The 141,354-nt window shown below is 42.7% G+C and overlaps 12 protein-coding genes, 1 non-coding gene and 2 pseudogenes across 22 annotated transcripts in view; 11 read left to right on the top strand and 4 right to left on the bottom strand.

Moving 5' to 3' along the window:
* LOC124006711 overlaps positions 1–2,386 on the top strand; it is a 9,647-nt pseudogene extending 7,261 nt beyond the window's left edge.
* A 5,691-nt stretch (positions 2,387–8,077) lies between these two features.
* Positions 8,078–20,229, top strand: LOC124006725 (ribosomal protein S6 kinase alpha-3-like). The gene is made up of 22 exons (XM_046316844.1): positions 8,078–8,412; positions 9,607–9,651; positions 10,523–10,639; positions 12,370–12,451; positions 12,628–12,708; positions 12,831–12,910; positions 13,670–13,776; positions 14,012–14,049; positions 14,262–14,404; positions 14,546–14,616; positions 14,732–14,820; positions 15,010–15,074; positions 15,212–15,314; positions 15,990–16,114; positions 16,221–16,346; positions 16,450–16,539; positions 16,840–16,998; positions 18,041–18,202; positions 18,373–18,449; positions 18,578–18,695; positions 18,861–19,001; positions 19,122–20,229. Exons 1-22 carry the CDS (start codon positions 8,347–8,349, stop codon positions 19,242–19,244), a joined length of 2,208 nt encoding a protein of 735 aa, XP_046172800.1. The 5' UTR covers positions 8,078–8,346; the 3' UTR covers positions 19,245–20,229.
* Positions 20,230–20,618: 389 nt separating this feature from the next.
* LOC124006734 (eukaryotic translation initiation factor 1A, X-chromosomal-like) lies at positions 20,619–26,668 on the top strand. The gene is made up of 7 exons (XM_046316855.1): positions 20,619–21,005; positions 21,549–21,632; positions 25,257–25,360; positions 25,644–25,694; positions 25,807–25,888; positions 26,082–26,173; positions 26,365–26,668. Exons 1-7 carry the CDS (start codon positions 20,990–20,992, stop codon positions 26,368–26,370), a joined length of 435 nt encoding a protein of 144 aa, XP_046172811.1. The 5' UTR covers positions 20,619–20,989; the 3' UTR covers positions 26,371–26,668.
* A 2,666-nt stretch (positions 26,669–29,334) lies between these two features.
* Positions 29,335–55,854, top strand: LOC124006743 (MAP7 domain-containing protein 2-like). 6 transcript variants are annotated; one of them, XM_046316868.1, is made up of 19 exons: positions 29,335–29,818; positions 33,894–33,995; positions 34,649–34,759; positions 36,173–36,250; positions 36,483–36,646; positions 38,417–38,516; positions 39,329–39,409; positions 47,027–47,152; positions 48,228–48,349; positions 48,476–48,591; positions 48,676–49,112; positions 49,228–49,378; positions 49,510–49,669; positions 49,813–49,917; positions 50,026–50,085; positions 50,425–50,467; positions 51,030–51,582; positions 52,748–53,000; positions 54,442–55,854. In XM_046316868.1, exons 1-19 carry the CDS (start codon positions 29,773–29,775, stop codon positions 54,484–54,486), a joined length of 2,853 nt encoding a protein of 950 aa, XP_046172824.1. In that variant the 5' UTR covers positions 29,335–29,772; the 3' UTR covers positions 54,487–55,854. The 6 variants fall into 6 exon arrangements, with proteins under 6 accessions (XP_046172824.1, XP_046172833.1, XP_046172838.1 ...); XM_046316877.1 differs by having other exon boundaries at positions 50,428–50,467; XM_046316882.1 differs by having other exon boundaries at positions 34,649–34,750.
* Positions 55,855–60,500: 4,646 nt separating this feature from the next.
* Positions 60,501–69,056, top strand: LOC124006773 (serine/arginine repetitive matrix protein 1-like). Its single transcript, XM_046316920.1, has 10 exons — positions 60,501–60,568; positions 60,748–60,824; positions 61,813–61,874; positions 63,699–64,391; positions 64,620–65,231; positions 67,247–67,377; positions 67,531–67,636; positions 67,880–67,946; positions 68,172–68,273; positions 68,469–69,056. Exons 3-10 carry the CDS (start codon positions 61,825–61,827, stop codon positions 68,604–68,606), a joined length of 1,899 nt encoding a protein of 632 aa, XP_046172876.1. The 5' UTR covers positions 60,501–60,568; positions 60,748–60,824; positions 61,813–61,824; the 3' UTR covers positions 68,607–69,056.
* A 317-nt stretch (positions 69,057–69,373) lies between these two features.
* Positions 69,374–73,474, top strand: si:dkey-71d15.2 (SH3 domain-containing kinase-binding protein 1). Of its 2 annotated transcripts, none has more exons than XM_046316966.1 (7): positions 69,374–70,629; positions 71,005–71,118; positions 71,329–71,429; positions 71,789–71,932; positions 72,063–72,328; positions 72,423–72,486; positions 73,134–73,474. In XM_046316966.1, the coding sequence occupies exons 2-7, from the start codon at positions 71,088–71,090 to the stop codon at positions 73,170–73,172; spliced, it is 645 nt and encodes a 214-aa protein (XP_046172922.1). In that variant the 5' UTR covers positions 69,374–70,629; positions 71,005–71,087; the 3' UTR covers positions 73,173–73,474. The 2 variants fall into 2 exon arrangements, with proteins under 2 accessions (XP_046172922.1, XP_046172914.1); XM_046316958.1 differs by having other exon boundaries at positions 71,102–71,118.
* On the bottom strand, positions 73,432–87,125 carry lipia (lipase, member Ia). 3 transcript variants are annotated; one of them, XM_046316932.1, is made up of 11 exons: positions 87,017–87,125; positions 79,435–79,498; positions 78,783–79,153; positions 78,548–78,656; positions 78,334–78,435; positions 78,135–78,224; positions 77,788–77,955; positions 77,468–77,557; positions 77,147–77,255; positions 76,876–77,049; positions 73,432–73,907 (listed from the first exon to the last, which is right to left on the bottom strand). In XM_046316932.1, exons 2-11 carry the CDS (start codon positions 79,487–79,489, stop codon positions 73,823–73,825), a joined length of 1,353 nt encoding a protein of 450 aa, XP_046172888.1. In that variant the 5' UTR covers positions 79,490–79,498; positions 87,017–87,125; the 3' UTR covers positions 73,432–73,822. The 3 variants fall into 3 exon arrangements, with proteins under 3 accessions (XP_046172888.1, XP_046172904.1, XP_046172896.1); XM_046316948.1 differs by having other exon boundaries at positions 87,025–87,095; XM_046316940.1 differs by lacking the exon at positions 87,017–87,125 and adding an exon at positions 80,140–80,206.
* Positions 87,126–87,585: 460 nt separating this feature from the next.
* On the top strand, positions 87,586–89,907 carry rbm11 (RNA binding motif protein 11). The gene is made up of 5 exons (XM_046295997.1): positions 87,586–87,790; positions 88,409–88,571; positions 88,818–88,896; positions 88,997–89,093; positions 89,246–89,907. Exons 1-5 carry the CDS (start codon positions 87,698–87,700, stop codon positions 89,666–89,668), a joined length of 855 nt encoding a protein of 284 aa, XP_046151953.1. The 5' UTR covers positions 87,586–87,697; the 3' UTR covers positions 89,669–89,907.
* A 1,845-nt stretch (positions 89,908–91,752) lies between these two features.
* Positions 91,753–105,644, top strand: tmprss15 (transmembrane serine protease 15). Of its 2 annotated transcripts, none has more exons than XM_046316979.1 (25): positions 91,753–92,133; positions 92,346–92,485; positions 92,579–92,646; positions 92,764–92,900; positions 95,195–95,278; positions 95,404–95,523; positions 95,858–95,966; positions 98,947–99,056; positions 99,165–99,302; positions 99,595–99,744; positions 99,862–99,970; positions 100,074–100,242; positions 100,354–100,495; positions 100,721–100,810; positions 100,892–101,017; positions 101,153–101,296; positions 101,432–101,542; positions 101,661–101,793; positions 102,029–102,124; positions 102,400–102,449; positions 102,582–102,822; positions 103,084–103,265; positions 103,593–103,688; positions 104,648–104,787; positions 105,060–105,644. In XM_046316979.1, the coding sequence occupies exons 1-25, from the start codon at positions 92,013–92,015 to the stop codon at positions 105,219–105,221; spliced, it is 3,168 nt and encodes a 1,055-aa protein (XP_046172935.1). In that variant the 5' UTR covers positions 91,753–92,012; the 3' UTR covers positions 105,222–105,644. The 2 variants fall into 2 exon arrangements, with proteins under 2 accessions (XP_046172935.1, XP_046172945.1); XM_046316989.1 differs by having other exon boundaries at positions 91,754–92,133; positions 99,865–99,970.
* Positions 105,645–106,390: 746 nt separating this feature from the next.
* Positions 106,391–113,941, top strand: LOC124006820. The gene is made up of 6 exons (XM_046317000.1): positions 106,391–106,779; positions 106,942–107,063; positions 109,274–109,430; positions 109,568–109,859; positions 110,398–110,488; positions 111,321–113,941. Exons 1-6 carry the CDS (start codon positions 106,661–106,663, stop codon positions 113,819–113,821), a joined length of 3,282 nt encoding a protein of 1,093 aa, XP_046172956.1. The 5' UTR covers positions 106,391–106,660; the 3' UTR covers positions 113,822–113,941.
* A 2,192-nt stretch (positions 113,942–116,133) lies between these two features.
* poglut3 (protein O-glucosyltransferase 3) lies at positions 116,134–118,886 on the top strand. The gene is given in 12 exon segments (XM_046291051.1): positions 116,134–116,203; positions 117,189–117,337; positions 117,340–117,389; positions 117,427–117,463; positions 117,586–117,646; positions 117,649–117,748; positions 117,750–117,990; positions 118,130–118,284; positions 118,286–118,319; positions 118,476–118,500; positions 118,503–118,579; positions 118,743–118,886. Coding segments are annotated over 12 exon segments (1,143 nt in total).
* A 463-nt stretch (positions 118,887–119,349) lies between these two features.
* Positions 119,350–119,421, bottom strand: trnac-gca. Its single transcript has one exon. It is a non-coding gene; the product is annotated as a tRNA-Cys (tRNA).
* A 6,636-nt stretch (positions 119,422–126,057) lies between these two features.
* On the bottom strand, positions 126,058–129,311 carry LOC123993644 (coiled-coil domain-containing protein 82-like). The gene is made up of 7 exons (XM_046296009.1): positions 128,505–129,311; positions 128,121–128,328; positions 127,933–128,025; positions 127,712–127,836; positions 127,356–127,526; positions 126,927–127,115; positions 126,058–126,738 (listed from the first exon to the last, which is right to left on the bottom strand). Exons 1-7 carry the CDS (start codon positions 129,027–129,029, stop codon positions 126,673–126,675), a joined length of 1,377 nt encoding a protein of 458 aa, XP_046151965.1. The 5' UTR covers positions 129,030–129,311; the 3' UTR covers positions 126,058–126,672.
* A 1,996-nt stretch (positions 129,312–131,307) lies between these two features.
* On the bottom strand, positions 131,308–132,767 carry LOC123990503 (annotated as a pseudogene).
* A 6,506-nt stretch (positions 132,768–139,273) lies between these two features.
* The window catches only part of LOC123993653 (aristaless-related homeobox protein-like), a 4,549-nt gene continuing 2,468 nt past the window's right edge, over positions 139,274–141,354 (top strand). Inside the window, exons 1-2 of the mRNA XM_046296018.1 lie at positions 139,274–139,578; positions 139,883–140,420. Coding sequence (XP_046151974.1) covers positions 139,392–139,578; positions 139,883–140,420 — 725 coding nt within the window. The 5' untranslated portion in view covers positions 139,274–139,391. The remainder of the gene's footprint in view (positions 139,579–139,882; positions 140,421–141,354) is intronic.

The following is a 141,354-nucleotide window of genomic DNA, read 5'->3' on the forward strand; positions in this document are numbered from 1 at the left end:
CATGTCTTATGTGTGTTCATATGATGCCGGAGTGACTCAACAAAATCAATTGGGGGCCCCCTGGGGATCAAGCCCACTGGCCACGTAATCTGGCTATGATAAGATTTAGATAAGTTAGACTGACCAGCTATCTAGCAAACATGGGCAAGTATTTGATCATCTGGACATTTGAGTGTCTGGCATAGTATGTTTTTTTAATTGAACCTTTATGTAACCAGGTAGGCCAGTTGAGAACAAGTTCTAAATTACAATGGCGACCTGGCCAAGAAAACAAATCAATGTGACAAAAACAAGTTACACACAAACATAGTCAAAAACACAATATAAAAATCTGTATACGGTGTGTGCAACTGTATTAAGATTAGGGAGGTAAAGCAAATAGGCCATAGTGGCGAAATAATTACAATTTAGCAATTAAACACTAGAGAGATGTGCAGAAGATGAATGTGCAAGTAGATACTGGGGTGCTAAGGAGCTAAATAAATAAATAACATGGGATGAGGTAGTTGGGTGGACTGTTTACAGATGGGCTGTGTACAGGTGCAATGATCGGTAAGCTGCTCTGACAGCTGATGCTTAAAGTTGGTGAGGGAGATGAGGCTCAGTGATTTCAGTGATATGTTACTGTGAGGGAGGTAGAACTGGGAGGTTACATATAGAGCCGCAGCCATGGCCTTTTTTAGGAACATGGCCGCAAAAAATGCTTTTTATGTGCACGTCATCACACACAGCCTTTTCTTCACAACAAATCAGTTTGATGGAAACACCTCGTGGGAAAATGTGCATATCGATTAAGCCATATATATATATATATATATATATCTCTCTCTGCATTATCTTAGCTGCCATAGTGACACTGCATACCCCTACCCCGCTCTTTCCTCAGCTACCGCACACGTGAGGAGATCCAGGAGGTCCGTAGTAAGAGCGACCCCATCTCCATGCTGAAGGACCGTATGCTCAGCAACAACATGGCCAGCATAGAGGAGCTCAAGGTGATTCTCAAATATTCACTGATCTACTAGCCATTCGATTCAGATCTTTGACTAAGTTTGAAAAATGCCTGATTGGAACGCATTGTAAATAGTTACAGCTGATAGAAGCATATCTTGGATGTAATGACCAAACTTCACTTGTCCCGTATGTGTGCAGGAGATTGATATTGCGGTGAGGAAGGAGATTGAAGATGCTGCACAGTTTGCCACCACAGACCCCGAGCCCCCCTCTGGATGACCTGTGTAGCCACATCTTCGCCAATGATCAGCCCTTTGAAGTGCGTGGCGCCACCCCATGGACCAAGCTGACGTCGACCAGCTAAAGGCTCTTGTGCCCACCAGCTAAAGGCTCTTGTGCCCCCCCCCCCCCCCTGTCTCCTATGCCCTTCCCCTATGCTCCATCAATGCACTTATCTTTTCACACATCACATTCCTCATCTCAGCCAATGGCCCTCATGGACTCTAATCTTCTTTGCCTACCCCCTCCCACCACCACACACACATCCTCATCCCGTGCCAAGAACAACTTATGCCACCCATTTATTTTCCATTGACCCTCTGCCAGAGCCCTAATCCAAACACCACACCCAAAAAGAGTGCCTGACTGGTGTCATACCTCATTGACTAACTCTGAGTCATTGCTACTTGCAGTGCTCATGCCACACGATTGGCTCTTGTCTTTTCTGTTGAAAGGCCACTTCAAACACAGCAGAGAAGTAAGAAGAGCCTTTCATTATCCTACTCCAAATGTTGTTCTGAGACTGGTCACATGGACCAATTGTCCTTAACATTACTGGCATAAGTATTAACTATCCAAATATATAAGATTAAATAAAGAGCTTTATGTTGGGATGTTAACTTTTTAAAAATTTATCTTGCCAAATCAAACCTGTGCCTGTGGGATCTTGTTTGGAAGATGTCTCTAGGCTGTGTCACACTCGTAGCCGAGCACAAACACCGCAGATCCACATGAACAGAGGCTGAGTCTGTATATTGTGCTGTGATGCTTCAGAGAGAGGATTTAATACTGCTGACTTCATGCCTACCCTGTGTCAGTCATACACCATTTTTGTAGACACTCTCCTTCTAAATCATAATGCTCTCTAGTTCCCTAAAATATTTGCTTTCTTCTAATCAGCCTCATATTTATTGCCGACTGTGTTTTGTACCTAATGTACCAGGACTCAAACTACAACTGCTTCAAGCAAGAATAGGAAATGCCTCTTTTGGGAGACTTGGTGGTCAACTGTTACAGTGAATAATGGTCAGACTACAAAACAGTGGGGCACTACACATGGATCTGTCCTGGTCCCCCCCCCAGGATGTGTATGTGCGCGATCATTGTCTTTGTATAGTCTATCAACACAAATAAACTTAAACTAATTTACTTGTTTTGGGCTTTGTCTGAATATGTGGTCCCCTGGCTGTTGGTAGAGCACAGCGCTTAAAATGGCGTGATTGTTGGTTTGATTTCCGCTGGGACCACCCATACAAAAATGCATGCATACATGTTGCTTTTGATAAGTCTGCTAAATGGCATATGCATTTTTTCTTTAAGAGCAAGGGATACATTCTGTATGTGTGTGTGTGTATAGTTAAATTTAATAAGTGTGTGTGTATATATATTAGTACCAGTCAAAAGTTGACACCTACCTATACAAGGGTTTCTATTTTTTTTTTATTGCATTGTGGAATAATAGTGACGACGTCAACTGAAATAACACGCATGGAATCATGTACTAATCAAAAAAAAGTGTTAAATCCTAAATATATTTGAGATTTCTCAGCCACCCTTTGCCTTGACAGCATTATACACTCTTGGTATTCTCTCCATTTTTATTTTTTACCTTTATTTAACTAAAGTCAAGTAGTTAAGAACAAATTCTTATTTTCAATGATGGCCTCGGAACAGTGGGTTAACTGCCTTGTTCAGGGGCAGAACGACAGCTCGGCGATTCGATCTTGCAACATTTTGGTTACTAGTCCAACGCTCTAACCACTAGACTACCTGCTGCCCCAGTCAGCTTCACGAGGTAGTCAACTGGAATTAACAGGTGTGCCTTTAAAAAAACTTTGTGGAATATCTTTCCTTAATGGGTTTGATAAGGTAGGGGTGGTATACAAAAGAGCCCTATTTGGTAAAATACCAAGTACATCTTTTATTTCCTTTCACCTTGATTTAACCAGGTAGGCCAGATGAAAACAAGTTCTCATTTTCAACTTCAACCTGAACAATATAAAGCGAAGCACTGTGACAAAAACATTTACACACAAATGTACAGTCAATAACACAATAGAAATATCTATGTACAGTGTGTACACATGTAGAAGAGTAGGGAGGTGAGCAATAAATAGGCCATAGAGGTGAAATAATTACAATTTAGCATTAACACTGGAGTGATAGATGTGCAAGTAGAGATACTGGGGTGCAAGAGGGTAAGTAATAATATGGGGATGAGGTAGTTTGGTGTGCTATTTACAGATTGGCTGTGTACAGTGTTCGGTAAGCTGCTCTGACAGCTGATGCTTAAAGTTAGGAAGAAATAAGACTCCAGCTTCAGTTATTTTGGCAATCCGTTCCAGTCATTGGCAGCAGAGAACTGGAAGGGAAGGCAGAAGTTGGCTTTGGGGATGACCAGTGAAATATACCTGCTGAAGCATGCTATGGATGGGTGTTGCTATGGGGACCAGTGAGCTGAGATAAGGCGGGTCTTTACCTAGAAAAGACTTCTAGATGACCCGGAGCCAATGAGTTTGGTGACAAATATGTAGTGAGGGCCAGCCAACGAGCGCATAGAGGTCGCAGTGGTGGGTAGAATATGGGGCTTTGGTGACAAAACGGATGGCACTGTGATACACTACATCCAGTTTGCTGAGTAGAGTGTTGGAGTCTATTTTGTAAATGACATCGCCAAAGTCAAGGATCGATAGGATAGTCAGTTTTACGAGGGTATGTTCGCCAGCATGAGTGAAAGAGGCTTTGCTGCGAAATAGGAAGCTGATTCTAGATTTAATTTTGGATTGGAGATGCTTAATGTGAGTCTGGAAGGAGAGTTTACAGTCTAACCAGACACCTAGGTATTTGTAGTTGTCCACATATTCTAGGTCAGAACCGTCCAGAGTAGTGATGCTAGTCGGGCGGGAGAGTGCGGGTAGCAATCGGTTGAAGAGCATGCACTTAGTTTTACTAGCATTTAAAAGCAGTTGGAGGCCACGGAAGGAGTGTTGTATGGCGTTGAAGCTCATTTGGAGGTTTGTTAGCACAGTGTCCAAAGTGGGGCCAGATGTATACAGAATGGTGCCATCTGCGTAGAGGTGGATCAGACAATCACCAGCAGCAAGAGCGACATCATTGATATATACAGCGAAAAAAGTCGGCCCAAAAATTGAACCCTGTGGCACCCCCATAGAGACTGCCAGAGGTCCAGACAACAGGCCCTAAGATTTGACACACTGAACTCGATCTGAGAAGTAGTTGGTGAACCAGGCGAGGCAGTCATTAGAGACGCCAAGGCTATTGAATCTGCCGATAAGAATGTCGTACATACCTACACGTACGCTACGGTCACAAGACGCAGGCCTCCTAATTGTCCCTAGAATTTCTAAGCAGCTGGAGGCAGGGCATTCTCCTATAGAGCTCCAATTTTATGGAATGGTCTGCCTACCCATGTGAGAGACGCAAACTCGGTCTCAACCTTTAAGTCTTTACTGAAGACTCATCTCTTCAGTGGGTCATATGATTGAGTGTAGTCTGGCCCAGGAGTGTGAAGGTGAACGGAAAGGCTCTGGAGCAACGAACCGCCCTTGCTGTCTGCCTGGCCGGTTCCCCTCTTTCCACTGGGATTCTATGCCTCTAACCCTGTTGCAGGGGCTGAGACACTGGCTTACTGGTGCTCTTCCATGCCGTTCCTAGGAGGGGTGCATCACTTGAGTGGGTTGAGTCACTGATGTGATCTTCCTGTCTGGGTTGGCGCCCCTCCTTGGGTTGTGCCGTGGCAGGGATCTTTGTGGGCTATACTCGGCCTTGTCTCAGGATGGTAAGTTGGTGGTTGAAGATATCCCTCTAGTGGTGTGGGGGCTGTGCTTTGGCAAAGTGGGTGGGGTTATATCCTTCCTGTTTGGCCCTGTCCGGGGGTATCATCGGATGGGGCCACAGTGTCTCCTGACCCCTCCTGTCTCAGCCTCCAGTATTTATGCTGCAGTAGTTTGTCGGGGGGCTAGGGTCAGTTTGTTATATCTGGAGTACTTCTCCTGTCTTATCCGGTGTCCTGTGTGAATTTAAGTATGCTCTCTCTAATTCTCTCTCTCTCTCTCTCTCTCAGAGGACCTGAGCCCTAGGACCATGCCTCAGGACTACCTGGCATGATGACTCCTTGCTGTCCCCAGTCCACCTGGCCGTGCTGCTGCTCCAGTTTCAACTGTCCTGACAGCGGTTATGTAATCCTGACCTGTTTGCCGGACGTGCTACCTGTCCCAGACCTATTATTTGACCATGCTGGTCATTTATGAACATTTGAACATCTTGGCCATGTTCTGTTATAATCTCCACCCGGCACAGCCAGAAGAGGACTGGCCACCCCTCATAGCCTGGTTCCTCTCTAGGTTTCGGCCTTTCTAGGGAGTTTTTCAAGCCAACGTGCTTCAACACCTGCATTGCTTGCTGTTTGGGGTTTTAGGCTGGGTTTCTGTACAGCACTTTGAGATATCAGCTGATGTACGAAGGGCTATATAAATACATTTGATTTGATTTGAATGTGGTGATTGACAGAGTCGAAAGCCTTGGCCAGGTCGATGAATACAGCTGCACAGTACTATCTTTTATTGATGGCAGTTATGATATCGTTTAGGACCTTAAGCGTGGCTGAGGTGCACCCATGACCAGCTCGGAAACCGGATTGCATAGCGGAAAAAGTACGGTGGGATTCGAAATGGTCGGTGATCTGTTAACTTTGCTTTCGAAGATTTTAGAAAGGCAGTGCAGGATGGATATAGGTCTATAACAGTTTGGGTCTAGAGTGTCTCCCCCATTGAAGAAGGGGATGACCGCGGCAGCTTTACAATCTTTGGGGATCTCAGATGACACGAAAGAGAGGTTGAATAAGCTAGTAATAGGGGTTGCAACAATGGCAGCGGATAATTTTAGAAAGAGAGGGTCCAGATTGTCTAGCCCAGCTGATTTGTAGGGACCCAGATTTTGCAGCTCTTTCAAAACATCAGCTGTCTGGATTTGGGTGACGGAGAAGCGGGCTTGGGTAAGTTGCTGCAGGGGGTGCTGAGATGTTGGCCGGGGTATCCAGGTGGAAAGCATGGCCAGCCGTAGAAAAATGCTTATTGAAATGATCGATTATCGTAGATTTATTGGTGGTGACAGTGTTTCCTATCCACTGTGCAGTGGGCAGCTGGGAGGAGGTGCTCTTATTCTCCATCACTTTACAGTGTCCCGAAACCTTTTGGAATTAGTGCTACAGGAAGAAATTATTTTGGCAAGAACAGCTAAAATAAGCAAAGAGAAATGACAGTCCAGCAATACTTTAAGGCATGAAGGTCAGTCAATTGGGAAAATTAAGAACTTTGAAAGTTTCTTCAAGCGCAGTCGCAAAAACCATCAAGCACTATGACGAAACTGGCTCTCATGAGGACCGCCACAGCAAAGGAAGATCCAGAGTTACCTCTGCTGCAGAGGATAAGTTCATTAGAGTGCCTCAGAAATTGCAGCCCAAATGAATGCTTCACGGAGTTCAAGTAACAGACACATCTCAACATCAACTGTTCAGGGGAGACTGTGTGAGTCAGGCCTTTATGGTCAAATTGTTGCAAAGGAACCACTACTAAAGGACACCAAGAAGAAGAAAATACTTTCTTAGGCCAAGAAACACGAGCAATGGACATTAGACCGGTGGCAATCTGTCCTTTGGTCTGATTAGTCCAACTGCCTTGTCCTTGTGAGACGCAGAGTAGGTGAACGGATGATCTCCGCATGTGTGGTTTCCACCGTGAAGCATGGAGGAGGAGGTGTGATGGTGTGGGGTGGATTTGCTGGTGAGACTGTCAGTGATTTATTTAGAATTCAAGGCACACTTAACCAGCATGACTACCACAGCATTCTGCAGCTATACGCCATCCCATCTGGTTTGCGCTTAGTGGGACTATCATTTGTTTTTCAACAGGACAATGACCCAACCCACCTCCAGGCTGTGTAAGGGCTATTTGACCCAGAAGGAGAGTGATGGAGTGCTACATCAGATGACCTGGCCTCCACAATCACCTGACCTCAACCCAATTGAGATGGTTTGGTATGAGTTGGACCGCAGAGTGAAGGAAAAGCAGCCAACAAGTGCTCAGCATATGTGGGAACTCCTGCAAGACTGTTGGAAAAGCATTCCAGGTGAAGCTGGTTGAGAGAATGCCAAGAGTGTGCAAAGTTATCATCAAGGCAATGGGTGGCTACTTTGAATAATCTAAAATATAATTAGTTTTTGTTTAACACTTTTTTGGTTACTACATGATTCCATATGTGTTATTTCATAGTTTTGATGTCTTCACTACTATTCTACAGAAAAGAGAAAAACCCTTGAATGAGTGAATAGGTGTGTCCAAACTATATGTATATATATATATATATATATATATATATATACAGCATGGATGGGAGGCTCAATGTTGCCCAATAATGTCTGTACACTGTTTTGTGCTGCTGCCATGTTGTGTTGCTACCATGCTATGTTGTTGTCTTAGGTCTCTCTTTATGTAATGTTATCTCTTGTCGTGATGTGTGTTTTGTCCTGTATTTTTAATCCCAGTCCCCTTCCCTACAGGAGGCCTTTTGGTAGGCCATCATAGTAAATATGAATTTGTTCTTAGCTGACTTTCCTAGTCAAATAAAAATAAATGTTACACAATGACATGGCTATTTGACTAATAGGACCCCACTGTAATATAAGTCCTAGGTGACATTTGCCACCTCAAGGCATGTTTGATACATTTTAGTTTATTGCTTATCATTACCTGTCTTGAGGACGGTATCCTGTTCCTGCCAACCAATGGCATAAGGGTGACGCATTCCTCAGCCTGTTCTGACAGACAGGTACACCCAGCCACGGCGCCATATTGAGAACGGAAGTGAGAGATTTTGTTGTGGAAAAAAGTGTAGGCTATGTAGTTTCAAGAAAACATTAGGAGTAGTGATAAAAGTAGTGTATACTTACAGTCGCGTTTACATTGAAACCCTCTTACGATTTTGTTTTTCTCGTTGAACAGAGACCCCCCCCCCCACCTCAAGAAATATTTGTATTTATCTCAACCCTTGAAAGCTTCAAGTCACTGGAAGCTCGCGACTGAACTCTTGTCGAAGATGCCCTTGGCACAGTTTGGAGCAGACCCTTGGCAGAAAATGGCATTGGGCAATTCTGAAACAGAGGTAAATAGGCATGGAAATGAATGACCTATGGCCACCGTAGCTGTCATTTTGTCGTCAATGATTGCCGCGGTCTCTTGTGAGTTGACGTCCTCCCTAGAGTTTGTGGGACAGCAACCTCGTTTTGGTTTCGCACAAACGGATTTTAAAACTTAAACGATTAACAAAAGGACAGCATTGTGATCTTAAGTTATCTCATTTTCTCAAGTGCAGGTTGCTACATTGTAACAACAGACATTTGTGGCCGGAAGGAAGCTGTGGTAGGGTTAAACTTAACGCAATATACACTTGAGTGCACAAAACATTAGGAACACCTGCTCTTTCTATGAGATTGACAAGGTGAATGCTACGACCCCTTATTGATGTCACTGATGTTAAGTCGACTTCAACCAGTGTAGGTGAACGGGAGGCGACGGGTTAAATAAGGAGTTTTTAAGCCTTGAGACAATTGATACATGAATTGTGTATGTGTGCCACTCAGAGGGCGAATGCAAGACAAAATATTTAAGTGCCTTTGAATGGGGTTCTGGTAGTAGATGCCAGGCACACCGGTTTGAGTGTGTCAAGAACTGCAATGCTGCTGGGTTTTTCAAGCTCAACAGTTTCCCTTGTCTATCAAGAATGGTCCACCACCTAAAGGACATCCAGCTAAACTTGACACAACTGTGGGAAGCATTGGAGTCAACATGGGCCAGCATCCCTGTGGACCGCTTTCGACACCATGTGGTCCATGCCCGATGAATTGAGGCTGTTCTGAGGGGAAAGGGGGTGCAGCGCAATCAGGAAGGTGTTCTTGTTCCTAGTGTTTTGTTTCACCCAGCTACTCACTCACTAGCTGCTGGTCTGGCTGACCTTTGGGTAATTCACTCACTACAGGGAACATGCAATGTTAATTGGACAAGTTCTAATGTGTGAACTAGGCTTATTAATAAATAGTTGTATTTATATATGTTTTATAATCAACGGAACAATTGGCCCTGAAGCATATTTAGACAGTGTCAAAAAATACCGCAATTGTGAGTTTTTTATTTTATTTTTATTATTAACAATAATAAATCAATACGAAGGTAGATGGGGGACACAAGTACACATAAATAGTATAGAAATGACAGTAGGGCTAGGGGTGTGGCTAAGGGGTACAATTATACAAGGACCTTAAGGGATAGAGAGAGATGATATGTTTTATGTGTTGTACAGGTCATGGATGACTCCATGGGGGATGATGATGATACTGCATGCAGTGTAAGTTAAAATAATATAAATATAATCTCAACTTCTGTCTTCTCCCTGACTGTCTAATTTCCACAGTTGGTGTGTTTATGTTGTGTTTTCTTCTTCTCTCTTACTCACTTGCTCAAACACCTACATTCAGGCACTCCACAATAATGCTGAGTACTATGTATTAAAGTGGCGTAGTGGTGGGGTCGTCTGAGTAAAAGGAGAAGAAAATGGTTAGCGAAGATGAGGGGGTAAAGAAAGAGCCTGAGAGTGACTGTGAAAGAGAGAGGGAGCATACTGTGTCTTTAGTCATCCTCCTCCACACCACCTCTGATGCAATGGGAGGGGGTGTTGGTGGCATGGCAACCAGTTGCAAGCTGTCAGTCCTGGCTGATCCGAGTGCAGCGCAGTCTCCCCCACCGCAGCCTGTCGGCAACACTGACACAGGGAGAGGGGCTCTACTGGCCCAGCACCGGCATGGGGGATTTGGCCTCTGCTTGGGCAGAACACGGGCCAAAGAAGGACTTCACTGTAAGCTGGTGTGCTGTACGTGGGTCTGGTTTGGTGTTGTGTTTTGGTGGGAAAGCATGGGAGTTTATTTCTCCATCCTCTCACAGTAGGACTCTCTGCTTTAGTGCAGAGAAAAGGCGCTAAGTATGCAGTCTCTTTATTAGTGTGGTTTTAAATCAAAAGGTTGTGAATATATTTGATTTGATTCATTCTATTGCTTTGTATATTTGCTTATTATTTGCATGTCTCTTGTGTTTGTTTTTGTACTCACATCTGCTTTTGTTTATAGAATTGCTGTGTATTGTTGTCTTTTTCTATACTGCTGTGCTGTGTATTTGGGTCGTGCCTGGCTTTGGTTTGACTGTGTCTCTCTTTTCTTTCACAGGATGAGGGCTTTGTGAATGAGATCAGTATCACAAACCATGTTAAAGAGGGTTCTGAAAAGGCTGATCCGCGGCAGTTTGAGCTGCGCAAGGTCCTGGGACAGGGATCCTTTGGGAAGGTAAATTATTGTGTGAGGTTGACATTTGTAGACCTGGTTGTAATGTTTATTTTTCTTAATGATAATATTATTCATATACAGTTGAAGTCGGAGGTTTACATACACTTACTTAGGTTGGAATCATTAACTTGTTTTTCAACCACTCCACATTAACAAACTATAGTTTGGTCAGTTGGTTAAGACATCTACTTTGTGCATGACACAAGTCATTTTTCCAACAATTGTTTACAGATAATTTCAATTATAATTCACTGTATCACAATTCCAGTGGGTCAGAGGTTTACATAAACTAAGTTGACTGTGCCTTTAAACAGCTTGGAAAATTCCAGAAAATGATGTCATGGCTTTAGAAGCTTCTGATAGGCTAATTGATCATTTGAGTCAAATGGAGGTGTGCCTGTGGATGTATTGCAAGGCCTACCTTCAAACTCGGTGCCTCGTTGTGACATCATGGGAAAATAAAAATCAGCCAAGACCTCAAAACTCCTGAAGGTACCACGTTCATCTGTACAAACAATAGTACGCAACAATAAACACCATGGGACCACGTAGCCGTCATACCGCTCAGGAAGGAGATGCGTTCTGTTTCCTAGAGACGAACGTACTTTGGTGCGAAAAGTGCAAATCAATCCCAGATCAACAGCAAAGGACCTTGTGAAGATGCTGGAGGAAACGGGTACAAAAGTATCTATATCCACAGTAAAACGAGTCCTATATCTAGATAACCTGAAAGGCCACTCAGCAAGGAAGAAGCCACTGCTCCAAACCGGCATAAAAAAAGCCAGACTACGGTTTGTAACTGCACATGAGGACAAAGGTCATACTTTTTGGAGAAATATCCTCTGGTCTGATAAAACAAAAATGGAGCTGTTTGGCCACATTGATCATTGTTATGTTTGGAGGAAAAAGGGGAGGCTTGCAAGCCGACGAACACCATCCCAACCGTGAAGTACAGGGGAGCAGCATCATGTTGTGGGGGTGCTTTGCTGCAGGAGGGACTGGTGCATTTCACAAAATAGATGGCATCATGAGGTAGGGAAATTATGTGGATATATTGAAGCAACATCTCAAGACATCAGTCCGGAAGTTGAAGCTTGGTCGCAAATGGGTCTTCCAAATGGACAATGACCCCAAGCATACTTCCAAAATTGTGTCAAAATGGCTTAAGGACAACAAAGTCAAGGTATTGGAGTGTCCATCACAAAGTAGTGACCTCAATCCTATAGAACATTTGTGGACAGAACTGAAAAAGCGTGTGCGAGCCAGGAGGCCTACAAACCTAAGTTACACCAGCTCTGTCAGGAGGAATGTGCCAAAATTCACACAACTTATTGTGGGAAGCTTGTGGAAGGCTACCCGAAACGCTTGACCCAAGTTCAACAATTTAAAGGCAATACTGCCAAATACTAATTGAGTATGTAAACTTCTGACCCACTGGGAATGTGATGAAAGAAATAAAAGCTGAAATAAATCATTCTCTATCATTCTTACATTTCACATTCTTAAAATAAAGTGGTGATCCTAACTGACCTATGACAGGGACTTTTTTACTAGGATTAAATGTCAGGAATTGTGAAAGGTGTATGTAAACTTCTGACTTCAACAGTATGAATTATGGTTGGAAGTATGATCATATCTCTAAACATTTGTGTAAATGAGACTGACAAATTGATGGAAGATGTTGTGATTAACAACTAAACTGATTTGTGTCTCTGTCTATTGATGTTCAGGTGTTCCTTGTGAAGAAAATAACAGGGCCTGATGCTGGACAGCTCTATGCTATGAAGGTGCTGAAAAAGGCCACATTGAAAGGTACACTAGTGCACAGATTCCTTTTTTTGTGAATTTGTTTATATTGAATATAGAGAACTACTTTACAACTACAGTGTCTATCTTTTTGGGTTTAGAACTACTTTACAACTATCAATCTTTCTTGTTGAATTCTATATAGCCGGATTTCACTTATTATTCTTATCACGTATAACCAGTGCGAGATAGGGTCCGGACTAAGATGGAGCGAGATATTTTGGTGGAGGTGAACCATCCTTTTATCGTCCGATTACATTACGGTGAGTTATCAGACATCTCACTGACCTGCCATATATATATTTTTTAACGTCTGATGTAAAGAGAGATTATCAAAACTTACAGATGTGTTTTGAGTTGAACATGTACCCATGATTCTTCACAGCATTCCAGACAGAAGGGAAGCTGTACCTGATTCTGGACTTCCTCAGGGGTGGAGATTTATTCACACGGCTGTCCAAAGAGGTAAACCAAATTCTAATCCTGAGGGGGGGTTTTCTAGGATTTATAATTGTTTAACACTAAACACAAATATAAACGCAACATGTAAAGTGTTGGTCCTATGTTTCATGAGCTGAAATATAAGACCCCAGATGATGTTCATAAGCACAAATGGCTTATTTATCCCAAGAAATGTCACAAAACACAATGCCAGAGATGTCTCAAGTTTTGAGGGAGCGTGCAACTGGCATGCCGACTGCAGGAATGTCCACCAGAGCTGTTGCCAGAGAATTTAATGTTAATTTCTCTACCATAAGCCGCCTCCAACATCATTTTAGAGAATTTGGCAGTACGTCCAACCGGCCTCACAACCGCAGACCACGTGTAACCATGCCAACCCAGGACCTCCACATCCGGCTTCTGCACCTGCTGGATGTTTGAGGGGGGGGGTGCTGAGGAGTATTTCTGTCTGTAATAAGGCCCTTTTGTGGTAAAAATCTCATTCTGATTGAGTGGGCCTGGCTCCCCAGAGAGTGGGCCTATGCCCTCCAGGACCCACTCATGACTGTGCCCTTGCTCAGTCATGTGAAATTCATAGATTAAGGCCTAATGAATTTATTGAAATTGCCTGATTTTCTTATATGAACTGTAGCTCAGTAAAATCTTTTAAATGGTTATTTTTGTTCAGTATATTTAGAAAAAGGACACATTTTGAATAATTTCTGTGTATTTTGTGTATCAGTAGGTACGTTATTTTAAATCGGCCTGTCTCCATACTCCCAGGTGATGTTCACAGAGGAGGATGTGAAGTTCTACCTGGCAGAGCTGGCTCTGGCACTGGACCATCTGCATGGCCTGGGAATCATCTACAGAGACCTTAAACCTGAGAAGTACCTATCACACTAATGCTATAAACATTACTTATGCACAATGGGTACTTGTTTCTCTTCCAATCAGCAACCTGGAAAATACGTGTGTATTATTCATATTTAAGCCAAACGTTATTTTGAGTCAAATCAATTTGGAGCATAGAAGGGACAATGTTATATACTGTCTATTTACTGTGTGAGTTTCTGCTGGTGGATGTTGTTTTCCTCTCTGACTGAGATCACTCTGTCCTTTCAGCATCTTGTTAGATGAGCAAGGACATATCAAACTCACTGGTGAGTAATGCTCTGCTTCTATTAAATATTCATGCTTCATATTCACACTTAGCCTGACTCATTCACCAAGCACAATAGGAAAGCACTGCTAGTCATATTAATACCTTTGCATGTCATTTTAGGAGCCCTCAGATTGCCTATGTACAGTTTTCTGCTTGATTATGAATAGAATTTAAGCACAGGCTCATTTTGCTGCCCTTTGTTTGTTCCAGACTTCGGCCTGAGTAAAGAGTCCATTGATCATGAAAACAAGGCCTACTCTTTCTGCGGAACAGTGGAGTACATGGCACCAGAGGTTGTGAACCGCCGAGGACACGCCCTTAGCGCCGACTGGTGGTCCTACGGCGTGCTCATGGTGAATGCTTGTTGCTCTTTGACCTTTTATTACTCTGGGATGTGTTCAAATATCTGACTGGTATCAAGTGTGCCTTCATATCTGCCTGTATGGGCCAATGTGTCCAATGGCTGACAGGACCACTGTTTTTGTCTTCCCCAGTTTGAGATGTTGACGGGAACACTGCCTTTCCAAGGGAAGGATCGGAAGGAAACCATGACCATGATACTGAAGTGCGTCCTCCCTCAACATCTCCCATTCTCTCGTACCAGTTTTACCAGGCTGTTAAAATTGTTAGCCATAATTTGTTCTTCATCTACCATAGTACTTTTTTTGTTTGCACTGCAGGGCCAAGCTGGGAATGCCACAGTCCTTGAGTCAAGAGGCCCAGTCTCTCCTACGTAACCTGTTCAAACGCAACCCAGGCAACAGACTGGGTAATCAATCTCATCACTAAAATTGTATTTTCTGCTGTGTCTTGTAACTAATGGGTGGCTCAAATAAAACACACTCAAACGAAAAAACGCTAGTCCGACTTTACTGAAACATCACCGAATGTTTGAACAACTGCAATCCTATTACCCCAGCTGTCCTGATGTGATGTGTATGTTTTTTGTTGTTCACAGGTGCTGGTCCAGACGGAGTGGAAGAGATCAAGAGACATTTCTTCTTTTCCACTATTGACTGGAATGTAAGTTTTTGGCTATTCAGATGTGTACCATCTGCCTACTACGCTGTCCTTATGTATTATACATGTATTTTTGTGTTTTTAACATGCATGTTTAGGTTTATTACATTTAGCATCCCTTTTTCTTGGTATACCTGTAGAAATTATTCAGGAGAGAAATCCATCCCCCCTTTAAACCTGTGAGTGGCAGACCTGATGACACGGTCTACTTTGACTCTGAATTCACTGCAAAAACTCCACGAGGTAAATAAAAGGTTCTTGTTTGGCGCTTTTACAATACACAGTTTCATAATCTGAACAGTATTATTGGCGGCAGGTAGCCTAGCGGTTAGCATGTTGGGCCAGTAACCGAAAGGATGCTAGTTTGAATCCCAGAGCCGACAAGATGAAAAATCTGTCTGTGCCCATTGCTCACAGAGTTGCCGTTGATGGTGGCTGACCCGGCCTGTGACCCCACTCTCCCAGGAATTGGGATATGCAAAAAACTCATTTCCAATTCACACGTGAAATAGGACAAATAAAAGTGTAAGAACCATTTTGATGTGTGTTGTGGCTGTTTGGTCTTCTCACCACTAGAGAGCAGTCTCACTTGGGTTATGGGTCAGGTGGTGGGTCAGGCGTATAGGGTCACAGGCAAACAGATAGTAGGGCTGCATGGGTGAATTGGGAGATTCACATGGTTTTTACCGCTAGTCAACCCGGATTACTCGACCACAAACCATCGGCATCAAGTTTAATCTGTCATCATGTTATTTTATGAATTAAATGGGAACATCGCCCAACGGTATATCACTCTTGCATCAAGTGGCGAATTGGAACTTAACAATAGCCAGAAGAATAAATACCCACTATCATTATAATTATTAATTGTGTCAATGAAAAGTAGCGAGTGGATTGACGTGAGGATTGTCCCTACAGACTCTCCTGGCTGTCCCCCGAGTGCCAACGCCCACCAGCTTTTCAGAGGCTTCAGCTTCGTGGCCATCTCGAAGGAGGAGAGTCAACCACCACAGACCACCAGCATGAACATGACCTCAATACAGGTACCAACACATACACATACATTATGGGGTATGATCTGCTGTTATTATATGGTTGTGTGTGAAAATAACAGAACTGGTCTCTGTATCTGAATCTTTGTCTTTTCAGCAACTCCACAGAAACGCAGCACCGTTCAGTGATGTATACGATGTGAAGGAGGACATCGGCGTGGGCTCTTACTCAATATGCAAACGCTGCGTTCAGAAGAGCAACAGTATGGAGTATGCTGTAAAGGTGAGTTGTAACACTGTCCTTAAACACTGTCAGTTTCTCTTTCTGGGGCTGCCCATGTTTAGAATGGTATGATTAACGGTCATTACTGATGTTATTATCTTAGATCATCAGTAAGGCCAAGAGGGACCCCACAGAAGAGGTGGAGATTATTCTGCGTTACGGACAGCACCCCAACATCATCACTCTCAAAGATGTGAGTCATTACATCCGCAGTATGCTCATGAAGCAAGCGACACTGTTTTGCTTTTGAGCCACAGTTGAAAGTGACAGCAAGATGGTGCTATTATTCTAGATTCACGTGTTTTGTAGTTTCATTGTTTGGCTAGTATGTCTATGTTCTGAGTGAGTTATGGGCTTTCTCTGACTAATTACGCCACCTGTCTCTGTTTTTTTGTGTTTTTTTGTGATTGAGCTGAATACTCTTCTAACGACTCATGTTATTTGTGAGTATATCTCTAGGTAACAGTGTGAGGTTGTGCTCTGTTAACTGTAGGTGTATGACGATGGGTGCTCCGTGTACCTGGTGACAGAGCTGATGAAAGGAGGGGAGCTGCTGGATAAGATCCTCCGACAGAAGTTCTTCTCTGAGAGGGAGGCCAGTGCTGTTCTCCACACCATCACCAAAACTGTGGAGTACCTGCATGTACAGGGGGTAAGCAATCACCATCACTATGATACATTACACTAATATACTATGCCTTCCATGTATGTATTATATTGTTTTTACCCAGAGCACTTCGGTACTTTCAAAGCAACATATGCACCTTTTCCTGTATGTGACGATCCACTTATGATCTTAAAGACATGATTTTAAAGACATACCTTATATCAATAACGCTTTATGGGTTTATAAGAATCCACATATATTTATTGAATTGAATGTGTTTACCTATGTCCTTCGGTGCGGCCGACCGTTCGCCTGTAACGAGAGAAATGCATCTTAGAATTTACACCGACAGTCATTTTGGTTATGGGCGTGCCAACCATTTGTTTGTAGTGCTGGGCATGCTTTTTCTGAGCTAAATGAACATTCGAGGGCACATGCTATGGTAATGTAATGGCTAGATTGAAGGTAAAGAATTGTTTGCAAAAAGTACCTGTTTTTCTCGTCGTTGAAGAGTTCTGTTCAGAGAATTAATGGGAAATGGGGGCGTGTTTGAGCGCATGGTTATTTAGGGTACGAGTAATGTGGTAGTAGCTTATTCCGGGGGACGTACATGTATATATCCCAGGTTATTGACGATTAAAGAATGCTAGCACCTTTATTGAGATGTGTGCTGGTATAGGTACATATATTTAGCTGAACATTTCTGTATGGTATATCATGTGCTTTGAATGTTAATTGACCAGATATAGTATGTGTAAGGGTTTCCATTGGTATTGCTATAAGAAGCCTGTCCTCATTGAGGGACAGGACAGGGAACAGTTTGGCATGCTGCTTGTTTTTGTTTGAGGAGCTCTATTTGATCCAGTTTATTATTTTTCTAAATACTTTACATTTTGCTGGCTATTATTATCTTCACTTGCAAGTAAAAAGCCTCACTCTGGGCAAGAAAAATCCATTCATTTCATCGCTATTAAAATCCTACCGCATGGTCAACCTCACACTATATAAGAAATATGAGTTGGCCATCTATGAAATTTTACTCACTGACTTAGGATGTCACTGATGAAATATATGTCCCTCTGTTCAGGTTGTCCACAGAGACCTGAAGCCCAGTAACATCCTGTATGTGGATGAGTCTGGAAACCCAGAGTCCATCCGGATCTGTGATTTTGGCTTCGCCAAACAGCTGAGAGCTGAAAACGGGCTCCTGATGACTCCGTGTTACACGGCCAACTTTGTCGCCCCTGAGGTGTCTCTTCTACATGTTTATGTGACTAGTACCTGCATCCTCAGCTAATGTTTGTCTGCTGTATAACTAGTCTGTGTTTTCAATTTTCAATATGTTTGTCTAGTATGTGACACAATGTTCTTTGCTTTCTGTATTCTAATGCAGTGTGCAATACTTAATGTTGTTGTTAGGTGCTGAAGAAACAGGGCTATGATGCAGCGTGTGATATCTGGAGTCTGGGAGTACTGCTCTACACAATGCTTACTGGGTATGTGTGCTCTATCAACTGTAATGCAGGCAATAGTCAATGATGTGCAATACAATTTAAGAGGACCAATTAAGTACTTTCATATGTTAGAGGTCCTTTTGAAGTATGTGTTTTTCTTGATGTTTCAGGTTCACTCCTTTTGCCAATGGACCAGAAGATACTCCTGAAGAGGTCTTAGCGCGGATTGGCAGTGGAAAGTTCTCTCTGACAGGCGGCTACTGGAACTCTGTCTCAGCAGAGGCCAAGGTATGTCTGGAACATCGGTTGGACGACTGAAACTGCATTCCATAGTATCCAATTACTCTATGATAATAGTTTCCAAAGTAAATACTTTGTTCCTAGCACAATGCACTTGATGTTGTAGTAATGGCAGTTAATGCACAAACTGAACTTTGGAATTGCTTTCTTTAGGACCTAGTGTCAAAGATGCTGCATGTGGACCCCCACCAGAGGCTAACTGCTTCTCAGGTGCTGCGACACTCCTGGATAGTACACAAGGACCGGTTGCCCAAGTACCAGCTCAATAGACATGATACCCCTCATTTGGTCAAGGTAACAATAAAACTTTATTCAATGCACTATAGTCTCTCTTCTCTGCCACTCTGGAAGAAAGTCTCTGCTGGGTATTGATACATTTAAGACTCCAAGACTTTTCTCTTTTTCCTACTACAGGGTGCGATGGCAGCCACTTACTCTGCTCTGAACATGCATGTTCCCCCTGTGCTGGACCCTGTAGGACACTCCTCATTAGCTCAACGAAGAGGAGTGAAGAAGTTGACTTCCACAGCCCTGTGAATCCATCTGCCAGTACTATCAATCTCACCTGTTTAATGCTACTGCACCAGTACATTTGTGAGTTTTGACTCCAGCTGTGTTAGAAGAACAGTGTGTAAGACCAAAAAGGAACTTGACAATGTATTTGCGTGTACAATCATCACTGCCCACAGATCAAGAGTTACAAGACTGTATATATTATTTTATGAAAATTAGATATATTTACCAGAAAAAAATAGAATTAACTGTACGGATTCCTATAGGTCTGTTTAAACAGAGATTGAGTTAAGCACTGTGGGATGAAGGGGTTTAGAGAGGATTACAAGGATGTTTCCTCCAATTGCATGGAGCACAAGATGCCCCCCCCCCCCCCCCCCCCACTACCTATGCACTTGTGTAAATCTGAGAAGATACGATAGGTACTCAATATGGGCTATTGCTTATACCCATCTATTGGGCAAACTCCTCAATTCTACAACAATCAGTTTACCAAGACCCTTTCAAACCTGGGGGGGAGAAAATGTGCTCACCTCTGCTGCTGCACTTTCTCTCAGACCTTTGTGTTGGGGCAGGGGTCAAAAGTTTTTTTTGCTTTACTCAGTCTTTACATTTTTTTTGTCCTTCTCATGATTTATAAAGGGAAACACGTGAACAAGGGATATACTTATAGCAATTAGGATTACTTTTACAGTCTAATTTTAAGAGCCTATTAAGAATGTAATTTTGTATGTGGATGAATGAAACATTTTCTACTTGGTGTGCATGATTGAGGCCACAGGACAGCTTTGTTTTAAAGGAAAGGGCTTTCCAAGAAGCTGCTGTGAAATGTAACATGCTAGATGGAGGTAAGAATAGACACTGTATTTCGCCTCTGCTTTGGCATCTGTCTATCCATGTTTAACAGATGAAAAAAACATTCTCAGGTGTAGTCCAGGCAAGTGTCTGCAGCTTATTTTGTAACTTTATTTTTTTTCAAATTATCACGAATAAATAAATATACAATCAACTGTATCAGTATTTTATTATTTCCTCCACTGAAAGCCACAATGTAGGAGACCAGAACCACTTTTTAGAAAAGAATGCTGCCTCACGCAAGGGCAGTATAGTATGGTGTCACAAGAGGAAGAGGTTTCGCAAGAAAAAAGTATATCTGGCTAAACTTAGTTAAGGAGATGGGAAACTCGATTCGATTCGATTGGATTGGTATTAACGCCCAGTGTGTAGTTTGCTCATACGTCGTCAATAGGACGACCAATGCATTCTGGGCTATAGGGAGAGATCTCTTTCAAGGAGAGAATGAGAGTCAATTGGGCGCTAGCTCCAAAAAAACATTAGCATGGATTTCGTGGAAAAAAAGTACCAACATTAAATATTTTACAGAGCTAGCTAACTTGTTTTCTGTCATATCATATAGATTTGGAATCGTGACATTACGTACTTTCGAGGAAAAAAGGCAGATTTCTTGATTTAACCTAATTTTTAGAAGGGATTAAGTGAGGATGACTTTAGCAACCTCGTGACGTCGCAGTACAACGTGAACGCGATTGGTCGACAGTCTGCTGGTTGGGGCGTTATACGGTCCTCTATTCATTGATCAAGGAGATTCACATCTCCTTTCTCTAATATCTCTGGTTTAGCTAGCTAACTTTGTAAAGAGTGTGTGACATCGTCAACGATTGGTTTCCATTCAATTTGAATAAAACTAGCTAGTTAATTTGTTACGGAAAAAACAGGACTCGTTTAAAGAAGTCTGTTCGTTTGGGAATATGCCGAAGAATAAAGGTACGCATCAAATATGTTGTCTTTGGTTGTTATTCCATTTCAGGGGGAGTTTATGCTAGCTAGCTAGCTCGCTTCCCGGCCCATGCTTAGCAACGTAACCGGAGGAAGGTACGGTATGGCATTGAACAAGTATTGAAAGCGTGGAAACGTTAACCTTAGTTACAACCAACCTCGTTGTTTATTTAAACGTAATTAGACTATTAAAATAAGGAATTCAAATGGCGATTATCCAGCTAAGTGAACTGCCTTGCTTGCTTTTGTCACATTCTGTTGCGCCGCAGAATGACTACCATCAACTAGTGGTAGGCCAACAATATCCCTGCCCAGCGGTTTCCATCATCTTGAGCCTCTGCCTTAATCGCGGTCACATTTAGTTAACTACCACATGTAAAATGGGTTAGTTAAAATCTTTGCAGCTAGATAACAGGCATGTGGTTGGTTTATTTATCTGTGTTTATTTGTCTTATGATGCCAATGAAAGGTGGAATTGGAATTACTGTTACCGGTGCCACATGTTTACAATCTACCATCTTCTCATTACAGGTAAGGGAGGAAAGAATCGGCGACGTGGTAAGAACGAGAATGAATCAGAAAAGAGAGAGCTGGTATTTAAAGAGGATGGCCAAGGTGAGTGCATGGACCCCCTTCAACCTTATTTAACCTGTACATTTTTAGCAAGCAGGTTTTGACATTGCTGTCAATCTGGCCTGCTCCGTGAGGGGGGGCAAAGGGGGCTTAACCCACTCAATTGAAACGTGTGCCCCCCCCCCAATTTTAGTTTTATGTCCCTATATAAAAAATACCAAAGTTAAAATGAGTGAATGACAGGTTGTCACGAAATCTGTATCAGCACCATGGACAGAAAAAAAAAGTGGGGGGAAATGCTGCTCATCTGTGGTAGGCCATGTGAATAAAAAGATACGCCTCCACCTGTAATATTTTAATTAATAAGGACAGGGTCAAGTTTACAGTTAAAGCTGCTTCCCTCAACTCTGCCCCACCAATACAGAGTTAGCTCTAACTAGCTAATCTGCCACTGCCACGATGGATATCAGAAATGAAACCACTAAGGTCGTTGTCAAGCCAGGCAGAAATTATGCTGCCAAACTCGCACTAGTTTACTCCCCTCCACAAAAAAAAAAAACGTTAAACTTTTTTAATATGCCAGGTAGGCTACACTGGTTGTAAAGTGAATTACTGTGCATACTTTTATGAATTTAGCCATAAATATAGCAGCGCAAAAGCTGGGATCCTCTTTTAAATGGTGGCCTGTCAGATCTCATAAACATTGATGAAAGTTACAAGTGTTAAACATACAATTAAAGAAACTTCTCCTTAATGCAACCTCTGTGTCAGATTTCAAAAAAAGTTTTACGGTAAAAGCACACGATGCAATTATGTTAGGTCAGTGCCTAGCCACAGAAAACCATACAGCCATTTTCCAACCAAGAAGAGGTGTCACAAATAGCGTTACAAATATTCACTTACCTTTGATGATCTACATCGGAATGCACTCCCAGGAATCCCAGTTCCACAAATGTTTGTTTTGTTCGATAAAGTCCATAATTTATGTCCAAATACCTCCTTTTTGTTCGCGTTTAGTCCAGTAATCCAAATGCACAATGCGCGGGCACTAAGTCCAGACGAAAAGTCAGTTCCATTAACGTTAGTAGGAACATGTCAAATGATGTATAGAATCAATCTTTAGGATGGCTTTTATCATAAATCTTCAATAATATTCCAACCAGACAATTCCTTTGTCTCTAGAAATTAAAGGGAATGGAGCTCGCGGCCATGCGCGAGACTTAGCTAATGGCTTTCAGCCAGGCCCCTGATTCAAACAGCTCTTATTTGCTCCCCCTTAGCGTAGCCTAGTGGTTTGAGCGTTGGACTAGTAACCGGAAGGTTGCGAGTTCAAACCCCCGAGCTGACAAGGTACAAATCTGTCGTTTTGCCCCTGAACAGGCAGTTAACCCACTGTTCCCAGGCCGTCATTGAAAATAAGAATATGTTCTTAACTGACTTGCCTGGTTAAATAAAGGTAAAATAAAAAAATTTAAAAAAGCCTGGGAGGATATTGACCTCATCCCGTCAGAGGATGCCAGGCTACCCCTACCCCGGCCTACGGGGCGGCATGGTAGCCTAGTGGTTAGAGCATTGGACTAGTAACCGAAAGGTTGCAAGTTCAAATCCCTGAGCTGACAAGGTACAAAACCTGTCGTTCTGCCCTTGAACAGGCACTGTTCCTAGGCCGTCATTGAAAATAAGAATTTGTTCTTAAGTGACTTGCCTAGTAAAATAAAGGTTTAAAAAAAACATCTCAGCGCCCCCCCCCCCCCCCCCCCCTCCTGCTTCTCCTTCACCCAAATCCAGACAGCTGATGTCCTGCAGAATCTGGATCCCTATAAATCAGCTGAGCTAGACAATCTGGACCCTCTCTTCCTAAAATTATCTGCCGCCATTGTCGCAACTCCTATTACTTGTCTGTTCAACCTCTTTTGTATCGTCTGAGATTCCTAAAGATTGGAAAGCAGCTGTGGTCATTCTCCTCTTCAATGGGGGACACTCTAACCCAAACTGTTACAGACCTATATCCATCCTGCCCTGCCTTTTCTAAAGTCTTCGAAAGCCAAGTGAACAAACAGATCAAACGACCATCTCGAATCCCACCGTACCTTCTCCGCTATGCAATCCGGTTTCCGAGATGGTCACGGGTGCACCTCAGCCATGCTCAAAGTCCTAAACGATATCATAACCACCATTGATTTTTTTTAAACAGTACTGTGTAGCTGTCTTCATTGATCTGGCCAAGGCTTTCGACTCTGTCAATCACCGTATTCTTAACGGCAGGCTCAACAGCCTTGGTTTCTGTAATGACTGCCTCGCCTGGTTCACCAACAACTTCTCAGACAGAGTTCAGTGTGTCAAATCGGAGGGCCTGTTGTCCGGACCTCTGGCAGTCTCTATGGGGGTGCCACAGGGTTCAATTCTCGGGCCGACTCTTCTCTGTATATATCAATGATGTCGCTCTTGCTGCGGGTGATACTTTGATCCATTTCTACGCAGACACCATTCTGTATACATCTGCCCCTTCTGTGTTAACAAACCTTCAAACAAGTTTCAATGCTATACAACACTCCTTCCGTGGACTCCGTGGCCTGCTCTTAAATGCTAGTAATACTAAATGCATGCTCTTCAACTAATAGGTGCCCGCACCCGCCCGCCTAGCATCACTACTCTGGATGGTTCTGACTTAGAATATGTGGACAACTATAAATACCTAGATGTCTGGCTAGACTGTGAACTATCTTTCCAGACTCATTAAAGATCTCCATTCCAAAATTAAAGCGACCTGTCTGCTCTCTTTGGCTGGTCCTTGCTACATATTCGCCGCCAAACCCACTGACTCCAGGTCATCTAGAAGTCTTTGCTCGGTAAAGCTCTGCCTTATCTCATATCACTGGTCACCATAGCAACACCCACCCGTAGCCCGTGCTCCAGCAGATATATTTCACTGGTCATCCCCAAAGCCAACACCTCCTTTGGCCACCTTTCCTTCCAGTTCTCTGCTGACAATGACTGGAACGAATTGCAAAAATCACTGAAGCTGGAGACTTATATCTCCAACAAGCATCGGCTGTCCGAGCAGCTTAACGATCGCTGCAGCTGTACACAGCCCATCTGTAAATAGCCCATCCAACCTACTACCTACCTCATCCCCATATTTGTTTTTCTGCTCTTTTGCACACCAGTATTTCTACTTGCACAACCTCATCTGCACATCTATCACTCCAGTGTTAATTGATACATTTTAATTACTTCACCACTATGGCCTATTTATTGCATTACCTCTTTACTTAATTTGCACACACTGTATACAGATGTTCTATTATTGACTGTGTTTGTTTATCCCATGTGTAACTCTGTTGTTTTTATCGCACTGCTTTACTTTATCTTGGCCAGGTCGCAGTTGTAAATGAGAACTTGTTCTCAACTGGCCTACCTAGTTTAATAAGGTGAAATAAATCAAGGCTACTAATGACCATCAGTGGCATCAGAGTGCAGTTTTGGAGAAGCCTAGTTACCGTGACTCAACGGTCATGTGGAATTTGACTTCGGTCATGACTGGTGACTGCCGGTGTGTACTGTAACCAGGGAGTAGGGCGGTTAACAGTTCAGCTTTTACATTTGAGCCACCTCGTGACCCCCTCTATGAATTGACTAACTGGCTGAACTTCTGTTCTAATCTAGAATATGCACAGGTGATTAAGATGTTGGGTAATGGACGACTGGAAGCTATGTGTTTTGATGGAGTCAAGCGACTATGCCACATCCGAGGAAAGCTACGTAAAAAGGTAATGGTGTACACAGTAGCCTATATAGTAGTGCCATTAGTCACAATATCCACCACGTGTTTTGGCAAATAGCTGTAGACTGAAGCTAATTGAGATCTTACGTGTACTGTATAAATGCAATCCAAGGCCATTATCCTTTACATTCCATTTCCACAATGCTTTGGGTTTGACATGAGGGTTGACAGACTCTTCTACCTGATTAGTTTGGCTCTATGCTGGAAATATTACAGTTTCCATACTCCAAGCTGTCCTTGCTGACATCTTGTTCTTCGCTCCTGCGTAGGTTTGGATCAATACTTCAGACATCATCCTTGTGGGACTTCGAGATTACCAGGTAATATTAATAAAAAAATGTGCAGTGTATTTTTTTATGATAATACAACCCAAGGCACTAGGAGGCCCAAAGAGAATATGTCCTAATGGTTACATTACATTCTTGCCTGAAGGACCAAAAAGCCGATGTTATCCTGAAGTACAATGCAGACGAGGCCAGGAGTTTGAAGGCCTATGGGGAGCTTCCTGAACATGGTAAGTATCTTGGGCCACTAAAAAAGAGAGGGAATCAGGGAGGTTAATAGCATCTAACCTAAGACTAAAATGAAATAAAGCCAGGAATGGAGATTTGTCTTGCTTCCAATTATAGGCACATGTTCACTCTTTAATTATTTTTATTTTTTAAGTAGGCTAGTTTATTAATTGTGACTATCTTCTAACACCCTAGCTAAAATCAATGAGACTGACACATTTGGACCTGGTGACGATGAGGATATTCAGTTTGATGACATTGGAGATGACGACGAGGACATTGATGATGTAAGTAGAGGATTCCTCTTGCTAGTTACAAGGGAAGCCATCCATATGTAATAATTTGTGTGATGCAGTTAATCAACTGAAATCATATACATTTGAGTGAAATGCTTTTTGCTCTGTCCATTTTGCTTGAATTCTTTGTCTGCTTTTGGGTCAGGTAACTTGGTAACATATGTCTCTCCCCTTCCACTCAGATCTGAATCAGAACTATTGTGTGCCAAGTCGTTTATGCAGAGGAAAGTGGACAGTTCTATACTGGCAGAGGCAGTGCAACCTTGCCAACAACTCCCTGCTTCCTCAAGTCAGTTGAGGCAGCTCATTTCCTTTCTCCCGAGACTGCTTTAAGCCTGGAATCTGTCACTGAGAACATCAGCACACCTACTTTAGTTCACACACTTCATATTTTTGTTAGTTGTAATGTATTTTTATTCCATCATGTGGAATATACCCTCAAACTACAGAACAACAGAGTTTACAATAAAAACTTGAATCATTTTATGTTTGGTCTGGACATTTGTCAAAAACAAAGGATCTCTCCCCCTTTTTTAATTTTATTTTTACCAATGTTTGTTTTCTTGATTTTGATTGTCAATAAAATAAGTATCTTATTTGTGATAATTTCTATATGATTTTTTTTTCAATCAAAGAACATTGGGTCTGGCAACAGAAGTCTCTCACTTTGTAAAAATGGTGAAAGCAGGTGTAACTCATGTTCCTGACATGTTGGTAAACCTTTTAAGCCTAGTCAGGATTTGCGCAGCGCTGGAGAAATATTGGGCTGCTTTGACATTTCAGCTGACAGTGCAGGCAACTGCCAGATCTACAAAGAACCTTGCATCATAAATAACTACATGATTATTTGTGGATCAGTCAATTTACCCATGATACGTTACGATTTAGATCCTGTTGAACACTGCCATTCTCTAAGCTTAAGTTTTTTTTGCGGAAGCCCGGAACTTGGCTGGCTTTGCTATGAAGTCCGACTGACAGTAGGTAAGCCTACCTACCATAAAGCGACCTCCGCAGAATACCCAGTGTCGCTTGGATGCTGTCACCACGTTATCCACGCTTACATTTCATTTCTGGGCAGAGAGGTTGAAAGGCGCAGCGCGTCTATTCTTCCCTTCTTGTTGAGTCTTAATTGTGTTAAGGATTGGACCCTTTTTTTCAATATTAGCCTAAAATGACATACTCAAATCTAACTGCCTGTAGCTCAGGACCTGAAGCAAGGATATGAATATTCTTGATACAATTTGAAAGGAAACACTTTGTAAATTTGAAATTAATGTAGGAGAATATAACGCATTAGATCTGGTAAAAGTACAAATACAAAAACTTTTTCCCCCATCTTTGAAATGCAAGAGAAAGCTATGTGTATTATTCCAGGTTAGGTGCGATTTAGATTTTGGCCGCTAGATGGCAGCAGGGTATGTGCAAAGTTTTAGACTGATCCATTGCGTTTCTGTTCAAAATGTATCTAGTCTGCCCAGATGTACCTAATTGATTTTTTTATTTTACCTTTAACTAGGCAAGTCAGTTAAGAACAAATTCTTATTTTCAATGACGACCTAGGAACAGTGGGTTAACTGCCTTGTTCAGGAGCAGAACGACAGATTTTTTTTACCTTGTCAGCTCGGGGATTGGAACTTGCAACCTTTCGGTTACTAGTCCAACGCTCTAACCACTAGGTTACCTGCCACCCAATTGATACATTTAAGTTCATAACTGCACTCCTAACAATAGCATGGTATTATTTCACTGTAATAGCTACTGTAAATTGGACAGTGCAGTTAGATTGTCCCAATGGAACACACTATGGTACACGTCGATCCAGAGCATACCAAATATGCTCAACGGGTGACATGTCTGGTGAGCATGCAGGCCATGGAAAAACTGGGACATTTTCAGCTTTCAGGAATTGTGTACAGATCCTTGCAACACTGGGCCTTGGATTATCATGCTGAAACATGTGATGGTGGTGGATAAATGGCACAACAATGGGCTTCAGGTCTCGTCATGGTATCTCTGCATTCAAATTGCCATAGATAAAATGCAATAGTGTTCGTTGTCCGAAACTTATGCCTGCCCATACCATAACCCCACCGCTACCATGGGGCACTCTTCACAACGTTGACATCAGCAAACTGCTCACCCACATATGTACTTGCCATGCATGTACATGGTCTGCGGTTGTGAGGCCTGTTGGGACGTACTGCCAAATTCTCTAAAACAACGTTGGCGGCAGCTTATGGTAGAGAAGTTAACATTCAATTCTCTGGCAACAGCTCTTGTGGACATTCCTGCAGTCAGCTTGCCAACTGTACGCTCCCTCAAAACTTGAGACATCTGTGGCATTGTGTTGTGTGACAACTGCACATTTTAGAGTGGCCTTTTATTATCCCCAGCACAAGGTGCACCTGTAGTATGATCATTACGTTTAATCAGTTTCTTGATATGTCACACCTGTCAGGTGGATGGGTTATCTTGGCAAAGGAGAAATGTTCATTAACAGGGTTGTAAACAAATTTGCACACAACATTCTAGAGAAATAAGCTTTTTGTGCATATGGAACATTTCTGGGATATTTTATTTCAGCTCATGAAACATGGGACCAACACTTGACATGTTTATTTTTGTTCAATATAGTAATTTAATGGCAACGTTTAAAGCTATTGAACGCAATTCAATACTTCGTTTTGACTTCATGCATTTAATTAGGCTACAGTTGGTTCTTCCATCAATGATGCAGTTTTCGGTTTGGCTATTTGTGTCAAGTGGATGTGGCAGTTGTAGCTTGTATGGCGCCCTGCCCCAACTCCCCCAGCGCCCGCAAGATGCTGCCCATGTCGCTCGTACCTAAATCCGCTACTGATTTGTATTAGTCTATAAATAAATATCTTTGCCAAAATTCGTCATCTCTCCCATGTCTTATTCGACTAGTATTTTTGAAAGTGTAAGGATAATAATTCAGCCATAGTTGTTCTGAAATGTTTATTGCTTGCCAACATTTTATTCCCTCTGTTTAATATAACACACATACATTCTTTATTCATTTCGATTGCCTATCCTGACGAAGTTTGTTCTATAGAAAGTACTTGAATCTGGTGTTTGCTACAAAATTAAGGAAATTAGAAGGGAGGGGGGTTCTGGCAGGGAAGAGATTTTCGGCACATCGGCGGGCGAAGCGCTGTCGAATATTCATAATTTCCATCCAGTACGCCCTGATCTGGAGCGCATCATTTTCTCTCCGTCTGCTAACAGTTAACCAAGGATACCAGCTACGATCACACGTTACCTTCAAAATAGCTAAATTAATAGTAGCCTATGGTCTCATTCAGTAACCGCATTCATCCGAATACCCTCCTGCTCCCCTGACCGCCTGTGCACCGTTAGCATTCCGGCCGAGCATACATATTGATTGCTGAGGCAGTGGGAAACGGATAGGCCTACATCTCCTGATATAGTAGCCTATGTTCTCCTCCTGCGCCTGAAGGTAGAAGCTGGCGATGCTGTTTCCCTAGACTTGATTTGGAGCCTTTCGCTGCGGGGTGTTTACGACATTTCATACATACGTTTGGTGGCATCCGCCGGTGACTACGAAGATGGCGGAGACGGCAGTCAATGCAGCATCCAGTGGTGCCTTGACAGGTAAACTGGGTAAAAGACGAACGGTCTATTGTTAACCATATCCAATGTTTCTCTTCATATTTTTTTTTTGCTATGACATTTCTGTTACCTCAAATTGTGCATTTCACTTCATCCTCTAGCATAGGCTATAATCAAGCCTAGCAGAGGCCATTTGTATTGTTTGCTTTTATGGCCAGCTGTCTAAATAAAAGCTGAATAGCCTAGTTGTTAAATCATCAAGATGCAGAAGGACAACACGCACCTTTTTAATTGACAAATTGATTGGCTCTGTCACAGGCTACATTACGCGTATTTATATGTTTTGATCTATTTTTAACCCGCATAACCTAGATGTCGGTGTCCAAGGATGTTTTTCTGTCGCTGGTACCAAAGTTATTATAGTAAACTAAAATGGAAACGAAAACGAAAACCAATCATGAAAAAACTGAAATAAAATACTTAATAAACCCGTTTGAAAAATCTTTAACTCCAAAACTAAAATTAAAACCATAATGAAAATGTTTTTATTTAATTTTTTAATTTTTATCTTATTTGGGGGATGGGGGGGTTAAAGCTACTGAATCTGGTGGGTAAAATGCGGCCAGGAGATGGCGATGTTTTCAAACAGATCTGGCTTGTGCGTCACTATCACTAAACTGTAACAACTGTCATTCATATTGTAATTTGGAGTATTATCAACAGTAAAATACTGTGAGAAGTTTTATCGCAGCATACTGTAAATTATGGTACATTTTGGGAAGTAATGGTGAACGGGGAAGTAATTGCTGTATTTTGAATGGTACCGTTATTCTATCACACAGAATACAGTAGAATACCTGATTCTTGAAGTGACCGAAAACCTTAAACTTTTTAAACCATACCAATTTAACTGGTATGTGGTAGGGCGGGCGCACAATTGGCCCAGCGTCATTGGGGCTTGGCCGGAGTAGGCTGTTATTGTAAGTAAGAATTTGTTCTTACCTGACTTGCCTAGTTAAATGAAGATAAAATAAAGTGGTGCCCCATTATTTTGCCCTTCCGGTGCTGCCCGTTTGGAAGCCTTTGTTAAGACCTCTGGAAGTGTATGTGATATAAAACACAATATTCATTGATAGTCTGTAACATGTAAACACATTACCTATAGTAGCCAACCTGCTTGCACCAATCCCATGTCATTGCAGTAATATACTGTGAAATACAAATCCCATCTCCCCTCAATTAATTGTATTCATCCATTCGTTTATGCATTCATTACGATTACAGTAAAAACATTTTTGTTTACAGTAAATCGTCTAGGTAAATCGTTTAGTAGTACATGTAAGTAGAATCTTATTTGATTTGATTCTTCTTACATGTACTATTAACGTTAAAAAGCAGTAGATCGATGTTAACATGGGTGAGAGAGTTTCCACCCTAATTTTTGGGCATCAGTCTCGACGCTATTCCCTTTAAATCCAAGTCACATTGAGATGTACTTTATCACTTAAACCTGACCTATGACCTGACCCATCACCTTATTAATCGCTTAACTATTTTATTTATTTATTTTACCTTTATTTAACCAGGCAAGTCAGTTAAGAACACATTCTTATTTTCAATGACGGCCTGGGAACAGTGGGTTAACTGCCTGTTCAGGGGCAGAACGACAGATTTGTACCTTGTCAGCTCGGGGGTGTGAAATCGCAACCTTTCGGTTACTAGTCCAACGCTCTAACCACTAGGCTACGCTGCCGCCCCCCACTATTACTGCTACACAGTTGCAAGAAGTGACATCCCCCAAAAAATAAAACTATGTTTAAAATAAAATAGCAAATCAGGTCTGAAACTAAACTGATTTTAAAATTAAAATAAATAAAAAAACGAATAGAAATAAGAACACAACTGTAATAAACTTGGTTGGTACCAATGTGAGCAAAAAAGTGTGATTTGTACTCAAAAAGCCCAGAATGTAGCCTTGAATTTAGGGATGATCAAAAGCATATAGCTGCATCTGGGTTTTGAGGCCTTATTGTTATGGAGTGGACACATATTTAAAGAGGGGCATTAAACATGGATTCTCACCAGCACACAACGTCACAGGCCTTTCATCAATGGTTAAAGACATGTGACAGGTGTTAGTAGCCTACCTGTAAGGCCGGTCCTGGCCGTATAAGTCTATAGCCTACTCTAAAAACAGGATATGGAGAGTCCCAATCAAAAGTGCTTTTTAATAAATAGGCTTACTCTGGGTCTGGGAAAGAACCCCTCACTTCCTAGGTTAGTACCTAGTTTCCTCGTACAACCCAGTGTTGTGATTTGATGGGTCGCTCCTTGACTGGGAGCTGTATTAGATTTTGGTGAGTGATGCAGAAGTAACAGGGCCAGATTATGGCTGCTGTGTTTAATCTAGTCCAGAATAAATCAATGGCCTGGCTGCCATCTATCCTAGACTTACAGTGGGGCAAAAAAGTATTTAGTCAGCCACCAATTGTGCAAGTTCTCCCACTTAAAAAGATGACATAGGCCTGTACTTTTCATCATAGGTACACTTCAACTATGACAGACAAAATGAGAGAAAAAAAATCCAGAAAATCACATTGTAGGATTTTAAAATTAATTAATTTGCATATTATGGTGGAAAAATAGTATTTGGTCACCTACAAACAAGCAAGATTTCTGGCTCTCACAGACCTGTAACTTCTTCTTTAAGAGGCTCCTCTGTCCTCCACTTGTTACCTGTATTAATGGAACCTGTTTGAACTTGTTATCAGTATAAAAGACACCTGTCCACAACCTCAAACAGTCACACTCCAAACTCCACTATGGCCAAGACCAAAGAGCTGTCAAAGGACACCAGAAACAAAATTGTAGACCTGCACCAGGCTGGGAAGACTGAATCTGCAATAGGTAAGCAGCTTGGTTTGAAGAAATCAACTGTGGGAGCAATTATTAGGAAATGGAAGACATACAAGACCACTGATAATCTCCCTCCAATCTGGGGCTCCACGCAAGATCTCACCCCGTGGGGTCAAAAGGATCACAAGAACGGTGAGCAAAAATCCCAGAACCACGCGGGGGGACCTAGTGAATGACCTGCAGAGAGCTGGGACCAAAGTAACAAAGCCTACCATCAGTAACACACTACGCCGCCAGGGACTGAAATCCTGCAGTGCCAGACGTGTTCCCCTGCTTAAGCCAGTACATGTCCAGGCCCGTTTGAAGTTTGATAAAGAGCATTCGGATGATCCTGAAGAAGATTGGGAGAATGTCATATCGTCAGATGAAACCAAAATATATATTTTTGGTAAAAACTCATCGTGTTTGGAGGATAAAGAATGCTGAGTTGCATCCAAAGAACACCATACCTACTGTGAAGCATGGGGGTGGAAACATCATGCTTTGGGGCTGTTTTTCTGCAAAGGGACCAGGACGACTGGATCCGTGTAAAGGAAAGAATGAATGGGGCCGTGTATCGTGAGATTTTGAGTGAAAACCTCCTTCCATCAGCAAGGGCATTGAATATTAAACGTGGCTGGGTCTTTCAGCATGACAATGATCCCAAACACACCGCCCGGGCAACGAAGGAGTTGCTTCGTAAGAAGCATTTCAAAGTCCTGGAGTGGTCTAGCCAGTCTCCAGATCTAAACCCCATAGAAAATCTTTGGAGCGAGTTGAAAGTCCGTGTTGCCCAGCAACAGCCCCACAACATCACTGCTCTAGAGGAGATCTGCTTGGAGGAATGGGCCAAAATACCAGCAACAGTGTGTGAAAACCTTGTGAAGACTTACAGAAAACGTTTGACCTCTGTCATTGCCAACAAATGGTATATAACAAAGTATTGAGAAACTTTTGTTATTGACCAAATACTTATTTTCCACCATAATTTGCAAATAAATTCATAAAAAATGCTACAATGTGATTTTCTGGATTTTTTTCTAATTTTGTCTGTCATTGTTGAAGTGTACGATGATATAATGAAAATTACAGGCCTCTCTCATATTTTTAAGTGGGAGAACTTGCACAATTGGTGGCTGACTAAATACTTTTTTGCCCCACTGTATTTACCTGTCTTCTATTTTTTTCTTCTTCATGTGTTTGCCTCTTTCTCCCGCCAAAGGATTGACTCAACCATCAGTTGCAGAGAAGAGATCCCAAAGCAACGGCCATGGCTCCCCAGCCCGTGTGGCACTCTATCCAGGGAGCCTAGCTGCGAAACACAGTAAGATGCCGATGGCTCACCCACACTCTTAACATTTTAAAATGATTTTCTTTGGCGCTTATCTGAATTGGAAAGGTACTTCACAGAATGACTTTCCATAATTACAACAATCACAATTTACCATGGCAGAATTGGGTAGATTTGAATTCTTTGGTACTTGCGTGTCAAAGGGAGTCATTGTTGAGTCATTTTAAAATTTTAAGGATTACTATAAGACACTTTTTTTTCCAAGAAGATGTTTTTCAAGATTCCTACAGTGACCACAATAAAAGCACAATTAGATGTTTATAATATGAACTGGCCTAAAATCATATTTTAGAGTGCAATTTCTGGCAAAGGCAAGATCCTTTTGCTTTAGTAATTATCATACAACTGATTAACAACTGATTACATTTTAAATAGTTTTTTTGCTGGGACACCTTAAAACATAGCACATACACAGTCCATCCCTGGATTGCTTGGAAATCCAACCTTTTACGTTATCTACTGCCCTGGCTGCAATCGTTTTACCCTCAGAACTTTACTCTCACTGAACAAAGAGCATGGCACTGTCTCCCTCTGCAGTCTCAAAGTAGTACTGCAGTTCAGTGCTATGTACAGCACTGCCTTCCTCTGCTGATAAAATGTGGGGACTGTTGTCTCCCCTATATCAGATGAGGTGCTGAGCCCACCCTCGGTCACAGAGAAGAGGCCCCAGCTCAATGGGCTCCCCTCCACTTTACTTCTGCCAGGCAACAACACTAACAATCATGCAGGTAAACAGTGTAAGTCCCACCCCCACTGTGGTTGTTAGCTCCCCTGCACCCCTCTCCCTCACTTGGTCCTCTCTATAAACATATCTCCCCTTCTCTGGGCCCTGGGCTCACTGGGTCCTGGGCTCTCTATAAACACATCTCTCCCTCACTGGATCCTCTCTATAAACACATCTCTCCCTCACTGGGTCTTCTCTATAAACACATCTCTCCCTCACTGGATCCTCTCTATAAACACATCTCTCCCTCACTGGATCCTCTCTATAAACACATCTCTCCCTCACTGGATCCTCTCTATAAACACATCTCTCCCTCACTGGGTCTTCTCTATAAACACATCTCTCCCTCACTGGATCCTCTCTATAAACACATCTCTCCCTCACTGGGTCTTCTCTCTACACACATCTCTCCCTCACTGGATCCTCTCTATAAACACATCTCTCCCTCACTGGGTCTTCTCTATACACACATCTCTCCCTCACTGGGTCCTCTCTATAAACACATCTCTCCCTCACTGGATCCTCTCTATAAACACATCTCTCCCTCACTGGGTCTTCTCTATAAACACATCTCTCCCTCACTGGGTCCTCTCTATACACACATCTCTCCCTCACTGGGTCCTCTCTATACACACATCTCTCCCTCACTGGGTCTTCTCTATACACACATCTCTCCCTCACTGGGTCTTCTCTATACACACATCTCTCCCTCACTGGGTCTTCTCTATACACACACATCTCTCCCTCACTGGGTCTTCTCTATAAAGACATCTCTCACTCACTGGGTCTTCTCTATACACACATCTCTCCCTCACTGGGTCTTCTCTATACACACATCTCTCCCTCACTGGGTCTTCTCTATACACACATCTCTCACTCACTGGGTCTTCTCTATACACACATCTCTCACTCACTGGGTCTTCTCTATAATCATATCTCTCCCTCACTGGGTCCTTTCTATACACACATCTCTCCCTCACTGGGTCTTCTCTATACACACATCTCTCCCTCACTGGGTCTTCTCTATAAAGACATCTCTCCCTCACTGGGTTCTCTCTATAAACACATCTATCCCTCACTGGGTCCTCTCTATAAACACATCTCTCCCTCGCTGGTTCCTCTCTATAAACACATCTCTCCCTCGCTGGTTCCTCTCTATAAACACATCTCTCCCTCGCTGGTTCCTCTCTATAAACACATCTCTCCCTCGCTGGTTCCTCTCTATAAACACATCTCTCCCTCGCTGGTTCCTCTCTATAAACACATCTCTCCCTCGCTGGGTCCTCTCTATAAACACATCTCTCCCTCGCTGGTTCCTCTCTATAAACACATCTCTCCCTCACTATCTCTTTGGAATGTCTCTCTGCTCTGTTTCTGTCTAGCTTGTCTGTTTCTGTGTGTTGATCTTTATATCCCATTCTCTCAGACGTGGAAGGGTATCTGAGGACAGATGACCGGATGCGTTTAGCCAAAGAGAGACGTGAGGAGAGAGATAAAGGTCTAGGTAAGTGATGTTCCTGACATTTTCTTTCAAGTATTGAGACTGATGAAAATAACTTCTTATTGAAACCAGTATTTGTATTGTAGCAGGTTAGCAAAAATGCTCCAATTTTGCCCGATAGAACCGGCAGCCAGTAAATGTGCAGTTTAAGGAAGCAAAGCTCTGGAATTGTTGTGGGTTGTTATAATGGTGCTTTAGAGGGTCGTGATCTGAATGTGTTGGTTGGTGTTTCCAGCTGTGCGAGAGCAGGCAATCAGGGAAAAAGAGCGGCGGGCTCAGCTGCAGTATGAGCGTACGGTGGAGGAACGCTGGAGGAAGCTGGAGGAGCAGAGACAGAGAGAGGAGGTCCGCAGAGCTGCTGTGGAGGAAAAGAGGAGGCAGAGGCTGGAGGAGGAGAAGGTCAGACTCATCTCATCACTTAGCCACTACATTAGGGATCATCAACTAGAGTCAGACGCGGAACAATTTTTTTCTATATATATATATTTATTATTATTATATTTTTTCCCTCTATAAAATCGGGGTGCCAAATAAGATCACCTGTGGGCCAAATTCGGCCCGCGGGCCGCCAGTTGGGGAACCCTGCACTACATCTATATTCAGATTCCTTCGTCTCCAGTGCATGATGTAATCACCCTCTGTCCTCACACTCAGACAGCTTTTTCACCTCCAGTTCAGTTTCAGTAAAAACGTTTGTATGTTTATTGTACCGTTTGGATGTACTGTTTTTGATTGTATGTGTGGGCAAGTACAGCAACAGCCTATTCTAAAAGATATGCAGGGACATATGCTCTTTAATTTACTAAAATCCCGTGGTTCATTAATTACACTATGCTCTGTACTTAACGTTGTCTCCCAATCAGATATTAGATAGGATTTGCAACCCCACCCTCCCCTTCTAGATTAGTCCTTCCCACCCTGCACACCATTCAACACTGGCTTCTGGGAATGCTGGTGTTGGTCTATATGTAAATCTTAGGAACCTCATCAGACTCTTTAATGAATATCTATGTCATTCCATTTGCTTAATCGGATCCTAATCCTGTTTTGTCATTGCCCTCATTTCCTCGATGGGTCCCAAGCTATCTGCTGAGCACAAAGTTATCCACAGATATGTCTTTTGAAACCATGTCACACACTGCCACTTTCTAAGGCCATTTATTGTTAGGATTTGTAGCCTACATTGATCTCACCGTTTAACCTTTCAAGAAAGACTTCATTTGGTCTAATAAGGTTACGTGAAATAACTTGATTTATCATTTTTGTCTGCTCTCGTAAGTGTATATTCACGATGAGGATTTTTGTGACATGTTTTGGATGACACAGCATTTCCCTTGGCCATCCATTTCACACAGATTGATTATCTATGCGTGTTCCCATTAAATGGATTATATCCTCTAGGTGATGTCATTTTAGACCAATAGAAATTCCGGAGGAGCCTAGGGGTGTGGCTAATGTCATATTTTCTTTTCTGTGGTACTCATTTAAGATTTATTTGTTAAAACTTTTTCACCCGTGCTTGGTCATTCTGTATAATAATAATATAATAATAATAATATTATAATCATTTTGTCATTGTGCTGGCTCCATCTGTGTGTAGTTCCATTTGCCGATACATGTCCACATCTTTTATGTGTTTCGATAGGAAGAAATAAAAAGGAAGAGCAGGGATATAGATAGGAGGAAAAGATGGAGCACATTTAAATGGAGAGATGTTGGCAATGGTTGATCACCCACCAGATGGCTTTGTCTCCTGCTCTGTTGGGCTGTGTACCATGGCAAAACTGTGGGTGGGGAAGGGTTAACTAGCTTGGAAGGAAGATATTTTACTCGGGGAAATCTGAGTAGAACAGGCATCCAGAAAAATAAAGGGTGGGGGGGAGGGTATCAGATAAAGGAAAGGGGAGCTATTCTCCAACCTGTCAATACTGTTGCTGCTGCGAAACTGAATGTGTCAGAGTGTCTCTTTGTGTCTGCTTGGGTGTATGATCGGAGGGGTGGAGTCCCAAGCAGCTGTGGTCTGTATCTGCCTGCTCTGTTAAGACTGTACCGTGCTGTGTCAGAGGAGAGGTTGTGGTTATGGAGCGACTAGCCTGGTCCTTGTGTGGCCAGGGGAGCAGCTCAGTGACAGAGTCCCTTGTCTTCCCGGTCCTGGAACGGCACAACCAGGAGCGGCTGGAGGCTCTGATGAAACGCTCCCTGGAACGCAGCCTGCAGCTGGAGCAGAGGCCCAAACGCTGGACATGGGGCGGACCTGGAGGAGCACTGGGTGAGTCCACAACGGGGAGCTGGAGATGAGGGTGCAATGAGATGTGAATGATGAAGCTGTGACTGGAAGGGGGAATGGTGCGAGGCATGGAGGGAGGGAGGGACTTTTGGAAGGGACAGCCATGCATGTTCTCGGCTAATTCAATTTGCCATGTCCCTTCTGGCTTCTAAAGTGATAGGATACACATTTGGTGTTGCTCTCTGTCAGATACAAATCACACAAGTAGTCCATCAGATATACTAACACATGATAGGTATTTTGGGGCGAAGCTGCTGCTAGCTGATGGCTCCTCTGCCCTTCGAATCGAGACTCAAGGTCAGGCAGTGATGTCTCTGTGTCAGCCTGTCCCAGACATGTCGTAAACCATGGAAATAGTCGTCAGTCCAGTCAACCCCGAGGGGAGCAAAACAGACAGTTTTAAAATGGACAACATACTGGTTACTGCTTCAGGGCATTATTGATGGCTTCTATCCTGGGGCACTCCTCAGGGTTGTTGCATTTTCAGGATTATAATGGAGGACTGAGATACAAAAACATGTTCAAAACCTAGAACGCTGATTTTATGTGTGATTTGGATTGGGTCATAGAGGGATATATGGAGGACAAAGGTGTGTATGTGAGAGAGAGCCTTTCTCCCTGGCCTGCTCATTGCCTCCAGCCTTGCTGCATGGGTTTACCTCCCCAGACAGTTGTCTACAGGAGCGCCCTGCTGGGTGCAGAGGTGTATCAGGGGGTCATCAGGTAAAGACACAAGTGGCTGCTCTGATCATAACGCTATGCTCTCTCTGCTCTGCTCCGCCTGCTGCCTATAGGTGACTGTGAGAATGCCCCTCTCCTTGCCTCCACCTTTCCCCATGAACTCGCCGCCCCCCTTCCTGCTGCCAGCGAATCCGGTAATGTTATGAACCCCTCCCGTTCGGTCCACCAATCCCCTGCCCCCTCCTTCTCTCCACCCCACAATGACCACTGCTCTCATGGCAGTTTGGCTTGAGGGGAAATGTCATGCCAACTCAAAGATTTTATGTATATTTCCCAGAATGCATGTGCAACAACTGAATCAGAAAGCATGAGGATATGTGTGAAAAGTCAATGTGTACCTTGTACAAGTACTATTGTACAAAGTGCACATTGACATTGTGTAATTGCTGCTTTTTATACATTTCTGACGTGTGTGCGTATGCTCAGCTTGGGTATCTTGATGTCTTAGTTGTATTTTGGTACTTCCAAGTCGATCCCGGGTCGAAAAAGAGCAAGCATTGGGATGAAAATAGAGGTGTAGGGTTTTGGGATTCAGAGCGAAGAAGATATCCATTAGGAAATGACAGGCACTAGGGAATTTACGGTACACAAAGAGTCAAGGAACAGGGGACATGTACACCACTTCACTTCCTCCTTTTCATTGTTTGAAACCTCCTCTCCCTCCTTGTTGAAGGTATATGTCACTCAGTCAAAACACTCTGGTTGAGGTTGGACATTCTCAGTGCTTTTATGCATCTTACCAATCTCTATCTCACCCATACAAATACTTAGTGTTATTTTTTTGTTTCAGAGAGCCCATCCCATGCCCATGAGTGAAAACAACCCAATAATAATGAAGTGATGAGCAGTATTTGCATTCAACATGCACAGGAACAGGTAGCCCTCCAATTTGATAAAGTACTACTACTCCTCCTCGTTAGTATCACCCCTAGTACTACTACTACTCGTTACTATCACCACTAGTAATACTACTACTCCTTGTAGTATCAGCACTAGTACTATTACTACTCCTCATAGTATCACCACTAGTACTACTACTACTACTCCTCGTAGTATAACCACAAATACTACTGCTACTACTACTCCTCGTAGTATCACCACTAGTACTACTACTCCTCGTTAGTATCACCCCTAGTACTACTACTACTCGTTAGTATCACCACTAGTACTACTACTACTACTCGTTAGTGTCACCACTAGTACTCCTCCTCATAGTATTACCACTAGTACTACTACTCCTCGTTAGTATCACCACTAGTACTACTACTACTCCTCTGTAGTATCACCACTAGTACTACTACTACTCTTTGTTAGTATCACCACTAGTTCTACTGCTACTACTACTCTGTAGTATCACCACTAATACTACTACTCCTCTGAAGTATCACCACTAGTACTACTACTACTACTACTACTACTACTACTACTCCGCTGTAGTATCACCACTAGTACTACTACTACTCCCCGTTAGCATCACCACTAGTACTACTACTCCTCTGTAGTATCACCACGAGTACTACTACAACTACTCCTTGTTAGTATCACCACTAGTACTACTACTACTCCTCCCCGTTAGTATCACCACTAGTACTACTACTCCTCCTTGTTAGTATCACCACTAGAACTACTACTACTACTACTCCTCACTAGTATCACCACTAGTACTACTACTCCTCGTTAGTAACACCACTAGTACTACTACTCCTCCCCGTTAGTATCACCACTAATAATACTACTACTCCTCCCCATTAGTATCACCACTAGTACTACTACTACTCCTCCCCATTAGTATCACCACTAGTACTACTACTACTCCTCCCCATTAGTATCACCACTACTACTACTACTGCTCCTCCTTGTTAGTATCACCACTAGTACTACTACTACTACTCCCCGTTAGTATCACCAGTAGTACTACTACTACTCCTCCTTGTTAGTATCACCACTAGTACTACTACTACTACTACTCCTCGCTAGTATCACGACTAGTACTACTACTCCTCGTTAGTATCACCACTAGTACTACTACTACTACTCCTTGTTAGTATCACCACTAGTACTACTACTACTACTCCTCCTCATAGTATTACCACTAGTACTACTACTACTACTCCTCGTTAGTATCACCACTAGTACTACTACTACTCCTTGTTAGTATCACCACTAGTTCTACTGCTACTACTACTCTGTAGTATCACCACTAATACTACTACTCCTCTGTAGTATCACCACTAGTACTACTACTACTCCCCGTTAGCATCACCCCTAGTACTACTACTCCTCTGTAGTATCACCACTAGTACTACTACAACTACTCCTCGTTAGTATCACCACTAGTACTACTACTACTCCTCCCCGTTAGTATCACCACTAGTACTACTACTCCTCCTTGTTAGTATCACCAAGAGTACTACTACTACTACTACTCCTCGCTAGTATCACCACTAGTACTACTACTCCTCGTTAGTAACACCACTAGTACTACTACTCCTCCCCGTTAGTATCACCACTAGTACTACTACTGCTACTCCCCATTAGTATCACCACTAGTACTACTCCTACTACTACTCCTCCTTGTTAGTATCACCACTGGTACTACTACTTCTCCCCGTTAGTATCACCACTAGTACTACTACTACTACTACTACTACTACTCCTTGTTTGTAACACCACTAGTACTACTACTACTCCTCCTTGTTAGTATCACCACTAGTACTACTACTCCTCCCCATTAGTATCACTACTAGTACTACTACACCTTCCCGTTAGTATCACCACTAGTACTACTACTACTCCTCCCCATTAGTATCACTACTAGTACTACTACTACTACTACTCCTCCCCGTTAGTATCACCACTAGTACTACTACTACTACTACTACTACTACTACTACTCCTCGCTAGTATCACGACTAGTACTACGACTCCTCGTTAGTAACACCACTAGTACTACTACTCCTCCCCATTAGTATCACTACTAGTACTACTACTACTCCTCCCCATTAGTATCACCACTAGTACTACTACTACTCCTCCTCTGTAGTATCACCATTAGTACTACTACTACTCCTTCTTAGTATCACCACTAGTTCTACTGCTAGTACTACTCTGTAGTATCACCACTAATACTACTACTCCTCTGTAGTATCACCACTAGTACTACTACTACTACTACTACGACTACTCCTTGTTAGTATCACCACTATTACTACCACTCCTCCTCATAGTATTACCACTAGTACTACTACTACTACTACTCCTCATTAGTATCACCACTAGTACTACTACTACTCCTCTGTAGTATCACCACTAGTACTACTACTACTCCTTGTTAGTATCACCACTAGTTCTACTGCTACTACTACTCTGTAGTATCACCACTAATACTACTACTCCTCTGTAGTATCACCACTAGTACTACTACTACTACTACTACTCCGCTGTAGTATAACCACTAGTACTACTACTACTACTCCTCGTTAGTATCACCACTAGTACTACTACTCCTCCTTGTTAGTATCACCACTAGTACTACTACTACTACTACTCCTCGCTAGTATCAACACTAGTACTACTACTCCTCGTTAGTAACACCACTAGTACTACTACTACTACTACTCCTCCCCGTTAGTATCACCACTAGTACTACTACTACTACTCCCAATTAGTATCACCACTAGTACTCCTCCTACTCATCCCCGTTAGTATCACCAGTAGTACTACTTCTACACCTTCCCATTAGTATCACCACTAGTACTACTACTACTCCTCCCCATTAGTATCACCACTAGTAGTACTACTACTACTACTACTCCTCCTTGTTAGTATCACCACTGGTACTACTTCTCCTCCCCGTTAGTATCACCACTAGTACTACTACTACTACTACTCCTACTACTACTCCTCGCTAGTATCACGACTAGTACTACTACTCCTCGTTAGTAACACCACTAGTACTACTACTACTCCTCCTTGTTAGTATCACCACTAGTACTACTACTCTTCCCCGTTAGTATCACCACTAGTACTACTACTACTACTCTTCCCCATTAGTATCACCACTAGTACTACTACTCCTTGTTAGTATCAGCACTAGTACTACTACTCCTCTGTAGTATCACCCCTAGTACAACTACTACTACTCCTCCTTTATATTACCACTAGTACTACTACTACTCCTCCCCGTTAGTATCATCACTAGTAATACTCCTCCTCCTCATTAGTATCACCACTAGTACTACTACTACTACTCTTCCCCATTAGTATCACCAGTAGTACTACTTCTACACCTTCCCATTAGTATCACCACTAGTACTACTACTACTCCTCCCCATTAGTATCACCACTAGTACTACTACTACTCCTCCCCATTAGTATCACCACTAGTAGTACTACTACTACTACTACTCCTCCTTGTTAGTATCACCACTGGTACTACTTCTCCTCCCCGTTAGTATCACCACTAGTACTACTACTACTACTACTACTACGACTACTCCTTGTTAGTATCACCACTATTACTACTACTCCTCCCCATTAGTATCACCACTAGTACTACTACTACTCCTCCCCATTAGTATCACCACTAGTACTACTACTACTACTACTCCTCGTTAGTATCACCACTAGTACTACTACTACTCCTCTGTAGTATCACCACTAGTACTACTACTACTCCTTGTTAGTATCACCACTAGTTCTACTGCTACTACTACTCTGTAGTATCACCACTAATACTACTACTCCTCTGTAGTATCACCACTAGTACTACTACTACTACTACTACTACTACTCCGCTGTAGTATAACCACTAGTACTACTACTACTACTCCTCGTTAGTATCACCACTAGTACTACTACTCCTCCTTGTTAGTATAACCACTAGTACTACTACTACTACTCCTCGCTAGTATCACCACTAGTACTACTACTCCTCCTTGTTAGTATCACCACTAGTACTACTACTACTACTCCTCCCCGTTAGTATCACCACTAGTACTACTACTACTACTCCCAATTAGTATCACCACTAGTACTCCTCCTACTCATCCCCGTTAGTATCACCAGTAGTACTACTTCTACACCTTCCCATTAGTATCACCACTAGTACTACTACTACTCCTCCCCATTAGTATCACCACTAGTAGTACTACTACTACTACTACTCCTCCTTGTTAGTATCACCACTGGTACTACTTCTCCTCCCCGTTAGTATCACCACTAGTACTACTACTACTACTACTACTACTACTACTCCTCGCTAGTATCACGACTAGTACTACTACTCCTCGTTAGTAACACCACTAGTACTACTACTACTACTACTACTACTACTCCTTGTTTGTAACACCACTAGTACTACTACTACTCCTCCTTGTTAGTATCACCACTAGTACTACTACTCCTCCCCATTAGTATCACTACTAGTACTACTACACCTTCCCGTTAGTATCACCACTAGTACTACTACTACTCCTCCCCATTAGTATCACCACTAGTACTACTACTACTACTACTCCTCCCCGTTAGTATCACCACTAGTACTACTACTACTACTACTACTACTACTACTCCTCGCTAGTATCACGACTAGTACTACGACTCCTCGTTAGTAACACCACTAGTACTACTACTCCTCCCCATTAGTATCACTACTAGTACTACTACTACTCCTCCCCATTAGTATCACCACTAGTACTACTACTACTCCTCCTCTGTAGTATCACCATTAGTACTACTACTACTCCTTCTTAGTATCACCACTAGTTCTACTGCTAGTACTACTCTGTAGTATCACCACTAATACTACTACTCCTCTGTAGTATCACCACTAGTACTACTACTACTACTACTACTACTACGACTACTCCTTGTTAGTATCACCACTATTACTACCACTCCTCCTCATAGTATTACCACTAGTACTACTACTACTACTACTCCTCGTTAGTATCACCACTAGTACTACTACTACTCCTCTGTAGTATCACCACTAGTACTACTACTACTCCTTGTTAGTATCACCACTAGTTCTACTGCTACTACTACTCTGTAGTATCACCACTAATACTACTACTCCTCTGTAGTATCACCACTAGTACTACTACTACTACTACTACTACTACTACTCCGCTGTAGTATAACCACTAGTACTACTACTACTACCTCGTTAGTATCACCACTAGTACTACTACTCCTCCTTGTTAGTATCACCACTAGTACTACTACTACTACTACTCCTCGCTAGTATCTACTCTTCCCCGTTAGTATCACCACTAGTACTACTACTACTACTCTTCCCCATTAGTATCACCACTAGTACTACTACTCCTTGTTAGTATCAGCACTAGTACTACTACTCCTCTGTAGTATCACCCCTAGTACAACTACTACTACTCCTCCTTTATATTACCACTAGTACTACTACTACTCCTCCCCGTTAGTATCATCACTAGTAATACTCCTCCTCCTCATTAGTATCACCACTAGTACTACTACTACTACTCCTCGCTGGTATCACCACTAGTACTACTACTCCTCGCTAGTATCACCACTTGTACTACTACTCCTCGTTAGTAACACCACTTGTACTACTACTCCTCGTTAGTAACAACACTAGTACTACTACTACTTGTTAGTATCACCACTAGTACTACTACTACTCCTCGTTAGTATCACTAGTATTACTACTACTCCTCGTTAGTATCACCACTAGTACTACTACTACTCCTCGTTAGTCTCACCACTAGTACTACTACTACTCCTACTCGTTAGTATCACCACTAGTACTACTACTACTCCTACTCGTTAGTATCACCACTAGTACTACTACTACTCCTACTCGCTAGTATCACCACTAGTACTACTACTACTCCTCCCCATTGGTATCACCACTAGTACTACTACTAGTCCTCCTTGTTTGTATCACTACTAGTACTACTACTACTACTCCCCATTAGTATTACCACTAGTACTACTCCCCATTAGTATCACCACTAGTGCTACTACTACTCCTTCCCATTAGTATCACCACTAGTACTACTACTACTACTCCTCCCCATTAGTATCACCACTAGTACTACTACTACTACTACCCCCCCTCGTTAGTATCACCACTAGTACTACTACTACTACTACTCCCCGTTAGTATCACCAGTAGTACTACTACTACTACTCCTCGGTAGTATCACCACTAGTACTACTACTACTCCTCGGTAGTATCACCACTAGTACTACTACTACTACTACCCCCCCTCATTAGTATCACCACTAGTACTACTACTACTACTCCCCGTTAGTATCACCACTAGTACTACTACTCCTCCTCGTTAGTATCACCACTAGTACTACTACTACTACTCCTCGGTAGTATCACCACTAGTACTACTACTACTCCTCGGTAGTATCACCACTAGTACTACTACTCCTCGTTGTATCACCACTAGTACTACTACTACTACCCTGTACACTACGACTTCTGCATCTGCTATTCACCACCACCACTGCTAATAGCTATCATTGTCAGTGTCAAAATATTTTTTGAGGCAGACCCACCCTACATCCTTTCCATTCTCCGGTTGTACTCACTCGTCTTGAACTAGTATTCTTAGCCCGCTCCTCCTCCCCGTGTGATTCTTGCACCTTCATTTATCTGTCTCATGTCCCTCATGGTCATTCGTTGTTTTGTTTTGTCGTCCTCATCTCCGTCCCCTCTTCCCAACACCTCCATTGACCCCTGACCCCTCCATCAGCCCAGCGCTGTCACCTGAACTCTGTGGAGAACCTGATGGTCCACCGCCTCCTTACCCACACTCACTCCTCTATGGCCAGGTGCCACAGTGCAGCAGACCTCCATCTGCCCTGCCACCGATGCACAGGTAACACCTAGAGAATACATCTGGACTGACTATTTTTTTTGCACATTGGCAGTAAATATTTCCAGACAGGTAATAGCCCCTAGAAACTTCTATCATTGGTGATGCAGAGAGTAGGGAATGCATGGCTGCGTTTGTAGTTCTGCAGATAGACACTTGTCTATCCACTTTATGTCAAGGTCTGGCTTTTGTGAACATGTGTCTGAGGGTGTAGATATGCGTGTTTCCTGGCGGGACTGCTGTCTATAATGTTTTGGCGTGCCAAGGAGAAGAAATGCCTACATGCTAAGATACTTGCAAAAGTGTTGCTTAGTTGGGCATGCCTTATATGTAGTGGTAAAACAAAAATAGGCGGATAAACACAGATTGCCGTCCGCAAGAAGTAAAGTAACTCTCCCTATACTTTCAATCCCTTTTTCCGGTGGGTAAATACCTGAGTAAAATAAAAAAGGTAAAGCAACAACGTTTACGTGCGAGTACCCGCTACTACACCTCTGATAATATGGCAGAGGAAATGTTGCGTCAGCATAAACGTTTTGGGCATCAACAGTGTGTGGATGTTATTTTTTTTTTTTTTTTTCTACATGCAATTTTATTTACTATTTGTGATTTTTATTCTAGGCTCCCGAGTGGCGTAGCAGTCTAAGGCACTGCGTCTCAGTGCTAGAGGCATCACTACAGACCCTGGTTTGATCCCGGGCTGTATCACAACCGGTTGTGATCGGGAGTCCCATAGGGCATGCCCAGCGTGGTCCGGGTTAGGGGAGGGTTTGGCCGGGGTAGGCCGTCATTGTAAAATAAGAATTTGTTCTTCACTGACTTGCCTAATTAATTAAAATGTGTGCGCATGTGTCCGCACATCACTCCAACTTGGCCACGAATAAACATGTGAAAGACGAAATAGTTTGTATGATTTGATTTAAACAATTGATAGTATTGTTAATGTCCTCCATACCTATACTGTGGGTATTGATCTAAAAACATAGAATTACTACTTTGTATCTCCTTTGACTACAATACTACTTCACTTGATTATTATTATTTTGACCTCTGACCTCTGATGCCTGTCGTTGTGCAGCTCCCTGCAGCCCCCACAGGTCACCCTATCGGGGCTCGCCAAGCCGGGTTGATCGACGGAGGCTCCAGGGCTCTCCAGAGGAGTCACCAGCAGGATCTCGCTCAACCCCTCAAACCCCCAAGGTCAGACTTGTCTTACTTGGTTATAGAATAGAGAGAAACCAGAGCAGAACCCTGCTAGCAGTTGGTAGGGCCATGTTGGCATGATTACATCCGGGAACACACACATTATCTTGTGTGTGCTTTCAGAAAGAGAGGTTACGCAGAGAGAGAAGGACTGGCTCCCCAGCGACAGGCTCCTCCGTGAGAAGAGCAGAATCCCCAGCCATGTACACCAGACGCTCAGCCTCCCCCGCCACCCCCAAGTAAGACTCGCTGTCCTGCTGCTGTATCCGTGTGGTATGTCCTAGTTACTATGACAGAGGATAATAATGTCCTTCTGGTTGTAGGTTGCTGCCTAAGAGCCGTACTCAGTCTCCCTGCACTGTGCGCCAGTACCACCCCTCTCCCATCAGGCACAGACCCACCACCCCGGTTCCCGACGGCAACAAGGAGGATGGACATGTTGAAGAAGCCAAAAGTCACAACAACATCAATGACAGAAATGTCTCCAAGCCAGAAACCCCTGTGAAACGTATGTCTGATATCCAGAGCCCTGAGAAGTCTTCCCAAGCAGACAACCCTGAAAAAAAACTGGCCAAAACTGAGACCCCAGAAAAGAGATTCCCCAAAACTGAAACCCCCGGTATGAACTTAAAAGGTGAGATTTCTGAAAGAAAGGACTCTATGACTGACACATCTGATAGGAAAACCTCCAAAATAGACACCCCAGAAAAGAAGATGCCAAAGTCCACCAGCAGTGAACTGAATGCAGATAAGAGCACAGGTGAAACTCTACTGTTTACCAATCGTTTTGTGTATGTCAATCATTAAGTACACATATCAGTGCATTGGGCACCTGTTTCAATGCACACTGATGTCTGCCGTTGTCCTTGTGACAGAGCCATCGCCAGTGACAACAACAGGGAAAGGAGTTGCCGGGACGACAAACGCAGAGGAAGCATCCAGACTGCTAGCGGAGCGTAGGCGTCTGGCCAGGGTGCAGAAGGAGTTGGAGGAGAAACAACATGTTGAGCGGGAGGAGAAGGAACGGTCAGGAAACTGTGTGTCACTGTGTGTGACTCTCTGTGTGCCTGTACATGATGCATCGATGGTGTCTGCTTGTCCGTGTCTGTGACTGAGAGGGTATACTGTAAGTCATCATGTCTGTCTGTGTCACTCAGTCTGAAGGCGGAGCAGCTGAGGAGGAGAAAGGCAGAGGAGCGGGCACGGCAGGAGGAGGAGAAGAGCAGACAGGAGGACCTCCGCAGGAGGAGAGCGGAAGAGGAGAAGCGGCAGAGGGAGGTCCGGGAGAAGGAGCTTCAGGTCCAGATGGACAGAGAGGTCAGGGGTCACAGTGGGGGGGTCACTTTATGTATGGTGATGTTTCTCTGGTGCATGTGCATGTTTGTGTGTAACGTTGTGTATATGCACAGTACATGTCTTACATTATTCCAAGCATAAATCCTGCGTCTTTATCAATACAGAAGGAAGAGGGCGAGTTTCAGGCTCAGAAGGATGCAGAGAGTCAGCGTCACGAGAGAGAGATGCTGAAGCTGCAAGAAGAGGAGGAGAGACAGCTGAGGAAGAAGGTTTTTATGACTCCAAATTAAATTATTATTGAATTAATCAGTATATCTGATACCCAGCCTGTAGCTCTCAGTATATATCAAAGTATGTATGTTGCTACGTCTCCACAGAGAATTGAGGAGATAATGAAGAGAACCAGGAAGAGCGATGAGAACCAGGAAGAGATGAAGGTACTGTAGAGATGCCTGCCGTTCTCATAGCTCTGCACGCCTCAAGCAAAGAGACCTGCTGACTCCTATATTACCCACGTGATGTTGTGTGATCTTGTCAGGTATTGCATACCAATACAGGATACACTTTGCGGCTTGTACCCCCCCCCCCCTCCCCCAAGAGCTTTTGTTTTCATATCTATGTTGTGATCATTATCATGATTAAATTGTATCATTGTTGATACATTGGTTTATGCGTCCTGATTACCGCAGGTCTTAATCGCACAATACTATACATAATTGTCCTCTTATTTGCTGTGGAATAATAGATGTTGCCTCCATCTGTGTTCCATATTGAAGCAGGAGGAGGGGCAGGTGGAGACTCAACCGGTCTCACCACCAGGTAGGTGACCCATTCACCCACTGATACTCTGCCTGCCTGCTCACCCCAGCAGGAAAGACACTATGAATGTATAAATGTAGGAGTCCCACCCAGTGGCAGCAGTGGGTAGTCTGGTGGGTGAGCGATCCCAGTACTTTTCCACCAATATAGGGGACTCCTGCATGGCTGTGATGTAGCAGTGGTTTTCCAATACCTGTCCTCAGGAGAGGATCAGATTCACTCTGCATCCTAGATTGTATTCAAGGCCATCCATTCAAGGTCTTTGGCTATTTTTTTTTCTGTCTACTTGAAATTGGAAGCCACTCTGGCTCGCAAAGTTAGCTCATGAAATGTTTCCCAAAGTGGTGCATATAGGTTAGGGCCATGGACTTAACTAATGTGACAATGCTTTTGTCGCAGTAAGATACAGTAGGTCGCTTAAATAGCCTGACATGATTTTAGAGGAGGCATGGGATTTGTGTGTAATTAGCATCTCTTTAATTTCAGCCATCCTTGGCCAGGTCATGTGGTGCCCTTTCTCTGGGAATAGTCCTGTGCAATGTGATATTTCTGTTCTCTACAGGGGATATGCAGATGAGCTCAAAGATGAACGTTGAAACGAATGCTCAGGTGAATGTGCATGAAAACCCAAAAGCTGAGTCTCAGGTTAATGGGCAGGCCGCTGCCTGCGTCAACAAGCAGGACAGTGCCCTGGTGAAGGGGCAAGCCACTGATCAGGTGACCCCACTGAAGAATATTCTGGAAAAGGGACAGAACGCTCAACAAGTAAATGGACAGGGTGCAGCCCAGGCTCTCAAGCAAGAGAGTGTCTTAGTGAAGGGAAAGGTCCCTTCCCACGTGATCAAGCAGGAGAATGCACAAGCGAATGTACAGGTGAAGAAACAGGAGGGTACCAAGGTGAGCAGCCAAGCCACTGCTCAGCTCAAAACCGAGGAGAGTACTCAAGTAAACGTGACGTTGACCACACAGACACACAACGGACAAGGGGTGCAGAGCAACACACTGTCCCTGGCACTCCTACCAGTGGACCTACCCCCACCTCCACTCATCAACCTGGAGCTTCTGGATGTGAAGAGCCGTGGGGCGTATGATGAGGTGCAGTCCATGGAGGTCAGGTAAGCCATCAGAGCAAGGCCATCTCTATCTACAGGAATGCATGATGTGGAACCAATACATTCTAGGGGTACTGGTTAGTATGAACAGTTACAAACACATTGCCCACCATGCCAGGAACCTAGCTATAAATGCGAGAAATATGTATATGGGAAGCATACCGTGGGTGATAGAAGGATGCCGGATTGGCACACAGTCAACCAAACTTATCTAACAAAGTGGATATTTGTACAAATCCGTCATGGTTGATGTATTGTAACAGGCCCACGATGGGGTTACTAAAGTCAGATTTGGATACACGTTTGTTTTTGCTGCATAACATTTGTAAGTTGTCCCTTTTCAGGTTTAGAAGAAGTGATTGATAAATGCAAACACCTGTTCGTACCAGCTGCTAGGAGTGCTAGTGTCACGGATGTGAAATGGCTAGCTGGTTAGCGGTGGTGCGCGCTAATAGCATTTCAATCGGTGACGTCACTTGCTCTGAGACCTTGAAGTAGTGGTTCCCCTTGCTCTGAAAGGGCCGTGGCTGTTGTGGAGCGATGGGTAACGATGCTTCGTGGGTGACTGTTGTCTGTGTGCAGAGGGTCCCTGGTTCGAGCCCGGGTATGGGCGAGGGGACGTACGTAAAGTTATACTGTTGCATTGATGCTGTTGACCCAGATCACAGTTTTTTTAAATGCGTAATGGAGTTGATTGGTGATGGTGACATGAACATGTATTGGGGTTGACATCCATACGATAATTATACTCATATTTTTACCTCAACTTAGTGTGAAATACACATAAACAACAGCTGGGGGGCGATGAGGACGTTCGGGATCTTTCCCCCACGTGTTTCCATGGCATTTCCATTGCTTTTGTCGAGTTCCAATGACCTCTTTACCGCATCTATGTTTGTTATTCTTAGAGTATTAGTGATATTGTCTCATCAGAGTCCTATTTGGACCCTTAGATTTACCACAGCCTTTTCTCATACCCTGAGGAATATTGATAGTAAAAATGGCTTCGAATTTAACAATTTGCATAATAAATTACTCCCCTAATATCCGCCCTTGATTACCCAAGGACCGCATGCCCCATAGATGCACAGATATGGTCATAGTAGTATTAGATTGGTGGAATAACTATTATGATATTCACAAATGTTGCTCCCTCTTCCCCTCTCAGCCCAGTTTCCAAGGAGGAACTTATCTCCATCCCAGAGTTCTCCCCAGTCAATGAGGTCCAGGAAAACGCCATGAGTAATACCCGAGCCCTGGAAGATTTGCTGGACCTGACGGGTCATGTGGCCTACCCCAAACTCTCCCACGTGGACAGCCTAGGAGACTGCAACAAGAACCTGATCGACGGGCTCTGCAGTCCCGGCGCCGATTCCAAGCTCATCCTCCACCCTCATACAAGCACAACATCCAGTTGCCAGGTACATAAAAATGCATGTGAGAATGAGAATATTATCTTACGCTCACATGTTAAAATACACACCGCTCAGGTTGCCACAATACCTCTCTCACGCTGGCATCTCAAGTGCTTGCACTGCACGCTGGGCACATCACGTCATTTCAAGGTGGATAATTGGGTCATGTTTGGTTGAGACGTTGCTCAATGAGATTACAACCTATTTTCACCCGCTCAAAAAGACTGCCAAAAGATAGCTTAGTGGTGACACATTGGAAATTCAACTTTCAACCATCTTAAAGGCACAGCAAAGTTCTACTGGGAATAAAATGTCAGATATTTTGTTTATTTATGCAACAGATTGTGTTATCACTGTGCTTCATCTAATAGCAGAACCAAATGACCTGGATTGCAGTTGAGAATGCATTAGAAGTACATCGTGCAAGTGATCAATGGCGTTTGAGATTCTGCGCAGATTGTTACAGCAATTGTGAACATATCCACAGACCTGCTATGACCTATACTTGCTATATTGAACTAGCACACTTTATATGATTACATACGAAGACATCTATAGTTACAGTAAACTCAATGTGGCCATGGATCTGTTACTTGTTTAATGGTTGAATTTTACGTTAGTTTGTAAAAGAGCATTTACTCTAGACTACTTACTGTATTATGAAAGTAATAGTGAATTGTGTTTGCTTGACAATGCAACCAAATATCGACATTTGAAGGAGATTTTTATTCTGCTTGGATACTTCCATCTGCCACTCACTTAGTCTTGCTTTAATTCCAATTTGTCTACAAATTATAGAAAAAAAACATATTCTTTAACTTTTATTTTTGGTTGTGATGGAGACAAAATTGAACTGAAGCCAGACAGTGGCAGATGGAACTATTCAAGCAGAATATACTGTAACTGTCCTTAAAAGTTGATATTTGGTTGTGTTGTCAACCAATCATGACATTTGAAATCAACCAGAGCTTGAAATCCTGGGCCTATTATTTTGTCGATTTTTTTTGTTTTGTTTAATTCTGGGTTGAATTGAGACCATAACTTCTGATGACTTTGCAAATGCTATATAGGCCCTGGGTGGCTAGACTAAAGAGTAGCTGTAGGTAGATCAATTCTCCAGTAGGAGGTGCTGCCCAGCCTATAGTTTATATTCTGATAGTGGATATAACGTTGGAGATCTGACATTGTTTTAACAGTACAAATTCATATTTTATACATGGTTTGTCTACATTGAAATTTGGTTACCATGATGATATTCTGTGGTTGAAATTTCACCCTCAAAACAACAGTTGAGGACTTTTTTCCAATCCAATGTATTTTCCATGTGGAGTCCGAGTCACAATACATTGACAAATTTTGTTCAAACAACGTTTATTCAACCAGTTTGTGCCCAGTGGGTAGCTTCTCTCAAACACACAGAATCTTATGATGACTTTTTACATTTCAGAACCCTGGACTGGCAAGCCATGATGGAAGGAGCAGAGGGAAATGATCTGCATTATCTGATGTTATTGAGGATGGAAGTCTCTGCACCTCTTGAGATGAGAGAGAGAAGGCACTCTGAATGTAGTTTTGACCCTCCTTTGTTGGTCTCCAACCTTGAATGTCCATTAACCTTCAACCTTCTCCTATAATACATCTGTCCTCATAGCCTTGGACAATGGAACTTAAGTGACAGTAATATTAATAGATTTACTATACTTGTCAAATAATATCGTAATGATAGTCATAGATATCTGTGTCATGCCATGTATCGCTTAGAGCAGTTGTTAGTGTGGTGTCTGAAACGTGGGTGTGTGTGTGTGTCTCAGTGAAAGGAAGTGCCCATGAAGTAATTGACTCTTGACTGCCTGTTATGATCTGAAGCAGTTAGCTAAGCTAGTTAAATCTCATTTGAAAACAAAAGCTTTTATTCTGTAGTTGGATAGAAGCACAGACTGGTGATGTCCTCTCCTTAAACATTTGTTTTATAGTGAAAGACCCCACATATACAGATGTAGAATATCATATCAGTAAGTTGCCTTTGCTATTGCAGTATTCTTCCTCTTAGGATTGAAAGTTTCATATTGCTCTGAATCCACCTAATGTAGTTTAGTATGCACTGATCATTCAATTAGATTGTTCCACTAAAAAGTCTACAGTTTTCAATTCTGGCTGTGGATGCCTCAGGCGAGCTCGTATCTCCCTGGACATGATTAACTCCCAAGAGTCTCGAGCTTGTTGTCATAGTGTATGTTTCCAACATGCTGTGTGATTGGGTTTGTGGCATGTGTGCCATAATACTTGAGCCCAGGTCAAATAGTACTGCAACTCAAAAGTCAACATAAAGAATCTGTACAATAACGTTCCTCATTATAATCCAGATTGCAATCAACCCATGCATTGCAAGTTTTGTGGTATCTTTTCTTCCTTGATCTACAAAGTAATGAGCTATGCATGATCCCTCAAAAGTCTGAAACCTCTGAGCTGGTATCATTTGTGTCTTAGATTGGTGACTTTGATTGCTACAAGTCAAGGACAAAACCTATCGTGACTTGCAGGATGCTGCGTTGTCCAAATTAAGTTTATTTCAGTGTGTATATGCACAGATGTGAGTGGTCAGTCATTGGTTCCACTTGGACTGTATTGTGTTTTGATAAATAATGCACCAAAAGAAGGCAAGATTTTTACTTGGAAGACTAAGCAACCAGGGATTTAGAAATTCAGGTTCAAAGAGAACACATTTGAACAGTTCAAACCTACTGTAGTGTGTCTTATTTCTAACTAAAGCAGCATAGCAGTTAATAAAAAAAAATTGAACTATTGTAAACATTGTGCATGGGTCATTAGCATAAGATGTACCATTTAATAAACCTTCAAACAATAATGTATGGTGTGATTTGTATGTTGTTGCATCTGAAGGCCACCATGGGGGGGGGGGGGGGGGCAAAACTGACATGGAATTGTTTTAAGATGGTCATACTATGGATCATTTAGCTATTTGATTTTGAATTTTAGGACCCCTGTAGGGGGGTCCTAGTACCTGTCAAAAGTTTGTACACACCAGCTCATTCAAGGGTTTTTCTTTATTTTTACAGTTTTCTACATTGTAGAACAATAGTGAAAACTTCAGCACTGTGAAATAACACACATAGAATCATGTAGTAACCAAACACGTGTTAAAGAAATCTAAATATGTTTTATATTTGAGCTTCTTCAAAGTAAGCCACCCTTTTCCTTGATGACAGCTTTGTACACACATGGCATTCTCTCAACCAGCTTCATGAGGTAGTCACCTGGAATTAATTTCAATTAACAGGTGTGCCTTGTTAATTTGTTGAATTTATTAATGAGTTTGAGCCCATCAGTTGTGTTGTGACAAGGTGGTATACAGATATTTGGTAAAAGACCAAGTCCACATTATGGCAAGAACAGGTCAAATTAGCAAAGAGAAACGACAGTCCATTGTTACGTTAAGACATGAAGGTCAGTGAATCTGGAAAATGTCAAGAACTTTTAAAGTTTCTCCAAGTGCTGTAACAAAAACCATCAAGAGCTATGAAACTGGCTCTCATGAGGACTGCCACAGGAAAGGAAGACCCAGAGTTACCTTTGCTGCAGAGGATAAGTTCATTAGAGTTACCAACCTTAGATTGCAGCCCAAAAAAATGCTTCACAGAGTTCAAGTAACAGACACATCTCAACATCAACTGTTCAGAGGAGACTGTGAATCAGGCCTTCAGGGTCGAATTGCTGCAAAGAAACCACTACTAAAGGACACCAATAAGAATATGAGACTTGCTTGGGCCAAGAAATATGGCCAATGGACATTAGACACAGGGAAATGTGTCCTTTGGTCTGATGAGTACCAATGTTTGATTTTTGGTTCCAGCTGCCGTGTCTGTGAGACACAGAGTAGGTGAATGGATGATCTCTGCATGTGGTTCCCACCATGAAGCATGGAAGAGGATGTGTGATGGTGTGGAGTTGCCTTTCTGGTGACACTGTCTGTGATTAATTTAGAATTCAAGGCACACTTGATCAGCATGTCTACCACAACATTCTGCAAACCATCTGGTTTGCGCTTAGTGGGACTATCATTTGTTTTTCAACAGGACAATGACCCAACACACTTCCAGGCTGTGTAAGGGCTATTTGACCAAAATGGAGAGTGATGGAGGGCTACATCAGATGAGCTGGCCTCCACAATCACCCGATCTCAACCCAATTCAGATGGTTTGGGATGAGTTGGACCGCAGAGTGAAGGAAAAGCAGGCAACAAGTGCTCAGCATATGTGGGAAGTCCTTCAAGACTGTTGGAAAAGCATTCCAGGTAAAGCTGGTTGAGAGAATGCCAAGAGTGTGCAAAGCGGTCATCATGGCAAAGGGTGGCTACTTTGAAGAATCTAAAATCTATTTTGATTTGTTTAACACTTTTTTGGGTTACTACATGATTCAATGTGTTATTTCATAGTTTTGATGTCTTCAATATTATTCTACAATGTAGAAAATAGTAAAAATACAGAAAAACCCTTAAAAGAGAAGATGTGTCCAATCTTGACTGGTAGTGTACATACATATATATATATATTAGTTGAATTTGGAAGTTTACATACACTTTAGGTTGAAGGCATTAAAACACATTTTCAACCACTCCACTAATTTCTTGTTAACAAACTATAGTTTTGGCAAGTCAGTTAGGACATCGACTTTGTGCATGACATAAGTCATTTTTCCAACAATTGTTTAGACAGATTATTTCACTTATAATTCACTGTATCACAATTCCAGTGGGTCAGAAATGTATATACATACACTAAGTTGACTGTGCCTTTCAACAGCTTGGAAAATTCCAGAAAATGTCATGGCTTTAGAAGCTTCTGATAGGCTAATTGACATCATTTGAGTCAATTGGATTTGTACCTGTGGATGTATTTCAAGGCCTACCGTCATACTCATTGCCTCTTTGGTTGACATCATGTGAAAAGAAATAAGCCAAGACTCAGAAAAATAAATTGTAGACCTCGACAAGTCTGGTTCATCCTTGGGAGCAATTTCCAAACGCCTGAAGGTACCATGTTCATCTGTACAAACAATAGTATACAAGCATAAACACCATCGGAACACGCAGCCGTCATACCGCTCAGGAAGGAGACTCATTCTGTCTCCTAGAGATGAACGTACTTTGGTGCGAAAAGTGCAAATCAATCCCAGAACCACAGCAAATGACCTTGTGAAGACGCTCAGCAAAGAAGAAGCCAGTGTTCCCCCACGACGTTATTCCTCTCTCCTACAGCATCCTTCACAATTACATTCACATGGCCAATTATGCAAATTAGGTGATGACTTCTAGCAACTTTTAGGACAGCCAATAGCTACTTTCCTTACTGAGGAGTTGGTAACACTGGTAATAGTTTCTAGGTCAAACTGTTCAGACATTTTTGTGGGAGGACAGATTTTTGGGATGTCGCAGATGCAGAAGTGTGGTGGATTGAGAAGCATCCAATGCAAAAAATCGGAAAATTTGAGTTTTTTGATGCAGATATGTTGTTATGTAATTTAGATTGACGCACTGGTGCGTCCAGCGAGGTTTAAAAACATCTGATAGAAATCTGAAGATGAAATGTCCAGAATAATACTAAATGCCAATGTCTTAAAGACACAGTCCTGGATCTTAAATGTCCACACCAGTAAAAATACACTCTTTCGAGCTGAAAGAAGATGGTCAGAGCTTACCCATAATGTTGCATAACGATTTAAGTCAATAAGTCATTGTTTTAGTCAAAGTATGATGTATTTAGGCTTTAAGTGACAAATCTGAACTGGCCACTTCATGCAAATCCATGTGAATGCGATGTCTTTTCCTATGATATGACATACAAATTATTTTCAGCCTACGTTTCGTATTAGGGTTGGGATTTATTTGAATGTTACCACTCTCCAGCATGACATTGCAGCTATTTCTGACTAATAAACAGTTATTCCTCTTCATGATGATGAGCCAAACCCAAATTCATTCTTTTTTAGCCCCTTTTTCTCTCCAATTGGTAGTTCCAATCTTGTCCCATCGATGCAACAGACTCAGGAGAGACGAAAGTCGAGAGCCATGCATCCTCCAAAACACAACCCAACCAAGCTGCCCTGCTTCTTGACACACTGCTCACTTAATCCAGAAGCCAGCCACACAAACGTCTCAAAGGAAACACCGTCCAGCTGGCAACCGACGTCAGCTTGCAGGCACCCGGCCCACCACAAGGAGTCGCTAGAGTGAGATGGGACAAGGAAATCTCAGCTGGTCAAACCCTCCCCTAACCCGGACGACGCTGAACCAATTGTGCGCCACCTTATGAGTCAACTGTGACACAGCCTGGGATCGAACCCAGGTCTGTAGTGATGCCTCAAGCACGGCAATGCGGTACCTTAGACTGCTGCACCACTTGGGAAGCCACATCCACTTCTTACATCTTACCAGAAAATTCTCATAATCTATTGGATAATTTGTCAATTTTCACACATTTGTTTAAACTAGTCTATAAAAAAATATATAATAATTACAATTTAAATAAATAATTGTATAAATTTTAGAATAAGGCTGTAACGTAAGAAAGTGTAAAATGTCAAGGGGTCTGAATACTTTCCCGAATGCACTGTATATTGGATCCTTGGACCTTAATGAGTATTGGCAGGCTCCTTAAGAGTACATCTTGGGCTACAGCTGAGGGATTGCAAAAATTCCTGTCAAAGGAAATACAAGCACACACAGGCTCCTGAGCCTTGTAGGGATGTGACTTGAATTGGAATGTGACTGAAGGAATGGGATGTTATTTGTGTGTGTGTGTGTGTATTTTTCTCTTTTGTATGATGTCGGTTTAGCCCAGTTTCCTACAATGAGAGTGGTAGAGGATGATAAGTACAAGGTGAGGGATCCTTGTAACCAGCAAGAGAGTGATGGGAAGAATATGTGCTTCAGTAAGGTGTGCTTTTTAGCATGTATAGCCATGGTTGTTAATTGTATTGCAGAAATTAATCGAAAGTCACAGAAAATAGAGGTTGTAGTGGCAGCGCCAGAGAAGTAGAACAACTGCAGGGGGTGTTGAGTGGTAGTGGAATGGGTGGTGAGTTTTTAGAGAGGGCTAATAGGTGGTAGGGTAATTTTCCTTAACTCCAATTTTGTATTGTTGTATCTAATAATATAATGTGAATGGCCTCACACACCAGTACAGTAGGTGGTGGTGTATGCACCTAAAAGTTGGACGCGATCCCCCAACTAAATCCCCAAAAGAAGAAGGTGGTGGCACGGGACCGCCATAATACCATAGAAGAAGACGGCTCCAAGCGACAGTTCAAGTGTTTGCAGCAGCACACCCTCCCCATAGGTAGAACAATGAGACAGATATTTCACTGGATGTTAAAATGTGAAGCATCCGCTAGGCGTTTCCGCTCACTACCAAATATGGTAGTGAGAGGAAGCCCCACAGGCGGTCAGTACGAGAAGATGGAAATAGATTCTGTAAATGCTCTCATTGCTGAAACATTTGATCTCAATACAGTTTTCTGTTCCCAAAACTAGTATATTATGAACAGAGTGGACTACGGTTTGTAGATTTTACCCTTTGCAAAAGTTGTTTAAAAATCGCGTTGTTTGGAGGTATTGCACACGCGCACGGAAATATGCCAATGACGCTATATGCTTGTTCTGCCCACTTTGGGTCATTTGTTCCCTTTGAAACGAAAGGCTGTGGTCTATATTTACTTGGTCTATCTTTGGTTTTAGAAAATCTTAGCCCTCCCTGTACCGGACTGCAGAACGAAGGCGATTGAAAGTAACGCTATTTCAACACAAACTGACAGGTAAGTTACTGCTATTATTCATTTTGTAATATCCCATTTAAAAACAACTCGTATGTGGATGAATCCAATAATAGTTCACCTTTCTAAGCGGCATAGCTAACATCAGCACAGATTTGGGGAGCTTAACGCGTTAGCTAGCCAACAATAGCTACACCGTTACGTTAGACTAGCCAGTTTAGTGTACAAATAACCAAATCATCTCAACTGCACCATGTTGGTTATTTAGCTATATGCTAACTAATGTTTGCTAACAAGCGCGATCGACTTGCGGTTGGCGAGACTTGTCTAGTTATATCGTTTAAAATATTTATAGGTAACCCGTTAGTGATATCTTGCCAATGCTAACAAGCGAACAACTTTTTAGCTAGCTAGTCGAGGTTGTTTGGCACGCTGCGTTTAGTCAACGTTATCCCACATTTCCCCACAGTTAGGCTGCACTGCTAGCAACTAGCTACGTTTTATAGTAACTGTTACAACTAAGTTAGTCGCATTGTTCTGACAAACCCATGTACCTAACAAGCAACTACTTCCTAACATTGTTTTCCTTTTTCAAATGGCTGCATATGTCGATGTGCTTTAGCTTGTTAATTTAGCGAGCTACTTATTTCTTGATGGTGTAGTTAGTAGCAAAGACAGTAGAGTATGAAGATGGGCAGAAACTGCTTCTCCAATAAGTCTCCGATCACGCTTGTAGGTGTCGTGGCGACGTTGGCTGGCTAAGCGCAGAAAACGCAATTTGGTCGAAAGGTCGTCTCACGCCGAACTGCGCATGTGCAGGCCGTCAAAATGAAACCCTGGTCTTCTTCCCAAGGGTTCCTGGAAGTCTTGCCATGTTACGTCTCTGGGGTTAAAAACTGTGTTGGTAGTAACTAAATCTGTACATTGGTTAACGTTAGCTACCTGTAGTTTCACCAAGTCCGCTTGCTAGGCTATATTGTTTAAAACTCGCTGTCACTTCTGTCAATTCAAGTATGTTTCTTTTCAACAGATTATTCCGTATATGCCAAAGATGGTCAGACATCACTCAGGACCTCCTCGGTTCAAGCCCAGGTATTTGCAGAATATTAGTTATTGCAACAAACAAGGTTACGTAACAACAACAACAAACGGGTGTGATCATTCTACATTGGTGCCTGCAGTTTACGCTCAAACCGTTAGGGTTAGAACACTTATTTAGAACGTCCAGTTCCGATTGACGCATCAATCGACATTTGAGCTGGCTACACTGTTTTTTCATAGACATTTTTCACAAACACAGTCCCTACAAAGTTATGACCAGAATGTGACCAGTTTATTTTTGGTTGCAATGTTCAGACATTCACAGAAGTAGCTGCAGCATAACACAATCATCCAAACCAGAAAATGTAGGCTGCATTTGTCCTAGTGCTAACTGAGGAAAGATTGACATAACACAAGCAGTCAAATTTGTATAACTATCGGCTGACAAACTTTAAAAAAAATGTTTTTATTGTACCTGTATTTAACTAGGCAAGTCAGTTAACCTCACTAGGGTACGTGGAATGCTAGTGTCCCACCTGGCCAACATCCACTGAAACTGAAGTGTAATACATGGGTTTAAAGATTAACTTCTTGTTAATCCAACCACGGTGTCAGATTTCAAAAAGGCTTTACAGCGAAAGCATACCATGCAATTATTTGAGAACAGCGCCCAGCAGACAAATAATTTCAAACAGTAACCAGCCAAGTAGAGGAGGTACACAAGTCAGAAATAGTGATAAAATGAATCCCTTACCTTTGATGATCTTCATATGGTTGCACTCACAAGACTCCCATTTACTCAATACATTTACATTTAATGTTAGTTTTGTTCGATAAAGTCCATGTTTATATCCAAAAACCTCTGTTTTGTTCAGTAATCCACAGGCTCAAATGCAGTCACAACAGGCAGACGAAGAATCCAAATAGTTCCCGTAAAGTTCGTAGAAACATGTCAAACGATGTTTATAATCTATCGTCGTCAATATAAAAGGTAAACAAGAAAGGCACGCTCTCGGTCGGGCGCATGAAAAGGCTATGGGACACTATAGTGTCCACTCATTCGGAGCGGTCATACTCCCACATTTTTCAGAATACAAGTCTGACACAACTTCTAAAGACTTGACATCTAGTGGAAGCCATAGGAAGTGCAATTTGAGTCCTAAGTCAATGGATACTGTAATGGCATTCAATAGAAAACTACAAACATTTAAAAAATGCCACTTCCTGGATGGATTTTTCTCAGGTTTTCACCAGTACTTGAAAACGTGAATAAAACTGTAAATACACTATGCATGTTTGGTGCACAATGTATGCACTTACAGTAGAAACGACAACACAATATACAGAAAATAAGGAACTTGCTGATGTCCAAAGTTTTTCTTTGTATGGAAAACAAGGCAATGTGAGCATCAGCCAGAAAATGTTCCATTTTGTGCAAGTATTTCCATAACGTAAACCCACCCTATTCCGTACAAATGTGGGCAACCGCAACATTCAAACGAGGCTACAAAGGAAATGGGACTGTAGCGACTGTGTTGACTTCAAAATCGGGGGTGTGAACTAGTTTTCTATTCAAGCGTTGAACACGCTTCAATTCAAACTTTAAAAATACAACTTGTTTGAAAATAATAGCCTATAGATAATTTGCAGGCAGCGCGTATTAACTGTCCTGTTGCGTAATAATCACATTTTGGAACAGTGAGTGCATTCTGACATCACGTGCATAAAACAACTCACGCTGGGGCGACCGTTAGAGATATTTGGAAGTCATGTATGAGGAGGTTAAGTAGCACTATTTCAAGTGTAGACATGGCTAATGATAAAAGAACATGAATTGTGTGGATGGATTCTTAAGACTGTTTTGTTATTCAACAGGTCCTACTCGGGTGGCTACAACAACACGCCACACGAAGAGCATTACAGCCCTCATCTCTGGAGTCAGAGAGGATTCCAGGGCCACCCAGGAAAGGCCCCTCCAAGCTGGAGAAATTCCAGAGGCAGAGGACACGCTCACTTTGCCAAAAGTCCCACACTGATGGGAGAAAGGCGGGAGCGACAATTCAATCAGTGGAGGTCCCAAAACCAGGATTCCTTCAACACATGCCCCTCTCAATCGGACCCCCATCATGGCCACAGGAGGGCACCCCCATCCAGGCCAAACTGTCCTCCCCAAGCCCAGCATAGGTCCTCCCCACACAGTCCTGCACAATGGCACCAGGGCCAGAGGGGAGCACCTATCCATGGACAACACCCAGGTCACAGATCCCCCTCACCAGACCATTACCATAGCCAACGCCCTGACAGGAGGCTGCCACCCTCACCATCCCCCCACAGTTCCTTCATGGGCCCCCACAAGCACCCAGGTCCTTCCTATGAAGAGGATAGGAGCTGGGGTGCCCAGCCACACCATAGGCCCGGGAAGAGGTTGTTTGAGTGCCCAGGTCGCGGGGGGAAGCGCTGGAATGGGCCAGGGCCCTTTCCCCACCCACACAATAGTGAACGTGGACCTTCTGGCACCACCCAGAAAAAGCCACGGGAGTTTCATGGCAGAGGCCCATATCCAGAGAGGTACAGGAGTGAAGAGGCCGTATGGGCTGGGTAAAATAAGTGGAAAGAAAGTGTAAACTCACATAGTCCTCTACACCACAGAGGTCAAAATTATCGTTCAGTGTTACAATGCTAATAAACTGTAAAATGGGGCACCATAAAGAAACGCTAAACCTCCTTTTCCTGCGTCCCCCGATAATGGATCTTCCAATGTAATCATTTGTTGTATTGTTTGTGATGGATGTGCAGGTGGTCTGCTGAGCGAGATCCCAGGCAACAGCATGGAGTGGTGGGAAGGGAGAGGGAGGGCAGAGGACGCCACAGCGCTGAGTGGGCACAGGAAGGCGGCTCTCACCACCCTCCCCACAGATCCCCTGCATGGAAAGGCGTTTCATCTTCTTTCTACCAGAACAGCCCGCAGGGAAGACCAAGTGGACAACCTCACAAGCGCAATTTCAAGGAGTGCGGACCAGGCCTTGGTCTGGAGCATGGTCATCCAAAGTGCCCTCGGAGAGAGATCCCACAAACCTTCTCTAGGGGATTTGGCGGCCGTCCCTTGTCTCTCGTGGACAAGAGTCGCTTGATGAAGGGGCGTCAAATTAGAGCGGAGTCAGTGATGCGGCTTAAAGCACCTCCACTTCGACCCAGAGGAGCAGATATCGAGAACCATGAAGAGGAAGGTCCGCATGAATCCAGAGCAAATGCACGATCCAAGTTCGCTCTTCGGCAGGAGCGTTTCCAAGCAAAGGCTGGCCCGCTGAGGAAGAGGCCCATAACTCATCAGTCACCTGCCAAGTCTTCCAGGAACTCTGAGTCACACAAGGAACATGTGGACTCTCAGCGCGCCTTGAGCACACACAGGTACGGTATCTTCCTTCTCACTCTGGGAGCTGGGGCGTGATGATGTTTGGAAATGGAAGTTACGGCGATGTCCTGAATCCGCTACGCTTTGAAATCAAATGTCCAAAGTCCTCTGGCAGTGAACAGAATAATTCACATGTGTTTTTTCCCCCCTTTTTTTCTTCTGGATGCCAGACATTCAAAGTTGAATTAATATCAGCCTGGTCATTAATGTCAGATTGAAAGATGCTAGAAAAGCCATATCCATACGTGTTGATGGGGGGCCTGTTCCTCTGATGCTATTGGGGTCTGAAGTTAGGGGTGCTGTCCCTCTCTGACCAAGTGGAAGAGTTGAAGAATCTTACGCACGCAGCAAGCACCCCCCCCCCCCCCCCCCGACAGAACAGAGGTTCAGAAGAGTCAATCTGTGAAGAGGACTGCGGACAAAACCATACCCTTAAATCCGCTGAAGTGCCACAGTAGTTGCACACCAACATGACTCGTAGGAAAGGAGATGCTTTTCTTATCCTGGATGAGCAGTGACCTATGTAGGAGGAGACTCTGAAACGGACAGCTGTCATACTAATTCGGGTAACACGATCTGCCAGTTGATAAAAGAGATATTTGGCTCGCAGGAAGTCAGTTTGAGCAATAACATTCAAATGGCATTGGAATATGCAGCAGCTTCCTTGAAGATTCCATCCAGAGGACTTTTGGGCATAGTACACTGCCACTGACAACATGCGGCAGAAGCTCTGAGGCTGTACATCATCAAGAGGAGAGGACACTGCCGCTGAGGAATCTTCATATCAATATTTACTCAATGGTCCAAAGATGAGGTCAACGTGTGCTGCTGTTCCTGAACTGTTGGCCCCTTTTATGCTCTGGTAATACATGGATGCATACAATACTACTTGTATTTCTTAGAGACAGAATGCAGCCATGCAGTTGACTCACTACTTAAAAAGTGATTTTAGAATTAAATGTCCGATAGACCTACAAGAAACAAATGAAGCGATAATGGACCACACCTTGGTACATTAACATCACACGGAACCTTATCTGGCTAAGCAGGTGAACAGTGGACTTTCTCTGCATGAAAGAATACATCAAATCTGCATCTATGCAGAACATGTGCAGTGTTTTGTACAGTACACTGAATCTCATCACAGCAATGGTGGGATTACAAGTACAATTGGATGTCTACGTGTAAACAATGGAATCCATTCCTACAAAGTGCAAGCTCCTTCACACCGTGCTCTGTAGATTGCTTGTTTATTGAAGCGTACTGGTGAATTTTGACCGAAGACTGACGATCTCGATTTGAATTGATCACACTGCTTGTACCAGACAGGAGCGCAATATCACAATAACATACCCTTTTGAAATTGAATGTCCACTGATTGCAGGAGAGTTGCGATTTGGGAAGTGAGACTGAACATAACGAAGAGAAGTAAGGATCAACTGAAGATCACCGATCATAGACGAATGGCTCGTTTGAACTGGAGAGGATTGACAGCCTTTGAGCTTCACTTCAAGTTAAAAAATGTGGACCCCAAGAGACCGGGTCATCAAAACCATCAGCATCACTTGTCCATTTCATACACGTCAGTTTTCACACAGTGAAGGGTTCATTGGAAAAACAGCGTTAGGAAACCATGGACATTACATGCTCTTTGTAAGTACCCGAGTGACGATCAGCTTTTATTATGACCATTATTACACTCAGTGATTTTATATATGAATCTTTAGCTGCCTGCCTGTTAACTCCCTTCATCCGCCATGCAACTTCCTGTCATTCCATGTCCCCCAATATCTGTTCTAGTCTGTTTTAGCGTATTACATTTTTTTGTTCTACAGAACGACACCATTTCAACTTTTCAGGGCATTACTTAGACTGACGGAATCTTCCCTTACGGTGCAGGCTTCTCGTAATAATGTTCTGCTTGACTGCCTACCCAACCTTTGCCTCTCAGGCTTCACTGAATAGGATGCTCATCTCTTGTCATCCTCTACCTCGGCTGGTCTCTCTCCAGCTCTTCCTCTATAGACCGACGGTTGGCTCGTGACCTAGTCGTCGTGTCCCAGTGGCAAGCGCCGGGGACAAACTCCAGCTCAAAGGACAGCCCCCCAAGGGATAGAAGTCGACCACCAAAGAACAAAACCGGTAAGGGAACTGTGACATTTTGTTTAGTCATGTTGGCTAACAGTTTGTTTGATGCCCCTCGACAGGAATGTCACGTCTCTTGGCGAATTAAGATGATTCATGAATCATTGTGAGAATGTGACTTGTCTTACTCACTATCACCTGACTTTTCAGAGCCCTATTACAATTCAGATGAACAACTTACGCTGAATGAACGCTTCTCTAAAATTCATGACTCCAGTCCTTCCCCTTCTCCAAGAGACTGGAGATATGCAGAAAGGTAGTCCGCCAATTTAAATATAAGAAACTGGATGAAGATTATTGTAAAAAATAGTTGATGTAAAGTGAATATATTGTTATGAATGGAATATAACTGGAACCATTTTGTTGGTGCAAAGTCTTTGTGGTTATGGGTTACATGGTATGACGCATAACAATGGATGTGGCTTCACACAGCAATAACTGTAGTTTCAGTCAGGATTATTTAGCCAGATAATTCACTTTGTCTTGTTTCACATTTGAGGCAAACGGACATGCCGCAGGAGAACCACACACCTGAAAGACCCTTCAGGAATCCAAGATCACCGCAGGTGAGGAGCACTTCCTGGTTTTGACTGGGCTCTTGGAAAACTGAATGTTCATATCTTTAGTGTTGGGAGTGCTAACATGCTTATTGTAATGAGCGTAAGCTGTCAAGGGATGCCAATACCTTGAATGTTGCCTCCCATAGTTTTGGAAACCTCAGCGAGCAATTCCATTTCTCGATCAACTCCATTCCACCATATATGCTCATGCTTTACTCTTATGTCCCACAGAGACCCAGCTTCCGTCCCAGCAACCCAAATCATAAACCAGGTCCTCCTCCCCAGAGAAAGCCAGGCCCTGAACTGCCAGGTCCCTTTAGGAAGCCACTCATGGTATGAAGCTCTTTTTTTTTTTAACAGCTCTTATAACTTTTGGTCAGTGACTTCTCTTAGCCCACTGACTTTGTTGTTGGCCTCCCTGACCTTTTTGAAAATATAGGTGGTGTCCGGTGGATTAAGCTGTATGTCACTGAAAGACTGCATTTCTGACTAGTCTGGCTGAAATAATTTCTTTCTCCTTTTTTATAGGTAGGCTTTGTGCCACGTCCCTTCTCTCAGAGGCCAGTGTTCAGGAAGAGCCAGAGCATCCTGTCAAAATACCGCAACATGCCGACGATCCGTCAACGTGTACCTCCCAAAGGAGGGTCGAATTACCGCCGCTGGTGATCAAACTGGAGGGACTGACTGCACAGATTGGGGTTACACGCCCTGGCCTTGAGCTTCGGGCTGCCTCGTTGTCTTGGAGATGGCTCCCAGATGGAACTGTCCCTGTGCCCATCAGAAAAACCAGACATAAAATGTGTATTTTTATAACATAAGATGTGTTTTAAATATAGAGAGTAGGCCATCTGTTTCTATTCTTCCTGACTAGTTATTATGGACATGGTTTTGTGATTTCATAACTGTGTTACAGCTCTCATAACATGTAAATGAGGTAGTGGAGACTTTTCTTTTTATATTTTCCAGCATCACTTTTTTCCCCGATGCTTAGATTTGTTTTGTGTTTTTGCTGTAAAGTGGCCTTACAGACTATTCCACAGGGGCTGTTGAATATGATGCTCTGTCAAAAGTGTGTGTTTATAATTCTCAACCTGTTTAAAAACTACTGATACCCTTTGCATGTCCTGCTCATTTGAACATTTTGTTTTAAGGTATTTAAAATAATTGGCTGGACATGCCTTGTGTGGAGGTTTCTCTTGTGCTGAAGGAGGCCCCGTAGGACCTTTTTTGGGATGTACCTTCCATGGGACTGGGGAGATCTAGTTAGCATTTCACATTGACTAAAATTCCTTTTGAACTGAAGTGACCCAATTCGTAGTATTGAGGTTCATGTGAACTACAGAGGCTTGATCCACACTGTCCCTTTACTGCAAAAGGAGTTTAAAACCAAAAAAAAATGAATAAGCGGTGGACAGACTATAGCTGGGAAATTCTAGACTGATTCTCATTTATGGATGTAATAGTGTAGCTGGTTTGTATGTAAATTGAGTCTTGCTGAAAATTATATGGGGCTTGTATGATTTAGTTTTGTATGAGATGATACTTTAGCTTGTTATGGCTGAGTAGATAATTTAATCTCTGCCAAATTAGCTTCACCCTACTCCTGTAACACTGAATAGAAAATAGTTAGGGGAACAATCTGAAGAAGATCAAAAGCACCGTTTAAAAACATTGATGTGAAAGACAAAAAAAAATCCCCGTTAAAGAAGGGGGGGGTCAGAAGGAAAGTTTGCTCTAGTTTGAGAGGTGGAGAGAACTGTTCTGTTGGGTGTGCCATTTGCATTCCTTGGAGATCACCAGTCAGACGAGCTGTTGCCACTTCAGTGTAGGCTAGCCATGTCCTTTCCTGTGATTGGTTACAGCTGTCACCTTAAAAGGAGGGGATTGCAGGGGTCCAGCTGCATTCCAGAACTGTCACGAAGGCTTGACAGCTAAAGGAAGCCCTGGGGGAATAACATGTGTAGAACTATAGAAAAGTAAGATTAAGACAGTGAGAAAGAACCATATATAAAGGAGACAAAAGTACACAATGAGTTTATACAGTCAGGTCCATAATTATTGCCATTCTTGATAAAGGAGCAAAAAAAGACTATAAAATAAATAAGACAGATACTGAGCTATATTGTATATGCATTTTACACTAATACAACTTCTCATTTAAAGAGACTTTGTTCAAGTTTTACACTACACATTGATTCAAACTCATCAAGCTTTGATTATTTGAATCAACGTTTCACACATTTTGGCAGACAGGAATTCCATTTATATCTTCTAATCTCTGAATAATATAATTTCCCACAAAAAAAATGTAATGATAAACTAGGAGCGCTTCATATTCCTGATTCAAACTACAATGACGATTCCTCTTGACTTTTCCCATTCAAACTCAAATTGTGGAACTGACTCTGAAGATACTGGATAATTGCGTGAGTGTCAAATGCCCTGTAGTCTGTCCCTTTAAATGCTCCCAAATCTTTAGCTCGGCAATCAGTAGTTCTGTCATCCTCAGGGACGGACCCGATGTTACTGGTAGTGAGCGTGTCTGGGTGCTCCACTATTCTGTGCTAAACTTAGCTCTGGCAATACCTCTCATCACACTAACGTGCTTTTGGGTTACAATGGAACCGGTGAATGGTGTAGAGTTACCACCAATGGAGCTGGATTGCGATTGGAACACTGGCCGAACAAGGTGAGCATGTACAATATAAATCCTATCTTGAACACCTACTAAGACACCAATCCATTGACAAGATCCCATGTCTCTTTTCTGTAGCAAACGGTTACTGCTAATGTTTTGCACTGATTCTTCATTTCGATTTTTCAGTGTGCACAGTGTCTACGATTGTTACATTTGAAACAACGGTTGTCCCTTACCGTTGGCAGCCTCGTTTATTTTCTTGAGCAAGAATGATTCATGCATTTAGTTATCCTCTTGATATCTGACATGTGTACATTGTGCTGCTTTCCAAAATAGGCTTGAACGCGTGCATGTTCTGATTGACACGTGTGCTTGGAGAAATACCAGACTCCACTGACTTTATTCACTCCACTCTGTCATTTTTAGATAGAAATTCTTAGCTTCTGGAGCTCTTTTCTCTCTTTCATTCTGTTACTCTACATATCACCTTGGCGTTCTTCTGTGTCACCATGGGCAACTATAGCTCTGCCCTCACCGCGGGTAAGCCAATCAACCATTCTCCAATCTTCTCTTACGTTCCTTTTTTTTTTTACTCGTTTTAATTTAGTGACTCAAGAATGGAAGAATGCCTGACAACGTGTTTTTATGATATTCTGTTATTTTACTTAAATGACCCCCACCTCAAATTGAGCCTTTAAATCAAATAAACTGTGTCTAATGCCGTCTTGGTTTTTTTTTTTTCTCCCTAAGACATTGAAGATTTTGATGCTGTCGTTTCGGTCACTGAGACGCTGAATCAATTGGCAGCACACGTGGAAGACGAAAGGTTTCAGTCACAGATTCTGTCATTGGTCAGTATATTTCTGAACACCGATATCTGATATGGTTATTATTGTAGAGTAGTGCAGCATGTGATAGGGTTGTTGAGTCTCTGAGTAGCTTGTCAACTACTCACAGATCTGTTTGTGTCCCGTTTTGTCCTTGAGTTAAATGTAACATTTTAAGCTGGCAGGCAACCCAAGCAAGCATGCATGTACATTTGACATGTGCTAGTGAGTATTCATAAAGGGACTGAAGTGTTCAATATTCTGTAGGGACACAATTAAAATAACCACCTGTACGCATAACAGGATATGTCATTTAAAAAAGTATGAAGTCCTCATCTCCTTTCAATACTCATGTTTCTTTCTCTGTTTGCTGTTGGTCTCAGGCTGCTCAGTCTAACCCTGACTTACAGGAAGACGTACAGGTGGCCCCTACACAGGAGGGAGAGGCGAAAGAGGAGCTGGACCTCTCCTCTGTCATATCCCACATCGGCACCCAGACAGCACCTATAAACACCACTGTTTTACCTGTAAGTCCATTTTCACCTTACTATGCTTGCTGCCCAATGACTATGTGGAATATAGAGTTGCTTATTCAGCCTCTGTTGCGTTGGTTTAGACTATCAATTGTTTGTGCTGTTATGATGCGTTGGTGGACAGGTGATTGAAAAGAAGCCTCACCGCCCTCCAAGGCACACAAGGCTCTCCTCTTCATCATCCACTGTTGCCAGTGTTCCCCACCCCTTCTCCACCCTCCTCCCTGGGGCTCTCTCTGCTATCCTGCGTGTGACCCTGCCCCCTCACCTCACCTCTAACACCAAGCCCAGGAGGGAGCCAAGTGCCCAGGGCCCACTGACCCTAGAACAGCTACAGACAGAGCTCCGGGACCTGAGGGACGAGGTAGAAATGATGAAGAGCCAGCACAAGTAAGTCTTTGTTTATCTTTGCGTGTAACTACAGTATGTCTTGTATTGTGTTTTCCAAGTGTGCCTCTGATTTAGGATTTCTCTTCTCTGATAGCAAAGAGATTCAACTGCTGATGAATGAGTTGGATGAGGAGAAAAGGATTCGTTTGTCAGTACAGGTACTGTGTCTGTCAGACATCTACATATGATCCAAGTACTGAATATATTTAATTTTACCTTTATTTAACCAGGCAAGTCAGTTAAGAACACATTCTTATTTTCAATGACGGCCTGGGAACAGTGGTTAACTGCCTGGTCAGGGGCAGAACGACAGATTTGTACCTTGTCAGCTCGGGGGTTTGAACTCTCAACCTTCCGGTTACTAGTCCAACGCTCTAACCACTAGGCTACGCTGCCGCCCCATATCACTCTATTGGAGATATACCTAACAGAGATTATGTTTACTGACACTATTAGGGGAAAATGGGGTTCTTCGTCCGTTGCCATAACTCTTTCTGGGTTCCATGTAGAAATCTGTGGAAAGAGTTCTATATAGAACCCAAGGGTTCTACCTGGAACCAAAAGTAGTTTTTCAAAGGGGTCTCCTATGGGGACAGCCAAAGAACCATTTTAGGTTCTAGATAGCACCTAATACAATGTGTAGGCATTGTATTCTAGATCAATTTGATGACCAACCTTTCCTGACTTAAGACTAGCTCTGTTTATTACAGTCCAAATTGATGTAAATGGTTGTAATGATTTCTTATCATTGTGCTGTGCTTGCTTGCTGTTCCCTCAAGGTCTCATGTGTGTCTTCTTGTTTCAGATGGAGGTGGCACAGATGAAGAAGCACAAGTCCAAATGAGCTGTCGGGCTCAAACAGCATGACATCCCCAACAAAGTTTGAACAGGCGGTAATCCGTCTCAGCCTCTGTTTTGGTTTAAAGACTATCAATTGTTTGACCAGTTTGTTGTGATCCGTTGGACAGGTGATTGGAAAGAAGCCTCACCACCCTCCAAGGCACACAAAATGAATTATCAATGATTTATGAAACTCAACAAACTATATAGTGATTGTTGAGAAGTTTAACTCATGAGCATCTTGTACAGAGACCTTTTTATATTTGCTTATTTAACTTTTTTTAAATAAAATTAAAACCAATCATGTTCTAAGTCTAGTGGTTTAAAGTACATTGTAATTTCTATTGTGGCTCTTCCCCCTTTTTTTTTTTTTTTGAATTGATTGACATTAAAATATTGTGGTTTATAGTATGGTTCCTCTACATGTCATTCCACACAGTGATACAATCATAGTACTTTTCAATATTCTTGTAATAAATACAAATCATCACACTCGCACTTATTTAAAATTCTCTGGACTCTTACTAGACTTAAGCCACTGAATACAAGGAGTTGACAGTGAGTAGCTATCTGGGTCAACCGCCTCACATGATTTATCCAGAGAGCCATCATATGCCCACTGCTGATTCTGTACATCGTAGATCTGCTATTGTCTCAGAAGTTGGATTCCTCACAGGGGATGGGTCTGAAGGTCAACTCTTTGTTCTCCTCCAGGATGACGTCATAGCGGCAGAGAGGCCTGTGTGTGTGACAGTAAAAGTAAGAATTTTGATGGGTGACATTCATGCAAAATTACAAGGAAACAATGACTTGACACACTAAAAGTCACAATGGGCAAAAGTCTGGAGATGGCATATGTACACACTCCTTGACTTTTCCCACGTTACGGCCTGAATTTAAAATGGATTACATTTAGATCTGTTGTAACTGGCCTACACACAGTACCCCATAATGTCAAAGTATAAGTTTGAACCTTTTTATAAAATTTAAAGCTGAAATGTCAAGTGTTCAACCCCAATGTTTAGGGAAAGTTTGGACTGTGTGCAATAATGGTGTTTAACATTTTTTTTGAAGGACTACTTCATCTCTGTACCCCACACATCCAATTATCTGTAAGGTCCCTCAGTCGAGCAGTGCATTTAAAAACAGTTTCAACCACAAGACTAGGGAGGTTTTCCAATGCCTTCCAAAGAATGGGAACCTATTGCTAGATGGGTAAAAATAAAGCAGATATTGAATATCCATTTGAGAATTAAGTTAATTACACTATCCAAAATGTGTCACTACACAGACAGCCAGAGAGGAAAGAAATCGCTCAGGGCCAATGGTGACTTTAAAGTTTAATGTATCAACATTGTAGTTACTCCACAACACTAACCTAATTGACAGAGTGAAGAAGGAAGCCTGTACAGAATAAAAATATCCCAAAACATACATCCTGTTTGCAACAAGGCACTAAAGTAATGCTGCAAAAAAATGTGGCAAAGCAATTAACTTGTTTTGGAATACAAGGTGTTATGTTTGGGGCAAATCCAATAACATATTACTGAGTACCACTCTCCATATTTTCAAGTATAGTGCTGGCTGCATTATATATATATATACACACTGCTCAAAAAAATAAAGGGAACACTTACATTGTGTTTAACTCCAAGTCAATCACACGTCTGAAATAAAATTGTCCATTTAGGAAGCAACACTGATTGACAATACATTTCACATGCTGTTGTGCAAATGGAATAGACAACAGGTGGAAATTATAGGCAATGAGCAAGATACCCCCAATAAAGGAGTGGTTCTGCAGGTGGGGACCACAGACCACTTCTCAGTTCCTATGCTTCCTGGCTGATATTTTGGTCATTTTTGAATGCTGGCGGTGCTTTCACTCTAGTGGTAGCATGAGACAGAGTCTACAATCCACACATGTGGCTCAGGTAGTGCAGCTCATCAATGCGAGCTGTGGCAAGAAGGTTTGCTGTATCTGTCAGCGTAGTGTCCAGAGCATGGAGGCGCTACCAGAAGACAGGCCAGTACATCAGGAGACACGGAGGAGGCTGTAGGAGGGCAACAACCCAGCAGCAGGACCGCTACCTCCGCCTTTGTGCAAGGAGGAGCAGGAGGAGCACTGCCAGAGCCCTGCAAAATGACCTCCAGCAGGCCACAAATGTGCATGTGTCTGCTCAAACAGTCAGAAACAGACTCCATGAGGGTGGTATGAGGGCCCGACATCCACAAGTGGGGGTTGTGCTTACAGCCCAACACCGTGCAGGACGTTTGGCATTTGCCAGAGAACACCAAGATTGGCAAATTTGCCACTGGCGCCCTGTGCTCTTCACAGATGAAAGCAGGTTCACACTGAGCACGTGACAGACTTGACAGAGTCTGGAGACGCCGTGGAGAACGTTCTGCTGCCTGCAACATCCTCCAGCATGACCGGTTTGGTGGTGGGTCAGTCAGGGTGTGGGGAGGCATTTCTTTGGGGGGGCCGCACAGCCCTCCACGTGCTCGCCAGAGGTACCGAGATGAGATCCTCAGACCCCTTGTGAGACCATATGCTGGTGCGGTTGGCCCTGGGTTCCTCCTAATGCAATACAAGGCTAGACCTCATGTGGCTGGAGTGAGTCAGCAGTTCCTGCAAGAGGAAGGCATTGATGCTATGGACTGGCCCGCCCGTTCCCCAGACCTGAATCCAATTGAACACATCTGGGACATCATGTCTCGCTCCATCCACCAACTCCACGTTGCACCACAGACTGTCCAGGAGTTGGCGGATACTTTTAGTCCAGGTCTGGGAGGAGATCCTTCACCATCCGCCACCTCATCAGGAGCATGCCCAGGCGGTGTAGGGAGGTCATACAGGCACTTGGAGGCCACACACACTGAGCCTCATTTTGACTTGTTTAAAGGACATTACATCAAAGTTGGATCAGCCTGTAGTGTGGTTTTCCACTTTAATTTTGAGTGTGACTCAAAATCCAGATCTCCATGGGTTGATAAATTTGATTTCTATTGATCATTTTTGTGTGATTTTGTTGTCAGCACATTCAATTATGTGAAATTAATTATATGAAATGAAGAATATTTCATTCATTCACATCTAGGATGAGTTATATTAGTGTTCTCTTTATTTTTTGAGCATTGTATATATCCTTTATTTAACTAGGCAAGTCATTTAAGAACAAATTCTTATTTACAATGACGACCTACCTTGGCCAAAACCAGATGACACTGGGCCAATTGTGTGCCACCCTATGGGACTCCCAATCTTGGCCGGATGTGATACAGCCTGGATTCAAACCAGGGACTGTAGTGGCGCCTCTTGCACTGAGATGCAGTGCCTTAGACCACTGCACCACTCGGGAGCCCAATGAGCATGCTTGTAAGCATTAAGAACGCGGGAGTTTTTCAGGATAAAAAAGCAACAGAATGGATGCTTCTACAAAGTATTGACTCAGAGGTGTTAAATCGTTATGTACATAAATGACATTCCTTCATTTTCATTACATTTGCAAACATTTCTAAAAACATGTTTTCACTGAGAGAGGGAGAGATTTAAAACATTTTTTAAATCCAGTTTGAATTCAGGCTGTAACACAAAATGTGGAATAAGTCAAGGGGTATAAGTACTTTGAAGGTATAGTACTTACAGTAAATAAGTGACACGTGAGAGAAGCCCTAGATGAAAGAGGGTACAAACTAACACTGACCTGTCTTTACGCTCCAGGTGTGTGAGACGGATGCGGAGCACTCGTAGTTTGAGCTTAGGCTGTAATGCATTCCTTGTAGAGAATTTGATTGAGATCTTGTAGACCTTCTGTATGTCCTTATCAAACTGGGCCAATAATCTGGTCTCTGAGTACTTCTCAAACTTGGATGCTTTACTGAAGGTGGAGAGAGAATGAAATGCTAATCACTTCCCCCCAAGAGTGTGTATATGTGTAGTTCTGAGAATGATACAGTGAGAAAATTGTAACTTACTGGTTTACTGTTGCCTCTGTCACCTCAGCACCATTGTGTAGTTTGATGGTGATGTAGCCCCAGCGAGTATCGTGGTTCCATGTTACAACATCCACCCTGTAGTTTGTCCCTTAGAGAGAGAGAGAGAAGCGTAATTTCCTCCGACCAATGGCCTACTAGAGATCTCATTACGTTTCCAATCTAGTTCATCTTGTACATTTCGCCTGATCATTGAAAATAAGTGGTTAGAAGATTAAAAACAGACGGACCAAAGCAATATTCCCAGAAAGTCTCTCTTTATAGAGGTCAAATGTGTATGTAAGCCAATGATTGTCCACTTACTGCAGAATGGAGTCTGTTTATTGGTGGTGAAGAAAGCCCTGGTTTGATTCAGTGGCACAAGAGTATCCTTCCACTCAATGCTATCATACCCTGGAACAACAGATAAAACAGCCATGTTATGTCAATGTGAAGGGACACTGTCTTCCAAAGATGGATTGGCCTTCACCTGAAAGAACTGTGTGTGATTCAGGAATGTACGTTAGCTTAATCAAGGCACTGATGTTGGCGAGTTGGCAAACTTTTTGTGATTACATGCGATTAGAAAAGCTTGAATCTAATGGAGAAACTCATGAATCTAATGGGAGTTAGAGAGTAACAACCAAAGACTGGGCATCCGGCAGGTTTGAATTGATCACAGTCCATGCAGCGTCCGTCCAGGAATTCAGTGTAGGAAGAGCATGGGAAGGCCCTGATGTTACAGGTCCGGTTAATGGAGCCCAGATAGAGGAACACTGATCTCTGGTGGTCACACTTAAAATAGCTGGACCCTTGGAGAGTAGGAAGGGGAGAGGACATAATTCATATGTTTACCGTCACAGGAATGAACTATGCGATACACATGTCCTACGTCTCATTTGAAGGACGACATCTTCTGCAAATGGGATTTTTGAATGATCTCTCTGGCTAACCAGTTTGATTGTTATGCCTGTCTTACCAAGATACTTACCTGAGAAGATGGTCTTTGGACAGCCAGGCTGGTCGGCTCCACCGTTAGGATAGAAATCAATGTGGCCCAAAGGCTTCCTGAACCCAAATGCTGGTAAAACAAAATGAACACATGAAGATACACAACAGAAAACACAATAATAGCCGATTCCCTTGGTATTCAGTGAACGCCAAACATGCAAGCAGAGACCCATACATACCGTCCATGTCTGTGTGCACCACGTCCACAAACTGTGCATCTGTGGGGTCCAGGCGGTCCTCTGGGGGGTTCCCAGTGAACATAGGCCCCGCTGGATCTAGAGCTGATCAGGTCCACATCAGATCAGAACATTTGTAGGATAAATGTGTTAGCTTGCACTATTTATAATAAAAGCGGGGAGGAATGAGCAGAACATCTATTCCACTGATTCTAACCTGTGATCCTCCCAATTTTTCCATTGAATTTGGCTCCAACAAAGCCTGAGATGTGAGCTCCAAGACTGATTCCAATCATATGGATGGAACTAAGAGAGGCACCATTCTCCTGAAAGAGACAAAAATAGGCTAAATAAATATTAAGCTGTTATTACATACATAATACATGTGGCCCTAAGTATGGCCCTAAATAAGTATGCAAGATACAGTATTCAGACTAAGCACCCACTCCTACCTGCATATTTCTGATGAAGGCAGTGAGGTTGTCTGCTGTATCGTGTGTGTAGGTCACAACTTTCAGGTAGTTGACATTGGTAGCTCCGCGGTTCCAGTCCACCAACAGGACGTTCATGTCTCCGCGGGACAGCAGCTGCTGTGTGACGTCATGGATCCAGACGGGCGGAGCGCCCGTAGGACGGTAGCCATGAATGATAAAGGTGGTGGGTTTGGTGACGTTGAACAGGGGCTGGGCTGACAGGTTGTGGTGGGACAGCTCCTGACCACAGATAAGATTAGCTCTGGTGTACAGCAACAGCTTCACATACAGGCTGGTCCCGATGATAGAGTGATGGAGGCCCAGATCAGTGAACACATCACATTCATGGGCTGAAGACGGAGTAAGTCAAAGGGAAAGAGAGAGAGAAAAAGAGTCAGAAAGGAAAATCACGGTCATTGTTGAATGGGAAGTTCCAGAAGTAGTATTTCCTGTCAGTGACTGGTTTCACTGTGCGTATGACCACCACCAAAAACCACTCTGGCTAAACAACCTATTTTAATGATGTCTTAAAGTTTCCAAAAGATCTTCCAACAGCTGGGGGAGTATTATTTGATGTCCCCACCCTAGGTTTTACGCAGTTAAAGTGTGTGTGTGTGTAAGTTCACCATACCGCTGTATATTGCAACAGATCCCAGCAGCAGTGCCAGGCACCACCAAAAGGACATCCTTCAGACCTGCAACGAGCCAGTTATAAGACTATTGTTACAATGGTTAGTGGTTACAAAATGTTACAAAAACAGGGTGAATCTCTTTCTCCAACTATTTTAAAGCAACACTACTTTTGTACATTGACATGAGGGTTATGCTCGGCGACCAGTTGACTGAGCTGAATATCTCTGTCCCTCTCTGTGTTCCCATTGGGTGACTACGGTGTGTTTGTGTACTACCTGACACGATATGGTGCATTCCTTTCACTGCGTCAATGCAGTACTAGGTGCATAAGGGCATGTCTGAACTCATAGAGTAAGCTCTTAGAAAATATGGGTCCAAAATGTTTTTTTTCAGCTGTCCCCATAAGTTAATTATTTTTGGTTCCAGGGAGAAGGGTTATTCAAAGGGTTCTCCTCTGGGGACAGCGGAATAACCTTTTTAGGTTCTAGATACCATTTTTTTCCCTAAAAGTGTATGCAAAGGATATCAGATTTCAAGATGGGGGAGTTCTCTAATGCAAGTGAGCTGTTTTTCATTGGAACTGGAGAAATGAGAAGTATCCTCTATTTGGAAAGTCACCCTGTCATCAGAAAAGGTCATGGATATTAGCAAATCAGTACTCTGGTCATGTAAATTGACTACAGATTAGCACTAGGTCATTTACTTGGTTGTCTTCTGTAGCGTGTGATCACCATCAGTGTGTGGCTTTTCTCGTTGCTACAACAAAATGACTGAAGAGAAGAAAGGCATTCTTTCAGACTCATCCCACATTTAACCCTTTTTATAAATAGTGATAGGTGTTAGTGATGGGCAATGATAAGGTAAATCTATATATCCGTTGAATTTTCTTGATCACATCGGTTTGAATGAATAACATTACAACTGTATAGACTTCACATCCACAGTTTGTGAAGTTTAGACAACTCTTTACTAATTGCCCTTTGGGCCAGGTATCAAATGTTCTGGAGGCCTAACCTTCCTAATCAGTTTGGATACAATGGGAAACCTGTTGATGGCCCATCAGCAGGCAGTTAAAAAACTAAATTAAGAGCCTTTGAGAGGATTTGTGCCTGCTGGAACAGTCATGTATGCCCTTTTACATAAAAGTGTAGGTCAACTGTAATGGAGGACTGAAAAATGTACTTACTATGACTGAGATTTGTGGTTGTTAGCACCTAGCTGTTTTAAGATGAAGTTGTTCTGGATAAGAGTTTCTGCTAAATTACTCAAATGTAAACGTAAATTGACTTGGTGGACTGTATATTCTTAGGTTTGGGATTGCTTAATGGGTTTGCTGATCAGGGCACAGATGAAAGACAGGTGGATTACCGTTGAGTTGGGTTGAATTAAGACAAGGATTCACACGGCATAGGACAGAGCACAGCACAGCACAGTAGAATGTAACATGGGTTTAGTCGGCACTTATGGGTTAATGGCTTGATTGACAGCTTTGAGTGTCAATCAACTTCTATGTGGCTGTGGTTTGGGTGTTTGCCCCTGGAGTTGGTCAGAACGCAATGATGGCAAGACACTTGAAGGATAACAGTGGCCTATCATGGGGGGGCTAAGCGGAAAAATCTGAAACAATCATGCATTTTGTGATAAACAAATACTAAATTTGGCACAGATGTATGCTCCCTGAAAAGATTTAGATATGAAGCCACCCGAGATTTGGCCCTTGGGGGTATGGCAGACATTTTTCAAAAAGACAGCAGGCAATAATATTATTTTACAATTCAGGAGGACTGTTTTGAGAAGAAGGCAACAAATTTGTCACAGACCTCTCTTAATTCCCATAGAGCACCCAATTTCTTCCTTTTTGTTTACAAAGCCCCTTTGCACAAGCTTCCAACATATCTCACTTCCCTGTTAAAGTATAAAAATACAGGGCACCAAACCCATTCACAGGGGAGGCAGGTAGCCTAGTGGTTAGAGTGTTGGGCCAGTAACTGAAAGGTTGCTCGATCAAATCCCTGAGCTGACATAAAAATCTCTCATTCTGCCCCTTTTATTTTTTTTAACCTTTATTTAACTAGGCAAGTCAGTTAAGAACAAATTCTTATTTTCAATGACGGCCTAGGAACAGTGGGTTAACTGCCTGTTCAGGGGCAGAATGACAGATTTGTACCTTGTCAACTCAGGGGTTTGAACTTGCAACCTTCCGGTTCCTGGTCCAATGCATCTGCCCCTGAACAAGACAGTGTTCCCCGGCAGGCCATTCTTGTAAATAATCATTTGTTCTTAAATGACTTGCCTAGGTTAAATTCCTTTTAACTCTTGAGGTCTCTACCAACCTAGTTACCCTTTAGTTTTAACGCCTCCATGTTTGGAATAATTTAGAAACCTCATCAAATCTTGAATCCCTGGTGCAAATAGAGCAGTTTAGAATGCTGATGAGGGATGAATTCACTGAGACCTGCAAATGTTTTGGTTGATTGTGGTGGTTTATTAGTGTTGTTGAGATGTGGTGTGTCTGTATCTGCTGTATCTTATAGTTACTTTTTGGCTGCTTTATTGATTCATCATGTTGTGAGTTGTTTGTTCACAGGGCACCATTGTGAATGAGACCATGGTTTCAATTGGGCTCCACTGAATAAATAAAATATATTTAGATATGGAGCCACCACGGATTTGGACCCCGGAGGCCGTGGCAGCCATCTTACAAAATGGCTACTGTCAGTAATATAATGGTACAGTTTTGAAGACCTTTTTTTATATAAACCAAGTTTGGCACAGAGGTAGATGTATGTACTATATTGTATGTATGTATATTGTATGTAAATATTTCAATATGTAGGTACCACATTTATGGCCCCTGGGGGCCGTGGCAGCTATCTATGAAAATGGCTGCCAATAGTACCATTATTTTATAATTATTTTAAGATAAAGGCTCTAAATTTGTCTCCACCACATATTTTGCCCCTGGGGGCTGTGGCACCTTACACAATGGCCACTGTTGGTAATACAATGTTACAATTCTGAAGGCCTTGTTTGAGATAAACACACTAAATGTGGCACAGAGGTAGATTGATGTACCCCGAAAAGATTTAGATATAGACCAACCACAGATTTGGCCTGAGGGGCCGTGGCAGCCATCTTACAGAATGGCCACAGTTCAGTTCAGAAGGCCTATTTTCAGATAAACACACCAAATTTAGCACAGACAGATACACTGAGTGTACAAAACATTAAAAATGCCCCCCCCTTTCCCTCAGAATAGCCTCAATTCGCCAGGGCATGTACTCTACAAGGCGTCAAAAGTGTTCCACAGGGATGCTGGCTCATGTTGACTCAAATGCTTCCTACAGTTGTGTTAAGTTGGCTGGATGTCCTTTGGGTGGTAGACAATTTTTGATACACACAGGAAACTGTTGAGCGTGAAAACACAGCAGCGTTGCAGTTCTTGCCACAAATTGGTATGCCAGGCTAGGGGTGTGGCGGTCACGAAATTTCGTCAGCCGGGGATTGTCAAGAAAACAACTGTCGGTCTCACGGTAATTGACCGTTAATTAACATAAACACATTTAGCGTCGCCTGGCTTCCACACAGGGCCTACAAGCCACTGATGACGACCGTTGCAACATCTGCATGTTAAAAAGTCTAATAAATCCATGTAATATAGCCTACACCTTCACAATAAATCCATTATTTATTTTAGACAGGTCTAAAGAAGCATGATATGAAGAAAATGTCATCTATTTCAGAAGAAAAGAATAGCATACTCTGAGTTGTCCTTATGTTAGGTCCTTATGTGGCTATGCCTTATGGCTGTGGGGTACACTTGTTAGTTTAGCAGACAAGATTTGCTTATAATTCTGTGGCATTATTTTATATTATAGTATGAAGAACACAATTGAACGAAGCTGAATAAAATATTAATATTTTCCAAACGATTTGAGGGAGTGTGCACATGTGGCTATTCTGTGTTGAGCGGTTAACAAATAAATAGATACTCCTATATACTTAATTTGTCACGGGCGTCGTAAGAAGTGGACCAAAGTGCAGCATGGTGAGCGTACATATTCTTTTAATTTATGTAAAATATCACAAACAAAACAGGGAAATGACCGTGAAGCTTACAGGGGCTATAGTGTCCCTAACAAAGATAAATGCCCACAACTACAACAGGGAAAAAAGGCCGCCTAAATATGACTCCCAATCAGAGACAACGATAGACAGCTGTCCCTGATTGAGAACCATACCCGGCCAAAACAAAGAAATACAAAAACATAGAAAATAGAACATATAATGCCCACCCAAATCACACCCTGACCAAACCAAAATAGAGACATAAAGTCTCTCAGTGATATAATTTAGAATGATTAATGCAACTTTAGTTGTTCTACAAAGGTTGGGCTATATGTTTAGATTTTTAATACATTGTAAGGCTGCATGGTGAGACTCTAAAGTTGCTTGAGTGCTGCATTGTACTTTTCTCCCTCAGCGCTGCACAATTCGAAGCGCCTCTCCGCACATGGTTCTGTCACATGATCGGATCTTTCTCACAGGCTACAAGTGAAGACACATTGGGGACGCAACTGTGCACGTCCTTATCCAAATCCGAGGTGCATATTGACGATTTCCTCAGCCAACAAGATGAGTATGCCTAACGAACAGCAAAAGCACCAGTCTAGGTCAATCTACTATCCCCCATAGTACAAAAGTTGAGCTATTCTATTCTGTGCGAGAAATAGATATTCCAAACATAGTCTGAGACAGTTGTGGGTGCAATAAATCCCAAATTAATACAACCACAAGCATAAAAAAAAAACATTTTTACGCAAGGTGGCCGACGCAACAGAAACAAACATTTAACTTCAAATGTTGATAAACCATTAAGCTATTTCTTGAAATTATAAGCGCAACAATGCACACATGGCAGTAGGCTATAAGCGCCAATATTCCATTATCCCAAAACACCATCATCAAAAGTGACTGCAAATGCGATTATGCATGTAATGTTTTTATTATAAAGCTGAATTTTTAGGGTGAAAATTATATTTCCCAATCCTGAAACTCACAAGCTGCTTATGTATGCCAGTTAGGCTCTAAAACCCTTGTAAGCGGTTAATGTGCTTCATTTTAAGAAGTTATTTGGACACTTTGGGCTAGGCTACATGAGGTGTGCGACTATGATTAGAAAAATATGCTTTTCCTGTGGTTAATTCTCATGCCAGACAGGTAGGCTATACTCCTGTTATAAAGACAAACAATGTGCTTAATATTAGCAAAGTTAAGAAATAAATATAATAAGCCTATTCTATAGAAAGCTGATGGGATCCTCCTATTTTTAGTAGAGGCCATCACTTTGTTTTCTCACACAATTCCATAGCCTATAGAAATGCTGTGCAACATGAGCTCATCGATAACATTTGCATTGATGTCAGAGTGATTAGAGGGACAATAGAGTGCTGAGTAAAAGGCAGTTAGCAAGTTCGGTATGTTACGAATGACCATCAGCAGCATCAGAGCTTGGAAAAGCGCAATTACAGTGACTTAATGGTCACCACGAATTGCCTTCATGACTCATGACCACCAGTGTGGCGGTAATATGGTCACCGCAACAGCCCTACGCTGGCACCTAGTACCAATCCCTCTTTAGTTTCCTCCCCTTCATCTACATTGACTGAAGTGGATTTAACAAGCGACATCAATAAGGGATCATAGCTTTCATCTGGATTCAGCTGGTCAGTCTGTCATGGAAAGAGCAGGTGCCCTTAATGTTTTGTACACTCAGTGTATGTACAGTATGTACCCTGATCTGACACTTTTTAGACATGGAGCCACCATAGCTTTGGCCCCTGGAGACCATGGCAGCCATCTTACAAAATGCCATTGACACCCAATTAGGCTAGATGTTATAATGTATGTTATAGTTTAGAGACCCTTGTGTACATATCCTAACAACTTCATAACACGCCTGCCATTGTTTGATGTACAACATTGGTTTATGTACATGAATACAGGATATCAGATGCGATCCAAAGCCATGAGTTACCTTTGCTTTATAGCCCCTAGTCAATTAGCTGGTTAATTCCAGGGCTTTTGATGTTGTACTCATCTCTTTTGAAAGGGTGTATAGTACACCTTTACTGGATGCTGCCTCAGATCAGTCACCACCAAAAGTCCCAGACATACTAAATTGTGCCTTTAAATTTGTTCCAATTGCAGAAATTTCAAGCTACATAAATGCACCAAAGATGGCACAGAGGTAGATGTATCTAAAAAAGGCCTTAAGAAATGTAACATTGCATTACAGAGTTGTAATTTTGAAAAATGGCCACCACTGACCCCCAGGGGCCAAATCTGTGTTTCTCGATACCTACATCTTCTAAGAATCCATAAATCTACCTCTGTTCCAAATGTGGTGCCATCATCTCATAATGGTATTGCGGCAGCTATTTTGAAAGATAGTTGCCACGCCCCCCAGGGGCCAAATCTGGGGTGGCTCCATATCTAAATATTTTCAGGGTATATAAATCTACATTTGTGCCAAATTCGAGGCTTTTATGACAAAGTACATGATTGATTTGCTAAGCTGCCCCACTGATAAAGGTACAATATATACAGGGATATGGCTTGATCGCTGGGAAGGCTACAAATTGATTGTACCACTGATCTATAACTATGGATGTCGGAAGGTGCTTGCGGGTGTGCTGTGCATGAAGTGACGTTACATCTAGAGTGAGAACAGCAAGGATAAACCGATATCATGATATGCCATGCTCAAACGATATCGATATCATATCCAATTATTGATATTGGTGCCCACCACTGATTGGCATACACATCAGCACAGACACCTTCCCCATTAGCAGCATGGATGCATGCGCATTAACATTGCATTCTTTGGAACTCAGTTTCTTCCATGTTGCCTCGCCCTCCCTTTACAGTTTCACTTTGTGTGTGCATGAGAATGCCATAGAATCTATGTTTTTGTACAGAGAGAGAGAGAGAGAGGAAAAACAGGTTTCCGACAATGACACCATTGACCCTGTGACAATGATTGCATGGTTGTCAGTGTGAATCCTTGTGGGTGTGTTCAAAACTCTCATGGAAATGTGCATGGAGGCTGCTGAGGGGAGGACGGCTCATGGTAATGGCTAGAATGGATTCAATGGAATGGTATCAAATCAAATGTATTTGTCATATGCGGAAAACATGGAAACCACGTTCGATATCATTCCATTGACTCCCATTCTAGCCATTATTATGAGCCGTCCGCCCCCACAGCAGCCTCCACTGGCACTGAGCTATATCTGAGTTCTCACCAAAACAAAAAGTTAATAATTCACACAAGCAGAAGACGAATCCCTGTCACATGTTGCTCACAGACACATCTTTATTTCTATTATTAGACTGCAAGTGTTTACAAAGGAATAAAAACACTGAGAAAATGCAATTCTCCATACTGTACAGGCTGTAGCCTGCCAACAATCCTCTCCATTACACAAGAATACTTCAGAAGAAGCTATAAAGGGAGAAATATAGGGAGTGGGAGAGAGACAAGCAGAGAAGAACTGACATTGTGGAAGTCTTACCTTGTTACCTTGAGAGCGCTAGTTCCCCGGACTCAGTGTGTCAAGAGGTCCAGACTCTTCATGTTTGCATAGCTGTGTGCCGGTGCTCATTCCAGGAAGTGGACAAGGTGAGAAATCAGAGTAAACTCCCACTGTTCCCCGCCTCTCTCTACTCCCACAGGCCTGACCACACCCCCCTGCCCCAGGACATCTTGAATATAAATGACAAATTCCTACTCTGGCTGGGCTGATAGCCAGTTATTCTCCAAGCAGGTAGTAGAACAATCAGAACTGTTCTTGACATTTTGACTTACCTTTCTACTGCTGTTGTTGAGTTCTATTTTCCACATCCTGAAACTCTTGTCAAAAGTTGAACATTGAGCATAAGGAACACAGAGTTATTCTGGAGTAATTCTGTTTTTTTCTGTTATAATTTTGGTTTGCAATCAACTTTAACTTTTGATCATTAAATGTTTAGCACGGGATAAACCTTTTGCGCTACTGATGGGCAGATTGTCACCTGGACCTTCGGATAAGCAACAGCGCCCCCTAGTGTTACAAATTGTGTACCTCAGATGTCGCAATGTACTGTTATTGGCATCCTTTTTACGGCAAACGCCGATCAATGTAATTTTGATCTAGCAGCAGGTTAGGGGTCTTCAGAGCTGGTGAAATTTAACTCAACAGGTTCCGAGGACCATTATGCAGATCCAAAAAGAGGCAGACAAAACTGTCTTTGTGGCTAATTTAGGCAGTTCAGCTAATGAGGAAATTATTTTCGAGCTATTTTTGCAGGTAGGCTCCTATTTTCCACAGGCTCAAAAACTTGACGAAATAAATGGCAATGGATGTGTGGGTGAAATAAAACCACTAGCGTTTACTCCAGCTGAGCTGTCTGTCTGTCTGGGTGTAATCATTAGTCCAAGCAGTTGCAACTAAAACGAGAGTTTCTATTCGACAAATTGAGGTATGTCATCCACCGTTTCGTTCTTTTTTCTTCCGTTTAAGAAACGATTGCAACAGAATTGGCATAATGAATACACCCCCTGGTGACAGTGGTTGCAACCCAACTAAGCAGGTCTTGCAGTTGGCTCTCTCTGTCGGTGGAAGTTAAGTTATGTTTTCAATTTAAAATACATGTTGGCCAAATTCGTTTCTCTTATGTTTCATGCGGTAGTGTCATTGATTTGATTTCTATCAAGCCAAAGCACTTTTTACATTAAATGTGAAAAACATGCAGAGATGATAAGATTGAGAATCAGGATAAGGCCACATCCAGTAATGTTGGTGGCCACAGGTGAAATGCAACAAAAAGGAAGTTGCACAGCAATATAATGTCTTATCTGTAAAAAATAATTCATTATCTGTGTCTGGTGTTTCACTTTTACATCGTGCCTTGTTTCATACCACCAGGCTGGGCCACTGAAGAAGGTCACCATCGCCCGAGACCGCGAGGGTCGCCAAAGGTCATATGGGTTTGTGTATTACAAGCATGCTGAAGCTGTACCCTATGCCATTGCCTTGCTGAATGGCACTTGGCTCTTTGGCCGTCAAATCAGGCTGCAGTACGGCACCGGTAGGCCAGTGTTTTGTATCATCATTAAGAATTGCAGCTTTCAACTCACACATTTGGACTTATGACGTTTGCAGAGCAGAAATTTAGCATCAGGACATTTCCAAAACCTATTCATTCATAATTTGCTCTGTACATGAAGCAGGTTGTGTTCTTAAAGTAACTATTGTTTCAGCTACTTAGGGATATTAGTGCCTTGTATATAGGTAGGGTGGAGGTTTTTAGGCCCTCCCCCTTGCCCCCCTGTAGGTAGCTCCCACCAGGATGGGGGATCTGGACCTCAAGGCACAGAGGATGACCGTGATGACCCTTCACATGACACACCCAGGTGAATCGGGCCAGACCATTTTATATCCGAGCATCTTCGTTTTGGCTAATGTTATGAACAGATTGTATCTAATGCTTGACCGTCTGTTTATTCTTCTTAGTATGAACGTAGGCCTCCCAGAGTCATCTGTGTTCCACTTCACAGGGCGTGCTGATGGCAGCGTCTCCTGCCAGGACAAGTTACACTGGAGCAACATGGTGAGGACTCCCTGGGAATTAGAGGGCAATATTTTCAACATTCAGTACTTTGAATGCATTCAGTTGTGCAACTGACTAGATATCCCCCTTTCCTTCCCTTGTAAAACAAATAAGGTGCTTGACTAGCAGTTTTTTGTTGTTGTGTGTTGTAGGTGCGTGGCTACCCTTCTGAGCAGTACCCTCTGAGTATCACCCCTCCTCAGCCTCACTACTATGTCCCCCCCGTCACCCTTGTGTCCCCCTATTGCCCCCCTGCTGCCCTGGCCAATGCCAGGATATCCCCAATGGGCCCTTACACGACCCCCCCTGTCCCAGCCAGGGTCAGGCCCTCCTGCTCCCCCTGCCTCCCAGCTCTACCCAGCCCAGCAAGCAGACAGCTCACCAAAGTGAAGGGCCTAAGAGGCAGACAGCTCAGCAAGGAGAAGTGGAGACTGCGAAGCTACGCAAACACAGACGAAGTAGGGAGAGCAGACTGCAGAGGCACAGGAACAGATGCAAAAAGTGAACACATACACTCAAATAAACAATTAGCATTGGTCATCAAGTTTAAACGTGTAGCATACGCTAATTACTAAGATGCCCACAAGCTGTGCGGTTGTGGGGATGGTCATTTTCTCAGCTTTACAAATGCACAAACGCTATACAACCATTAAAGACCGGCTGCTCTTAAATATAGCCCACAGTATTCCTTTGAATATTCCTGTACAAATATATGTATATATCTGTTTACGCAGTTTTGTTTCATATGCCTCTGACTGTTTTTCTGTTTCATCGTCTGGTGTGTTTACACCAAATAAATTGCACATTTCCTAAAGGAACTTAAATGTTTGGCAATTTTGATTTATGAGTTCAAGTGATTTTTACCACAGATTATTGGAATGCGAGCAGCACTTCTAACTGTGTGACAGAATTAGGCATAACTGTCATCATTCTCATTGTCCCCACCATGAAATCGGGGAGGGGACTGTGGGTCTGTCTCCGTCCATTAGTACGTTAGTTACACGCAATATCTCAGACAGCACTTGCCCGATTGTGACTAAACTTGGGTGAATGATGTGTCTTGCCATAGAGATCTGGCGTTTACAAAATTACAATGATTGGCCCAAGGCAGGAGCTATAGTAATTAACTGAAATGTGATAGTCACATGCGATCTCAACTGGGCCAAGGGGGGCTGCATTTGTCGGGGACGATATTTACTGTTGCTTTGTTTTTAGTTGGATGTGTAGGTAGATTCAAGGATGATGGTCACTTCGAGTAGCAGAAACTATTCCTTTTGCTGACCTTGCATCATGTAGCTCATTTAGAATAGGTCTTAAACAAATCTGGTGTTGATACTTGCACACGTTTATACTTTAATTCTATCTAAATATTCTATTTAGCTAGAATCACCTTTGATCTACTTAGATATAATTACCTTAGGTCTGATGTAATGTTTATGACCGAGGACTTCTGGTATAGTTCTCCTTCATTTTATTGCTTTGGTAATAAACAATGCTGTATGAACTCTGACAGCTTTAGTGAAAGCTGAATTTAGCGCATAGATTAAATAAGTAGCGAACTCTGACTTAGGCAATATCTGAGCCTTAGTCATTTACTATGAGGATGCATGTTGTCTGATGTTCCAGAAGGAATTCCATGTCAGAGAGGGCGACAGAGTGAGGTTACTATCAGAGGGTACCTTCAGTGATAAGGTGGCATTAATAGCTCACTCACATATCAGTGTTCAAAGTCTACTTAAAAGACAGGAGTGGATTTATGTTTCAGCGATGGATATTATGTAGAATATAAACTATACCTTTCTTGTAGTGTGTATGGGTTTGATAGTTTGTGCGTGGACGTTGAGTGTACAAAATATTAAGAAAACCTGCTCTGTCCATGACAGACTGACCAGGTGAATCCATCATACATTATACAGTATGATCCCTTATTGATGTCACTTGTTAAATCCACTTCAGTCATTGTAGATGACGGGGAGGAGACAAGTTAAAGAAGGATTTTTAAGCCTTGAGACAATTGAGACATGGATTGTGTATGTGTGCCATTCAGAGGGTGATCGGGCAAGACAAAATATTTATGTGCCTTTGAACAGGGGTATGGTACTAGGTGCCAGGCGCACCGGTTTGTGTCAAGAACTGCAATGCTGCTGGGTGTTTCACGCTCAACAGTTTCCTGTATATATCAAGAATGGTCCACCACCCAAAGGACATCCGGCCAACTTGACACAACTGTGGGAACCATTGGAGTCAACATGGGCCAGCATCCCTGTGGAACGCTTTCGACACCATGTAGAATCCATGCCCCGAAGAATTGAGGCTGTTCCGAGGGCAAAAGGGGGTGGGTGCAACTCAATATTAGGAAAGGGTTCATAATGTTTGGTATACGTAGTGCACCCTACATGTGTGTGGAGTATCGTCCGTTTGGAAGTTGTATTCTGTTATTTCATTGTATCACATGCTGACCGAATGGTCAGATTGAGATGGGTTCAGAGTGAAGGGACTGTGCCAACCTCCATCCTTTAGGCCAACTTACTTCTTTTGTCATTCTCAGTGCTCTTGTTATTAAGGACACTCATTAGTGATATCACCAGTGATGCAGCATAGATTGGCTAACACTTTGTTGTTCCAGTGACTGCACAATAAAAGGTTTACTGCTGCCCCTCACAGAGATAAAGGGCCAAGCTCTTATGAATAAGTCGCCCTTCAGAGAAATTCTCCTCGGCGGAGAGTCAAAGAAGCAGGCTGTAGATACAACAGAAAACGTAGGGCGTAGTTGGAGACTCACTCCGCAGTGCAGAATCCTATGATAGTTCATGACGGAGAAAGTGATTGAATCCCAGGGAATTCTGTGTGAGGTGTCTGTGTGAGGTGTCAGCTGAAGGACAAGAAGACCGCGTGACTGTGTGAGGACGTCAGGGAGCCATGTGGCGTGGGAAGCGACGTTGGTCGTCCACGGAGGTGCTGCTGAGTGTCCTGTGTCTGACCCTGCTGGCGGTGTGTGTCAGTCTCATCATCATCACCTGGCTCGCCATGCAGACTGACCGTAAGAAAAAACACTCCAGACTTTTGTTTTCTTTCCTCTCATTTCTGTCACTAAAACGGTCAGTATGTTTGTATAGAAATCAAATGTAATACTCTATGCTGTGCATAACTTATGGGTAAAACGTATCCATTTGCCATACTTTTGTTTTTGATCTGTTGGTCTTGTATGGAGTGACAAGTGTCAGTCACTGACAGTATGTGTGTTTGTCCCAGTGGACCAGTGTGGTCTTGGTGGGACTGAGTCTGTGTTCAGTGGGAGGCTGGTCATTACGAGGGGGGCTGTGTTTACTGAGAAGCTGAGAAACAGGAGCAGTCTGCAGTTCAAGTCCCTGGCCTTCGACACAGAGCATCTGGTATGCCGGGATACCATACACACATGTATCATTCTCCTGTCCACTCTCCTACACACTTTAGCCTTGTATTATAAATACTGTATTTTCTCACAGATATCTGACGCTTACGGCCGTGGCTCCCTCAATAATGACTTCAAGGCCTGTGAAGTTTTAGAATTCAGGTGAGAATTCAGGTGTATAATGATGTTTCCAAATGACAACCTCATAGCATAGTTACATATACTGAAAGTGACAATGTCGTTATACCCTTTCTGACCATGAATCACCCCATGTGACAGCAATGGCAGTGTGGTGGTGAACTTTGACCTGCGGTTTCGTCAGAGTGTGGAGGTGAAGGAGGCAGAGCAGCAGCTGGTGGCTGGGCTTCAGAGCACTGGGGGCCTGGTGGTTAACCAAAATAGCATCCAGGTCAGAGGTATACAGTAAATATGGAAAGTATTTATACCCCTTTATTTTTTTCCACATTTTGTTACGTTACAGCTTTATTCTAAAATGGATTAAATAGTTTTTTTCCCCTCAACAATCTACACACAATACCCCATAATGACAAAGCCAAAATAGGTTTTTAGATTTTTTTTGCAAATGTAATAAATTACTGGAAGTTTATGAAGTGTGCAACTCTTTATTTTTTATAGTTTATGTAAAATGTATTAAAAACAACTGAAATATCACATTTACATAAGTATTCACACACTTTACTCAGTACTTTGTTGAAGCACCTTGGGCAGCGATTACAGCCTCGAGTCATTACATTTACATTTACATTACATTTAAGTCATTTAGCAGACGCTCTTATCCAGAGCGACTTACAAATTGGTGCATTCACCTTATGACATCCAGTCATCTTGGGTATGACGCTACAAGCTTGGCACACTTGTATTTGGGGAGTTTCTTCCATTGTCTGCAGATCCTCTCAAGCTTTGTTAGGTTGGATGGGGAGTTTCACTGCACAGCTATTTTCAGGCCTCTCCAGAGATTTTCAATTGGTTTCAAGTCCGAGCTCTGGCTGGGCCACTCAAGGACATTCAGAGACTTGTCCCGAAGCCACTCCTGCATTGTCTTGGTTGTGTGCTTAGGGTCGTTGTCCTGTTGGAAGGTGAACTTTCACCCAACTTTGAGGTCCTCAGCGTTCTGGAGCAGTTCTTCATGAAGGATATCTCTGTACTTTGCACCGTTGATCTTTCCCTTGATCCTGGCTAGTCTTCCAGTGCCTGCCACTGATTAACATCCCCACAGCATCATTCTTCCACCACCATGCTTCACCGTAGGGATGGCGCCAGATTTCCTCCAGACGTGACGCTTGGCATTCTGGCCAAAGAGTTCAATCTTGGTGTAACGGCTGTTGGTGGAAGAAGGTGAGGACCAAAGTGCAGCGTGGTACGTGTTCATGTTATTTTATTGACACTGAACACAAAAATAACAAAGGGAATAACCAAAACAGTTCTGTCTGGTGCAGACACAATAACAGATAACAACTACCCACAAAAACCCAGTGGGAAAAAGCTACCTAAGTATGGTTCTCAATCAGAGACAACGATAGATAGCTGCCTCTGATTGAGAATCACACAGGCCAAACAAAAAAGAAATACAAAACATAGAAAATGAACATAGAATGCCCACCCTAGTCACACCCTGGCCTAACCAAAATAGAGAATAAAAGCCTCTCTATGGCCAGGGCGTGACACTTGGTTTCATCAAACCAGAGAATATTGTTTCTGAGAGTCTTTAGGTGCCTTTTGGCAAACACCAAGTGGGCTGTCATATACCTTTTACTGAGGAGTGGCTTCCGTATGGCCACTCTACCATAAAGGCCTGATTGGTGGAGTGCTGCGGAGAAGGTTGTCCTTCTGGAAGGTTCTCCCATCTCCACAGAGGAACTCTAGAGCTCTGTCAAAGTGACCATCGGGTTCTTGGTCACCTCCCTTACCAGACCCTTCTCCCTCGATTGCTCAGTTTAGCTGGGAGGCCAGATCTATGAAGAGTCTTGGTGGTTCCAAACTTCTTCCATTTAAGAGTTATAGAGGCCACCGTGTTCTTAGGGACCTTCAATGCTGCAGAATTTATTTGGTCCCTTTCCCCAGATCTGTGCCTCGACACAATCCTGTCTCGGAGCTCTATGGACAAGTCCTTCGACCTCATGGCTTGGCTTTTGTTCTGACATGCACGGTCAACAGTGGGACCTTATATAGACTTTCTAAATCATGCCCAATTAATTGAATTAACCACAGGTGGCCTCAAATAATCTCAAAGATGATCAATGGAAACAGGAAGCATCTGAGCTCAATTTTTCAAGTCTCATAGCAAAGGATCTGAATACTTATGTAAATGTAGGTATTTCTGTCGTCTAGTTTTAATACATTTGCGAACATTTCTAAAAACCTGTTTTCACTTTGTCATTATGGGGTATTGTGTGTAGAATGATGAGGGAAATGTTTTATTTGATCCATTTTAGAATAAGGCCGTAAAGTAACAAAATGTGGGAAAAAATAAAGGGGTCTAAATACTTTCCAGATTTGCTGCATACCTGTGACCTGGATGCTATTGTCAGAATACTTTCCGTATGCACTGTAGGTGCAAAACACACCTTATACATACCGATACATGATCATAGTATTGGGAAGAAAATGGGATCTAGATCTATTACCACATTACTCATCCAGAAGACTTGTCTGAAATGAGAATTTGAACCTATATGATGTTTCTGTTTAGTGAAAGAGGACCTAACTACATACCAGCCGACCTCTTCAACCAAATGGACCACTACACCTCATCTTTCCACTACATCTTCTTCAGGTGAGAACGGAATCGATAGGAAACACTTACAGTAGATTAGTCATACTGTAGTACTGTACCAGTACCATTTTTTATTTTTTTAATACATTTCATTGATGATGGCGAATGATGATTAATGTCCACAGGGAAATGCCCACCTTATCATATGGCCTGTGGGGACGGCACTACATGTGTGGCCACCATGCAGTTTTGTGATGGAGTAGACAATTGTCCTGATGGCTCAGATGAAAACCATACTCTCTGTGGTGAGTGTTTGAGACTCAGTCTTTGCTGATTATGGAGGCCTCGTAACCTCGTCCCTACACTCTTAGAGAAAAATAATTCCAAAAGGGTTCTTCGGCTGTCCCCATAGGATAACCCTTTTTGGTTCCAGGGGGTTCCATTTTGAACCCTCTAGGTGAGATCCGGCTGGTGGACGATTAATAACGAAGTGGAGAAACATTGTTCTTGACTGTATAGATGGTACAGAGTAACAAGAATACCATGTCAACTCATAATGTGGGGTCTGGTAATGTGGTGATGAGTGCATTGGTAGCATAATAGACTTGAACTGTGTGGATATCTCTCATATTTTCATAGCAACAAAGTGTGATGGCCAATTCCTTCTTCTTGGTCCTACGGGCTCCTTCCATTCTGAAAACTTCCCTCTCCCCTACAACAATGGCATGATTTGCCGCTGGGTCATACGGTAGTCCTGCTTCTCACACTAACTACACACTACTCACTTTCATATACTTTCACGTGACATACCAGTCCTACCTCTCTACTTTTTGTGCTACCTTAATGTAAAATATATATACACTGCTCAAAAAAATAAATGGAACACTAAAATAACACATCCTAGATCTGAATGAATGAAATATTCTTCTTAAATACTTTTTTCTTTACATAGTTGAATGTGCTGACAACAAAATCACACAAAAATGATCAATGGAAATCAAATTTATCAACCCATGGAGGTTTGGATTTGGAGTCACACTCAAAATTCAAGTGGAAAACCACACTACAGGCTGATCTAACTTTGATGTAATGTCCTTAAAACAAGTCAAAATGAGGCTCAGTAGTGTGTGTGGCCTCCACGTTCCTGTATGACCTCCCTACAACGCCTGGGCATGCTCCTAATGAGGTGAGGGATGGTCTCCTGAGGGACCTCCTCCCAGACCTGGACTAAAGCATCCGTCAACTCCTGGACAGTCTGTGGTGCAACGTGGCGTTGGTGGATGGAGCGAGACATGATGTCCCAGATGTGCTGAATTGGATTCAGGTCTGGGGAACGGGCAGGCCAGTCCATAGCATCAATGCCTTCCTTTTGCAGGAACTGCTGACACACTCCAGCCACATGAGGTCTAGAATTGTCTTGCATTAGGAGGAACCCAGGGCCAACCGCACCAGCATATGGTCTCACAAGGGGTCTGAGGATCTCATCTCGGTACCTAATGGCAGTCAGGCTACCTCTGGCAAGCACATGGAGGGCTGTGCGGCCCCCAAAGAAATGCCACCCCACACCATGACTGACCCACCGCCAAACCGGTCATGCTGGAGGATGTTGCAGGCAGCAGAACGTTCTCCACAGCGTCTCCAGACTGTCACGTCTGTCACATGTGCTCAGTGTGAACCTACTTTCATCTGTGAAGAGCACAGGGTGCCAGGGGCGAATTTGCCAATCTTGGTGTTCTCTGGCAAATGAAAAACGTCCTGCACGGTGTTGGGCTGTAAGCACAACCCCCACCTGTGGACGTCGGGCCCTCATTACCACCCTCATGGAGTCTGTTTCTGACCGTTTGAGCAGACACATGCACATTTGCGGCCTACTGGAGGTCATTTTGCAGGGCTCTGGCAGTGCTCCTCCTGCTCCTCCTTGCACAAAGGCGGAGGTAGCGGTCCTGCTGCTGGGTTGTTGCCCTCCTACGGCCTCTTCCAAGGTTGCCCTCCTCGTCTCCTGATGTACTGGCCTGTCTCCTGGTAGCGCCTCCATGCTCTGGACACTACGCTGACAGACACAGCAAACCTTCTTGCCACAGCTCGCATTGATGTGCCATCCTGGATGAGCTGCACTACCTGAGCCACTTGTGTGGGTTGTAGACTCCGTCTCATGCTACCACTAGAGTGAAAGCACCACAAGCATTCAAAAGTGACCAAAACATCAGCCAGGAAGCATAGGAACTGAGAAGTGGTCTGTGGTCCCCACCTGCAGAACCACTCCTTTATTGGGGGTATCACAACATCATGTGAAAATGATTGTCAATCAGTGTTGCTTCCTAAGTGGACAGTTTGATTTCACAGAAGTGTGATTGACTTGGAGTTACATTGTGTTGTTTAAGTGTTCCCTTTATTTTTTTGAGCAGTGTATATATACAGTACCAGTCAAAAGTTTGGACACACCTACTCATTCTATGCTTTTTCTTTATTTTTACTATTTTCTACATTGTAGAATAATAGTGAAGACATCAAAACTATGAAATAACACAAATGGAATCATGTCGTAACCCAAAAAGTGTTACATATATATGTTATTTTTGAGATTCTTCAAAGTAGAATCTCTTTTGCCTTCTTGATTTTTTCATGGGTGGCATGGTAGCCTAGTGGTAAGAGCGTTGGACTAGTAACCGGAAGGTTGCAAGTTCAAATCCCCAAGCTGACAAGGTACAAATCTGTCATTCTGCCCCTGAACAGGCAGTTAACCCACTGTTCCTAGGATGTCATTGAAAATAAGAATTAGCTCTTAAATGACTTGTGTACTTAAATAAAGGTTCAAATATGTTTTTTTTAAAGACAGCTTTGCATGCTCTTGGCATTCTCTCATGAGGTAGTTACCTGGAATGCATTTCAATTAACAGATGTTCCTTGTAAAAAGTTAATTTATGTAATTTCTTTCCTTAGTGCGTTTGAGCCAATCAGTTGTGTTGTGACAAGGTAGGGGTGGTATATAGAAGATAGCCCTATTTGGTAAAAGACCAAGTCCATATTATGGCAAGAACAGCTCAAATAAGCAAAGGAAGACGACAATCCATCAATACTTCAAGACATGAAGGTCAGTCAACACGGAAAAGTTCAATTAATTTGAAGGTTTCTTGAAGTGCAGTCGCAAAACCCATCAAGTGCTATGATGAAACTGGCTCTCATGAGGACCACCACAGGAAAGGAAGACCCAGAGTCTGCTACATAGGGAAAGTTAATGAAGGTTTCCAGCCTCAGAAATTGAAGCCCAAATAAATGCTTCACCAAGTTTAAGTAACAGACACATCTCAACATCAACTGTTCAGAGGAGACTGTGTGAATGGTCAAATTGATGCAAATAAACGACTACTAAAGGACACCAATGAGAAGAAGAGACTTGCTTGGGCCAAGAAACACGAGCAATGGACATTAGACCGGTGGAAATCTGTCCTTTGGTTTGATGAGTCCAAATTTGCGATTTTTGGTTCCAACCACCGTGTTTTTGTGAGACGCAGAGTAGCTGAACGGATGATCTCTGCATGTGTGGTTCTCACCGTGAAGCATGGAGGAGGAGGAGGTGTGATGTTGTGGGGTTACTACATATTATTTCATAGTTTTGATGTCTTCACTATTATTCTACAATGTAGAAAATAGTAAAAATAAAGAAAAATCCCTTGAATGAGTAAGTGTGTCCAAACGTTTGACTGGTACTGTATATTTGTTATTTTTAGAGTTCAGAAAGGACTGGCTATAAAGATGAATTTCCACTCATTCGACACAGAAGAAGAGATTGATACTCTCAGTCTGTATGAGGGCACAGGACAGGGGAAAAATCTGACATGTAAGTATATAACACTCCTGAGCAAATATGTACTAATTTCTATTCAGCAAAATATCTATATAAACTACAGTAATAGCCCACAGACCACCCCCTATGGCTGTGTTTCAGACCTGCTGTCAGGCCGTTCCCCAGGCACCGTGTGGCTGCTGTCTGACAAGGCCACTGTTGAGTTCTCTTCTGACGATTACAACAATTTCCACGGATTTAACGCCACCTACTCAGCAGAAGACATCAGCAACCTCTCTAGTAAACTTAAAGCAGCGTATCCCAAACTCTGTCCTCGGGACCCTAAGGGGGTGCACGTTTTTGTTCTTGCACTAACACTACACAGCTGATTCAAATTATCAAAGCTAGATGATTAGTTTATTATTTGAATCAGCTGTGTAGTCCCTTGGGGTCCCGAGGACCGAGTTTGGAAAACCCTGCCTAAAAGATTTCCTTTGAAGTTATCAGAACAAACTAGAAGGAAGATTGCAATATGATTTGGTTTTGGGTCTCTGTGAAATGGCCGTGACAGTGTTCCTCTCTGCCCTCTCAGATGAAGAGAGGCTGAGCTGCTCCTTTGAGGAGGGCCTGTGTTTCTGGAGGCAGGAGCCTGAGGATGAAGGGGACTGGATACGCACCAATACCCCAACATTCCCCCCTTTCACAGGCCCAAACTTTGACCATACATTTGGTAACCAATCAGGTGTGTCATTATGTGACAAGACATTACTTTACTTAACTGAGACTTTATGATTTTATGTCGAAGTCGCAATGCTGCAGTCTGTTTCTGTTCTGTGACTGTTATTGTGTTCTGACGAAGCAGGCTACTACATTGTCACACCGGGAAGCCCTGGCCAGTGGGAGAAGAACTTCAAGATCCGCAGCCTCCGATTAGCTCATTCAAAAGAACCAATGTGTCTGAAGTTCTGGTAAGTGACCCTCTCTCCCTCTATTCATGTACTGTCTGTGGATATCCATCTCTAAACACATAGCTTCTCACCAGATGTGTATTTATGCTACATGTTGCTCCAGGTACCACATGTATGGAGAGAATGTGCATCGGCTGAGGGTGTTGGTAGAGAGACGGTCAACTTCTTTGGTCAGAGAAGCTTCAGTCATTGTGGTCTTCCAGAAGGAGGGGAACTATGGAGATAACTGGAACTTTGGCCAGGTCACCCTGAACAGCACAGCTGATGCGACGGTCAGAGCACTCTGAATCCCACACGGTGTAATTGCCACGTTGTTATACTTGGCTGTGCGTGTTACGTCTTTCTATAAGGATCTGTCTCTTCGCTGCGATGTTCTTCTCCAGGTGGTTTTTGAGGCTCAGAAGAAGGGGGGTATGAAGAATGACATCGCCCTGGATGACATTAGTCTGACAAATGGTCCCTGTGGGGCGGACCCACCAGACCCAACAGTGGTTCCCACCCCTACAACACCACCTCCAATACCTCGTATGTTACTGTTAACCACATGGTCTTCACATGGAACACTTTGACACAGGCTGTCCATTCCGAACAGAAACACCCCATCATCGTTAACCAGCACACTCATCCACTACCACTGAGTCACCAACTCGCCCTCTCTCACCTGACAATCACTGTTCTGTGTCCGTTAATGTCATGTGTCCTTGTTTTCCGTGGTAGCATCTAAAGCGTGTATTCCTTCCTCTTTCTCAGCTGACTGTGGAGGACCTTTTGACCTCTGGGAACCCAACTCTACATTCAGCTCCCCCAACTACCCACACTCCTATGGAAACAAGGCTTCTTGTACGAACTTAGTTTTTTGTTTAATTTTTGTAAATAATTGGTTGAAATGTGCTGTTCATACATCTGTTTATCCTGGGAAAGGTTTGTGGACTCTTCATGCCAGGGAAGGATGGAACATCCTGCTTCACTTCCTGGATTTTGATGTTGAGTCGACCTATGACATGGTGGAGGTGCGGGATGGGGCGGGGCCACAGTCTGAACTGCTGGGTGAGTCTCTGACCCTCCTCTTACTGTGACGTCCTTCCTACACGAGCCTCTGTCATGTTACCATGACACTGTTAGTTGTTATTGAATATGCAGATGAGGTTTACTGTGGTGAATTGATGAGTGTTTTTTTGTCAGGTGTCTTCACTGGTACTGATGCTACCTTTCCAGATGTGATCTCCACAGCCAATCAGATCACAGTGTTATTCTTTACGGACAGTACAGGGTACGGCAGAGGGTTCCGTGCCAACTTCACATCTGGATTAGCACTGGGCATGCCAAGTAAGATTTTATATTAAGTAACCAATTCAACATTCTAAAGTCCAAAATGAGTAGTTCTGAATTAACCTTACCTGATGTACTCTTTGTTCTTCAATAGCCAAGTAACCTAACTGTCTTTGTCATTTCAAATTCCAGAGCCTTGTGTCACTGGGCAATATCGGTGTCAGTCTGGAGAATGTATCTCCAAAGCCAGTGTGTGTAATGGCCAACCAGACTGCGCTGACTCCTCAGACGAAGCTGACTGTGGTGAGTAAAACAAATGAAGCTGTGACCCTGTTCACACTCATACAGCAATTCATGCCAGTAAAAGTCACGTGGGCCAAAAGACTGGTAAAGTGGTTCTCCATGATTCTATGCGTTTTAGTGCATCAGGTATCAGTGGACAGTACGAGTGTCAGACATCTGCAGCTCCAGGTCCAGACCACCCGGTACACAACCTGTGGTCAACACTGGAACTCTCAGCTCTCCCACTTCATGTGTCGTTACCTGGGCTACAGGTGAGACCTCTGCTGTGTGTGTGTGTGTGTGTGTGTGTGTGTGTGTGTGTGTGTGTGTGTGTGTGTGTGTGTGTGTGTGTGTGTGTGTGTGTGTGTGTGTGTGTGTGTGTGTGTGTGTGTGTGTGTGTGTGTGTGTGTGTGTGTGTGTGTGTGTGAGTGTGAGAAACAGTCAATCTTTGTATGTTTGACAGAGTGAAGGACAGGGAGTCAGTCACTGTGTTAACATGTACTCTAGATCAGGAAGTGCCCTCCTCATACCATCCACAGAGAAAGACTCTCCCTTCACCACCGTGAGTTTGGCAGCCAACGGAACCCTGGACCTGACCCCCAGGTACACTACATTCAACAAACGGCTTTAATTTACGTTTTTTTTAAATAAGTAATTTAGCAGGTGCTCTTATCCAGAGCTACTTACAGGAGCAATTAAGTGCCTTGCTCAAGGGCACATCGACCAATTTTTCACGTAGTCGGCTCGGGAATTGAGGAAATCCAACCTTTCGGTTACTGACCCAACCCTCTTAACCGCTAGGCTACCTGCCTCTAATAATTCAACTTTGATTCAACAGTCATACCAGCATCCAACTTGTTTGCTTCTATTTCCCATAGTGAAAAATGTACGGGTGAAAAGGTTATATCTTTGGAATGTGACAACCAACGTGAGTATGAAAAGCATAAAGCATCAACATAGTAGCATGATACATACTGTAAGTCCTCATTCACATATAGACATTGACACGTATTGACAACTGAACAAAATACACTCAAAAACACTATACTGTGCATTTTAGCGTGTGGCGTCCGTATGGTCTCCCAGAAGATGGATCGAAGTGGGTCCACTGAACGAAGGAGGGAGGAGAAAGGAGAGGAGGAGTTGGAGGAGGGTGGAACTGTCAGAGTGGTGGGAGGGACAGACTCTCGTAAGGGGGCGTGGCCATGGATGGTGTCGCTGTACTTTAGGGGCCGCCATGTGTGTGGAGCTACTCTGATTGACAACGAGTGGTTGGTCACCGCTGCACACTGCGTTTATGGGTGAGGAATACTCCTCTGCATTTATACTGTTTGTTTATGCTCCCGTATTCACCTTTACTTTGTGTACACTGTAAATATACTGTGTATACACCTGAGCCTCACCTTTCTCTGCACACAACATGTCACATGTTTCTGTGCATTTACCCTCAACTGAGTTTGACCTATTTGAGTACAGAGTAGCTCTGCCATTGTTTTTCTGGTCCATACATTTGGAGTTTCACAGCCCATGTCTACGTTGACGGCTGTCTTTTTATCCTGCAGGAAAAATATTCACCTTTCCAACTGGGAGGCAGTTTTGGGCCTTCACTCCCAGGACAGTGTAGATGTCCTCCCATCACAGACCCGAAAGGTTGACCACATCATCATGAACAAACACTACAACAGAAGGACCAAGGATGCTGACATCGCAATGATGCACCTTCAAACAAACGTCAACTTCACAGGTGTGCAATCAAACACCCCTCTGCTCTACATAGCCTGAGAGTTTGGCCTTATGGCAGATTGGCACTGAGCACAAGGGGCCATGTCATGTTGTGTTCATATAAAGTGGATTATTAAGTAGATTATTAAGTAGATGTACCTCACATATTCACACAGATCCACACACACAGGATTTAATATTCACACAGATCCACACACATGATTTAATATACACACAGATCCACACACACAGGATTTAATATACACACAGATCCACACACACCGGATTTAATCTTCACACAGATCCACACAAACAGGATATCATATTGACACAGGTCCTTCTTTTACAGATAACATTCAACCCATCTGTCTGCCAGGAAGTGGCCAGCAGTTTGAGGATGGGATGAAGTGTTTCATTACAGGCTGGGGAGCAGAAGTAGAGCAAGGTTAGGACTTTGGTGTCACTCAATCAAATCAAATTTTATTTGTCACATACACGTGTTTAGCAGATGTTATTACATTTACATTTAAGTCATTTAGCAGACGCTCTTATCCAGAGCGACTTACAAATTGGTGCATTCACCTTATGACATCCAGTGGAACAACCACTTTACAATAGTGCATCTAAATATTTTAAGGGGGGGGGGGTGAGAAGGATTACTTTATCCTATCCTAGGTATTCCTTAAAGAGGTGGGGTTTCAGGTGTCTCCGGAAGGTGGTGATTGACTCCGCTGTCCTGGCGTCGTGAGGGAGTTTGTTCCACCATTGGGGAGCCAGAGCAGCGAACAGTTTTGACTGAGCTGAGCGGGAACTGTACTTCCTCAGTGGTAGGGAGGCGAGCAGGCCAGAGGTGGATGAACGCAGTGCCCTTATTTGGGTGTAGGGCCTGATCAGAGCCTGGTTATTGCGGGTGTAGCGAAATGCTTGTGTTTCTCGCTCCAACAGTGCAGTAATATCTAACAAGTAATGTGTAAAAATACACTCAATCTAAAGTAAAGGAATGGAATTAAGAATATATAAATATTTGGACGTGCAATGTCAGAGCGGGTTAGAGTAAGATACAGTAGAATAGGACAGAAAACAGTATATACATATGAGATGTAATGGAAAATATGTGAACATTATTATTAAAGTGACAAGTGTTCCAATTATTAAAGTGGCCAGTGATTTCAAGTCAATGTATAGTACAGCAGCCTCTAATTTCCTAGGGATGGCTATTTAACAGTAACAGTAAAAGTTTGTGAGGGTTTTAGGTGTCAAACCAAATTTCTTCAGCCTCCTAAATTAGTTCACAATGTCATTAACAGGTTAATCTGAGGATATGGTTGATGAAAAAGCGCTATACAATTGAAATTGATCATTATAATTGATGTATGTGCCTGTAAATGTTGATATTCCCTCCAGGCACATCAGCTAATGTGCTGCAGCAGGCAGTGCTGCCCCTGGTGAGCCGCTCTGAGTGTCAGAAGCTGCTACCTGAGTACAACATTACAGCAAGGATGGTGTGTGCCGGCTACTCTGAGGGGGGAGTGGACTCCTGCCAGGTACATGGATTTCAATGGTCATAACCCTCTGTGGGCAGAACACGCTACATGTCTGTGAAAGAACTGCACCAGGAAAACTTTCAGATAGTATACTATCCCAGTGGAGCAAAAGATGGTATACTGCCCCCAAGGCAGCACTTGATAGTAAAGTTTGTGTATTTGTGTATTGTACAGTACAATACCAGCTGTACACAATGCCATCCACAGTTAGTAGTATCCATGTACAGTGTGCGAGAATTATGTCCACTGACTGTCTCTTCCTGTTGTTTTAGGGGGACTCTGGAGGTCCTCTCATGTGTGAGGAGGATGGCCACTGGGTGCAGGTTGGCGTGATTTCTTTTGGTGTGGGGTGTGGCCGCCCCCAGCGCCCTGGTGTGTATGCCCTGGTCTCCCAGTTCACTGACTGGGTTATCCAGACCAGACGGCTCTCCTGACACGGGGGACACTGGGATTACAGGCTCCAGGGAAACAGAATATTCAGTCCTGAATTAGGATCATATGCAGTCTTGGTTACTAAATCAATCAATGCGTTTGAATAAGTACAATGGTGTAACACAGATTTACAGGGATATTCAAAATATGTACAAATAATTGTTTGCATTTCTATGCTATCTTATACTTATAAAAATCAGTTGTTGTACCTACAGCACAAATGAGACTTCCCATGGCTGGTCCTGAAGAAGAAATTAAATGTTGTGAAATTATGACACAAGATGGCAGTATCTTGCGTATTATGCTTTGGAGATATGTTTTTTTCACACCACAATGCCTTGTGAATTACAGTGATATTGTATGCATTTGATCTTAACACTAGAGACAAACCTTCTTACTGTCAATAAATGTTTACATATTTCCTATTCCTTTTCAAGTCATTGAATGGTAAAAGTTGGGGCTGAATAGTTAGAATGTTCATGTACTGTATACACTGAGTGTATCAAACATTATGAACACCTAATATTGAGTTGCACCCACACTTTTGCCCTCAGAACAGCCTCAGTTCGTTGGGGCTTGGACTCTACAAGGTGTCGAAAGTGTTTGACAGGGATGCTGGCCCATGTTGACTCCAATGCTTCCCACAGTTGTGTCAAGTTATCTGGATGTCCTTTGTGCGGTGGACCATTCTTGATACACACGGGAAACTGTTGAGCATGAAACACCCAGCAGCATTGCAGTTCTTGACACAAATCTGCCTGGCACCTACTACCATACCCCGTTCATAGCCACTTAAATCTTTTGTCTTTCCCATTCACCCTCTGAATGGCACACATACACAATCCATGTCTCAAGGCTTAAAAATCATTATTTAACCTGTCTCATCCCTTTCATCTACACCGACTGAAGTGGATTTAACAAGAGACATCAATAAGGGATCATAGCTTTCAGCTGGATTCACCTGTTCAGTCTATGTCATGGGAAGAGCCATTCTGAATGTTTTGTATTCTCAGTGTATGATGTGACTGTTCTGATAGAGGAGTGCGTTGCACGCCAGGTGCAAAATACAGGGATTATGTGTCCTATGCTTCTCACCACGGCTAGACGACACGCCCAAGGATCTAGCAGATTGTAGATAACATCAGCAAACTGCCCAGGAGACAAATAGAGTGCTGGCAGTGAGAGGGTGTAACCTGCTCTCTTCTCAGCTGACCAGCGACGTGGATCCACCTGCATAGAGTTATGTTTGTTCTTCGAGCATGAAGGGAGGGACAGACTAAAACACTGAGTACTCTGCAATGGGGAAGACGCAGACTGTAGAACATCCGTGGTTTGGTTATCTAAATGTCTGATTTTCAGTTTCCTTTCAACTTACTTTCCATTTCCTTTATCACCTCACCTGTAGTGGAATCAGTTAGTGATTGCTGCCAAGTTAGGAACTATGACAGTGTATAATTTGAACGTGGATCTAGGTTTCCTAAGCAATGAAGAGGCACACGCTGTTGTTGAAGTTCTAGAGAGAGACAAGCGTCTAAAGGAGATTGAAAAGGAGAGGATTGGGTAAGTGAGAGATCGTACACTTTAGTGTAAAAGGACAGCATTTGATTTTTAAAGTTGGATTGAATCGTGGGTTTCTGTCTGCTTTTCTCTGTGTGTGTGTGTGTGTGTGTGTAGCTACCTACTTTATGTCTGACTAATCATTTATACTTGTGTGGTCACCAGACGTCTGCTTGAGCAGCGGGGGGACAGAAAGTCTGTGTTAGGATGGCCGGAGAACCTGAGAAACCAGCAGACTAACAAGAGCAGTGTCCACCCATCCCAGGCACCACACAGCACTAACATAGGTGAGGGCAGACCACCAGATACACTGTCTACACCAGTGGAGGCTGCTGAAGGGAAAACGGTTCATAATAATACTGGAACGGTGCAAATTCAATGGAAACCATGTGTTTGATTATTTGATATATGGGTATATCCCCCCCACATTCTGAAATGACCTGATGGGACTTTGATAAATGCAGAAAATTGCAATCAAAATAAACATGGTTGACATGACTAATGCTTTAACTGGCCTACTGCCATAATCAGTTTCATATCAAATCATTTGTGTGCATGTAAATGTGCTCACTGTGTTTCATATGTTGCATTACTAACTATGAAGCTCCTGGCCCTTATGCCAGGAACTGCTCTGGTTCTACAGGGTTAAAAGTGTCCTCATAACTTAACAGATGTCTCATAACATGACTTTCCATATACTGTAATTATCTGTAAATATGTACTTATGGTTAATAGTTAACTTGCTCTGTCTATGACTGGCTAGACGTGTGTCAGGGAGAATAATCACTATTATGTACACTACCGGTCAAACGTTTTAGAACACCTACTCATTCAAGGGTTTTTCTTTATTTTTACTATTTTCTACATTGTAGAATAAAAGTGAAGATATCAAAACTATGAAATAACACCCATAGAATCATGTAGTAACCAAAAACCTATTAAACATATCAAAATATATTTTATATTTGAGATTCTTCAAATAGCCACCCTTTGCCTTGATGATAGCTTTGCACACTCTTGGCATTCTCTCAACCAGCTTCATGAGGTAGTCACCTGGAATACATTTCAATTAACAGGTTCTTAAAACTTAATTTGTGGAATTTCCTTCCTTCTTGATGGGTTTGAGCCAATCAGTTGTGTTGTGACAAGGTAAGGGTGGTATTCAGAAGATAACCCTATTTGGTAAACGACCATACATCAACTGTTCAGAGGAGACTGTGTGAATCAGGCCTTCATGGTCAAATTGCTGCAAAGAAACCACTACTAAAGGACACCAATAATAAGAAAAGAGGGGGTGCTTTGCTGGTGACACTATCTGTGATTTATTTAGGTGAATGCACCAATTTGTAAGTCACTCTGGATAAGAGCGTCTGCTAAATGACTTAAATGTAATGTAAATTATTTAGAATTCAAGGCACACTTAACCAGCATGACTACCACAGCATTCTGCAGCGATACGCCATTCCATCTGGTTTTGGGCTTAGTGGGACTATCATTTGTTTTTCAACAGGACAATGACCCCAACACACCTCCAGACTGTGTAAGGGCTATTTTACCAAGAAGGAAAGTAAGGGAGTGCTGCTTCAGATGACCTGGCCTCCGCAAACCCCCGACCTGGTTTGGGATGAATCGGATCACAGAGTAAAGGAAAATCAGCCAACAAGTGCTCAGCATATGTGGGAACTCCTTCAAGACTGTTGGAAAAGCATTCCAGGTGAAGCTGGCTGAGAGAATGCCAAGAGTGTGTAAAGCTGTCATCAAGGCAAAGGGTGGCCATTTGAAGAATCTCAAGTATAAAATGTATTTTGATTTTTTTTAAACACTTTTTTGGTTACTATATGATTCCATATGTGTTATTTCATAGTTTTGATGTCTTCACTATTATTCTACAATGTAGAAAATTGTACAAATAAAGAAAAACCCTTGAATGAGTAGGTGTTCTAAAACGTTTGACCGGTAGTGTATTACATGTAACTGTTAGCATGAACTGTAACTCTTCAAATAAATATATCTTAAATAAATCCCACAAAAAAATAAAAAACTCATCTGCACTTGTATTACTAGCGCTGACTTTGCTAATAACTACTTTAATGAGTTAAAATGGACAAACTACGACTGTGATATGTGGTTGTCTCACCTAGCTATCTTTAGATGAATGCGCCAACTGTAAGTCGCTCTGGATAAGAGCATCTCCTAAAGGACTAAAATGCCAAATATAAGGTGAGCCATTGACCCAGAAATGGCCTGAAATTGCTCTTAGGACAAGTGATGACTAATAAGATGTAAGAGATGGAATCTGATCTGCTACTCCTCCAATGAGAGCATGACTAGGTCACTACTGGTGAACCAACTGTAGATATTGCTGCTACTCATGAGGTTTGCCGGGTCAGGTTAGTCAGTCAGCCCATACAGTCCTACTCTTTATCTTTGGCTATAATAGTTAGTAACTCACTGCTGCTTGTCCTGAGTGATATTTCAACACGTTGTCATTCTACAGAGCAGAAAACTGTGAGAAGTAAACCAATAAAAGGGAAGGATGACGGTAGCGGAAGACATACAACTCTGCGAGCCCGTCTCAGCTCCATGTTCAGCCTCAGGGTCCCTCTGAGGGGCAGCAGAGACCCGGGAGGGAAAAACAACAGCCATAACAATGGGTGAGCCTTTGTAACAAATAAGTAGCTGGTACACTTACAAACATGGTGGAAACATGCAGATTACTGTGACAATAGCCTTCAGAGGATGAAATTAGGGTAAAGGGATATTCTAATGCAGGCTTATCCCCATCCCCTAGGGTTAGCAACGTCTCCTCTTCTGGAGGACAACGCTGCGAAGGCAAGTGTACTGAGGCAAAGCATGTGGAGGAGCAAATAGGTGAGCTTGCAGAGGAGCCTAACAAGGAGGTGCACACAGAGGAGGAGCTCACCGAGGAGGTGCACACAGAGGAGGAGCTCACCAAGGAGGTGCACACAGAGGAGGAGCTTACTAAAGAGGTGCACACAGAGGAGGCACACAGAGAGAAGGAGCTCACAGAGAGTCCTGCAGAGGAGGAGCCCACTGAGGATCACTCAGTGGAGTCTAATAAGGTACAGACGAGTGCATAATGGCCCTCAGTAGGTGTGTAGTAACCAGTGCCTGTGTGTTCCCCTCACATTTGGGCCTATAATCTCCTTGTAAAGTATTGCTTTCCGCACTGCATCAAAGTTGTCGTATTTCACACACCCCCTTCAGGGAGCCTTTTCAACAGCTTGGGTGTACCCTCAGCATGTTTGCATGCCTATGACACATGCTTGAGTAAACTCAGCGGCTTGTGGCAGTTCTTGAGAACATATTCTAACCTATTCTCCTGTATCTCTCTGTCATGTAAGTTAGCTTGATAGCATGTTTGCGTTCACAACCACATTTATTTGATTAACCAACATTTTGATTAATTGGGAGTTGCACGTATTGTTGAGTTATTATGAGATTGGCCCATAGCTTTTGATGAACTCATGGATCAAAGGTTAAATGCAAATATTGATTCAAATCCCTCTATTGTATGTTGGTGCCAAGCAGAGCATGTGATGTCTAAAAATAGACATGATTTGCATACTTAAACTCTTTCTCTCTCTCTCTCATTTACAGGTGATTGGACCTGCTGCCTTCCCTGTGGGTGAAACAGGGAAGAGGAGAACAGATCTACTGGAAACAGGGGGAAAGCAGGAGAGCTCCACAGGTGTGTAATGGCTCCAGTCCTCCTCTGGTTATTTACTAAAGGACAGATAGTAAACTGTGTGTTATGATTGCAGCTATGATGGCTCCTAGTTTGGACGTGGAGTGAAACAGACACTTAAACAGTTCACTTGAGCATTCTGTAACCCATGTACACACAAATGCAGCCATATATGTTTAGATGTGGTTACTTCTGTTATCCTTGATTTGATATGCACTAAGTACACAAAACATTAAGAACACCTGCTCTTTCCATGACATTGACTGACCAGGTGAAACCAGGTGAAAGCTATGATCCCTTATTGATGTCACATGTTAAATCCACTTCAATCAGTGTAGATGAAGGGGAGGCGACAGGTTAAAAGATTTGTAAGCCTTGAGACAATTGAGACATGGATTGTGTATGTGTGCCATTCAGAGGGTAAAAAAACATTTTAGTGCCTTTGAACGGGGTATGGTATTAAATGCCAGGCGCACCAGTTTGTGTCAAGAACTGCAATGCTGCTGGGTTTTTCATGCTCAACAGTTTCCTGTGTGTATCAATAATGGTCCACCACCCAAAGGACATCCAGACAACTTGACACAACTGTGGGAAGCATTGGAGTCAACATGGGCCAGCATCCCTGTGGAATGCTTTCGACACCTTGTAGAGTCCATGCCTGACAAATCGAGGGGGGTGTTCTTGATATTTTGTACACTCAATGTTTACAAATACTTAGTAAAGAAATTAGATTGTGTCTCAAAGAGGCTGGTTTCCTAGCAAATAAATGGTTAATAAAAATATGAACAACTGTGTCAAAGGTCAATGTACCAATCTTGTTCTCTTCATTGGCCAGCCATAGGTCAGAATCAGAGAGAGGACCAAGAAAGTTCTGGAGTGACTGAACCAGCGTTAGCACCACAGTCAATCAGCCACCCACCAGTGAAGCATGAGGATCCTACATCTAAACCTTGGAAAGGAGAACACATCCAACCATCAGCTGAATTGAAAACATCTATTCCCTTTAGCCCAAATCGGAACATATGTAGCTGCCCCATCCGCCCCCACCACTCTGACATTTCCTCCCCCTTCCTTGCACCTCAAGAGCAGTCCCTGCCCAGGACTGCCACTGTGGAGAGTCTTTCCCCTGAGGTTACGAACATTCCCTTTCACAGCCCACATCAACCACCAAAACTTCAGTCTTCTAACTTGAAGAGGAGCCAGCTTCAGAAGGCATCTGGTCGGGCCGTAACACCAGCTCGCCATTTGTCCTTGATCAGGCCATGGAGTGTGGAGTCACCAGGAACGTTCTCCTTGCTAAGACCAAGCAGCTCCACCACACTGCCCACCTCCCACTATGTAGAGACCCAGGCTGAAGCCTCCGGCATCTCCTCCGACCTCCCCTCTGGCCTCCCCTCCTCCTCTGACCACCGAGAGAGTTTAGTCACCTTGAGAGAGCACATTTCAAGAAGTCATCTCACCTTGTTCCCTGCCTCTGACCTACAATGTTTCCCACCCCAGAGCCTCAACAGAATCCTGCCTCATACTACACTGTCTCATTACCCTCTTGGATATAGGACCAGATTAAGCTCATCTTTGATATTTAACTCTCTCCCCGTGTCTAAGAACACTTTAGATACAGCAACTGAGAGTCCAAAATACCTTAACAGGTCCAAGTCACTTGATAGACATTTAACCAAGGCTGTGTCTATGGATACTGCTGGTGACAATCACTCCCCCTACTCACCACCCAGCAACACAAGATGGATGTCATCTTCTGAGAGAATCAACATGTTGGCGAAGCAGCATAACTTAGCAGCCCAGGTTGGTTTATCAAAAGCCATCAGCCAACAGAGGATTCTGCAGACGAATGCCTCCGTTCAATCTAATAACCAAAGAATGTTCAAGCACCATGCATATTATTCAGGTGTATATGACACAGGTCCCAGTCTGGCAGTTAAGACTCATTCTCTCTCCAGCCTCAGCTCCAGGGCCTCTCACGGCCTTCAGTCACATCTTCACAGCCCCCCAGTTTCACCAGATCATATGACTGATCTCACCAGAGCCTATGGTGGTACACACAGTGCCCCAGCAGACACAAAACAGTTGATAGGGGAAAAAATAAAAGTCACTGGTTCAGAGATTATTGACAGTGAAACACATAATATCAGTGAATTGAAATGTCAGACTTCAAATAAGGATCTGTTTGCATCTCAGATTAGAAAGAATAGCTTGGGTCTGCCTGCTCAGGACGCAACTCTTGTCTCTGATAGGACTGAAAAAGAGCCCACTGGTTACAGAAGCAACCGGAAAGTAGATCAGGTACTGAATCGCCTCAGAATGATATTCAGTAGCAAACGTATTGAGGAAAGGAGTGTGTTGTTTGGTAGAAAGGGGAAAACGGTGCCATCAACACTTGAGGGAGCTAGTGTCATCAGTGAGAATAGACGGACAGGGAAGAGGTCTCCAGAGGTCAAAGAAGTGCTGAAACCCATTGACCTTCAACGTAATGTGGCAGGTCATCTGAGACAACAAAACAGAGGCTGCAATGGGCTGACAATTTCCACAGTTAAATTAGCATCCAAGAATGCACAGTTAGATATTCATGACAAAGAGAGGAACACAATATCAACTGAGAAAAATGGAAACCCATCGCTGTCAAAAGAAGAATTAAGTAGAACAAATCATCCACATTCACCCTATTTTAGAAGTCAATCCCATAAGGACTCTGGAAGTTCTAGAACCAGTCATTTTAGCCTCAACACAAAGAATGAAGATGTCTTCTCTAGCCCAATGGGTAAGGACAGTAGATCAGATAGGAGTAGAACTGCCTGTTTTAAACCCGCACAGCTCTCATACTCCAACAACTCTCCAATCACTACTGATTTTGGCCTGAATCATGGCCGCTCCATCTCTGTCACCAACATTTACTCAAACCGAACATCAAGAAACAGGCGCATCTCCACAGGAACTGATATGGCCCCCACAAGGTACCTAAGGAGTCTGGAGGATATCAGAGGGCCAGGGGACCTTGATCGCCCACCCAGGACCCTTTCCAGAGCTTTCTCTAGCACTCAGAAAACCTATATCAGTCTAATAAAAACAGACAGCATCTTAAGCCCTAAGAGCCTGACATTGCCTATGCCTCTAAGGTTCAATGAGTCATCGACTTGGCACACAGAGATTTTAAACTCACTTATCATTGATCAGAAGTTGCAAGTCATTCAAGGCCCCATGGAACTACTGCCCATCACTAGCTCCAGTTTGTCAGACTTTGAGGAGTATGACTCAGATACAACTACAGATGGAGAATACTACTTGAGCAGTGATGATTGGGAGAAAGAGTCAATACTCTAGCAAAGGGCGACCGTTTTGAGTAACATTGTGCAGATATTTAATGTTTTTGTGAAAATCATTTCTTATTGGCCTATGTATTTATAGTTGAAAAACATTAATAAAACAAATAATTAATCTGTACATTTATTGAATCCATGTTGATGATATGGTGATATATGGTAGTGAGAGGAAGCTCAGTGGTTAGCAGTGGGAGAAGATGGAAGGAGATGGATTTTGGCCGACATTCTGCAAATTTTATAATCGATAAAACATTTATTTTATGAACAGAGTGGACTAAGTTTTGTAGACTTTACCCTTTGCCAAAGTTGTAAAAAAAAATCGCGTTGTTTAGTGCAAATGCGAATTGAGTTATTGCACACTCGCACTTCACAGAGTAGGCGTTCCCTAATGAAAATATGCAGACGAATATGGAACGCCGTTTGGGTCTTTGCGTGTCAAAAAAGATACATGTCAAATAACACGATTTGACGCGTCAAATAAGCTTGTTGACCAATCAGGAGCTGAATATGGCTGCACCTCACATATTAATTTAACGCGTTCATTATTTTTTTTACATAGTTATTACACATGGATTACACTATCACTAGTATTTTATATGTCACATCGATTCATCGATACGTATGCTATGATGCTGGTGAATTGTCTCGCGCATCTACAGTGCTGTTCATTAGAAAAAGCTAGCTAGCTCATGGATGCAAACAATGTTCTTCCCCACAAACTGTGCAAAACGACATAATCTCTTTCAGTAGCTAATAGTTAGGTGTCATCTAAAATAACCTTAATTTATAAAACAGTTCTTATTTGATTAATGGTGGTCGCACCCATCTATGTGAAGCTAGCCACAATAAGGATTAGTCACAATAGTGGACTTTGCGGTTAATAAAAGTATGTCATTGACAGTGATGCAAATGACCACAAATAATAGAATTATGTCATAATTGAATAGATCATAATAAACGAGGTTGGAATGTTGTTATATCAAATCAACAAAATACAACAATTAGTTAATTTGACAAAAATATGTTGAAATCACACTGGATGTATTAGAAAAGTATGCCATTGACAGTGATGCAAATTACCACAAATAATATAATTATGCCATAATTGAATAGATCATAATAAATTAGGTTGGAATGTTGTTATATAAAATCAACAAAATACAATATTTTGTTAATTTGACAAAAATATGTTGAAGTCACACTATATATTCTACTTTGGGGGCATACTTATTTCACGGCACAGCCTTACCTATGGATTGTGGATCAATGACATGGGGTATCAGTCTACTCAATAACACCCAGAGAATAGTAGCATCGTAACTCTTATCACGAGACTCTGAAACAACTGAATTGAGCCACATTTGTTGTCAACCTACTATGTGTATTGAACATTATTCCCGAGGGAAAACAATACTGAGTGGATGTTTTGGAGTCTGATAACTCTGAGGAGGGCGTTGGGAAAATATATTGGGTATTGAGTAGACTGATACCCCATTTCATTGATCCCCAATCCTTAGGGAAAGCTGTACCGTGCAATATGAATGTCAATACACACAATAAGCTGACTGGGGAGGTGATTTCACACAGTCACAGAGCCGCGATAAGAGCTACAACCCTAATGTTTGCGTAAACTCTTCACAGTTGTGTTCTGTGGGTGTCACCGAGTAGACTGATACCCCATTTCACATTCCAACCTTGTTTAACATTATCTAGTCTAAATATGGCATGATTCCACCAACTGTAACCTTCTGCATCACTTTCAAATAGGTACTCTTATTTTGAAGGCTAACAGCAAATTCTACGATTGTGCCTAATCCTTATTGTGGCTAGCTTCACAACATATTAACCGGTCAGGTCGAGCCTCACTAGCCAGATGAAGTTAGCTGACTGCTTATAACGTTAGCTTTGGGCTAGAGGGTTAAGTAGTTGGCTAGCTAACTGAAGTTCAATTTAAATAAGCTAATACTAGCTAATACGAGGTTCCTTATGAAGAGGCTGGTTTAAAGCTCATGTTACCCTAGCCCCTTTCATTACATTAGCTAGCTAATACTTACTCACAAGGATTCCTAAATAATTGCTAAGAATGATGAAAATGACTGTAGTTTCTACTGGTCTTTGTTTTCAGGCTGGTTGTATTGGTGTTAGCTAGGTAACTTTACCAAGCTAATGCTAGAACGTTTCCAATAGGATCTCGCTAGCTCGTGCTTGGCTCTGCCCACTATGACTCATTTGTTCCCATTGGAAACGACATGTAGCGGTCTAACTTGGTTTGTCTTTGCGTAACCCTTATACAAATGTTAACTTTCAACTTCAATGGGGGTGGGGACATCCCTAGGATTCCGATTAACACGGACACTGAAAGAAGGAAAAGAAGTGACGTCTGGTAAAATATAATATAATAATAAAAAAGGGAGTAATATCCGGCATTCTTCTGTATTATATACCATCAGTATTTGGTCTCTGTAAACAGATAGTTTTTCCTGTGTGTATTTCATCAAACTTCCTCAATACACACAAGTCCATACATCGTGCAATCGCATTGGGCCAAATCACAAATTCACCCCCTTCTGAAGATGAGATGCTGCATGCTAAACTGGTACCCTAAAAATAAATATTAGTTAGGTAGCTACCTCGTCTCTCTACTTTTAGAAAGGAGCTAACTATGACTCTTAAATATAATCTACTCAACCCTATACTGAGCTGAGGAAAATCATGAACTTGATATTAGACACTTCACAGCCTATGCAGCAGATAATGCCAATGTCAACTGTGGAATACACCACTCCATTTACCAGTTATTGAGCAGTGACAACAATCGCATTCTGAAAACTAATTGCCCAACTCGCATAACTCATAATGCCTTTTGCCATTCCAATTGAATAAGACTATGAATATACACTGTTTATTCATTCCCATAACACCATACCCACAGTGCCGTGTGACCGTGCACTGGCACGCCACCTTTTGTCGCTTATTTGGTAGTGAGAAAGTTGGCAACCCTAATCCAGCCTCATTTACTGCCTTTAAAAAAAACATAGTTGATATGGCTGAGTTGAGCCCAGCCAACAGCCAGTTCCACCAATGAGGCAGGGCAGTTCACTGGGAGGCATCCGTCATCCACACTGATGACAGACCTGGTCCAGAAGGGGAAAGGAGAAGATTAATGACTTAAGAGTGTAGGTTAGACAGAGCCAAGTGAGGTGTATAGAGAATAGGAGAGGGCCAAGAACAGAGCCCTGCTTAAACAAAAATGTTTTTTTTTTACTGACAATTGAGATGTACAAACTATGGGAAAAGGTGTGTGTGTGTGGGGGGGGGGGGAGTAGATAAGAGGCAATCAGTAATTTCGATTGACATTAATGAGCCAGCTAGGACGGACATAGTCAATATAAATATTCGTTCAGACTTCAGTGCCTTCCCCTCCATTGACCTGCAGCGCCTCCTACAGGAGGTTCCCTGTCGGTTCTCCAACAGAGGAGGTCTCATTCACTATGCTGTAATCGACAACCAGGTCGCTGTAATCGACAACCAGGTCGCTGTTCCCTGGGAAAATGCATTGACTTCAAGATAATACTTTTTTTTTTAAATGTCACCTTAATTTTATTAGTTCTCTGATGAAATATTCCTCTCACTATGCAGGAAGGTAAAACGTTGCTTTGTCTTTTTTGTGTCATTGTATGTGTTCACTATTATTTATAAGTGAGTTTGTGTGTGCTGGTCTCCTCCTCACCAGAAATTCACATAATAATATATTTTCAATATGAGGTGAGGCTTCCTGATGTGGAATTTTACATCAATGTGGGAGACAGGCCAATGGAAACAAGGAAGCAGATGACATTCCTGGGGCTGTTCCAATCATCTCCTGGTGCGGTTCCACAGACACCATCCTCCCCACCTATGACAACACTCACTCCACCCTGGAGACCCAGTGACATTTCCAGTGACCTGCTGTCAGTCCAGGGCAACACAGGTTAGTTCTGCTTACTTACACCTCATTACTCATATGCAAATTACTCTGTTTCCTTGGCCTCTTGGTCCAACAAAACAGAACAGGCCTTATTCTGTGGCCGGGACAGTCGTGAAGAGTGCCTACACCTGGTCACTCTGTCCAAGAAAAGGGGGAGGGATCTGGGCAAAACAAATCTTGTTGGATTCTTTGACTTATTCAAGGTGGGGGAACATTCTGAACATTCTACCCAAAGCCAGCAGCTTCCCAAAATAAAAAATTGGTAGCCACAATAATATAAAATAAAAGGGAATTCTAAACTTTCACACCTTGGCGTAATATACGGCCCTTTCCCATTTACAGTGTAAGTATCAGGTGAACGTTAAGGGCACAGTGGCTCCTTACAGGTTCCCTTAGCTGATGCTGGGGAACAGCCTGGTGCTGAAGCAGAATTCACCAAATCACTTCTACACCCACCTGAAGAAGCCAGGCACTCACTACATCCCTGTGAAGAGGAGTCTCTGACCTCATCCAAAAGATTGAGTGGGCAATGGTATTTGAGTGGGCAATGGTGTTTGTATCAATATGTATTTGCTACCATGTACATTTTGGGATACTTGAAATGCAAATGCATGTTGTAATGAATAGGATCTAGCCAGGTTTTTGTGGATATTTGATTAAGATATGGATTTCTTTATTTTCCCTACAGGGGAATGATGATGAAGCACAAGCGATAGCAAAGCAGGCCAGACGATTGTACGACAGCTCGTACAACCTAACAGATTCTACTGTTACTATTACAGTGTGCTACAGGTAATTGTCTTTATTTGCTATGCATGCCCATGCTAAATCAGTTCAGATAAATTAAGGTACTGTCATTATCCTTGATACGTTTACTGCAGTGTCAACTCTGATACTGTACTGTGTGTGAGAAGAAAAGAAAACCAGCTAGGAAACTTGTCTCTTTCCATAACAGATGTACTCTGAGCGTCAGACCAACAAGCCCACACTGCATCCAGACATGAAGCGGGTTCCCTAGCCATCCGACCAGAGTGCCCTTTGCAGCTGTCAGCAAGAGCCTCAAAGAGATGATCCCAGCCTGGAGAAGGATGAACCCTGATCAACACTGAAAAGAAAGGGAAGAGACACTAGCTATTCCAATACAGAAAGTGCCTTGGACTTCTGCTTGCTTGTTGATGGAGATTCTATGCAATGAAGAAGTACTGTGTGACCAGGACTGCTTAGTGGATGTACCAACACTCATATAGATGATCAAATATTAAATGTGGTTTGAGCCAAACAGACCTTGTCACAGCTCACTTTACTGGGCCTGGAATATGACTGTTTTATTGACGAGACCATTATGCGGAAGCATCTGTTTTCACTGACCTGAGTGATATTGCCATATAGATTGGTTTCTTTTTGGACTCTTCTAAAGCCACTATGATTGTGCAATGAAATGACTGACCTATTTTCTTCGACTTACTGTTGTGATAAAAATACAATTGTATTGAAACATTGATGGACGACCATAAATGTCTTTAACTAGGGCTCAAATTCACACGTGCCATAAAACAAAAAAGAGGGGGCACCCGGATTTGAACCGGGGACCTCTTGATCTGCAGTCAAATGCTCTACCACTGAGCTATACCCCCTTCTGTTCTTTAAAGGGAATGTTTTAAAATATATAGCTACCTGCGTCACAGTTCAGCAATGACAATCTTTTGTAATATTAATATTGACTTCACTTTCGACTGCTTGTGATTAGATTACCTAGACAACGTACTTTGGTTTTAGCTGTAGTCAATAGCTACAGTTAAGAGACAAACCATAAACCAAGTAGCTATCGAGCAGGAAGCTAGTAGTAGCACAGATAGTAGACATTTTGGTTGAAGCTAGCGACTCAGAGCCTTGGCACCATGACCGGAAGTACTGTAACGTTAGCCAGCGCTATTAAATGAATAGACAGCAGCCTTTTTACAATATGGCCAATTTTGCAACTGTGATAATTAGTGGTAATCATGGTGCGTATTTCAAGTAGTTTGCTAGCGTTGTTATTTACAATTATTCGAACCCAGTGCCATATAGCATATTACTATACAAAAAACGTAACATATTGACCCCATTTTGAGAGGTCAACGACAATTTTGCAGTTAGCTATCTAGCTAGGTAAGTTAACTGTTAATAACATCCGGCCGTGATTGGGAGTCCCGTCATTGTAAATAAGAATGTGTTGTTAACTGACTAGCCTAGTTAAATAAATGGTGGAAGAGTTGGGTAACATCTCACAGCAAGAATTGACAAATCTGGTGCAGTCCATGAGGAGAAGATACACTGCAGTACATAACAGATACTGACTCTTACTTTTGATTTTGACCCCCCCTCTGTTCAGGGACATTTTATTCAATTTCTGTTAGTCACATGTCTGTGGAATTTGTTCAGTTTATGTCTCAGTTGTTGAATCTTATGTCATACAAATATTTACACATGTTAAGTTTGCTGAAAATAAATGCAGTTGACTGTGAGAGGACATTAATTTTTTTGATGAGTTTAGTTATCAGTGTATTTGATTGTAACGGGACTTTCCTTATCTGCTCCCCAAAGATTGAGAAATTGAGAAATTCATTGAGCTCCTTCTCTACATATGAAAGGAATGGAGCCTGTACAGTAGAGAGGTGCAGGTTGCCTCTAAACACAACACAGATCTTGGGTTATTTTTCTATACCATAACTAATTAACTAGCAAGGTAACCTAATCAGCACTCAGAGGCAACTACATTGAAGTACATTTTCTACAGCCTGGTGTCTTCTCTGTATTGCAGAATTGTCGTGGACTATATGCACAACTAAAAGACATTGTTCCAGTCACAGGTCTATGTCCCCAAGAGGGACCTTATGGTGTCCAGGACACGCTCCGAAGCAGGTGAGTGTCAGCCAAAACACATATTCAGGGGACACCTTTTTACTGATGCCAATTAAAAAAGTATTGGCCAAAGCCCATTTACTGACACCCAGTGATAAACACGATATGTCTTGTGTTACTGTACCCACAGATTTTCCAGTGTGAGGAATGAGCAGCTCCCCAGTTATCCACTGGAACTCTTAGAGAGAAAAAAATAGACTTGCTGGTTTAAAATGGGCCGGTGCCCTACCCACACGGGCACTACCTACTCACAAACACACATACAGTGCCGTCAGAAAGTATTCACACCCCTTGCATTTTTTCACATTTAGTTGTTACAAAGTGGGATTAAAATTGATTTAATTGCCATTTTTTGTCAAGGACCCACACAACATACTCTGTAATGTAAAAGTGGAAGAAACAAAAAATATATATTTTTAAATGCTTATATATCTAGATTAGATGTGGGTCATTGGCATGGGTCCCCAGATTCTCAAAAGGTTCTACAGCTGCACCATTGAGAGCATCCTGACCTGTTGCATCACCGCTAGGTATGGCAAATGCTTGGCGTCTTACCGTAAGGCGCTACAGAGGGTAGTGCGAACGGCCCAGTACATCACTGGGGCCAAGCTTCCTGCCATCAAGGACCTATATAATAGGTGTTAGAGGAAAGCCCATAAAATTGTCAGAGACTCCAGTCACCCAAGTTATAGACTGTTTTCTCTGCTAATGCACGGCAAGCGGAACCAGAGCGCCAAGTCTAGGACCAAAAGGCCCCTCAACAGCTTCTACCCCCAAGCCATAAGACTGCTGAACAATTCATAAAATTGCCACTGGACAATTTACATTGACGATCCCTTTTTACTCTGCTGCTACTCGCTGTTTGTTTGTTACCTATGCATAGTCACTTTGCCCCCACCTACATGTACAGATTACCTCAAATAGCCTGTACGTTTTCTGTAAGTCTTCACAAGGTCAGGCAGATCTCCTCTAGAGCAGTGATGTTTTGGGGCTGTTGCTAGGCAACACAGACTTTCAACTCTCGCTAGGCCACTCCAGGACCTTGAAATGCTTCCTACGAAGCCACTCCTTCGTTGCCCGGGCGGTGTGTTTGGGATAATTGTCATGCTAAAAGACCCAGACACGTTTCCTCTTCAATGCCCTTGCTGATGGAAGGAGGTTTTCACTCAAAATCTCACGATACATGGCCCCATTCATTCTTTCCTTTACACGGATCAGTCGTCCTGGTCCCTTTGCAGAAAAACAGCCCCAAAGCATGATGTTTCCACCCCCATGCTTCACAGTAGGTATGGTGTTCTTTGGATGCAACTCTGCATTCTTTGTCCTCCAAACACGACGAGTTGAATTTTTACCAAAAAGTTATATTTTGGTTTCATCTGACCATATGACATTCCCCCAATCTTCTTCTGGATCATCCAATTGCTCTCTAGCAAACTTCAGACAGGCCTGGACATGTACTGGCTTAAGCAGGGGGACACGTCTGGCACTGCAGGATTTGAGTCCCTGGCGGCGTAGTGTGTTACTGATGGTAGGCTTTGTTACTTTGGTCCCAGCTCTCTGCAGGTCATTCACTAGGTCCCCCCATGTGGTTCTGGGATTTTTGCTCACCGTTCTTGTGATCATTTTGACCCCACGGGGTGAGATCTTGCGTGAAGCCCCAGATCGAGGGAGATTATCAGTGGTCTTGTATGTATTCCATTTCCTAATAATTGCTCCCACAGTTGATTTCTTCAAACCAAGCTGCTTACCTATTGCAGATTCAGTCTTCCCAGCCTGGTGCAGGTCTACAATTTTGTTTCTGGTGTCCTTTGACAGCTCTTTGGTCTTGGCCATAGTGGAGTTTGGAGTGTGACTGTTTGAGGTTGTGGACAGGTGTCTTTTATACTGATAACAAGTTCAAACAGGTGCCATTAATACAGGTAACGAGTGGAGGACAGAGGAGCCTCTTAAAGAAGACGTTACAGGTCTGTGAGAGCCAGAAATCTTGCTGGTTTGTAGGTGACCAAATACTTATTTTCCACCATAATTTGCAAATAAATTCATTAATGTGATTTTCTGGAATTTTTTTTCTTCATTTTGTCTGTCATAGTTGATGTGTACCTATGATGAAAATACAGGCCTCTCCCATCTTTTTTAGTTGGAGAACTTGCACAATTGGTGGCTGACTAAATACTTTTGTGCCCCACTGTAGCTTCGTTATTGTTATGTATTGTTGTGTTACTTTTTATTATAACTTTATTTTAGTCTCCTTGGTAAATATTTTCTTCTTCTTAAACTGCACTGTTGGTTAAGGGCTTGTAAAGTAAGCATTTCACAGTAAAGTCTACACTTGTACTCGGTGCATGTGACAAATAAAGTTTGATTTGATTTTGATTTGATTCGATATGTATTTAACCCCCTGACTTAATACATGTTAGAATCACCTTTGGCAGGGATTATAGTCTTTCTGGGTAAATCTCTAAGAGCTTTCCACACCTGGATTGTGCAACATTTACCATTATTATTTTCAAAATTCTTCAAGCTCTGTCAAATTGCTTTACAACCATTTTCAGGTCTTGCCATAGATTTGTATGCAGATTTAAGCCAAAACTGTAACTCTGCCACTCAGGAACATTCACTGTCTTCTTGGTAACCAAATCCAGTGTGGATTTGGCCTTGTGTTTTAGATTATTGTCCTGCTGAAAGGTTAATTCATCTCCCAGTGTCTGGTGAAAAGCAGAGTGAACCAGGTTTTTGTCTAGGGTTTGCCCGTGCTTAGCTCCATTCCGTTTAATTTTTATCAGAAAAATTCTCCTGTGCTTAATTATTGCAAGTATACCCATAACATGATGCAGCAACCACTATGTATGAAAATATGCAGTGGTACTACGTAATGTGTTATATCTGTCAATTAGGTTAGTATTGTGGAGTAACTACAATGTTGTTGATCCATTCTCAGTTTTCTCCTGTCGCAGCCATTAAACTCTGTAACCGTTTTAAAGTCAACATTGGCTTCATGGTGAAATCCCTGAGTGGTTTCCTTCCTCTCTGGCAACTGAGATAGGAAGGACGCTTGTATCTTTGTAGTGACTGGATGTATTGATACCCATCCAAAGTGTAATTTGCTCAAAAGGATTTTCAATCAGTGGCGGCTCCTCAGAGGAGGAAGGGGAGAACCATCCTCAGGGAATTTCATAAAAATAAAAATGGTAAAACATTAAAGTTATCCTTTTTAGATTAACCTATACTAAATATAATCACGTCACCAACTAATTGACTGAACACTCTATTTTGCAAAGAAGGTCTACAGTAGCCTCAACAGCACTCTGTAGGGTAGCACCATGGTGTAGCTGGAGGAATGCTAGCTTTCCTCTGGGTACATTGACTTCAAATCAAAACCTAAGAGGCTCATGGTTCTCACCCACTTCCATAGACTTACACAGTAATTATGACAACTTCCGGAGGACGCCCTCCAATCTACCAGAGCTCTTGCAGGATGTACTGTCATGTTGTCCACCTAATCAAACAATCAGAAAATGTATTTTGTACTGAGAGCATAAGCTGCAGCTAGCACTGCAGTACATGAAATGTGGTGAGTAGTTGACTCAAAGAGAGAGAAACACAGTAGTTGAACAGTTTAACAAATGTATTCCAAAATGAAGGAGAAGCAAGAGAGAAATAGAGAGATTTCATTATTTTTTAAACTTTCAGTTTCACTTACTTAGCTAGTTTAGCCTACTGAAACACGCTGCTCAAACAGAGGGATGTTACGTCAGCTTGCTGGCTATGACTTTCCATCAACACTGGAACTCTTCCAACTCAAGGTAAGCTTTTGGTTTTACAAATGTTTTGCCACCGGTGTAACTGCTTACTGACTGTACACTGTAATGTTACTGCATGATTGTAGCGGGTTTACTAACACCTTAGTTCTATTAGCTATGCTGACTATGACGTTACTTATATAGGGTGACAAAGATGTAGGCTGTGTGTAGTAGTTTAGCTTGGAAAGGTTTTGGTCAAATACAGCTGATGGTCACATACAGCTGATGTGTTGTGCATTGAAGTCCACATACGAAGGGACAACGTGAGAGGAGAGCACATAGATGAGAGAAGGAATACAACGGACTGCTATGAAAGTGAACTGCGTTTGCGCGTGATCAGGGGTGTATTCATTCCGCCGATTATGTTGAGAAAAAAATCTTAAACGCAAGCAAATGGAACACAACGAGGATAAAACATACCTGAATGAGTCCAATAGAAACTCTCGTTTGCAACTGTTGGACTAATGATTACACACTAAATCAGCTAGATGCAGGGTGGTATTGTCACCTCAAAAAAAATGATCTCGACCTGTGCACACCTACATTGTAAACTGTCATTCCTAGGCAAGGTTTTAGCAACCTCATCGCTGTTACATTAAACTGGGTGAATTAAATATGAATGACAGTCATCCAATATGCTGTAATAGAACCAAGGCCATGCTCATGAAAAAAATTAATTGTTCTCCCTCATCTTAAATGGCACTGACCACCACTGTTTTCATTGTCTGCTTTTGAAAATTGTACCCATCCTACCAATAGGTGCCCTTCTTTGCGAGGCATTGGAAAACCAGGATCTTTGTGGTTGAATCTGTGTTTGAAATTCACTGCTCGACTGCGGGGCCTTACAGATAATTGTGTGTGTGGGGTACAGAGATGAGGTAGTCATTCAAAAATCATGTTATACATTATTATTACACACATAGTGAGTCCATGCAAATTATTATGTGACTTGTTAAGCCCATTTTTACTCCTGAACTTATTTAGGCTTGCCATAACAAAGGATTTGAATACTTATTGACTCAAGACATTTCAGCTTTTCACTTTTAATTAATTTGTACAAATTGTACATAATTGCACTTTGACATTATGGGGTATTGTGTGTAGGCCCGTGTGTAGGCCAGCCTAAAACCCCAAACAGCAAGCAATGCAGAAGCACGGTGGCTTGGAAAAACTCATTAGAAAGGCAGGAACCTAGCAAGAAACCTAGAGGAACCAGGCTCTGAGGGGTGGCCAGTCCTCTTCTGGCTGTGCCGTGTGGAGATTGAGTACATGGCCATTAAAGCCAGATTGTTCTTCATAAATTACCAACTGGGTCAAATAATAATCACAGTGGTTGTGGAGGGGGCACAGTCAGTACCTCAGGAATCAATGTCAGTTGGCTTTTCATAGCCGAGCATTCAGAGGTCAAGACAGCAGATGCGGTAGAATTGAAAAAGGATGTCTCCTAACTATGTTACATTTGTCATGTATGTGGTTTCATTTGTATTTTTAAAATACTTTTGGTTGGCTTCTTGCATGTCTTTAAAGACAATCATATTTCATACTGCAATTATATGCCGATGGACAAGATATTGTTTAATGGAGTTTTTATTATTTATTTTATGAAGCATCACACAAGCTTTTTAATAGAAATGAAGCAAAACTCAGAAGAGTCGTACCATCTTTCTACACTAGATAGTGTAATCCACAATATAGAACATTACTCATGTCATTTGAGGTCATCTGTCGTTACAAACTCCATTTGGCATTAACTTAACTATTGGATAGACAACACTGCTTCAACTAAGTAGGGAACGTAACCAGGATAGTTTAAAGAACTCAAGAGTAACATTTCTTTGATTTACAGCAGTACCAGAGTATTCTGCATCATCTCTCAAACTTTGCAGATACATTTAGTGCAGACGTATGTTATATACTGTAAGAGTTATGAGCATGATATAAAATGGTTGATATAATACAGAAGTAATAGATGTCTTCTTAAATGGTAACAAAAGGAGGAAATGGTTTTTAAAAGCTTCTCACTAATCTTAAACATTAACATTGAATTGAAGTCAAATAAACAGTATATATATATTAATCAAATACTTCTTCCCTAACAATGTGCAGAATAAACCATAAAACTGTTAAATGGATGCCTATAATAGGATGTAGATATGGATCCTTTATCCTGTCTGTCGTAATCCTTCAGTCTAGCTTCTCCTCCTGGAAGTAGTCTGCATCATTGAGATGGTCCTGGAACTTCTCATATTGCTGAAATAGAGATGTGGGAGTGAAGTGGTGAGGGAGTGTCAGTGAGGAAAATCAGAGAGTATTGATTTCTATTCCACAAAATTGACAGCATGGGGGAACAAATCAGAAGGTTTTCTGAAACAAACAGATGTGGATGGTAATTCAATGAGGGGTACTGTTATTTTATGGAGGTCAAGTGGGGTACATACCTCTGAGATCCAGCCCCTCTCCTCCAGTTTGGTGAAAACCCTTTTCACTGTTTCCTTCACTGGCTCCTCTCCATTCTTCTCCTCCTCCTCCATCACTGTCCGGCAGTGTTGAAACAAGTGGTACTTGAAGTGTTTCAGAGCATGATACACCTCTGTTCGGCTGGCACAAACGGAGCCCACACTGAAAGCCTGCCATTTAGGAAAGACACATGCAAGGTGTCCTGTCATTGAAAACACTCAGACAAACAGCAAACCTGACATTTCACAAAAGGATAAATTGGTGCATGGTCCCATACAGAATTATTTGATGATGTACTTTTTGTTAGTGGGATTTTATGGGAAGCCAATGTCACATGTACTGTATGCTTTTTTCTAGGGACCGAGATGGATAAAACAAAGACAGTGTTGATTTCTTCTCAGGTGTAGTACCTGTGTGTCATCAGGCATGAATTGGTCCTCTTCGAGGCTGTTGAGGTTGTACAGTTGCCCTGAGAGACGCACACTGAAACTGCATGGTCTCTGGAGCTTGCATGCCTCACAAACACTCCGATGCAATCCTAACTTCAAAAGCCGGACCTTGGGGTAACACTCCACACGCTCCTGCACGTGGACACACAAAAACACATACCAGTTTGCATATACTGTTTTTGAACATAATATAAGAATGGACGACTTAGCCAAAGTACAAGAATAGCGGTATACAGATGAGATCAGTGAATATGCAGCCAACGTTGAATGACTACACACAAACTTCTGTCTAAGTTCTCTGTGAAATGGTTCTTCACCTTGTACCGGTCGGTCCAGCGGCTCCGCTGTTTCAGGTTCTCCAGGCGAGGGAGGATTGTCCTCTCATCAAAGTGGAACAGCGACGCCTTCATCTCCTGAGCATATCGCTTTGTCCGATCACCGCCTGCTCACAGTTATCAACCAAATAGATTCCCTACACTTGGATCATGCAGTTGATTGGTGATGGTTTTTGAGACCGCTATTGTTTAAAAACACTTACCATAAAGAGACTTGAGAAAGGTTTCATCCAGGACGTTGATCATAAGGGCTTTGAGGACCACTTGAAAGTGATTGAGCTGAGACCCAGTGATGACTAGCAAAAGGAGGAAAGAAGCAAAGGAATCATACAACACAGTGTGCTTTTACCAGCGAATATTGACCCATGATAAAGTGTGTCAGCTGACTCACACTGGCGTGGAAGAGAAACAGATATTTCATCTGACACCTCATTCTTGTCCCCTGTCTTATCCTCAACTATGAAGTCGTTCAGACTGTCGCTGTGATCCGCTGCCTCTTCTTCACTGCTGCCCAGCAATAGTTCGGGGGTATCCTCTTCTTCATCATTATCGCCACTAACATCTTCAGCTACTTTACCCTTGTCTTCATCACTTGAATCCTGGATATTTACAAGAGAACCACAGCAATACATGGGTTGTAAAACAATGTTCAACAACAAAGAATGTTTCCTCAGTCCATATAAGGACAGATTATTGTGGGTATATGCAACAATGATTCTGCCCAAAGGATCAACACTTATGTCATGCTCGTTTACATGATATGGTGGTAAGATACCTCCAACGTGCCCCTGCGTTTAGGAACGCGGGACTTCATCTTCTTGGATAATGCCAGGAGTTTAGACTGGCGTTGCTTTCGTTTAGCTGCGGTCTGTTTAGCTTCGGCAACTTTTTTGTCCTTTTCTGCAGCACTCTCGTCCTCCGAATCGGAATCGTGGCTTTGTTGTTTTACGCGTTTTTTGGGAACGACTTTCCTTTTAGGCTTGGTTCCTACGTCGCTGTCAGAGTCGCTGGAGCTGTCTGCGAGAACGCGCTTCCGACGAGGACGGGACCTACCTTCGCTGGAGCTGCTACCATCGCTGGCAGGGCTCTGTTCCCCACTGGCAGGTGTACTTTCGCTCCCACTGTCCGAATTCTGATAGTCACTCTCTGAAGCGCTGATGCTGGTCGTGCTCGCGCAGGACTCCTCGTCACTGTCATCAAGGATAGACGACGGCAAACCGATTTGAGCCCTTTTCTTCGAGGCTTCAGCTTTATTTTTTCGCAACGTTGCGAACACTTTACGCTTGTACAGACTTTCCATTGTTGTTTACGCAGTGTTGCCAAGTTAACAGTCCAAATAAACGTTAAATAACGTTAGCGATACTGGCTAGCTAGCTAGCAATTAGCTAATGTGCGATGCAGAACATGACCATTTAAAAAATAATGCACGCAATCATATGTAAACAACGTTAATCTGGGTTGATACCAAGTTTTAACCACGGTGAACCTTTAAAAAAAAATCGAATTGTATCTCGTGTGCACCTTTTGTTTTGTTTTGTTGATGTTGTCGTGTGCTTCTTCCCACTTCCGCTCTCGACTCCCGCCCTCAACTCAAAGTGGCCTCTAAAATCATAGCGCCTCTCCCGGCCATTCTAGATAAATTACTCGTTTTCTTTTTTGGCCCACTGCTAGGCTAGTTGTTTGAAGTCCATTAGTGATGTACACTATTCAAAAAAATAAAGGGAACACTTAAACAACACAATGTAACTCCAAGTCAATCACACTTCTTTGAAATCAAACTGTCCAATTAGGAAGCAACACTGATTGACAATACATTTCACATGCTGTTGTGCAAATGGAATAGACAACAGGTGGAAATTATAGGCATTTAGCAAGACACCCCCAATAAAGGAGTGGTTCTGCAGGTGGGCACCACAGACCACTTCTCAGTTCCTATGCTTCCTGGCTGATGTTTTGGTCACTTTTGAATGTTGGCGGTGCTTTCACTCTAGTGGTAGCATGAGACGGAGTCTACAACCCACACAAGTGGCTCAGGTAGTGCAGCTCATCCAGGATGGCACATCAATGCGAGATGTGGCAAGACGGTTTGCTGTGTCTGTCAGCGTAGTGTCCAGAGCATGGAGGTGCTACCAGGAGACAGTCCAGTACATCAGGAGACGTGGAGGAGGCCGTAGGAAGGCAACAACACAGCAGCAGGACCGCTACCTCCGCCTTTGTGCAAGGAGGAGCACTGCCAGAGCCCTGCTAAATGACCTCCAACAGGCCACAAATGTGCATGTGTCTGCTCAAACGGTCAGAAACAGACTCCATGAGGGTGGTATGAGGGCCTGACGTCCATAGGTGGGGGTTGTGCTTACAGCCCAACACCGTGCAGGACGTTTGGCATTTGCCAGAGAACACCAAGATTGGCAAATTTGCCACTGGCGCCCTGTGCTCTTCACAGATGAAAGCAGGTTCACACTGATCACATGTGACAGACGTGACAGTCTGGAGATGCCATGGAACATTGCTGCAACATCCTCCAGTATGACCGGTTTGGCGGTGGGTCAGTCATGGTGTGGGGTGGCATTTCTTTGGGGGGCCGCACACTCCTCCATGTGCTCGCCAGAGGTAGCCTGACTGCCATTAGGTACCGAGATGAGATCCTCAGATCCCTTGTGAGACCATATGCTGGTGCAGTTGGCCCTGGGTTCCTCCTACTGCAAGACAATGTTAGACCTCATGTGGCTGGAGTGTGTCAGCAGTTCCTGCAAGAGGAAGGCATTGATGCTATGGACTGGCCCACCCGTTCCCCAGACCTGAATCCAATTGAGCACATCTGGGACATCATGTCTCGCTCCATCCACCAACGCCACGTTGCACCACAGACTGTCCAGGAGTTGGCGGATGCTTTTAGTCCAGGTCTGGAAGGAGATCCCTCGGGAGACCATCCGCCACCTCATCAGGAGCATGCCCAGGCATTGTAGGGAGGTCATACAGGCACGTGGAGGCCACACACACTACTGAGCCTCATTTTGACTTGTTTTAAGGACATTACATCAAAGTTGGATCAGCCTGTAGTGTGGTTTTCCACTTTGATTTTGAGTGTGACTCCAAATCCAGACCGCCATGGGTTGATAAATTTGATTTCCATTGATAATTTTTGTGTGATTTTGTTGTCAGCACATTCAACTATGTACAGAAAAAGTATTTAATAAGAATATTTCATTCATTCAGATCTAGGATGTGTTATTTTAGCGTTCCCTTTATTTTTTTGAGCAGTGTACATGTTTTGCTAATGTGCATCATGTAGACAAATAAGGTTTATTAATATAAAATGTTGTTAAAAGCTTATTTATTTATGCATGCCTCAATTCAGAAATAAATGAGTAATCTATTTTTTAAACTGTATTTTATTATGGAAAAGTGGTAAATGTTCTTCACAAATAAGATAATCAAACAATATAGCACATGTAAAAAACACATGTCAGCAATAAGAAGGCTTTTTGACATTCATAATTTGACATTCATTATTAATTTCATGACCAGGTGAGAATCTGACCCTGCTGATAATTAGTACTCCCCCTTGTGATCAAAGATTACACTATGGACAATAAACTGGACACCTGAGTTGATGCCAGCTCCACCAGCTTAACTGAACAATCCTTCCTTGTGATAGCCAGTATCCGGCCTGATGGGTGGAAGGCCACTTGGTTGCTAGGATGTGGCCCAGTTTCCATGGTTATCATGACTGCTACTTTCCTCATATCCCATAGTTTGACCACACCGTATGATTCATAGGAGGCAACAGTGTCGCCCAGTGCATTAAAGGTGGCATGGTTGCAGGAATGCTGGTGGCGATAAAAGGTCTGTGCACACAGTCCAATCCTGGCTTCCCACAAAGACTGGGTTTTATCAGCAGTTTTGCAGGTCCCTCACCTTTATGGTGTTGTCCTTTGAGCAGTAGGCAACAAAGTCACCACATGAGTGGAAGGAGCAGCACCACGTGGCATGGGTGTGGCCATCCAAAGTCAGGATGCAGTGGCCTTAGAAGAAATCCCAGATCCTTAATGTTGTGTCTCCACTGGTGGTGGCCCAGGATTCCACCATTTGGGTAAAAGCTGCAGCCAAAGAGCCAATCACTATGACCCTCTCCAGTCATGTTCATCTCCCCGACAGACGTACCCCACAACCTCCAGAGCTGGTCGTCACTGGAGGGGGTGCAGGTCAAGGCAGCTTATTGGCAGGGTATGGACCTTCAGTGAGTTGGTGAGGCGGAATTCAGATGCTTTCATGCCCTGTAATGGCAGAGCTTTTATTTGGCCTAAGTAGGGGTTTACACAGTTGCTGACAGGAAACTGAGCTGTGTTTTTGGTTGGGTCTTTGTCATGGTCATAGAGGTCAAATCCATCATTCTGTAGTCGGACTCTATCCCCAGACTCTGGTATTTCTCCTGTTCTGGGGGAAGACCAGTGTGTATTACGCAGGGTGGCTTCCAGGCTGTTGGCCACATGTTTTGTCCCTCTAAAATGATGAGCATTTTCTGTTTTAGCCCCACTTGGTACCTATCACTCAGCTGCTTCAGTGCATGCTCATATGAACCACAGTGCTTCTTCAGTTGTTTGATGTATTAAACAAGCCTGTTCTTCTCTTGGGCAAGACACTAATTCTGCAGGTGATGGAAATCCCTCTCTTTCTGAAGCTTGTCCAGTGTTTCACCAGCTTTGAAAGCTGCCAGACATAAGCTGTCCCGCTCACTTTGCATATTCTTCGGCACATTGTCTATAAATGTGTTGTGCGTATATGCGTCAGGCACAAACGCCACGGTATTCAACAACCCCCTTTGCTCAATTTCGTACCACTCTGCTTGGAAGCAATCCAAAGTTCTGCTCATGCCCATTTTGACAAGGAAGTTGCGGATAAAATTATCCACCACTTCTGGAATGTGGGAGATGGGTTGCTTAGCTGAGCCTCTGCTCTGTAACACGGACCCCGTTTCCTCAGAGGCATCGCGCAATGCTCTTATCGCAGCCTCCAAATCCTCATCCCCCTCTGCCATGCTCCTTTCTTCATAGGCCAGAACTTCCTCATATTGATAATCGTCTTTTGAGTAATCTGGTATCGACAACTTTTCGAGGTAATATGGCCCATCGACAGATTCTTGCGCTTTCATTTGTCGCAGGCATTCGTCCAACAACCCCTTTCTGCGTTTGTTTACCCTCCTCCATGGTCACTAATTTACGCAACATTAAGTTTGTAAATTCCCTTTGGCTATCTTCTACAGTTTCAGAGGACTCTCGTCTGAGTGTGCCTGACACGCAGAATAACTGATGAATTTACTAACGGACAACCTGACAACACTCGGAATTTACGAACGCCCAGAGCGCACTCTGGCACTCCAGATTGAATTTATGAACACACCCTAAATCTGCACAGTGTACATGGAATGTGATAGGCCTACAGCATGGGTGTCAAACTCATTCCACCGTGGGCAGAATGCCTGTAGGTTTTGTTTTTCCCTTTCAATTAAGACCTAGACAACCAGTTAAATTGTAAAAATATTAATCTTATATGTGGTAAATGGTATGTGTGTACATTTGAAGTTTACATACACTTAGGTTGGAGTCATTAAAACTTGTTTTTCAACCTGGGGGGGTGGGATCCACCTCTATGCAGACGACACCATTCTGTATACTCCTGGCCCCTCCTTGGACACTGTGTTTCAATGCCATACAACTCTCCTTCCGTGGCCTCCAACTGCTCTTAAACGCAAGTAAAACTAAATGCATGCTTTTCAATCGATTGCTGCCCGCACCTGCTCGCCCGTCCACATTCACTACTCTGGACGGCTCTGACTTTGAATACGTGGACAACTACAAATACCTGGGTGTCTGGTTAGGCTGAAAACTCTCCTTCCAGACTCACATTAAGCATTTCCAATCCAAAATTAAATCTAGAATCGGCTTCCTATATCGCAACAAAGCATCATTCACTCATGCTGCCAAACATACCCTCGTAAAACTGACCATCCTACCGATCCTCTACTTCGGTGATGTTATCTATAAAATAGCTTCCAACACTCTACTCAACAAACTGGATGCAGTCTATCACAGTGCCATCCGTTTTATTACCAAAGCCCCATACACTACCTACCATTGCGACCTGTACGCTCTCGTTGGCTGGCCCTCGCTTCATACTCGTCGCCAAACCCACTGGCTACAGATTATCTACAAGTCTCTGCTAGGTAAAGCACCACCTTATCTCAGCTCACTGGTCACCATAGCAGCACCCACTTGTAACACACGCTCCAGCAGGTATATCTCACTGGTCACCCCAAAGCCAATTCCTCCTTTGGTCGTCTTTCCTTCCAGTTCTCTGCTGCCCATGACTAGAACGAATTGCAAAAATCTCTGAAGCTGGAGACCCACATCTCCCTCACTAGCTTTAAGCACCAGCTGTCAGAGCAGATTACAGATCACTGCACCTGTACTTAGCCTATCTGTAAACAGCCCATCTATCTACCTACCTCATCCCCATACTGGTATTTATTTATTTATTTTGCTCCTTTGCACCCCAGTATCTCTACCTGCACATCCATCTTCTGCCGATCTACCATCCCAGTGTTTAATTGCTATATTGATTTCCTTAACTTACCTCATTTTGTTTTCTTTTGTTCTACTGTTTTATTGACTGTGTTTTGTTTATTCCATGTGTAACTCCGTGTTGTTGTATGTGTCGAATTGCTACGCTTTATCTTGGCCAGGTCGCAGTTGCAAATGAGAACTTGTTCTCAACTAGCCTACCTGGTTAAATAAAGGTGAAATAAAAATAAATGAATAAATATATTTCAAGGCCAACCTTCAAACTCAGTGCCTTGTTGCTTGACATCATGAGAAAATCAAAAGAAATCAGCCAAGACCTCAGAAAAGATGTGTAGACCTCCACAAGTCTGGTTCATCCTTGGGAGCAATTTCCAAACACCTGAAGGTACCACGTTCATCTGTACAAACAATAGTACGCAGGTTTAAATACCATGGGATCAGGCAGCCGTCAATACCGCCCAGGAAGGAGATGTGTTCTGTCTCCTGGAGATTAACGTAATTTTGTGCGAAAAGTGCAAATCGATCCCAGAACAACAGCAAAGCGCCTTGTGAAGATGCTGGAAGAAATGGGCAAAAGTATCTATATCCACAGTAAAACAAGTCCTATATCGACATAACCTGAAAGGCCGCTCAGCAAGGAAGAAGCCACTGCTCCAAAACTGTCTTTAAAAAAGACAGACTACGGTTGGCAACTGCACATGGGGACAAAGATCGCACTTCTGGAGAAATATCCTCTGGTCTGATGAAACAAAATAGAACTGTTTGGCCACAATGACCATCTTTATGTTTGGAGGAAAAGGGGAGAGTGCAACCCGAAGAACACCATCCCAACCGTGAAGCACGGAGGTGGCAGCATCATGTTGTGGGGCTGCATTGCTGCAGGAGGGACTGGTGCACTTCACAAAATAGATGACATCATGAGGGTGGAAAAAATTATGTTGATATATTGAAGCAACAACTCAAGACATCAGTCAGGAAGTTAAAGCTTGGTCGCAAATGGGTCTTCCAAATGGACAATGACCCCAAGCATACTTCCAAAGTTGTGGCAAAATGGCTTAAGGACAACAAAGTCAAAGTATTGGGGCGGCCATCACAAAGCCCTGACCTCAGTCCCATAGAAAATGTGTGGGCAGAACTGAAAAGGTGTGTGCGAGCAAGGAGGCCTACAAACCTGACTCAGTTACACCGGCTCTATCAGGAGGAATGGGACAAAATTCACCCAACTTATTGTGGGAAGCTTTTGGAAGGCTACACACAACGTATGACCTAAGTTAAACAATTTAAAGGCAATGCCACCAAATACTAATTGAGTGTATGTAAACTTCTGACCCATTGGGAATGTGATGAAAGAAATAAAAGCTGAAGTAAATCATTCTCTCTACTATTATTCTGACATTTCACATTCTTAAAATAAAGTGGTGATCCTAACTGACCTAAGACAGGGACTTTTTACTAGGAGTAAATGTCAGGAATTGTGAAAAACTGAATTTAAATATATTTGGCTAAGGTGTATGTAAACTTCTGACCTCAACGTTATATAGATTGTGTATAGGCTTGTCTACCATATGAATCTTCTCTTTGTGCCCGACTGGGTTCAAATACTTTCTGTTTCTTTTTTTTCTTTTTTCTTTATCAGTGTATGTATGTATGTATAGTACCAGTCAATAGTTTGGATACACCTACTCATTCAAGGCATTTTCTTTATTTTTCACTATTTTCTACATTGTAGAATAATAGTGAACACGTCAAAACTTTAAAATAACACATTTAGAATCATGTAGTAACCAAAAAAGTGTTAAACAAATCAAAATATATTTTATATTTGAGAATCTTCAAATAGCTACCATTTTCCTTGATGATAGCTTTGCACATGCTTGACATTCTCTCAACCAGCTTCATGAAGAATGCTTTCCCAACAGTCTTGAAGGAGTTCCCACATATGCTGGGACCTTGTTGGCAGCTTTCCCTTCACGCTGCCCTCCAACTCATTTCAAACCACCTCAATTGGGTTGAGGTCGGGTGATTGTGGAGGCCAGGTCATCTGATGCAGCACTCCATCCCTCTCCTTATTGGTCAAATAGCATTGTCCTGTTGAAAAACAAATGATAGCCCTCTAAGCGCAAACCAGCTGGGATGGCGTATCGCTGCAGAATGTTGTGGTAGCCATGCTGGTTCAGTGTACCTTGAATACTAAATAAACCACCAGCAAAGCACCATCACACCTCCTCCTCCATGCTTCACAGTGGGAACCACACATGCGGAGATCATCAGTTCACCTATTCTGCGTCTCACAAAGACATGGCGGTTGGAACCAAAAATCTCAAATTTGGACTCATCAGACCAAGGGACAGGTTTCCACAGGTCTAATGTCCACTGCTTGTGTTTCTTGATCCAAGCAAGTCTCTTGTTATTGGTGTGCTTTAGTAGTGGTTTCCTTGCACCAATTCGACCATGAAGGCCTGATTCACAAAGTCTCCTCTGAACAGTTGATGTTGTGATGTGTCTGTTACTTGAACTCTGTGAAGCATTTATTTGGGCTTCAATCTGAGGTTGGTAACTCTAATGAACTTATCCTCTGCAGCAGAGGTAACTCAGGGTCTTCCTTTCCTGTAGAGGTCCTGATGAGAGCTAGTTTCATCATAGCGCTGGATGTTTTTTGCGACTGCACTTGAAGAAACTTTCAAAGTTCTTGAAATTTTCCACATTGACTGGCCTTCATGTCTTAAAGTAATGATGGACTGTCATTTATCTTTGCTTATTTGTGCTGTTCTTGTAATGGCAGATTTCCTCCTCTTCGTCTGAAGAGGAGTAAGGATCGGAACAAGATGCGGCGTGGTAAGTGTTCATGACGATTGTAATAAGAAAAGCACTGAACACTATGAAAACAATAAACGAATACGTGAAATAACCAAACCGAAACAGTACCGTGTGGCGACAAACATACATGGAAACAAACACCCACAAACCAACAGTGAAACCCAGGCTACCTAAATATGGTTCTCAATCAGGGACAATGATAAACAGCTGCCTCTGATTGAGAACCATATCAGGCTAAACACAGAAATAGAAAAAACATAGAAACACAAACATAGACTGCCCACTCCAACTCACGCCCTGACCATACTAAATAAAGACTAAACAAAGGAAATAAAGGTCAGAATGTGACAGTTCTTGCCATAATATGGACTTGGTCTTTTACCAAATAGGGCTATCTTCTGTATACCACCCCTACCTGGTCACATCACAACTGATTGGCTCAATTGCATTAAGAAGGAAAGAAATGAACTTTTAACAAGACTGTTGGAAAAGCATTGCAGGTGAAGCTGGTTTAGAGAATGTCAAGAGTATGCAAAGCTGTCATCAAGGCAAAGGGTGGCTATTTTGAATAATCTCAAATATAACATTTATCTTGATTTGTGTAACATTGTTTTGGTTATTACATAATTCCGTATGTGTTATTTCATAGTTTTGATGTCTATTATTATACAATGTAGAAAATAAAAACAAAGAAATGTATGTATGTATGTATGTAATTTTACTGCTCTAGGGATATAATTATTGTTTGGATAACCTTATTTACTATTATGTATTGATACCTACTATTATGTATTACCTCCTTGTATTTTTCAGTCTTTATGCAATGCGCAGTGCAGAGAACACCGGGAGAAGAATTACCATTGAATTATTGTAACGTTTGTTTATGTGTCAATTAATCCCATAAGGGATGATTTGCCAATTGGTGATGAGAGTTCCTTACTAATGAGTGACCTTAATTAATCCATCAAGTACAAGCATGGATCGAAAACCCGCAGACACGGGGCCTCTGAGAAATGAGTTTGACACCTGGCCTCATTGTGCCATTACTAGATATGTTTATTTATATTTACTTACTTTTAACTGTTAGTTTGTTTTGACAATATCTCATGTGTTGTCAAGTTAAAGTTTCTTTTATTTTCAAATATCAATTTTGAGATCAATGTAGATGATTTTGAATCTAAATGAAAATAAATACTTACATTTCACTCTCCTTTATTCCTCAACTACAACAATTACGCACATGAGGCCGGCGAATAAAACATGACGTATAAATAAACCATATACAATGTCATTGGCACTTATGTGAATGTATTTGATGTGACTTTTTAAATAGCACATTGAATGGAGAGAGAGAAATTAAAGAGAGAGAGAGAGAGAGAGAGAGAGAGAGAGAGAGAGAGAGAGAGAGAGAGAGAGAGAGAGAGAGAGAGAGAGAGAGAGAGAAAACGAGAACCGTTCATTTCCTAACCTGCAATGGCAAAACAATTGCAGCAGGTGGCATATTCAATTCGCAGTTGATGCTACATGTAAAGGACCGCTCATTGACACACACACAGCCTAACAGCTTTTTCTCTCTTTCTCTCTCTCTCTCTCTCTCCCTTTCTCCCTCACACACATACACATACACACACTTTTGCACTGATCTCTGCATATTCAAATGTCAGTCCCCCATTTCACCTGTCCTATAACCTATAGCCTATACACTCTTATAAAATAGGGCTATTATGCTGTCCTCATAGGAGAACCATTTTCGGTTCCAGGCAGAACCCATTTGGCTTCCATGTAGAGCCCTTACTACAAAGGGTTCTACATGGATCCCAAAAAGGTTCTGTCTGGAACCAAAACTGGTTTTTCATATGTTTCTCCTATGGGGACAGCCTTAGAACCCTTGTAGGTTCTAGATAGCACCTCCTCACCTTGCTCTATAACACAATTATATCCACATGTCAAAGTGTCATCTGATCTAAACATGGAAAGGTATGGAAACAGCTCTTGAAAAAAGATAGGCTATGATCTGGCTGGTTCTTGAAATTGATCTTGACTGACAATCAATCTGGGGCTAAGATGTTTCTCTTCTCATCTGGCAACCAATAGGAAGCCAAGGATACGTGGATGCGACAGATTTGGAAACTGTGGTAAGTAAAGTAGCATTCAGATGTCAGTGTAGACAGAGGAGGAGAGAGGGGAGGCAGGGCGGTCGAAGAATAGGCGTTTACGAATTCAAGCTCTGTCCAGACTAGAGGCTCACCTGTTAGGCGCAAGACATGAGCCATCCAAATGAGAAAGATGCCTCGGGTACAATCGAAAGTAAACCTAAATCGCCCATGCTTTCATCATACTGCATCGAAAGCATTCTCGGCCGACGAAGTCCCCTCAAAGTCAGACTCACAGGAATGCAAAGTTTACCAATGCTACTGACTGGGAGTGCGGAGCATAATGCGCCTTTGGAAGGTAAGACAATATGTTGTAGGTTGACTGCTAACTTTATCTGTAACCCATATGCAATTATAGAAAACATCTCCACATGTATACTGCATTTGCAGCTAAACACACTTGCATTTGATTTAATGAGGCGAATGACCTTTGCATTTAAAGTACATTTTCATTAGGGCTAAGGGGTTTTAAAGAAGCCCGTGTCCTATAAACAACATTGTCTTATAAAAAGGGCTATTATAATGTGATGAAACGTATCATATTGCATGTTGCGCTGTTTATTATTTATACATTTCTTAGAATAAACTATATCTCTTTGCAGCCTCTCAGAAAGATGCGGACATGCACTTGCCCCCCAAGTTGCAGCGTCTGTATGGCCCAGGGGGAAAGCTCATGGATTCCAGACGGGGTATTCACGAGAATGAGGAGCAAGAACAGAAGGAGCGTCCTCTAGACAAAGTCTACGAAAATCTGAAAATCACCCAGGCGCCACAAGTTAGCATCAGCCGCAGTAAATCATACAGGGAAAACGCGTCCCACAGTCAGAGCGATGAAGATAGGAACCTCGGGCGACGGACAGAGGAGCACGCGGAGCTTGGCGCCCTAAAGTTCGAGGAGGACACTGGCAAGGAGCTTATCTGCGAAGACACAGAAATATCCCCAAAGAACGGAGAGACTTTGTACATCAATGGAGATGTAAAAGACGGAGAGGACAGCGTGTGCCTCTCAGCTGGCAGTGACTCAGAGGAGGGGATGCTAAAGCGAAAACAGAGGAGATACAGGACTACGTTTACCAGTTATCAGCTTGAGGAGTTGGAGAGAGCTTTCCAGAAGACGCACTACCCGGATGTGTTCACGAGGTAGCGTTCTCATTTGGCTGCGCTTATCAGTTATTTGAACACTCTGAAAATCTGTTGCATATACGCCTAGAGGCTTATGGTCATAAAAATAAACATTGTGCTCTTAAATACAAAATAATAATTGATAATCCAAATAGGAAGTCTATAGATATGATTGGAAAGTGAGCCTTTCTTAATAGTACATTCTTGCATTGAGGTGATACATTTTTTTATCACATGGACATTGTTTGGCTTAGAAATGTAAGAATATGAAACATATTTTATTATTACATTTGAGAATTATCAGAAGAGTAATATTATTAATGAAATTATTCTGATTAATTATGATAAGTAATTAAGTAATAACAATAATAATAATAATACATGTAATACACTAATAATATAAATCACACACCAAAACGAAACATTAAAAGATGTGTGCGCGCGCAACAATCCCTATCAAGGAATAGAATAACAGTTTAGACCAATTGTAATGTTGATCTGCACATAGTCGTTCTCATTTGAATTATGATGAATTGTTATTGTGGATTTTTATTATTGATAGCCTAATTGTGGTTGTCAAAAAAAGATTTCCCTAAAAGATTTTTACGAAACGCTTAAATTCATGATGTCAATTAAAGTTGACTGCTACAGATAAAAAATGTTGTTGGCATAATTGCATCTTTACAAAAACATATTTGTGAGATATGATATTTATTGCTTGATTCACAAAGGAACGTTTGGAAGAAGATTCGTGGCTGTTAGTAGAGATCATGTAGGCACAATTGATATGATTTATTTTTCAAAGAAGCCTACGCACACAGACTAATCCAACGACGATATTGATTTAATATAATGTCATTTGTATCGTTATCATTTAGGCTTGTATTATTGTCATTATTGGATTTTGAATTGTACGACGAAATCTGTGATGATAACTGAATATCATGTGCAA

The sequence above is a fragment of the Oncorhynchus gorbuscha genome, linkage group LG02 (genome assembly GCF_021184085.1).
Source record: "Oncorhynchus gorbuscha isolate QuinsamMale2020 ecotype Even-year linkage group LG02, OgorEven_v1.0, whole genome shotgun sequence".
In the NCBI taxonomy this organism is placed as follows: Eukaryota; Metazoa; Chordata; class Actinopteri; order Salmoniformes; family Salmonidae; genus Oncorhynchus; species Oncorhynchus gorbuscha.

Coding starts and splice junctions, on each gene's coding strand:
- LOC124006725 (XM_046316844.1), top strand. CDS start 8,347: ATGCCCTTGGCACAGTTTGGAGCAGACCCTTGGCAGAAAATGGCATTG. Junction 10,640..12,369: donor GACAGGGATCCTTTGGGAAG/GTAAATTATTGT, acceptor ATTGATGTTCAG/GTGTTCCTTGTGAAGAAAAT. Junction 18,696..18,860: donor CTGTCTCAGCAGAGGCCAAG/GTATGTCTGGAA, acceptor TGCTTTCTTTAG/GACCTAGTGTCAAAGATGCT.
- LOC124006734 (XM_046316855.1), top strand. Junction 21,633..25,256: donor ATTTAAAGAGGATGGCCAAG/GTGAGTGCATGG, acceptor GTTCTAATCTAG/AATATGCACAGGTGATTAAG. Junction 25,695..25,806: donor TGGGACTTCGAGATTACCAG/GTAATATTAATA, acceptor TCTTGCCTGAAG/GACCAAAAAGCCGATGTTAT.
- LOC124006743 (XM_046316868.1), top strand. CDS start 29,773: ATGGCGGAGACGGCAGTCAATGCAGCATCCAGTGGTGCCTTGACAG. Junction 38,517..39,328: donor CGGACCTGGAGGAGCACTGG/GTGAGTCCACAA, acceptor TGCTGCCTATAG/GTGACTGTGAGAATGCCCCT. Junction 50,468..51,029: donor TCAACCGGTCTCACCACCAG/GTAGGTGACCCA, acceptor TGTTCTCTACAG/GGGATATGCAGATGAGCTCA.
- LOC124006773 (XM_046316920.1), top strand. CDS start 61,825: ATGCCAAAGATGGTCAGACATCACTCAGGACCTCCTCGGTTCAAGCCC. Junction 65,232..67,246: donor CGCGCCTTGAGCACACACAG/GTACGGTATCTT, acceptor GTCTCTCTCCAG/CTCTTCCTCTATAGACCGAC. Junction 67,378..67,530: donor ACCACCAAAGAACAAAACCG/GTAAGGGAACTG, acceptor CTGACTTTTCAG/AGCCCTATTACAATTCAGAT.
- si:dkey-71d15.2 (XM_046316958.1), top strand. CDS start 70,559: ATGGAACCGGTGAATGGTGTAGAGTTACCACCAATGGAGCTGGATTGC. Junction 71,430..71,788: donor AGTCACAGATTCTGTCATTG/GTCAGTATATTT, acceptor TGTTGGTCTCAG/GCTGCTCAGTCTAACCCTGA. Junction 72,329..72,422: donor ATGATGAAGAGCCAGCACAA/GTAAGTCTTTGT, acceptor CTTCTCTGATAG/CAAAGAGATTCAACTGCTGA.
- lipia (XM_046316932.1), bottom strand. CDS start 79,489: ATGTCCTTTTGGTGGTGCCTGGCACTGCTGCTGGGATCTGTTGCAATA. Junction 78,225..78,333: donor GGTGCACACAGACATGGACG/GTATGTATGGGT, acceptor TTGTTTTACCAG/CATTTGGGTTCAGGAAGCCT. Junction 77,558..77,787: donor TGCCGGATGCCCAGTCTTTG/GTTGTTACTCTC, acceptor CTGTTGTTCCAG/GGTATGATAGCATTGAGTGG.
- rbm11 (XM_046295997.1), top strand. CDS start 87,698: ATGCAGATCCAAAAAGAGGCAGACAAAACTGTCTTTGTGGCTAATTTA. Junction 87,791..88,408: donor TTTTCGAGCTATTTTTGCAG/GTAGGCTCCTAT, acceptor TCATACCACCAG/GCTGGGCCACTGAAGAAGGT. Junction 88,572..88,817: donor CAGGCTGCAGTACGGCACCG/GTAGGCCAGTGT, acceptor GCCCCCCTGTAG/GTAGCTCCCACCAGGATGGG.
- tmprss15 (XM_046316979.1), top strand. CDS start 92,013: ATGTGGCGTGGGAAGCGACGTTGGTCGTCCACGGAGGTGCTGCTGAGT. Junction 99,303..99,594: donor AGACATCAGCAACCTCTCTA/GTAAACTTAAAG, acceptor CTGCCCTCTCAG/ATGAAGAGAGGCTGAGCTGC. Junction 104,788..105,059: donor GGGGAGTGGACTCCTGCCAG/GTACATGGATTT, acceptor CTGTTGTTTTAG/GGGGACTCTGGAGGTCCTCT.
- LOC124006820 (XM_046317000.1), top strand. CDS start 106,661: ATGACAGTGTATAATTTGAACGTGGATCTAGGTTTCCTAAGCAATGAA. Junction 106,780..106,941: donor ATTGAAAAGGAGAGGATTGG/GTAAGTGAGAGA, acceptor TGTGGTCACCAG/ACGTCTGCTTGAGCAGCGGG. Junction 109,431..109,567: donor AACAACAGCCATAACAATGG/GTGAGCCTTTGT, acceptor CCCATCCCCTAG/GGTTAGCAACGTCTCCTCTT.
- LOC123993644 (XM_046296009.1), bottom strand. CDS start 129,029: ATGGAAAGTCTGTACAAGCGTAAAGTGTTCGCAACGTTGCGAAAAAAT. Junction 128,329..128,504: donor AACGCAGGGGCACGTTGGAG/GTATCTTACCAC, acceptor GTAAATATCCAG/GATTCAAGTGATGAAGACAA. Junction 128,026..128,120: donor TGTTTCTCTTCCACGCCAGT/GTGAGTCAGCTG, acceptor TCCTTTTGCTAG/TCATCACTGGGTCTCAGCTC.